This window comes from Hippopotamus amphibius, chromosome 7 (assembly GCF_030028045.1).
Source record: "Hippopotamus amphibius kiboko isolate mHipAmp2 chromosome 7, mHipAmp2.hap2, whole genome shotgun sequence".
NCBI lineage: Eukaryota > Metazoa > Chordata > Mammalia > Artiodactyla > Hippopotamidae > Hippopotamus > Hippopotamus amphibius.
In genome coordinates, this window is record NC_080192.1 from 38,758,644 (window position 1) to 38,872,162 (window position 113,519).

At 35.7% G+C, this 113,519-nt stretch overlaps 1 protein-coding gene across 1 annotated transcript; it reads left to right on the forward strand.

The window, feature by feature from the left end:
- Window positions 1-563: 563 nt before the first annotated feature.
- Window positions 564-96,350, forward strand: PAWR (pro-apoptotic WT1 regulator). The gene is made up of 6 exons (XM_057743281.1): window positions 564-1,237; window positions 62,232-62,363; window positions 73,597-73,631; window positions 88,058-88,205; window positions 89,750-89,854; window positions 91,486-96,350. The coding sequence occupies exons 1-6, from the start codon at window positions 713-715 to the stop codon at window positions 91,570-91,572; spliced, it is 1,032 nt and encodes a 343-aa protein (XP_057599264.1). The 5' UTR covers window positions 564-712; the 3' UTR covers window positions 91,573-96,350.
- Window positions 96,351-113,519: the final 17,169 nt, after the last annotated feature.

The window sequence follows — 113,519 nt, forward strand, 5'->3', positions numbered from 1 at the left end:
GGCTCACCTGGGCGCCGGCTCCCAGCCCCGCTCCTCGCCCCCCCCCCAGCTCCTCCCAGGTAAGGGGCCGCCCGGGGGGTCCGCGCTCCACACGCGCACCCGTCCCCCCCCGGACTCGGCTGGACGGAGGGGTCGGGACGCGTCCCGCCTCCTCCGCGAGTCGGTTAGGGGGCTCCGCGCCTGGCGCGGGGAACGAAGGTGTCGGTGGCGGGCACCCTGGGCCGGAGCGAGGGTCGGAGACGCGACGGGCCGACAGGTGGCGGGTCTGGCCCGGGTCCCCCGGCCGCCGCAGGCGCGGACCCCGGCGGGGATGGGGCAGGCGGGCGGGCCGGGGGTGGGGACCGTGCCTCTCTCCTCCCCTAGAGGGGCGGTGATCGTCCGGGCCCGCCGTGTAGGTGCGTCGGAGACACTCTGCAGGGTGGGGACGCGGCGGCTCCTCGCCTGCGGGGCCGAGTGGGCGCGCGCTCTGGGGGCCTCCGAGGGGCGCGGCCACGGGGCAGACCCTCGGGCCGGGCGGGGACCTCACGCTTCCCTTCTCCGCCCCCTTTTGTGTTTCCCCGCAGACCCGCCGGCCCCTGGGGGAGCCGCGGCCACCCCCGCGCCCGGGGGGTCGTTCCCTCGCCTCCTCCGGGCGGCGGGAACGAAGCGGCGGCGGCGGCCGGAGCCGGGGCGGGCGGCCTGAGGTGAGAGCCCGGCCGGCCCCGCTGGGAATATGGCGACCGGTGGCTACCGGACCGGCGGCGGCGGCGGCGGCAGCACCACAGACTTCCTGGAGGAGTGGAAGGCGAAGCGCGAGAAGATGCGCGCCAAGCAGAACCCCCCGGGCCCGGCCGCCCCCGGCGGGGGCACGGGCGACGCGGCCGGAAAGCTCCCGCCGGGGGCGCTGGGCACCTCCGCTGCCGCGGCGGCCAACGAGCTCAACAACAACCTCCCGGGCGGCGCCGCCGCACCTGCCGCCCCCGGCCCCGGGGGCGTGAACTGCGCCGTGGGCCCCGCGCCGCTCGGCCGCGCCGCCCCCGGCCCGCGGCGGCCGGAGGAGGAGCCCCCCGCCGCCGCCGCCGCCGCCGCCGCTTCGGGGGCAGCGCCCGCCAGGGGCGGCGAGGAGGAGCGGGACGGCGCCCCCGAGAAGGGCAAGAGCTCGGGCCCCAGCGCCAGGAAAGGCAAGGGGCAGATCGAGAAGAGGAAGCTGCGGGAGAAGCGGCGCTCCACCGGCGTGGTCAACATCCCCGCCGCAGAGGTGAGCCGGGCGGGGGCCGGGGCCGGACCCTGGAGGGCTGCCGCCTCCTGGTGACTTCTCTCCAGGGCCCAGCGCTTTCCCACTCGAGCCTGCACTTCTTAGCCTTTCACTGAGTCCGGCAGGCAGGGGGTGGTGGAGTTTTACTTTCAACAAACGCTAGTTGGGAAGTTCCCCAAGCCCACAGTCGGACACGTGCTTTTCAGGTTTCCGGGCTAAGCTCTCAAACCCAGATCCTTCTTTTCAGTAGTGGGAAGACAACTCGGGGCTCGAGAACTTGCCCATCTAGACTTGTTTGTTTGTGCTTGATCAGTTAGAAAAATTGATTAATGGTGATGACGACGTGCTCTATTTAGGTTCCTACGTGTCCATCTCAAGTTATCAGATAGTTTATCTCTTCTTCCCTCTTAACAGTGTTTAATAGCACCTGTAAAGAAAACGTGGCCTTAGCAGTATCCCACACAGCTTTGTCTTTCAGTGAACCCAAGATAAGTATATCCGACTGAGCATATGCACTATTTCATATAGAAACCAGCTTTTGGAAATAGTGCTCCCCAACACACACACACACACACACACACACTATTGCTCCCCAACACATTCACACAACAGTGCCCCCCAACACACCCACCCACCCAAAACAAATTTTTCCTGAGTGGTATTCTAGACAATAGGAACGCTGTAGCAACTCCCACTTCTTTTTACTAAGATGCTCTCTCCTTGTATTTAAGTATTTGGCTTTCTGTGTTCTGGAAAACGTTTGTGGTAGGGTTGGGGATTTTCTGTTTTGAGGGGTTTTGTGTGTTTTGTTTTTTGTTTTTGGTATTTTTGAGCAGTCTCAGAAACATTTCCGCAAGTGGCAGCCGCAGCAGCATCTTCCCATTAGTGTGCCTGGTGAAACATTTTTACTTGGGGTTATACCCTCCTCTCTCTACCCTCAACAAAACAAAACAATCCTAAACAAGTTTTTGGTTACTTTAATAGTAACTCACAGGTTTTGGGAAGTGTTGAGCAGCCTTGTTTCACCCGAAGTAGTTGCATCTTTTTCTAATTGGCTCTAGGTTTTACCTTTTTTCCCTCCTGGCCTTCTAATTTATTCAGCTTTGACACACAGTAGATAAATAGTAAGAATTCATCAACTTTAATTGTCGGTCAAGGAAAAGCATTTGCAATAAGTTAGGTTGTATATCAAATATACCCAAATTTTTAAGACTTAATATGATTTCCATACCTGGAAAATCAGGATTTGTCTTTGAAGGGTATATTTTTATGAGTGTTTCAGAGAGATTTTTATCAGCCAGCAAAACTGACCTCTGTGGTTTGCTACTTGCACAAAAGATCTGTTATTCATTAAATGGCTTTAAAAGGAATTCATAAGAGTGGTAATCAAATTTCTAGGGTTTTTTTTTTAAGTTAAAAATATGAAGATTAAGGGGAAACTGAAGACAAGGCTTTGGAAGAGCTACATTCCTCAACTTTTATTTTTAAAAGTAGCTGATGGTCCAAATAAAAGAATTTGTCATTTCTAATCTTTTCCTCATTGTTCACTTGACAGGGGTCTTACGTTGGGAAATATCTTGGCAATGTTAAACTTCATTTTTTGTCTGGCTGCTTGTCCTAAATTGTTATTTCTCAAGTACCTTTTTGTTTTTGTTCTTTTAACAAGGGTAATGTTTACTGGGGGAAATAAGTATGCTGTATCTTGTGAGATCCTAAGAAACATGCTTTGTTAATATTCCTGTTTTGGGTAAGGGAATATAGTGCTGAGAATGTAGATGACTCTCCTCTTCAGTTGAGTCTAATACTTGGGAATGTTTTTCGTTTGGGTGTTGGCAACTCCTAAATTTAATCTTCCTTAAAAACAAACAACCCAGGGTTACCATTTTTTGTCTGTGGAATTTGAACCTTTTTTATTGAATAGGGAATTGAGTACTGCTTTTTTTGTGTGTGGTATCTATGGCTCTGTTTCATGCTGTAGGACGCAACAAAACATGGTAATGTTTTACCACAGTATCTAATTAGCAGGCATATTTCTTGAGTGCCTCCTCCCCATATTTTCAGTTTTTTAAAAATAACTTAAGTCTTTCAGATTATGTTAATAGTTGTAAAACATGACACAAAACTTCAAAGGTGAATCATTTTCATACCTTTAAATCGTTTTTTTGAGAATTGCGTGCCATTCATTTCTCTTAGTAGTTTCAACATTGTGAATGCCAGTTGCTGTGGAGTTTCTTGTGTAATACACCTTAGCCTGCCTATTTTGAAAAGTCATATAATATTTTACAGCATTTTCAGGTATGAAAATATTATAAAAGTAGAAAATCATCAATCTGTCAATATTCAAATGTAGGCTTGTATTATATATAGTGTTGAATAAGACTTATTTTCAGACAGTATTCCCAACCAAGTTTATATTAGTAGATTAGCATGTAACTTGTATGCAAAGTCTGTTTTAGTGGTTGATAAACATTGTTTTTTCAAGAAGTATTTATTAAGCATCTGTGTGACACATTTGTTGTGACTTTCATTAACTTATTTTACTAATTACAGATTATTGTAAAATTGTTACCAAAGAACCTGACAGCAGCTAAAGATACCACAAGCAACTGGAAAATAGTTTTAGTAAGGAAGCAGCTCAGTCTTGAAGTGGTGGATGGTGATGGGTTACTGCGTGTGATGGCTGTAGTAAATGTAAAGATACAGATCATTAATGAGATAAACTTTAGTTGTTCTTATTTACCAGTCAAAGCTTTTTTTTTTAAACTTTTTTTGAAATTTTTACTTTTTCTATGTTTTTGAGTAATAGCCCAAATTGGATAATTTGGATGTGACATACTTCCTGCTGATAATTTTTGTATGCATTTATTAGATCAGCCACATGTTTATTACATGTCTGTTTTGAAGGCACTATCATAAGCCCTGTGGAGAAAACAAGAAGAATAAGGCAGTGTATATTTTCAGGGAGCAAGACTGTAATCTAGGAAGAAGGCTAAGGCATAATTACATGAAGAAACTTAAGTACTGTACTGAGTTAACAGTTTAAAAGCCACCTTAAAGCAACATGTCACTAATTGTTTATTAAAAGTGTTGTCTGTTTAAAGGAAAGAGATGATGGGGCTAAGAGTAGCTGTTGAGGTTGAGGGTCTTGAGCTGAGACGTATATTTCTTTACCTATATATTTATACATATATTCACACACATGTATACATACCTGTTTGTATAGTATTTTAAATGTCAGAGTGCAGTGGTTCTTAACTGTGACAGCATGTTAATACCATGTGAGGATATTAAAAAAATGCTTCCCCCTTGCTGATTACTTGTCTTCTCCCTCCCTGACCCCCTTAGACTTAATGGGTTTGGGATGGATCCCAGGGATTAATATTGTGATAAGCTCCCCTTGTGAGTCAGGGTTTGAACTATTGGGTTGCAGTCCCGGGATACAGAAATGAGTAGGACACAGGCCTTGCCCACAAGGGGCTTTCAAGTAATAAAGGGAACTGGTTAAGTAGTACAGTGTTAAGTACAGGCTGTTTCCTGAGCAGGGTACCTAACTCAAGAGGAGGGGGATATAACTTCCTCGACAGTTATACCCACGTTTTCAGAGTGCTTGTGAAGTTATTACCGTTGGGTAGGTGTGCGTGAATGGGTTAACAGAGATGGTTTTCATAGAACATACAATCTTTCAATAGATAGAGGTCTGTCATGTGACACTAAAGTTTGGATTTAAATATAAAAGTTAACATTTATTGAAACTTAACTGCTTTCATAGTGGTTGGCTAAAGTGTTTTATGTGTTGTCTTAATTAATGCTCACAGCAATCCCATATGGTAGTGTTTTTATCCCCATTTCCAGAGGAGAAAATGGAGGCTTAGAGAGTTTAAATGACTCAAGATTACATGGAAAATGAATAAGTGGTAGAGCAGTATTTTAGAATTTTTTGGTTTTTTGTGTACATGTGTGTCTAGGGAAAGGGGAGTTTTTAAGAATTAATCTATCTTGCATTATTAGTTTATTTCCCCAATAACTTTTTATCAGGGTCATCTTAAATAATTTGAACATCTACATGGGGAAAACTGTGAAAGTATGGAATTGAATAGAAATTAAGGTCAGATTTGTAGGCTCAGAGATTGCTTCAGACCCTGTAGTCTGTAGTTTGCTTGGCAAAATTTTGAACACCAGGTCATGAGCAAAATATAAACCTACTTTTGGCTAGCAGTCAGAACATGTGGATCTTTGATTTTATTTAAGTGATATGTTGTTTTTCAGTCAAGATGGGGTTATATCACTTACTACATAGTTTGAAGGAACATTTGATATATAGAAACACTTTTAAGTGAACACAATTTAAGTCTTAATTATTCAGCATATTTATTGACCATTATATAGGACAAGTTCCACTTAGTAAATCTTATAAATCCAGATAGATTAAGAAATACCTTTTGGTATGCCCATTATATTCCAGACTGTCTACCTTTCTGTGTGATGAGTCAGGAGAAGAACTAATAGTGACTCAGAGTTGGAGAAAATTGGACTTGTGAATAGGGTAGATATAACATAAACACTGATGTTCCTTAATAAGATTTTAGTACCAGCTTTCCTAAATGTTTGAGCTCACTGACAAAGTAAATTGAAATTTTAATATTATCAGGATTTGTAATGAGTTTTCTAAGCTGAAAGGACTTTTTCCATAAAAATAACAGTTATGTAATTAAAGTAGATGATATTTATGGTGTGTTTATTAAGTGCCAGGCACTGATTTAAGCACCTTACATATATTGGTGCATTTAATTCCCTCTACAGCCCTTTGGGAAAATGGGGCAGAAAGGGTAAGTTACTTTGCCTGAGGCCATATATGTGGTAAGAAGCAGAGATAGTCTGTCTTCAAAGCCTGGTGCATGATAACCATCTTACTATATTTCAGTGTATTTTACATGCTATATACCTAGTTTAAGAAATTACAAAGATTATTTTATAAGATGCTAGTAAGTTACTATAGAATTTGAAAATAACCCTGTTATAAAAGGCAGATGAAGTGGGACTTTATTGGAAAAATTTGAGAGGAAATATGTAAATAGTGGCTTTACAATTCTCTTTAAAATCTTTGTCAGGCTAGTGGCCTTATTTATGCTCTTTATTATTTCTGCGCTGGTTTTCAGCACCTGGGATATATGCCAGAAAATAATTATGCAGTTTAATAGTAATGCTGATATAATGTCTTAGAAGTTTAAAATTATTGGAAAATATTAGATTTTGAAATTCTCTGAGTTTTCTTCTTTTTAACATTTCACAGAGGAAAATGAAGTGGTAGAATCGCTTCAGTTTTAAGTTTCTTAAAACTTAGACCTCTACTATCACTTGTTTTTACTGGAATTGAGTATAACAGGTACTTAATTTAACTGAATGTAATATTTTCAGCTCGTTTAAAATTTTACATATCTTTCATGGAGATCTGCAAAGCTCTACCGTCTAAACATTTAGGAACTTTGATTCAGGGTAAAGATGAAGTTTTAGGCCATTAACAGCTTAAGTCGTATATTACTTAAATCAGGGTCCTAAAGGATGTGGCTAGCTGGAGGGGACAACCTGTACCAACATCACCTGTGTTATTTATTTAAAATGAAAATTTCTGGGATTCAACTCAGTCTGGGGGTGGGGAGGAGTTGCTTGAGACTTCACTTTAACATGTTCTTGAGTGATTCTTGTACATACTGAAGTTCGAGAACTGACTTAAATGCCCAGTACTGGTTTACTGATCTGTGAAATGGAATTAATACTGATTATTTTATTTAATTCATATAATAATCCTGTGAGATAATGTTTCTGAGAATGTTCTAAGAATGACCAAATGGTAAATTATAGTTATTGTATACATTACATTGATAACTGGTTGTTGATGTCTAGTGGAAATGTCTTACTGGGATGTTAAGCATTCTTATTTTTTCCCTTTAGTTAAGAACTTTATAGATATTTTAACAAAGACAACTAGAGAGACTTGGAAATTCAAAGTATCTTAAACATTTATGTAATGTCATACATTTAGTACAAAACGTTGTGTCTGCCTTGCTTCTTGTAGAAGCCTAGCTACAGAAAAAACCTCTAACACTTAATGTGTTATTTGAACTGTATTTTTACTCATTTTTCTTTTTTATGTTCTTTAAGGGAAAGTGTGTATTTGTAAATATATTTAATAGTTCAAACTCTTAAAACAGGTTTTGTCCATCTTAGCAGAATATTCTCAAGTGAAAACTTTTTTCCTTTTGTTCACTACTCTCACATATTAGACCTGTTGGTGTTCTTAGCTAGCCAATTGATTCTTAACATATTTGCTTATTGCTGAGGCAACTTTTGGTGTAAGTCTTATGCTTTTTTGTTTATAGCTGTGTACATAACTGGTGTTAGAATTGAGCCTCAGCTATTTATTACATTCTCCTTAGGTTGCTTAAAAGTATACTAGGCACCATGTCTGAATGAAATTGCAAGAAAATTTAATTTCTAAAAGCAGCAAAATTGTATACTTAAAGGGTAAAAACAGCTCCAATGAGTTCAAAACAGCATGTGAATTGGCTAATAAACATTTATTCTGTGATAGTCTTTAGAAATTTCCTTAACCAGATTTTTGTGGGTGACAGTGTGGTTTTCAATAATAGTTTCATTTGCTTTATAAGTTGAATTTAAAGAAAAGGGGCTGTTGTATTCTGAAAGTGAGTATTTTATGAGTTTTGCTGAAATGAACAGACAGGAGAGAATTTGCGTTGTAGATTACAATTCTGTGACAGCTAAAATTTTGTTTGCAGGCTCTTTTTATAAACTGTAAGAGACTGAATAAGATAAATAAAAATAAGAAAATACAGTTTGAAACAGATGAAACATGTTTTGTGATAACATGTTTAAAGTTAACTTTAAAAGATACCTTTTAATATTCAGCTTATCTATGGGCATATAAGTGAAGTACTTAATTTTATTTATTTGAGAAATTTTGAGGTCATATAAAGTATAAAATGATTTTCTATAACTTTTGGCATTCCTTGCAGAATATTTTTAGTAGTATTTAAAAAGAATGGAAATCTGAGTTGTGAGGAACAAAATAAACATTCAGAAGATGGCACTTGAGGAATATGAGTAGAAAGTATTTTAGCGGAAATAGAGAAGTTACTTTTGGTCTCAAATTCTTGACAAAACTTCTTGATATTCTGTAATGCAAGCAAAAGCTGACCCAAATCAAATTGTATAATCTTAATTTTTTTTTCCTGCTGGTGAAAATAATGTGTTAAAAAAGTAATGTATTCATTGTAGTTCCCTTGTGTAAATACAAAAAAAGAGAAACCTATCACCTGTTATCTTATACATATTAATATTTGGTTTTAATTCTCTTTCTATGTAAAAAATGGAACCATACTGTACAGGTTTGTGTGTATATTTAGTCATTATGAATTTTTTATGGTGTTATTCTTCAAAAATAGGAATGGATTTTTTTTTAAGTTGTGGTTAAATACCCATACATAAGATCTTAACCATTTTTAAGTGTACATTCAATGGTATTAAATACATTCACATTATTGTGCAGAAATCACTATCCATCCCCGTAACTCTTTTCATCTTGTAAAACTGAAACTACATATCTATTAAACAGTAACTCTCCATTCTGCCCTCCCTTCAGCCCCTGACAACTGCCAGTATACTTTCTGTCTTTAGGGACTGATATGTTTGTGTTATTTGATATTAAAATATTTAAACATTGCTTCATTGGAAAAGGACCCTACTGCTAAACAGCTGTTTATTTTCTCTCCTATATTGTGTTTCCTGAAACATTCAAGAAAAGTGTTTGGATCATTCAGAGCATCTTATAGGTACTTGGACCTTCAGATAATTGTGAAGGATGCTCAGAGATTTTTTTTTTACCTCCTCTATTCCCTTTGATTTTGGTGGGAAATTGGTGATTAGAGCTGCAGTAATTATATGTGTGTGTGCGCTCTAACTCAATATATAAGTTCATGCAACTCAACATGGTATGCAAAAATCACATGATTAAAACCCACAGGCATATGGAAAAATGGAGTTTAGGGGCATAACACTCAAAAACTTTGTCGGTGACATGTGAGAAGACCGAAACCTAATAAAGACCAGCACAATTTTATATGTTAATTGATTAAGAAATATAAAGGTACTGCAATAAATATGACACTTTACCTTGTAAAAGGCCTGAAGTTTGCTTATAGAAGTGGGTGTCAAAAGGGTTGCAACTTGTGAAGTGGTGGAAGAAGGGTTATCTGAAATTGGATTGAAAGTATAACACCAGATATGGATGGGTGCGGCTCATACCACATGCAGTGAACTGAGCTACCTGCCAGAAGTTTGTGGTGTGTGCGTTCTGTATTTCTGTGTGGCTGGGTTGTGTTTTCTCTGCTCCCCTGATGTTTCTTGCAGTTGCACAGAAGCAAATGTGAAATTTGTGTTATGCTCAACTTGCTCCTTAACTTATTAGTTGCTTTGGAGCAAATCCAGTTTCTAAACAAATGTTATAGTGTATATGTATACGCCTGTACGTATATATCTGTGTATCTATCTACATATTCGTATCCATATCCATATATCCAAAATATGTAAACCAGTGGCATGGGAACATTAATCCAAGTAATGAGGTACAGAAAGGTCTAGGGAGCAGAGCTGAGAATACTTATTTAAGTGTATACAATACTGATTGCTAGGGCAGTGGTGGTAGAAAAGGAAAGCAGTGGGGACTTTCCTGGTGGTACAGTGGTAAAGAATCTGCCTTCCAATGCAGGGGACTTGGGTTCGATCCTTGGTCAGGCAACTAAGATCCCACATGTCGTGGGGCAACTAAGCCCGCCGGCCACAGCTACTGAGCTCAACTAGAGTGCCCGCGTGCTCTGGAGCCTGTGGGCTGCAACTAAGACCTGATGCAGCCAAAAATAAATAAATAAATAAATTTTAAAAAGAAATGGAAAGCAATGGATGGATTTTAGAAGTTTTTAATTGGTATTAGAAAATTACTTAACTGGATCTTTTGAACTGGAAAAGTCTTTAGAGATTGTCTAGTCCATTATAAAAAAGTATTAACTTGGTTTTCCTGGACTACTTTTATCTCAAAACTTAAGCTGCATTTCAGGCTCAGCCTCCTCACCTGTAGCTGATTGTGGCAGTCCCTTCTCCCCTGTCTCCCACTCACTGCACCCTGGCTAACTTGTCCTGATTACTGTCCAGAATCTTGATAATTTTATTCCTTCTTAAATACTCATCCTTCCTCTCTTGGTTCATCTTGCTATGAAGGAATGTTCCCTTAATTCTGCTGCACCTTAAACTTACTTTTCTTTCCTTAATTGCTCAACTTAAAGGCATTGTTTTCACCTGCTAACTCCCATTTCATGCTCAGTCCCGCTACTTTATAAAAATTGATCTTGCCAAGTTTACTTATGGCCTCATAATTGCCAAACGTGACAGCTTCTTTCCTGTTTTCATCCCACCTCACCTCTCTTTAGCATTTGCCTTTGTCACTCCTCTCCCTTGGGTGCTACAGCAGTTTTGGTAGATTCTTTTTTAGTTGGTTTACTGAAAAACATTTGAGTGCCTTCTCTGTGCCCCAGGCCTGGTGTTAAGTGATACAGTGAGTTACATTATCACCAGTCTTTGAGGAACTTCCAGTGATCTCTCAAGGAAAAAAATAATGTCTTAGTTTAGGCAGCTGTAACAAAATATCATCGACTGGGTGTGTTATAAACAACAGAATTTTATTTTTCACAGTTCTGGAGGCTGTGAGTCCAAGATCAAGACAGCAGCAGAATCTGTGATTTGGTGAGAGCCTGCTTCCTGGTTCATTCTGTCCTCACATGGTGGAAGGGGGTGAGAGAGATCTCTGGGGTCTGTTTTATCAGAGCACTAACCCCATTCATAAGGACTCCACTCTCGTGACCTGATCTCTTCCCAAAGGGCCCATCTTCTAATATTATCACATTGGGGTTTAGGATCTCAACATAGAAATTTGGGGGAAACACAAATATTCAGCCCATAACAGATAACAGATATAATCTGATGTTATAAAAACTACAGTGGAGAGAAGAACAAAGTACTTATCTAGCTCAGAAAAGGGAGCCACCAGTTACATAAGGGAGTCAAGGAGGGCTTTATATATGATGAAGTGGTATGAATCCCTGAGACCTGACTGATGAGGACTTCCCAAGTGCAGAGGGGGACACAGTAACATTCTAGATAAGGAAAGGCACAGAACTAGGAGATAATAGCGTTATATTGCATGCCTACTCTGCCCAACACTGTGCTGGGGGCTTTCTATGCATTATTTCTAATCTTCACATTAACTCACAAGGTAGATTTTTTTTGTATTTCTCATTTTACAAGCTGAGGAAGTTGAGCCTCAGAGAAGTTGTGACTTGCCCAAAGGCTATGCTGGCAAACTTGGATTTGACTCCACACTTGTTTAGGTGCCAATGGTAACACGTTGGTTATCATTGTTGGAAAGAGGGAGGGGTATGTTCTAACAGAGGAAACTTTGATGTTCAGAGAATTCATGGTTGGGAATGAAAGAACAGCTAAATAGGAATGATATGGACCAATTGTGATGGATCTGAATGTCACGCCAGGGAATTCAGACTTTATTTTGCTATTCTTTGTTAGTATTGTTGGCTGGGCATTTCCTTCTTTTGTCCATACCTATTTATACAGTAACTCTGACAGCTTCCAGAATGGAATAAGTTTTGCTTGCCCAATTTGAAGTCATTAAGGGAATTTTCTTGTTCAGAGACAGGTACCCATTCAACAATGGTAAACAATATAAAATCCTGTAAAAATAATATGCATATAGTAGAATAAGTAAATCCAAATTTTCACATGGGTTAAAAAAAAATGAGAGGATAGGCTCTAAGCAGAGTTATACCAAAAATAATTCTGTACTGAAGATTTGGGGATAACTTTTTGGGGGAGCAGTGTGGAGTGGAGGTGGGGGTGCTCTGGTGATACTGAATTGTCAGATTCTGTTGTGAGTGTAATCATGGAAAGGTTTATAAGTTAATATTGTCCCTGGGTGTAGACTTTTCCCTGTACTTGATATAAAAGCAGGTGTTAATTCCATTCCCAGATTCTTTTAGTGCCTCGTGGAATACAGATGCTGGAATACAGGTGCTGAAGGATGGGCATTGCCTTTGACTCTTCTGATTTTATTCATTCACCTTTTATAAATGTTCCCTTCCTCCCCACCCCCTTCTCTCCCTTCCTTCTGCCTTCTTTTCCTTAGAGGAAGTTAAGTATGTCTCCAAATCACGTTTTAGGAATAGTGTTTATTTTTGATGTACAGATAATGCTTTCTTATAGTAGAAAATTCGAAATTAAATAGCCAAAACAGGATTGCGCAAACATCAGCTATAGATTAGGTTATCAATTTGACATATATTCTTTCATTTTTTTTTTTCAGATCTTTATTGGAGTATAATTGCTTTACACTGTTATACTAGTTTCTGCTGTACCACAAAATGAATCAGCTGTATTTATACATACATCCCTATATCCTCTCCCTCTTGAGCCTCCCTCCCACCCTCCCTGTATTCTTTCATTTTTATTAATTGGGATTATATTCTGTTTACATTTTTATAACATATCTTTAAACTTGACATTATATCATCAATATTATTTCCTTTTAAACTTTTTTTGAAAGCAGAGATGTTAATTGCGTATTTTTTGGTTTCATAAATATAATTCCCACTCTCCAGTTATAACTATTACATTATACTTTCAGTATACAGTTCTTGATATTTTTGGGCATATACCTAAAATAAATATATAAGTCCAGAAATTTAGTCATTCTACAACTATTATAAACTTTTTGTTATCAGTCTTACGATCATCTTTACATGTCAGTGAATATATAGCTGTGTTGTTATTCTCAATGGCTACAGAATATTTCATAATTTAGATATTCCAGTAAAGCTACAACACATTTACTACCTTCTCAGTACATATTGCATATTCGACACTGAGCTAGGCCTTTTGGGCGTTTGAGTTCCTATATCTGTTCTGTTACCAGCATTTGCAGGATTTGGACAAACTCTAATTCATGTTTTTTCCCTTGAGCAATTTAAAATCTAATTTGGAGATATAAGATTATATAAGATAATTTTGAAACAATAAAAGAGATGTGTAATAAAATGTTAAATATTGGGCTTCCTAGGTGGCGCAGTGGTTAAGAATCCACCTGATAATGCAGAGGTCACGGGTTCGATCCCAGCTCCAGGAAGATCCCACATGCCGTGGAGCAACTAAGCCCGTGTGCCAAAAAAAGAGAAAACACCTTCAACCAGAATGTGTTATTAACTAGACAACAGGAAGAGCTTACTGGGGCCATCTTGAAATGTTAGAAAAATGGAGTAAAAACTAAAGAAAAAAGAAGTGTAACCTATAAAAATGTTAAATATTATGCTATATTGTTAGTGCAGAGAAGTGAGAGTTCCCTAGAGGACTGAATAGTCCAGAAAGTTTCATGGAGGGAGTGTGAGATTTGAGCTGATCTTTCAGGACTGTTAAGAAATGGGCAGGTGAAAAGGAGAGTCTTATTTCAGACTGAAAGAGAGCAGAGTGGTCAGTGGTACAAAATGGGGAGTTAGCAACCTGATGGAGATAGAGGGTTTGTTTATCTATTTAGTTTTTGGCTGCACCGTGCTGCTTGTGGTATCTTACTTCCCCAACTAGGGGAAGTAAGAACCTGGCCCCCCGGCAGTGAGAGCACCGAGTCCTAGCCACTGGACTGCCAGGAATTCCTAAGATAGAGGGTTTATATTAGGAACTATATCTCAACTTTCAAACACATCGAGTAGAAAGATACAGGTATTACAGTTGGTAGTTTGCTTTGATGTTACTTTCAAAGCTTTACTCTGTAGATCATTTGAAGCACTCAAATTTGTTCATAATATTTCATTTTAAAGTACAGGCATACCTCAGAGATATTGTGGATTTTGTTCTAGATCACCATAATAAAGTGAACATTGCAGTGAAGCAAGTCACATGAATTTCTTGGTTTCCTAGTGCATATAAAAATTATGTATGCACTATACTATAGTCTCTTAGCATTATCCATAAAAAAAAGTACATACCTTAATTAAAGAATACTTAATTGCTAAAAAATGCTAACCATCTGAGCTTCCAGCAAGTCATGACTTTTTTGCTGGTAGAGGGGCTTGCCTCAGTGATGATGCCTGCTGAATTATCAGGGTGGTGGTTGCTGCAGGTTGGGGTGGCAGTGCCAATTTCTTAAAATAAGACAGTGAAATTTGCCACATCAGTTAACTCTTCCTTTCACCGATGATTTCTCTGTAGCATGCAATGCTGTTTGACAGCATTTTACCTACATTAGAATTTCTTTCAAAACTGGAGTCAGTCCTTTCAAACCCTGCCTCTGCTTTATTAACTAAGTTTATGTCGTAGTCTACATCCTTTGTTGTCATGTCAACAGTCTTCACAGCATCTTCACCAGGAGGAGATCCCATCTCAAGAAACCAGTTTCTTTGCTCATCTGTAAGAAGCAACTCCTCATCTGTTCAAATTTCATCATGAAATTGCAACAACTCAGTCACATCTTCAGATTCCACTTCTAATTCTAGTTCTCTTGGTATTTCCACCACCTCTGCAGTTACTTCCTCCACTGAAATCTTCCATGGGGGTCGGGATCACCTTCTTCCAAACTCCTGTTAATGTTGATATTTTGACCTCTTCCCATGAATTGTGAATGTTCTTAATGGCATCTACAATGGTGACTCCTTTCCAGAAGATTTTCAATTTACTTTGCCCAGATCTGTCAGAGGAATCAGTCTGTGGCAGCTATAGCCTTACACAGTGTATTTCTTAATAAGACTTTAAAGGTTGAAATTGCTCCTTCATCCATGGATTGCAGAATGAATGTTGTGTTGGCATCATGAAAACACTGTGAGTCCCATTGTGCATCTCCATCAGAGCTTTTGGGTGACCAGGTGCATTGTCAGTGAGCAGTAATATTTTGAAAGGATTCTTCTTTTCTGAGCAGTAGGTTTCAACAGTGGGCTAACCATGTTGTAAACAGATGTGCTGTCATCCAGGCTTTGTTGTTCCTTTTATAGAGCGCAAGGGCCCTAGGATTTTCAGAATGGTAAATGAGCATTGGTTTTAACTTCAGATCACCATCTGCATTAGCTCCTGACGAGAGTCAGCCCCGCACTGACCTCTCCTGTCTAGTTGTGAACGTCCTTGATAGCTGCTTCTTCCAATATAAGGCTATTTTTTTTCTATCAATACATTGAAAATCTGTTCTTTAGTGTAGTCATTTTCATTAATGATCTTAGCTAGATCTTCTGGATATCTTGCTGCAACTTCTACATTAGCACTTGCTGCTTCACCTTGTACTTTTATAGAGATGGCTTCTTTCCTTAAACCTCATGAGCCAACCTGTGTTAGCTTTAAACTTTTCTTCTGCAGCTTCCTTACCTCTCTCAGCCTTCATAGAATTGAAGAGAGTCAGGGCCTTGTTCTGGTTTAGGATTTGGATTAATGGAATATTTTGGCCTGCTTTGGTCTTCTATCCAGATCACTAAAACTTTCTCCATGTTGGCAATAGGGCTATTTTGCTTTCTTTATCATTCAGTTCATTGGAGTAGCACTTTTATTAATTTCCTTTGGGAACTTCTCCTTTGCATTCACAACTTGGCTAACTCTTTAGTGCAAGAAGGCTAGCTTTGAGCCTGTCTTGAAAGCCAAGATAGGCTCAAAGCTAGCCTTCACTAACCTTAATTCTATCTAGCTTTTGATTTAAAGTGAGAGATTTTGGACTGTTCCTTTTACTTAAGCACTTAGAAACCATTGTAGGGTTATTAACTGGCCTAATTTCAATATTGTTGTGTCTTAAGGAATAGGGAGGCCTGAGGAGAGGGAGAGAGATGGGGGAACAGCCGGTCAGTGGAGCAGTCAAAACACTCATAGCATTTATCAGTTAAGTTTGCTGTCTTATATGGTTGCAGTTTCTGGCACCCTGAAACAATTGCAGTAGTGACATTAAAGACCATAACAAATAAAATAATGAAAAAGTTTGAACTATTGAGAGAATTACCAAAATCTGACTCAGAGACAGGAAGTGAGCAAATGCTATTGGAAAAAATGGTTCTGAAAGACTTGCTCAGTGCAGGGTTATAAAAAGCACAATATCTGCAAAGTGAGATAAAGCAAAGCACAATAAAACAAGGTATGCCTGTAATAGACTTTGTTAGAGCTCCCTTAGTTTGTAGAGAAATTGAGTAGAAAGTAGAGAATTCTCGTATACTCCCCTAGTCCCTAGTTTCCCCTTTATTAACATCTTGCATCAGTGTGGTACATTTGTTACAACTGATGAACCCGTGTTGATGAACCAATATTAAATAAAATTCATAGTTTACACTAGGGTTCACTCTGTGTTTTACAGTTTAAAAAAAATTTTTTTGAATGCATAATGTCACGTAATTACTGTTACAGTATCATAGGGAATAGTTTCACTGCCCTAAAATATCCCCTGTGTTTCACCTGTTCATACCTCCTCCCCTTCCTCTGGTCACCACTGATCTTTCCACTGTCTCTCTACTTTTGCCTTTCCCAAATGTCATATAGTTGGGATTCTGCTATGCAGCCTTTTCAGACTGGCTTCTTTGATTTTAGCAACATGCATTTAAGGTTCTAACATTTTGTTTTTTTAAATCACATAATAATTGTATTAACCTAATCACCTAAGTTACCCCAGATGACTTGGGATGATTTTTTTTCAGAGAGTCATTTATCTACCCTCAGATGGCAAACATTTATCAGTAAGGAGTTATAGCATAAATGAAGTGATGAGTCAATGTTTATCAGATGAACAGTTGTTCAGAAGAATGTGCCAAAGCTCTAATGGAAATCCAAAAGAAGAGCGCTAAAAATATTTTGGTTTATGATATTTTCATAATATTTATACAACTTCATAAAGTGTATATAAAGCCTTGAGTAGGTCCTCTTGATTATTTGATCATGTCAATTAGAATATGTTTATGTTAAAATATTAATCACTTTCTAGTCCACATTTTTAGTTTTTATGTGGTTTTCCACTAAATGTCTAATCCTGTGTTTTCACAAAGAAACAAATCAAAATCTATCTTTGACTTTCCAAAGATCCTTAGAAAGGGATGTTCATTTTTTTTTACTGATTCAGTGAAATGTCAGAAGGGTAAACATCTAGAGCTTAAGTGCTTTCTTTTTGCCTTGCTTCATTTCTACATGGCAGTATATTTGAATTCAGAGACGTTACTTCCACCTTCAGTATATAGAACTTAAGGCCTGTGTTTCTAGCCTGTTGATTAAAACCTTTCCTGTGTCAATGAAATCTATCCACGTGCTTCTCCCAGAGAAGAGATTCAGTCTTGAGATGGGCAGAATATTTCGATGGTAAATTGATTAGAGAAAAGGGACTTTAATGACATTCCTCAAATTTTAATTTTGTTGAATTCAAGATTAAGAGAGGGAACACAAAACAACTTTAAACTATACCTCATTCTGAAATAATTATTAGAATGTCATGTTTTCCGTTTTTAAGCTTAGCTTTCCTGAGACTTCACTTAATATCCTCAGCACTTAGCTCATTGCTTGCTATGCAGAATTAAGACTTTATTGAGAAGGTGGTAAATGTGTCTGAATGAATGATTTCATTTGTAAATTATATTTTCTCCTAGATTCCTGCTCTGAAGTCACAGAATCTTGAAGTTGACTTAAAATTGGAGTTCAGCTTAGGATAGCCCCCCTTTTTTGGTGAACTGCAGTAGGTGATGTTGTTATCTATTCCAGTGAATAGTTGAGGATTAAAAAATACTAGAAAATGTCTGCCAAAATATTTGTGTGGACATAAGAAAGAGTCAATTACAGTAATTGCTCTTATTTTGATATTTTTTAAATGACTCCCTTTGCAACATTTGTGTCTTAGGAAACCTTTTTTTTTTTAAATGCAAATGGAATTTTTTAGAATAAAACTGCATGAGAGATGTTTTTAACATTTTGTAATCCATGAATTTTTCTATGAAGAATTTTTGCTGTTACTGATTAGAATCTTTTGTTCAAGAAAAAAAATTGTAATAGTAACCCATAAGATGCGCATGATAATGGTGAAATGTTTTACCCATTTAATTTTTAAAAATTTTATTTATTTATTTATTTATTTATTTATTTATTTATTTATTTATTTATTTATTGGCTGCATTGGCTCTTTGTTGCATGCGGACTTTCTCTAGCTGTGGTGAGCAGGGGCTACTCTTCTTTGCGGCGCATGGGCTTATTATTGCAGCAGGTTCTCTTGTTGCAGAGCATGGGCTCCAGGAGAGTGGGCTTTAGTAGTTGTGGCACGTGGGCTCAATAGTTGTGGCTCTTGGGCTCTAGTGCACAAGCTTAATAGTTGTGGCACAAGGGCTTAGTTGTTCTGTAGCATGTGGGATCTTCCCGGCCCGGGGATCAAACCCGTGTCCCCTGCATTGGCAGACTGCGCCACCAGGGAAGCTATTGCCCATTTGATTTTATTTTGGCTTCAGAAACTGATTTGATAGTTTCATTTTTTGTTGTTTTTTAATAGACTTTATTTTTAAGAGCAGTTTTAGGGTCACAGCAGAATTGAGTGTAAGTTGTAGAGATTTCCCACATAGCTCCTCCCTCTACATGTGCAGAGCTTCCTCCATTATCAACATCCCCTACCAGAGTGGTATATTTGTTAGAACTGATAAACCTGCATAGACACCCAGAGTCCATGATTTACATCATGGTTCACTCTTGGTGTTGTACATTCTGTGGGTTTGGACAAATGTATAATCACATATATCTATTGATATAGTACCATACAGAGTAGTTTCACTGTCCTAAAAATCCTCTGTGCTCTACCTGTGCATCCTCCTCCTTACCCCTGGCAACCACTGATCTTTTTACTGTCTCTATAGTTTTGCCTTTTCCAGAACATCGAACAGTAGGTAGTCTTTGCATATTGGCTTCTGTTACTTAGTAACATGCATTTAAGGTTCTTCCATATCTTTTCATGGCTTGATAGCTCATGTCTTTTTAGTGCTGAATAATATTCCGTTGTCTGAATGTAACAGTTTATTCATTCATCTACTAAAGACACCTTGGTTGCTTCCACATTTTAGCAGTTATGAATAAAGCTGCTGTAAACATCTGCGTGTAGGTTTTTGTGTAGACATACACAAAAATACCAAGGAGCATGATTAATTCATTGATCATGCTAAGAGTGTGTTTAGCTTTGTAAGAAACTGTCAAACTGTCTTCCAAAGTGGCTGTACTATTCCCACCAGCAACGAATGAAAGTTTCTGTTGCTCCATGCCTTCGACAACATTTGGGGTTGCCATTGTTCCTGATTTTGGCCATTCTAATAGATATGTGGTGGTATCTTGTTTTAATTTGCATTTCACTGGTGACACATAACATGGAGCATCTTTTATTGGGGGTGGGGTGGCTGTGTTGGGTCTTCATTGCTGCGCATGGGCTTTCTCTAGTTGTGGTGAGTGGGGGCTACTCTACATTGTGATACATGGACTTATCATTGCAGTGGCTTCTCTTGTTGTGTAGCGTGGGCTCTAGGAGCATGGGCTTTAGTAGTTGCAGCACACGGGCTCAGTAGTTGTGGCACGCAGGCCCTAGAGCACACAGGCTTCAGTAGTTGTGGCACGTGGGCTCAGTAGTTGTGGCACAGGAGCTCTAGTGCGCAGGCTCAGTTGTTGTGGAGCATGGGCTTAGTTGCTCTGTGGCATGTGGGATCTTCCCAGACCTGGGATCAAACCCACGTCACCTGCAGTGGCAGGTGGATTCTTAACCACTGCGCCACCCAGAAAGTCCTGGAGCATCTTTTTATATGCTTGTTTCCCATCTATATAGCTTCCCTGATGAAGTGTCTGTTAACTGGTCTTTGGCCTATTTTTAAATTGTGTTGTTTGCTTTCATTTTGTTGGGTTTTAAGAGTTCTTTGTGGGCTTCCCTGGTGGCGCAGTGGTTAAGAATCTGCCTGCCAATGCAGCAGACACGGGTTTGAGCCCTGCTCCAGGAAGATCCCACATGCCGCGGAGCAACTAAGCCCATGTGCCATAACTACTGAGCCTGCTCTTGAGAGCCCTTGAGCCACAACTATTGAGCCCATGTGCTGCAATGACTAAAGCCCACGTGCCTAGAGCCGGTGCTCCGCAACAAGAGAAGCCACGGCAATGAGGAGCCCGTGTACCACAATGAAGAGTAGCCCCCACTCACCGCAACTAAAAAAGAAAGCCGACACACAGCAAAAAAGATCCAACACAGCCAGTGAAATAAATAAATAAATAAATAAATAAATAAATAAATAAATAAATAAATAAATAGAGTTCTTTGTATATTTTGCATAACAGTCCTTTTTCAGATATGTCTTTTGTAAATATTTTCTCCCATACTGTGGTTTGTCTTTTTATTCTGACAGTGTCTTTTGCAGAGCAGAAATTTTTAATTTTCATGAAGTCTAGTTCATCAGTTATTTCTCTTCATGGATTGTGCCTTTGGTGTTGTACCTAAAAAGTCATTGCCAACCCCAAGGTTATCTAGGTTTTCTCCTATGTTAGTTATCTTATGTGAGTTTTATAGTTTTTGGTTTTGCATTTAGATCTGTGATCCATTTTAATTTTTGTGTAAGTTATAAGGTCTGTGTCTAGATTCATTTTTTTGCATGTGGATGTACAGTTGTTCCAAAAGCATTTGTTGCAAAGACTGTCTTTGCTTCATTGTATTGTATTTGCTCCTTTGTCAATTAACTGTATTTATGTGGATCTATTTCTGGGCTCTCTGTTTCATTGCTCCTATTCTGTTTTTTCACTGACACCACAGTGTCTTGATTACTCTAGCTTTATAGTAAGTCTTGAAGTTGGACAGTGTTGGTTCTCCAACTTTGATCTTCTCCTTCAATATTGTGTTGGCTGTTCTAGGTCTTTTCCCTGTTTATATACATTTTAGAATCAGTTCATTGATACCCACAAAATAACTTGCTGGAATTTTGATTGTGCTGTCAGTGAATCCATAGATCCATAGATGAAGTTGGAAAGAACGGAAATGTTGGCAATGTTGAATTTTTCTAACTGTGAACACAGAATATCCCTCTATTTTTAGTTCTTCTGATATCTTTCATCAGAGTTTTATTGTTTTCCTTATATAGATGTACATATTTTTGTTAGATTTATACCCAAGTATTTCATTTTCGGGGGAGCTATTGTGTTTTTAATTTCAAATTCCCCTTGTTCATTGCTGGTATGTAGGAAAGTTATTGATTTTTAAAATACCAATCATATATTCTGTAACCTTGCTATAACTGCTTATTAGTTCTGGAGTTTTTTTGTTGATTCTTTCAGGTTTTCTAGCATAGATGATCATGTCCTCTGTGAACAGTATTATTTTTTCCCTTCCAATCTGTATACATTTTATTTCTTTTTCTTGTTGTAGTAACTGGGATGATAGTTTCATTTTTTAGGTTTAAATTACCTGATTTCATGGTAATCACTAAGAATTGTTTTAAAAACAAATAGTAAAACCCTTTTGTAATTTCTTAACTTCCCATGCATTTTTCTTTTAGACCTTACTTACATACTATCAGTGAGTTCTTTAAAATTTATTGTTGTTAAAACTGTTTACATTGTTAAAATGGGGGAAAATCATAGAAATTTGTTCTGGTGCAAGGAATGAAACAGTGTGATTAACAACTTTTATTTCTTATTAAACCATCTATCTTTAGCTTTTTGTGCATCCATAGGTTACAATATTGATATTTTTTTCTTAGAAAAGTAATCCGTTAAAAACAAAGAATAACTGGTATTCATAGAGAATAACTTATTCAACAGTTTCAGTATACTTTTCCATTTATTATCTGATTTTCTTTTTTAAAGAACACTTGAGAGTTATTCAACTAAGGATATATTATCAAGATATTCATTAGAGTTGCTTCTTTTGGAGGACCTGAAAATGAAGCATAATTTAAGATGATTATTAGGTGGGGAGATGTTATTTAAACATGTTTCTTAGTTAAGTTCTGTGGACATGATGACTGCATTTCCAAAACCAATCATCAGGATGTAAGACCTGATGATAAGATAGGAGATTTGAAATTTGGATAATGGTGGAAGAATAGACATGGCCCAACTCTGTGATACAGCTTACTTTTTCTTGTGATGTGGGGAAAGTCTTGAGGTTTGTGTGATTCATAAATCTATTATGCAAGTTACTTAAAATTCTGTTGAAATCGTAGTGCAAGAAACCCGCAATGTAAGATTATTGGTTTTAGATCCTGGATCTTTACATAGCCTCATTGGATGAGGAATCTCATTTATAACTCAAGCCAATAACTTTTAGGGCTAGTCTTTCAACACCTCCAGGACTGAAGACTTTCAAACCAGAATGTGAAGACTAATCAAACTCTGTATCTGAAATAGAAGAAGACAGGAGTGAAATTATTTTAACGTGCACTCATTCCTTCCCATAGCTCTACTTTAAACTTTTTCTTCATTTCAAGGTCTTGGCCATAGCACACAATCAGAAGTGCATGTGTGTAAGCATGCTGGTATTTGTTCTATTGGGGTGAGACTGTATCCTTCTAGTGTGAGGTCCCCAACTTGCTATCCTCATCTCTCTCTTTATATTTAGCTTCTCTATAACCTTCCTTTCTTACCAGTTGATTTTTTGTTTTTACTTTTGTTTTGATACTCTTGAAGGTGAAGAGTTCAGAAATAATACTCTGAAATAACCAAAGACATACTGTGAAGGGCTGTCTTATCAAGCAGATACAGCACATCGTCAGGCAGCTTAATGGGAAGAAGTACTGGTTATAATAGCCTTTGGCTTAAGAGTAAATGATTCAGCATACCTACAGAAATAAATTTTTTCTTAACTTGAATCATTAAAAAACAACTACTTTATCATAGAAACATCAAATGAACAAAGATGAACAAAATAGTATAATAAACTATGTATAAATAACTCAGTAATTTTCAACTTAGTAATTTTCAACTTTGGGCAACCTTATTTCATCTGTTTCCCCCAATTCCCATTTTTTTGAGGCAATTCTAGAATCATTTCATTGTAAATAGTATAAAAAGATAAAGACTCTTTAGTGATAACCACAGTACCACTATTACATGTAAATGATAATTCCTTAATATCAAATATCCAATGTTTGGATTTCCATGATTATCTCATGCGTGTTTTTTATATTTTGCCCAGATAAACTGCAATTGGTATGTCTTTTAATTTTCTTTTAATCTTCACATTCATCCTCTTTTATTTTTTTGCAGTTTATATTTTGAATAAAGAGGATTGTCCTGTAGTATTTCCTACAGCCTGGATTTTGCTGATTGTATCTGCATGGTGTTGTTTAATGTAATCCTCTGAACCTTGTATTTCCTATAAATAGGTAGATACTGATTTAAATTAGGTGTTTGATCAGATTCATGTTCAATTTTATTTTCTCAAAAATATTTCCTAGGTGGTATTTTGTGTTTCCATCAGGAGGATTAAAACTCTGGTCAACTCTTTCTCTGTAATGTTAGCAGATATTGATGAATTGCCTAGATCAGCTGTCCCCAAGCATTTTAGTTTCAGGACCCCTTTAATAAATGTTCTTAAAAATTATTAAAGACCATAAAGACTTTGTTTATGGGTAAATGATATTATATCTATTGGTGTTTACCTTATTGGAAATTAAAACTAAAAAAATTTAGAAATATCTGTTACTTATTTTAAAATAATAAAAATAAACCCACTGCATGTTTAAATAAATAACATTTTTGTGAAAACTATTTTCCAAAACAGAAACTTAGCAAGAAGAGTGGCTGTGTGTTACTTTTTTTTTTTTTTTTTTTTTTTTTATAAATCTCTTTATTGTCTGGCTTAAAAGAGGACAGCTGGATTCTCATATCTGGTTTATCGTTTAGTTTGTCATGATATCACATATCATGTAGCCTCTAGAAACTTCATGTACACTCATGAGAGCATGAGGGGGAAAAAAGCGAGTAACATCTTAGTATTATTGTAAAATAATTTTGACTCTGCAGATTCTCTGAAAGGGTCTTGGGGGCCCACAGGGGTTCCTTGGACCATGCTTTGGGGTCTGCTGGTCTAGCTCCATTGTGTTAGGCGTTGCAAAATGGTGATACTCTAGTTATGTCATTGCCTTATAATTTATTAGCTGGCGTATTTTATAAAGAGAACTTTTCTTTTATCAACTATTTTGTTACCTTGAGATATGATTTGTACAAATAAGGTAGGCTAAATGCTTGGTTCTTTCCCTTTAGAGAGACAGAAGCTTTATTGCATTTGTTTTACCATGTGTGAAAGAGAGAGGGCCATGAAGCCCCCCTTTGTACTAATTGAAACCATTTCTTCCAGTTACAATCTCCTGGAAGGGAAGGGAAGCCCTCTGGTAATACATTTGAGTTGCCTTCCTAAATTATTAAAGTGCAGTTTGTATCTTACAGGTTGCTTATTTAGTAGTATATCATATAACATTATAATCTCTTTAAGAAACTACTTGAAGAGTCTAAAAAGGATTGAAAGCTTCCAAGGTCTCTGATGCTTTTACCTATCTGCCTCCTTATAGAAATTTTGTAAAGATTAACAAGATAAAAAAAAAACCAAGATAATATCTGTGAATGGTTTAAAGCTCTTGTATATTGTGACATATATTTCTTTTAACTCCATAGAAGGAAGAATATAGGCTCTCTTGTGGAATGTTAAGTTTTGCTGCAGTTTGATTTTAGAAAACTGAACTTTCTAATCTACTTCCAGAACTGCTTCCAAAATTTGAACACTCTTGAAGCAAGACTGGGAGTTGTAAGCTGTCATAAATGATAAAATCCAGAAACTAAAACTTGGAATGGAATGAAGTCTGGAGAGAGGAGCTGTGTGTCAGAGCAGTATAAGCAGCAGATTAATTAGGCATAATAAAACTTAATTTCTTGTTCTTAAACACAAATGAAAGGGGAAGGTCATCCTAATTTCTTACTCATATGTACTTGAGATGAAATGTAGAATTAGTTTTCCTGTACTTAACAATTCTTATTTTAATTGACTTTTGGAATTTTTATGATAACAATAGAAATATGTTGAGATGAGTTTATTGAGCCAACCATCTATAGATCTTGAAATAGTTGGCAGTTTAAATAGTTATTTAATGTGGCCTAGAAGTGAGAAGGATGTGAGTTTAAGGATGGAAAGAAACTGAGCCAAATGGATTAATTTGTCAGCAAAATAAATCTTTTCCAGTTATACTTAATCTCTTGTTGTTTTTGGACCTGGTAAAAATTATTTTAGAGATTAGAATTTAATAGCATAGTTATGGTTTAAAGGTATCTGTTTTAGGTTTGTGTGTGGACTATAAGAAAATTTTAAAAATTTGAATAATTTTTGCATTCATAAAATTTCTTTGAAGAAACTTACATTTTTTGGGAGAATCTTTTAAGTAGCCACCATCATTGCATGAAAAAATATCTCTTTGGAAAAGAAATTAAATCTTTTCTTTCATTGTTTTAATCTTTTTTTTTTTTTTTTATATTGGAGGTATATGTCAAACCTCTTCATAGTTGAAGCCCGTAATATAAGTATTGTTGATGTTTGGAAAAATATTTGGTGAACTGTCCCTCCTTCCTGGAAATTGAGTAAGAGTTTTCTAGTTGTTAATGAAGAATGCAGTGACTGTTTACTACAAAGTTAAAAAATATTTTTGGTTTACTTAAGGTAGTGATAGGTACATATTTACTATGTTTATACAATTATCAGTATGTGTTTTGTTCTCATTCTTTTTTTTTTTAAAGTATAAACTTTGGAGCTTTATGAAAAAAATGCTTACTTTGACCTTGAAATAGTTTGGTATCACATTTAGGACTTTCTTTTTAATGTTACACTTAAAAGCATTGACTTTCTAAAAAACAATATATGACCCCAAACAAGCTAATTCCGTGGGTTTAAAAACACAAACAGGAATGTAGTTTCAGGGCATGTTCTAGTAAATATAGATTTAGTGTAAAACCTTGGTATTGTAGTTTATGGTAACTGATGGTCTGAAAGCACGACATGGCCCTAGAGGGCCAACATTTAGATAAGACTTTAAGGCAGTAAAGAAACCTTCTTTTTGAGTTTTTAATTTAAAATTATATAATTTTTTTTAATTGGGGGAGGGTTTTGCAGAGGTGTAGTGAAAGAATAGGATCATTCTGCCCTTCCCTTTTTTTAATCTCTGTATTCTTCTCAGTAATGAAAACTCACTTCAAGAAAATTTGGGGGGACTAGTTACAGTCGCAAACCTTGAAGTGGCAGCCTCTAGTGACTGTTTTAAGGACTGTTTTTTGCTTTCTACAGCTTTTATGAAAATAATAGCTGTAGAAAAAATATTTACCTTTATGAAAAATAGGTAAATAGTTCTATTAAATTTATTAGGTCTAGTTATTTTTAATAGGCAATCTGTTTAGAATGTAAAATAAACTATTTATTATAAGCTGCTATTGATTGTATGTTTGCTCCCCTCAAATTTTTATGTTGAAACCTAATACCCAGTTTGATGGTATTTGGAGGCGGGGTCTTTGGGAGGTGATTAGGTCATGAAGTGGGATCCCTCATGAATGGGATTAGGGCCCCTATAAAAGAGGTTCCAGTGAGTTACCTTGCTCCTTCCACCATGTAAGAAGAGCAAAGAGACCTTTATCTGTGAATCAGGAAGTGGCTCTCACCAGAATACCCAATCTGCCAACGCCTTGATCTTGGACTTCCTAGCTTCCAGAACTATGAGAAATAAATTTCTGTTGTTTATAAGCCACCTAGTCTGTTATTTGTTTATAGCATCCCAAAGGGACTAAGACATGAGTTATTACTCCCTTTGACAATTTCATATTTGCTCAGACTTAGTACTTTTCCTTGGATGTGCTTTGTAGTTGGATTTATTTTTATTTATTTATTTTTATTTATATTATAAACACATAGCCTAGTTAATTGCTATATATAGTGTAACTTTAAATTTATTATATTTATTGGTTGCTGTGTCAAAAGTTCACACAAATTTATAAAACTTTAGTTGCCAAAGAATCACCAAGGAAGATTTAGTAAGTCTTTCACCAAATAATTTTGGTGAATGTGGACCATCAACAATACCTTTGAGAAATATTGATTTACAGAATTTATTAATAGCTTCGTGTTAGCTAAAACAGATTACTCAATTTAAATCTATGGTTTATTTTTCTTGGCTTTCATTTTAAAAGTCCTACTTTTTAAAAGATTTCTTAGAGTTATTAACATTTGGTATTTTGCCTATGAAGGTAGAGTAAGGAAGCATTGAGAAAACGCTATTTAAAAAATGCTAATCCCTAATCATAAGGAGATAATGAAAATGATACTACGTTGTCATTGTAAGTAAAAATAGCTGCCCCTTATTTGAGGACTTTTACTTGACAAATATTTTAGTTTAACACATTTAATTTATTTAATCTTGAATTTAAAAATAGGTGAGTGAATCTCCATTTCATGAATGAGAAATCTGCATCTGCTCAGTTTTACATAAGTAATAACTGATGGTACCTAGGTTAAATTCCAGGCTTACGTCACCCCAGAATCCTTCCCTTTTATTAATTAACATCAGTAGTTAACAATATTCAATAATACTTATTAAGAATTAATATGAAAAATAAATGTTAGGAATTAATAATTCTTAATAATTAAGGTTACAGTAACAATAATTTGTGTAATGGGAAATTGGTGAGTGGATACTTGTATGGTAATGTGAGGCTTGCTCCCTTGGCATTGCCTTGGAACCCCAGTCACTAACTCTGTATTTACCATATTTTTCACATGGGGTATGGAGATCTGCTGAGATCCTTATTGGTGCCCTGCCCATTTTTCCTATCTCTTTTATGATTTTAAGTGTTGATTCACACGTTTTAGAATTTACCTTCTGTCCTCTAGGAATAGACTTGATGGGAATTGATGCCATTTTATAACTTAAAGTTTGCAGGTGCATAAATGGACTTTATGTGATTCTTACTCTAGAATCTTTAAGAGCTGGGTTCTTCCTTTGGTGTTTATGTGTGAATGATGCTTTTGCCTATAAGAAAGGATAAAGGGAAACAAGCTAAACTGAATTTTAGTTCACTTTGACAGTGTGAAATGTCCATTAGTGAATGGGCAAGAATGAGGATATGAATGGAAATAAGAGTTTAGTAATCCCACGCTATCTAGATTTATCCATATGAAGATACAGAAGAAAGGACTAGGTATATTAGAAAGATACAGGCTAAAGACTAAAAGATTTTTGATTTTTCTGCAGCTTTTACCTGACTTCTCTGATCTTTGATTTCTTTGTTCGTTGGAATACATCTTAACATAATTATTCTAATATCACAGCCTGTTTACAGGACTATTTGAAAATCAAATGAGAGATTATCTATAAAAACTATTTTGTTGAATGTAAAGTATTATCCCTACATTTTTATCATTGTTTCCAGTCTCAGATGTCTGGATCTTTTAAGCTCTACTGTACTTATTGACTGAAATTTTTCTGTATTTCAGGTAACATTTACTGCATTTCAGCTTCTTTTTTTAAAAAAAATATTTATTTATTTATTTTTGGCCATGTCAGGTCTTAGTTGTGGCACGTGGGATCTTTTGCTGCTACGTGTGTGTCTAGTGGCACATGAGCTCCAGAACCCATGGGCTTGAGTTGTGGTAGTAGGGCTCAGTACTTGTGATGTTCCCTGACCAGGAATCCAGCCTGTGTCCCCTGCTTTGGAAGGCAGATTACTAACCACTAGACCACCAGGGAAGTCCTGAAATACAAGTTCTTAAGGGCAGATCTTTTTCCTTAGCTGTAAGTATGTGGTTACTGTTTATATTCTCTAGTTTGTATTTCATCTTTTTTCAAAGTTCAGTAAAATGCTTTTTGACATTCTTACTAGATAGACCACGTCTGGATTTTAGGGAAGAAGGTCTGGCCTAGAGATAACAGTTTGGAGCTGGTCAATCTATGGCAGTGGTTCTCAAGTTTTAGTGCACATCATCACTTGGAGGGCTTGTTATACGCACATTACTGAGGTCCACCCAGTGTCCAATTCAGCAGGTCTGGATTAGTGTCCAAGAACCGCGTTTCTGATTTGTTCCCAAGTGATACTGATTGGGAATTGGTGCCGTTTTATGACTTAAAGTTTCTACTCTGATTCCACAGTTTGAGAACCAGTGATCTGTGCTGTTTAAACCATGTGAGAGTAGGTAAGATTGAGTTAGCTTGGGTGTAGCAGAGCAGACAGAGTTCTGAGGGCTGAGTACCTTTAATTAATGGAGGCAAGCGGTGGGGTGAGGCAGGGTGAGGTCCTTCCAGGAGAAGGAGAAAAGTTCAGGTAGTCAAATAAATTTGGAAGATCTTTTATGTTATATCACTCTCTTGAAAGTTTCAGAATGCACACAAACATGGTAAAGGACTTAAGAAATTCCTGAGGAGAGAATTGTTTTTTTTTAATTTTTATTTTTTATTAGGACTTTCCAGTGGTTGGTTGGTGGGGGCAAACATTTCCAACAAGTTTAAAAACAGTGTTTTATTGGTTTTCATTTAGTGCTGACAAAGGATGGACACAAAGCAATGAGATGTCTTAACAAAGGTCTATTAGCAAATCAGCATCAGCTTCAGGACTGGGATAGTTAATTTATAATCCGTTTAGTCTGTTCTTTGATCACTTTCTTTTTTTTCCATTTTATTTCATTTCATTTTATTTTTTATTGGAGTATAGTTGCTTTACAATGTTGTGTTAGTTTCTACTGTACAGCAAAGTGAATAAGCTATACATATACATGTATCCCCTCTTTTTTGGATTTCCTTCCCGTTTAGGTCACTACAGAGCATTGAGTAGAGTTCCCTGTGCTATACACTAGGTTCTCATTGTCTATTTTATACATAGTATCAATAGTGCATATATGTCAATCCCAATCTCCCAATTCATCCCACATTCCCCCCACCCTGCCCTTGGTATCTGTACATTTGTTCTCTACATCTGTCTCTATTTCTGCTTTTTATAAGTAAGATCACCTATACCAGTTTTTTCAAATTCCACATATATGCATTAAGATATGATATTTTTCTCTTTCTGACTAACTTCACTCTGTATGACAGTCTCTGGGTCCATCCATATCTCTACAGATGACCCAGTTTTGTCCCTTTTTATGGCTGAATAATATTCCATTGTATATGTGTACCATATCTTCTTTATGCATTCCTCTGTTGATGGACATTTAGGTTGTTTCCATGTCCTGGGTATTGTAAGTAGTGCTGCAGTGAACACTGGGGTGCATGTGTCTTTTTGAATTATGGTTTTCTACATGAGAGAACAGTTCTGTATGTCTGCCTTGAGGGCAGAAGGAAAGGGTAGCAGTAGAGACTGTTTACCATTTCCTGGCTGGCCGGGGGAGGTGGGTGTGGCATGGAAGCTGGGGAGGTATTGGCAGTTACCAAAAGGAAAGTCATCTGAGTTTATGACAGAGAAGACATGGTACCAGCAAAAAGGCCCTAGTGGAGTTTCCTAAATCTGAAGTCAGTTTGCCTGTGTTTGAATTCCAGCCATGTTTGAGAATCACTGACTGATCCTCCTCGTATTTGTATTTTTTTATAGATTAATGTTACAGTAGGTACTCAATTAATAAATTTTAATAATTTCAGTTTCACCAAATGGTCTTTTTTGATTTCTGGTTTGTTGGTATACCACAGAATCTTTTTAATTTGCTAGTGCAGAGATTTATACTTTTTGAATTTATTATGCTGAATTATACCTTTTTTTTTTACTAAATTTCACAGTTTTATTCTGATATACAATAAAAGAAGAGGGAATAAATAAAGGCTTTCTCTTTTAATTGCTTTAGCAGATTGGGTAGGCATGAATGTCAGGAATTTGTAGCCTTCAGGTCAGGGAAACTCTTGTTTTGTGTTACCATATAAGGTTCCCAATCTACTAGAGAGTCACTTCCACAGATGGCTATTGAACTCCTAAACTGTGACTAGTGTGAGTTGAGATGTGCTGTGAGTATAAAATACAATACATACTGGAATTTGAAGACTTTGTTTGAAAAAAATGTTAATATTAAATCATTAAAAACATTATTAAAATATTAAACATTCATATGTATTTTATATGAATTACATATTGAAATACTTTTGAGCTATTGGATTAAATGAAATGTATTATTAAAATTAATTTTATTGGTTTCTTTTTACTTTTTTTAAATGTGGCTACTAAAACATTTAAAATTACATGTGGCTTACATTTTATTTCCACTGGACAGCATGGATAAGGGGGAAGAAAATCACAATAGAAACATCCAACTTTTAATACTCTTGCATTTATCTGTGGATAAATGGGAAGGGAAAACATGAACTAGAGAGTGAATCATATAATGATAAGAAAAGATTAACACAAATCTGTTATCTTTAAATTGCTTAGCAATAGCAATTTGCATATGTATTCTAAAGGTATAGTGGTAGAGAATTTTCTATAAATGTTAATTATAAAAATGCCTTTGGAGAGAGAAACAGCTATTTGTTACATGTGCCCTTTCCTCAAGGAGGTGAGCCACAGTTTTTAAAAAACAAAGCAGATGTTAATACTTATTTATATAGATAGGGCCTAACAGTTTGAAGAAAATGAACATGTATTATCTGATTTGATCATATTTACCTCATTTTTGGTAGTTGTAGAAACAGATTTAATGTTATGCCACTCATAGATTTATCATACGAACTGGTGGTACTCAAAGTGCCACCAAATGACTCTTGGGTAGGAGAGGACATAGTTTATATCCCAGGGGGCCCGAGCTGTACAAGTATGGTTGCCCAGTTCTTTGAAGTCTTCTGTACTATTTAGCTCCCCTTCCGCCCAGTCTTTGAATACATTTAGGACTTTAGGAATAGGTCATATATGAACTGTGCCTCTGCATACCAGGATGTGTAGTTCCAGGAAGGGTATATGTACCTCAGAATGGGAAATACAGCTTCAAAGAAAGTGGAACTACGTCAGATGAAGTGTTTCTTGAAGGCCTCTTTTATGAGTTCCGAATATAACATAGGAGAAGATGATGCCTCTGCTTTCTCTTCTCTTTTACACTACCTTTCTAACTATTCTGTATTTTTTTTATTTGGCTGCACTGAGTCTTTGTTGCAGCATGTGGGATCTTTAGTTGCGGCATGTGAACTCTTAGTTATGGCATGTGGGATCTAGCTCCCCGACCAGGGATTGAACCCGGGCCCCCTGCATTGGGAGTGTAGGGTCTTAGCCACTGGACCCAGGGAAGTCCCTTTCTAACTATTCTTAATTGGAGGTTAATTCTGTTACACAGTGTCTCCCCCCCCCACCCCCATCACATGTACAAAATCTTTTCCTGTGAATGAGGAGGCTCAATACTAAGTTTATAAATTGCAGCTTTTAAAAACAAAATTTTAGTTAACAGCATTTTGAATATAGATAAAATAACCAAATACACAAAGTACGTAAATCAAATAGATATAGTAATTAGAGATCCTAGGATTTAATCTGTTTTAGCCTCAATTTCCTCACTTGTAAAATGGGACTAGTATTCATCTTGGCTGTATGGGTTAGTAGTATTAATGGTGGTGGTGATGATAACGAAAGTGGAAGCTCTAGGTTTTATTACTAGACGCTCCTCCAAGTCCTCTGTGGCTGGTATTATTATTCTGTTTAATAAATGAAGAAGTTGGCTTTATTTGGAATTCAAATCCATGCACTACTGTGTTCATTGGGTTTACACATTAATGACCTTGACCACCATGTTGTTTAGCACACAGGGTACTCATTATATGGTAGGTTAAAAATAAGCATAAAACGAAACAGCTGTAACAAAAAATGTAATGGAATGGAAAGAGTAACAGTTAAGCAAGAGGCTAAAAGGCCAAAATATTTGCCCAAGGCCATTCTACTAGGAGATGAGGTAGGAAAAACAGATTTGAGCCTAGGTCTGTCTAACTCTAAAGGCAAATGATTTCATCACTTACAGCCTAGTTTACTTATCTCTAAGATGTGGAGGATATTATCTAGAGTGGTTGAGTAAATGTAACTGCTTAGTATTAGTGCCTGACTCATAGGTACTTCATGAATTGTAGTGATGGTGATGATGATGAAGGTCATAAGTATCTAATGGCAGTATATCCGTAACAGGCTCTCCCCTCCACTTGAAGTCATCACTCTTGCTGTTTAAAAATATTGTGCGGTTTTTTGTTTTTTTTTAAGCTCTCTATTGGAATATAATTGCTTTACACTCTTGTACCAGCTTATGAGGTACACCAAAGTGAATCAGCTGTATTTATACACATATCCCCATATCCCCTCCCTCCCGCGACCCCCCCCCACCCTCCCCGTCCCAGCCCTCCAAGGCATCACCCATCATAGAGTTGATCTCCCTTTGTTATACAGCAACTTCCCAGCAGCTATCTGTTTTACAGTTGGTAGTGTATATATGTCTGTGCTACCCTCTCACTTCATCCCAGCTTCCTCTTTGCCCCCTCCCAACTCTGTGTCCTCAAGTCCGTTCTCTACATCTGCATCTTTATTCTTGCCCTGTCACTGGGTTCATCAGTACCATTTTTTTAGGTTCCATATATATGAGTTAGCATACAGTATTTGTTTTTCTCTTTCTGGCTTACGTCGCTCTGTATGTATGACAGTCTCTAGGTCCATCCACCTCGTTACAAATAACTCTATTTCATTCCTTTTTATGGGCAATATTCCATTGTATGTATGTGCCACATCTTCTTTATCCATTCATCTGTTGATGGGCATTTAGGTTGCTTCCATGTCCTGGCTATTGTAAATAGTGCTGCAATGAACATTATGGTACATGTTTCTTTTTGGATTATGGATTTCTCCGGGTATATGCCCAGGAGTGGGATTGCTGGGTCATGTGGTAGTTCCATTTTTACTTTTTTAGGGAACCTCCAGACTGTCTTCCATAGTGGCTGTACCAGCTTACATTCCCACTAACAGTGCAGGAGGGTTCCCTTTTCTCTAGATTTGCTTTTAATGGCTAGCTGTATCTCCCAAACTATTATCATGGGCCTGGCACTAAATGTAATGAGCTATAGTCTTCAGCTTTTATATATTTTTAAACCATATTTGTTGCAGCCATATCTAATAAAATGGTTAAGAAGAGTGAATCTTTTCTTTCCATGCCCACCCCTCAACCCTTGACTTCAATCTGTCTTCTTTTGTGCAATTTGTAAAACTGCTTTTGAGGAGTAGGTAGTCTATTAAACCCCAATTTTTTTTTTGTTAAGTATCAGAAAAGAAAAAAAAAATTGAAACAGAATGGGCCACAGACAAAACCCTTTCTAAATATCACAGAAAATAATTTTTTAGAACTTATGATGTTCTGTCTTTATCATTGTAAGTTTTTTTAATTGAATGTCTTGGTCTCAAGCCACTATAGGTTATTTTCTTCCTCTTAAGTTATATTAAGACTTTGATGTTCTAAATGATTACAGATAAAAATGTATGTAGTTGTAAAACGGAATGTACTGTGAAAATTTTTTAACATTTCAGTCTTATTTAGGGATTGGTTGGTCTGGACAGTATTGTGAACTAGTGGGCTTTCTCCAGACATTTATTACTAATTGTACAAATGGAGATGAAGCTATACTAAGATGAGGTAGAGAGTAGGGGAAGTGTTTTTAATGATAAGAACAAAGTCTGCCTCTGTTTGTGAATGATATCAGTATTTGGCCTTCTACATTGGCCTATTTTATCCAATATCTAAAATGCCTCTGTTGCAAAATATTACAGAGATTTTCAGCTTGAGTTTAGATTTTTAAAAGTATATTAATAGTCAAGAGACTTAACAGATTGAATTTACTAAATATTCCAAAATGAAACCAAAAAAGCAGTCATAAAGTAAATTCTGTGTAAACATTTAAAAGAAGCAATTAAACAACTGTTTTTTGGTATTATTTACTTTGAAGGATGACTAGTTTAGTCTCTTGGGATTTTAGTGTTATATAACAGATAAATCTGCATTTGTTTTGAAGACTGTTCACTTAATTTATTTTACTGAATTAAATTCTTATATGTACCGATGATGTGCATCTGTATGTAAACATACATTTTTATTCTAACGTGAGGCAAAAATCTTGTTCTGCTTGGTTGGCTGATAGGAAGAACATAAATAAGCCCGTTACTCACTAAAAAAGAAAAACTGGAAGAATTTCAAGTATTTAGTTTCCTATTAAATTTAGATGGGAAGATAGACCTCCAATTTGGACTTTCCCTCATGCTTAATGAGTATATGCATTTAATAACTCTTAGCTTTGTTCCAATTTAATTTCCTTTAAAGACTCAATTAAGGACAGTTAATTACTGTTGTTTATGTTGAGTGTAGCATATTAGTTAAGAGGGTACCAATGCCAGATGAAAAATAATCTATTAGCATCTAGGATTCATGGTTTTTCTTAAGTGTCAAACCTTAAATAAAATTTTTACTATATTTCTTGGTCTTTGTAGATACAGTAACAAATTATTGGATCAAGGATGACTGTCTTGGTGCTCTTTCTCCTACACCATGCCTACTTCAAAATCTTCTCTTTTGTACACTGAACATTTTTTAGGCTTTATCTTACATTTGACTTTATAGATTGCTCTTTGCTGGAAAGACTCCCTGAGGGAAAAGTCTTTTTCCTTTGCTTCAGTTATGCCACACCCTCCAAGTTTCTCCTCTGACTCTTTGAACACTCCTTCACAATCTCTTTGCTTTATTACTTCTTTAAATGTTGGTTTTCTTTATAGTCCTTTCCTAGGCCTTCTCTGAATCTGCATGTAATTGCTCAGCAATCTCAACCTCCCCTGTAGCCTCGGTTTCTGTGTATATGCTGATAGTTTGAAAATTTTTTTTATTGAGATAGATTGACTTATGATAAACTGCTTACATTTGAAATGCACAATTTGACAAGTTTTGACGTGTGTACACCCATGAAACCCTCACAACAACCAAGATATTGGACATACCCATCACCTCCAAAAGTTTACCCATGATCCTTTGTAATTTCTCCCCCATCCAAGGCAACCACTGATCTGCTCTGTCACGGTAGATTACTTGGCATTTTCTAGAATTTTATATAAATGGAATAATACAGTGTGTACTCTTTAAAATCTGGCTTCATTTAGCACAGTCGTTTTGCTTGTATCAGTTTCCCTCTAATCCTTTCATATGGATTAGCCTAGGGGTGCTTCCTCTTGTGCCTGCACTGGGTGAATGCTTAGCTTCAATCTAGAGAGGGGGCCCTTTCAGATCTTTGGAGATTTCTGTGCAGCTTTCTTCTCTTCAGAATTCTGCCCTGCGTTCTATAGCTACCTCAGGACACCTTAGACGTAATCTGTGTACAAATCACCTGAGGCTTTTGTAAAATGCAGATTTTTTTGAAAGAATCTGGGGTGAGGCGTGAGATTCTGCATTTTAGCAAGATTAAATACATTAGAAAACTAATAGAGATGTTAAGAAACTTTAATGAAAACAAACTTGTATTTCCTTTTACTTTCTTGATTTTCCCCTTAGAGTACAGTAGCAATACTTCACAAACTGAAATGATTCCTCGATTGTTACCAAGCAGAAAAGAAAGGGCATTTAAGTACTGCAGTCCCCAGTACCCAAGTGGTAATTCCCCCTCCCAAGGGGTGGTAAAGCATCACCAGAATTAGGCATTTTGAGCAGCTTTTTCCATCTTAGGAGGGGAAGCAAACTCTCCTAGAGCCTTCCTTAGTTGGTTGATTTATGGGAAGGAGGAACACATGCCTTTTGCACAGAGGGACAAGAGGGCTATCTCTTGAGCCATTGTCTTAAAATTATTGCAAAGTTTTGTCTGTTATTATAGGACCATATCTTCTCTTCTTAATCTATTGATCACAGGTACTACTTTATTACTATTACTATTGTTATTATTTTGGGCCATATTATAACTGTTGAATTGGCTAGTCTGCGTCTTCCCCCTCTGCACACACATTCTTTGCTGGTGCTTTAGTGGAATAGTATTTGTAATTAAGATAAAATTTAAATGTAGTCATATTTAACCAAACATTATTTATGCAAATGGTGGGTGCTGCCATTATGGGTAGACTTTTATCCATACTCTAATCCCTACTGTTGTGCCAGCAAGGATGTTATTTCCCTGATTCATAGGCCTGGAATATTCTTCCAGTATTATCACAAGGATCTTCTTGGTTTTCCTCATTTCTATTTTTTAAGGGCTGTCAATTTATTTTTGCTAATCTTTTCTTCTTACTCTCTCAGGTTTACAGCAGCTGTTCAACATGTTTGACCACTTAAATTAAGCTGATTTGACAATTTGGCTCTTATAGGAAGAGTGCATATCATTCACATAGTCCCTCTAGTAGTGCTTGCATTTCTGTGATTTACCATACTGCATATAAGGGTCCTTTAGAACAGTCTGAGTTTTTAGGCCTGAACTAAAAGTTGCAGAATTAAATTAAGTATCTGTTGTCTACAATTAAAATAATTTATCAAACATTAAAAAAAGATAAACTGGAATTTGAAATTTAAAAAAGATACAGTGATTTAAAAAAAATAAGCACTGGTATATTCAAGTGAGAAGTGTTTAAATTAAGGAGATTGAAATTGCATCAATTAAAAAAATGATCCTACTTTCTGGTAGAGAACTCTTATTCTTCAAAGTAGATCAGTTAAGTGTTTTTAAATGCAATTGAAACAGGATTTCCTGCATTTGGAATATTTAATTTAGTCCGTTTTTTGCTTAAAGTAGAAATTGATATCAAATACTATATTGTTGTAGACAGACAAAGCTAACGCAATAATGTGTAGAAAACTACCAAAGGATAATTTCGATTGAAATTCTTTGTTATTTTGTGTCTTTGCTAATGATGGAGAAAATAAATGTGAAAACTCATGATAGAACATTTTAAGTTCCTCAGAAAAGAAACTCTTTGTCAAATCCTAAATCCAATTCTTTGCTTTTAAGCCAGGTTTCCGTCCCTCACAAACTAATTTAAATCCTCCCAGGAATGCACAGTGTCCCTGCCAAAGGTTTTCACATGGTGATTGATGAAAAGATTTGCTGCATTCTTTGTAAATACATTTCAGGAACAGGTTAATATAGAGGTTGGAAAATGAAGTAAGTGCATGGTCCATATTTTTGTCTTGTTTTATATGATTGAACTCTTTCCAAAGAGCTTTTGAGAAGACATTCCCTACAGAATCACAAATCTGAAACTTTTTAATATAAAAGATTTAAAGTGACTCCTATTGAAAGCCTTTCTTTAATCAGCTCAAATATTCACATTCATCAGGTTGTGGTCTGTATTACAAGATATATTTAGCCAATGAGTATGTCTGTATTACTTAGTAAATTAAATATTTAAATACCACTAATGCTCTTGAAAGTTTTTCAGAGTCTTTGCAGTTGTGAGCTTAATTGTTTTTATCTCTCCTTTCCCTTTTTGTATTGTGGTAAAATATACATAACATAAAATTTACCATTTTAACTGTATGGTTCAGTGCATTAAGTATGTTTACATTGTTGTGCAACCACTATTTCATCTTCCCAAACTGAAATTCCGTTAAACAGTAACTCCCTGTTTCCCCTGCCTCCCTGCCCCCCACTCCTAGCAGCCACCATTCTACTTTCTGTCTCTGAATTTGAGTACTTCAGGTACCTCATAGAAGTAGATGCATACTGTATTTGTCCTTTTGTTACTGGCTTATTTCATTTAGCATAATGTCTTCAAAAGGTCATCCATGTTGTAGCATGTGTCAGAATTTCCTTATTAAGGCTGAATCATATTCCACTGTTTACATATACCACTTTTTGTTTATCCATTCATGGGTCAGATGACACTGAGTTGCTTCCTTTTCTTTCCTTTTATACCATAAATTCATAATACTGATCTTGGGGGACTTGGCAGTCCAGTGTTTAAGACTCCTTCCTTGCTTCCACTGCAGGGGTGCATGGATTTGAACTCTGGTCGGGGAACTAGGGTCCTGCATGCCCTGCGGTACAGCCAAAATTTTTTTTTTAAATGAATTAATTAAAAAAAATACTGATCTTATCAGTCCCTTCTAGTGTTTACAAAAATGGTTTAGAAATCCACTGTAGAAGGGGACCGAGGGCCTTATGCCTCAGGACTAACTATTCCTTTCCTCCTTGATTTTTCTCATTGTTACTTGAGTCTTTGTTAGTCCAGCCTGGATATGAGGATCCTCCAGCCAGATCTAAGCTGATACACCACATGAGACAGCTATATTGAGAGACTGAGCTGAGATATAGAAGACTGAGAGCTGGGAGCCAGGATTCAGGCCTGGAAGGAAAGCTTCAAATGCCAATTATATATGTGCCATAATTTCTGTAACCAGTTCTCTTTTCATTGTAATTTGCCTTTCTTTGGGATTGTACATGTTTACACTACACTTACTTACTTGGTGTTTGTATTTTCCTAATTGCCTGTTCATGTTTATAGTGTATATTCTCTTCAGTCAGTTAGTGTAAAAATATAAGTGTGAAGAAAGAAAACTTTAAATTTCAGAAATGTAATATTATTTTGCTTTATTTTAAAATTTGTATTCATTTCTTGTGATTATGTTTTATTCATTTCCCAGGCATCTAGTTTTCTCTGTTCAAGATCGTTTACTCCAGTATCCAAATAGATTTATTGATTGCAGATTCATTACTATAAAATGTGTTTGTGTAAAATTGTTTCTTCTCATGCCATACTGGCCTTATTCACCCTGCTGTGCTGTAAGACAATGAAGGATTGCTGTGGCATTAAAGTTTGGATTGGGTCTCACAAGCTATCCTTCCCTGAGAGCACTGGTAATGTATTATAACTTGCAAATTGAATGTTTGCATAATCAAAATGGAAAGCATGGAGTATAAAAATCAGCTTTTTCTAGTGCCCAGACTAGAGAACTAACTTAGTTGGAAGCACAGTAAAAAGGAACGAATGCTGATAAAAGTATTAGTTCAACCCTTGAGTTTAGTGTGAAGGGATAATTGAGATAATATGATCTCCCATTGCTCTATGTAACAAGGAGATTTTTAAAGTTACATTTGATTGGCTTCCAGTTAGGGAAGAATGCTCATCTAGAGCCAGCGGTATTTACCAACTGCGCCTGTGAAAACATTCCTTTTTACCCTCAGATGCTCACTCAGCCTTCTGTTTTCCAAGTGACATTATTATAGCCTTTAGTAGTCAGAAAAATTAAAAGCACATTTTAAAGGCATGAATAGTAGAATCTTCCTTCACTTTTACAAAATTACTGCTTTTTATGATAATGCAAATATGTAGGATTTCTGAAAACTTAGAGAATTTAACTGTTAAACATCCTTTGACGTTTTAAGGACACAGATCATAGAATTATAAAGCATGTGGCAGTTATTTTTGTTGTTGCTTGGTTGGGCTGCTCAGTAACTTCTGATGTCATTTAATTGAAAATTGGAAGTGTGATCATTTAAGATGTTTTGGGCATTTTTTTTGCTATGTCTCTTCATTGGCTGAACCAGCAGTGTAATCCTCAGCTCAATTCATTGGTTGAACCAGCAATGTAATCCTTGGCTAGGCTAAGATGAACCTGATGAATCTACTCTATCAAATAGAAGTTTTTTTTCTGGGTACAGTACCTCTATGGAGTGCTGAATGTAATGAATCTAATATATTGGCCATTTGTTTACCTATTAGTCTTTAGTCATTTATTTCATGCATTTGTATTAGAATTTCCGAATGTTGAGAATGTAGAAAACCTATAGTATTGGGAATTTAGTTGTGATACTTAGTTAATTACTGAAGATTTTTTTCCCCCATGTCACACTTTTTACCCTTCAGCTACCCTCCTTTCCCTAGGTTCAGTAAACTAGCTATATTGTTTCTAGTGTACATTAAAATAACTACATAACATTTTATGTACTGTGTAAAATTGTGTTGTTACCTGTTTATTCATTGCCTAAAGCTTGCCTGAGGAGATGATCATCTAGCCTCTAAATATAATTCCCTTCCTTTCTTGTTTTTATCCCTTTCTATATAAACTTGAATATAATAAATCTTTTTTTTATAGTGAAATATGGCTTGGTGAACAGGAACCATTATAAATACTTATTATATATAGCTATCTGGTAAATCTGAAAATATGGGGAATATTTATTATACAAACTTTGTTCATTTTACTGTTTTGAGATCCACTTGGGGAAGAGGACTGGAAGCACCACTATTTTATACGTAGACTTTCACTCCTGTTTCAGTATGATTCCTTCCTCACCTCCACCCTTGACTTTTACTGGTGTCTCAAAGTCAGGCACTTCTTTGCTTCAGTATTTGTAGAGTAAACCTTGTCCATGGGGATAAGATAGTTGCCTGACTGAGGGGGGTAGGGAGTGGGGGTGTCCTAACTTTATATTTTGTAGACTTTTCCCCACTTCTGTTTTTGCCCACTCCTCTCTGTTGCCTTTAGGGTCTTCTAAACTTTCAGTTCCTAAGCCTCTTCCCCAATTCCTTGGTATAATTTTTACCCCCTTTTTTTTGGTTGACATGTAGATTTCAGCTTTCTCTGCTTCTCTGAAATCAGCAATTGTTCATCTACTTTTTATAGCCAAAATTTAGCTGTCATCTCTCACTCTTTTGTCTCAATTTTTGTTGATGTGTGCTATCATCTTTTTAACATGTCTTCGCTGTCATTTTAGTGGAAGGGAGCTGAGATTAAATATATTAATTATTTCCCAACTAGAATCTAAGTTCCATGAGGCAAGGGGATTATTTGTCTTGTTTTTTGCTATATCCCTATTTGCTAACACAGTGCTTTGTGTATAAATATTTGGAAGAATGATGGATCCATTTGTATATTAAGTAATATGAAGTGCTTAATAAGCATAATTTCATTTGAATTTTCCTAAGTGTGTTTATATAAATAAATGACCCTATTGATGGTTGAGGAGACTGGGACTCAGGAGGTAGAGGGACTTGCTTAAAGTTAATGGTAGCAGAATTTGACTGCCTACTTGTTCTTAATTGAGATTCTGGGCTTGGTACTACTGAAAGCTCTTTGAATTGCTATAACCAAATCAACATTGAGCTGACTTTGTGGGCCTTCAAATTATACAGAGAAACACTATTGTTGGAATAACGAGGATATTGATATTTCAGGATATGATTCTAAAAGTATTTTGGAGAACTTTTTAATAATATTAATATTGTTGCTATTAATTTTATATGTATTGTTACCAAGACCTGTATGAATTTGTTGAAGTATGGCCTTTATTATAAGAATACTATGTAGTTGTTTTTCCTAACTATGGAAAAAGGAAGATGAATTTGTCCAAGCCCAGACAAGGACTGAGGAGTATTTTATGCCAGAGACAGTTGCAGAAGGACTGGACTCTTTAGGCAGGAGCAAGAGGGAGGGATGGAGAATGTTCTTTGAAAAGGGTGAGGACTTCAGACATTTGCAAATAGAGTTATTAGAGCCTATGCGGTAACTTTTTTTTTAAGCTCTTTATTGGAATATAATTGCTTTACACTATTGTGCCAGTTTTTGCTGTACACCAACGTGAATCAGCTGTATTTATACATATATCTCCATATCCCCTCCCTGCCGGGACTCCTTCCCACCTTCCCTATCCCAGCCCTCTAAGTCATCACCCATCATCGAGTTGATCTCCATGTGTTATGCAGCAGCTTCCCCCTAGCTATTTGTTTTACATTTGGTTGTGTATATATGTCAGTGCTACTCTCACTTCGTCCCAGCTTCCCCTTCGCTTCCCCCACCCCGTCAGTAACTTTTATATGTGGTCTTTTGAGGATAATATAGTCACTTAATGTTTCATTAAGTTTAGTAACAGTTCAGGTGGCATTTCATTTTATACTCTTATCAAACGGTTCCCAAACTTTGATAATTCACCACACCCTTAGTGTGCCAGTAATTCCTTCATGATGCCCTTAGAGCCAAAGAAATGCCAAGTAACTCCATTTACTTAGTTAGGTCTAAGCAACTTAAGTATTTATGTTCTAACAACTTGAATAAATAATGTGTTATTAATTCTTTGACTTTCTTCTTTGAAGAACTTTTTTTTTCAGCTGCACCACACCTCATTCGGGATCTTAGTTTCCCAACCAGAGATTGAACCCGTGCCCCATCCAGTGAAAGCTGGAGTCCTAACCACTGGACAACCAGGGAATTCCCTAAGAAATATTTTAATTTATTCTTAAGTAGCTAAGATTTTTTTCTAATTGTATATGTACATTTTATACTGTACAATTTCATAAAACTTGGAATGGAATCAAATGGGAACTTCTACTCTCATTTTGTATTCCACATTTATATTTTGTTTTGGCCATTTAAAAAAATTTAAAAAAATTTTAAATTTAGTTACAGAGACTTATTTTTGAGAGGATGATGGGTGTGTATAAAGGAATGCAGTAGGATGTAATTTGGAAACTGAACTGCCTTGAGCTAGTGGTTCATGCAGTATTCCACAGATATCAAAACTTATTTGTTTCCCTTGGAGGAGCCTGTGAGCTACACTGTAGCTTGGTGTAATGTTTAGGAACCATCATCCTTATTTAAGAATTATTAGGGTTAGAATGTATAAACTCAAATTTATTCAATTTGAAATCCTAGTTTCAATTTAGACTTCACATAAGTTGTATTTTCTTTACCTTAGGTTTCTAGTCTTTAAAGGGAAAATATATTCACAGACAAAATAACAGAAATATAGAGCTTTCTCTCTTTGCTCATAGACTTTGAAAGTGAATCTTTGTAAGTAAAAGTTTTTTTTAACTTTCTGAAGACGGGAGCTATTGAAATACCAGTTATTTAATAAAGGGAATAAGAAAATAACTAAGGCAAAGAGAAATGGAATTTTTGTTATCTAGTGTCCTATTTAAATCTTTTATGTAAGTGATTTGGTCAATAGTAAACACATTCTGAACACTGAAGGAAGGTATGTAAATGAATACTTCATGCTTGTAATTGTTAGACATATAATTTGAACTGAACTATGTAATGGGAAAGGCATATTATTATCATTCTTTAAAAGGCTTTGAAAAGTAGGCTACACAAGGGCATATTTCAGTAAATGTCAGAATTAAGACAAAATGAACTTATCATTTACTATAGACATTTTGTTTTCTCTCTCATTATAAAAGTCTTGTTCATTTCTTCTGACATGAGATCAAAACTTTGGATTCTTTTAAAATAAACTGAAACTCAATGATAAGGGATTTTGGCAATTTAAACAAATCTTAAATTTCAGTTATAAAGAAAAGAAACCACATAATAAGCACATTTGTACTGAAGGAATGTTTTCCTTTCTAAATAATAGATAACTATTGTTTGTTAATGTCCATTGATTCAGATGTGTCAAATTAAAATAGTGTTATTATCTTATCATTTGCTTTCATACTAAATGGTCTAAATTTATAGAGAAGCATGGACACAAATCAAATAGTAGACTAAAAATTGTCTACCTTTGTTTATGTATCTGTTATTCAATCCAGTGCCATTGAAATATTTTTCATATGGTTAAGCCCCCAATGAAACATTTATATTGCTTTCTTTCTGATGTTCCTTGACAGTTGAAAATAGCTGAGTATTAAGAATATTTCTTTTCATATAGCTCTAGCTGACTCTATGCTTCCACTTTTCCCTTGTAGATTTAGAGCCACAAAGATGATAAATACTAAATGAGTTGACTACTCAGTGGATGGTTTCTGACTATCTACAGTTTAGAGTAGGTATTATATGTAAATGCTGTGTTTTATGAAGGCCTTTTTAAAATGTTGTAAAAATTTCTTGTTGAAACTGTATAATCAGCTGACTTCAAAAGCCAGCTTTTGAACTAGTAGACTTCCTGGCAATTACATAGGTCCATAAGCTCTGAAAAGTCTTTTAAACTGTGTCTGTTTCTGCTTTAAAATAGCATTCAAATGCTCATTCGGCTGGGGGAGGGGGGGGAGCTAGACATTTTGTTTGTAAGATTTGCCTGCTTTTTACTTTTATGACCTGTGACATGAAGCTAAGAACCAGCTGAAGTCTGTGTTAAACCTTAAACTTGCTGTATCTTTATACCTTATTTGAATGTTAAGGATTTTGGTTCTAGGAATCTGTAGGGTACAAAACTGAAAGCAGATAGAGTTTAGAGTACTGTACCCTACACTGACAATTATCTAACATACTTTCTTCCTTCTTTCCTTCTACTCTTCCTCTCTTTGATACTTATTGAGCCGCTACTATATGCCAGGCGCTTTGCAAGGTGCTAGTGAGTCAAAGGTAAGTAGTGGCTCTTATTCTTAAGTAATATAGAGAATACTGTGCAAAAATTGCCTGAAAGCAAGATTTTTCTTTGTAATATAAAATGTGAATTGATTCTAATACAAGAATGTACCAAAAACCCAAAATAAGGACACTTCTTGAGTCAAACAATTTTTAAAAATCCCATAGAGTAATTTATTTTAGTCTCAAATGAAGAGCTATCCTGTTTGTTTGAGTTGTTGATCCTAATGTAGAAATGACTTGTGTTGAATAATATTACCTCAGTAGTATCTTGCTGTAACATATGATGTTTTGTATTCCAGGAATGGGTTCCACTAACATCAGCTGTTATATGTTGTTATGGACTGAGTTTTGTACCCCCTCCCAAACTGGGGGTTGAAACTCTAACCACCAATATGGCTATGTTTGGAGATAGGGCCTTTAAGGTTATAATTAAGGTTGAATGAGGTTGTAAGACTCAGGTGCTAATCCAATATGTTTGGTGTCCTTATAAGAAGAGGGAGAGACACCAGGGATGCACACGCACAGAGAAAAGGCCACGTGAGGACACAGTGAGAAGGCAGCTGTCTGCAAATCGAGGAGAGGCCTCAGTAGAAACCAGACCTGCTGATGTCTTGATCTTGGACTTCCAGCCTCCAGAACTGTGAGAAAATAAATTTCTGTTCTTTAAGCCACTCTGTGGTATTTTTTTTGGTCAACCCTAACAAACAACTATATAGGCCCTGACCTAAGCATCTGTTTGGTAAACCAATTTCTCCTGTTGTCTTGATGTTCTCTACAATCACAACTTAAACTCTAATCTTATGTTGTTCTCAGGTCAAGTTCTTGCAAATATGTAGATTCCCAGAATGATACAGCAGATTTCAAGAAATGCTAATATTCTTTTACATGGTCTCCCCTTTTAAGCAACCATGTATTAAAAGTGCCTAGATAAGTGACTGTAGCTCATTGACTTAGTTATATTTTTGTTCACTTTTTATTTAAGGGTATGTTTTAAACTAGTGGTGTATTATAGTTTGGCAGAATTTTCTTTCTCAGTGGCACATAAAATAATGGTATGTTTCCAGTCAATGGCATCTTTAGATTCGAAGAAATATATTTTTCTGATTATCTGCCCCCCGTCGTAGGTTCGCCCTAGAGCATCTCAGATAAATGAATGTTTATGATTCCTTAAAATGCTCAGGAGAGGAGTTTTTATTGCAGATTCCCTTGGTAAATCATTAGACTTTCTTAATCCTGTTAGTAAACATTGTATAAAGTGTCTGCTGTATTTGAGACCTTTTTTAATAATAGTGAAAGTAGAGAACAAGCTAAATCACCACAGAATAGTAAATATAGCCTAGTAGTTAAGAGCCTGGACTCTGCAGCCCGATTGTCTGAATTTAAATAACAGTTACATTACTTGATAGGTGTGTGACTTGAGGCAAGTTGCTTAACTGCTTCCAAATTTGTAAAGTAAGGATAATAATAGTGCCTATCTCATAGGGTTCTTGTGTACATTCAAAGAATTATGCTCTGAAAAGAATCAGAACAGCCTGACACATAAGTGCTATATAATTGTTAGTTGTTCTTGTCGTCATTATGTTTGAGTTAATAGTGTTCTCTCTAAAAACATTTTTAAAATATCAGTTAACTACCTTGGTATAATCAGTAAACCTGAGGATTAAGGGCACAAATAGTTTGTTATGTAATAAAAGTTAAAGCAAAATGAACCCATCGTTTAATGATGGGTGTTATATGTTAATTAGATAAAATAGAGATTAAAATTTTAGTTCTCTTTTTACTTTCTTTAAGTAGTCACTACAATTAGTACATATGTTATTTAGTTATTTCCCCTAACCTCAGACTCTTAGATGCATGTACAATTTAGTTATTTCCCCTAACCTCAGACTCTTAGATGCATGTACGCATATGCTTATAACCTCTCATCCAAGAGCGCTACCCATCAAACCATTCCAGGATTGATTTTCTTTAAGCTGCATTCCTGTACTCCCAACTGATCAGTTCTCTCCTAGTACCTTTCTCTTCTTCATACCCAAAATGTGTGTATCCAAAGTATTAAAGAGCTTGAGAAGTTGGAATCTCTTGGTCGTACAGCTTGGGTTGCTTACTTGGCTCTTGTTATGATTGGAAGCTTGGGATAAAGGAAGAAGGTACAGCAAATAGGACTGAGTCCTTGAGTCTTGGGGCCAAGGTATGGGAGAGACATGAAAGATTTAGGACTGAGGGAGTGCTAAGGAAAGACCCTTTTTGGGTGAGGAGCATGCTAAGCTCAAGTAGATTAATTAGTTTACTTGCTAAGTTGTTCATTCATTCATTTAGTATTCAAGTACCGGGAGTGTGCCAGCCTCTGTGCTAAGTGCTAGCTTATCTTTCAGTTTCAGTTTTTTTTAAATATAGACAAAACTTTTTATTTTTCTGTGAGAGGAGCTGTTCTTAAAAATGTAAGTATATATTAGTATGAATGATTTCCATAAGTTTAAATCAAATTACTTTCAGATTGACTATTTGGGGGATGAGAGGATATGCATAGGAGACAAAGAAATTTAAACAGAAATGTAAAGCTTCTTGAGAGGGGCTAGATGAATGTTCCTAAGGGGGACAGAGAACTGAAAATGAACTTTACAGACACTAGACCAAAAAGGTACGTCGTCTGTAGGACCTCTACAGAGCTTCAGCTGTGCATGTGGACCCCTTAGCGATATTATGACTCTTCAAATATTCTTCTCTAGGATCCTTTCTTTTATAAGCTCTCCTTATTTAGTTATTTCTTTTTAGTAGTAGTGACCATTGGTGAAAATTCTGGCCAAAGGAGACAGGGAGGCTGTTTGGTGATTTTGTTCTTCTAGGCATAAAAGAGATTCCAGGATAATTGCTCATTTTCAGAGGATTCGGTGCTATCATTTTTCTTGTTCAAGTGTGTATACAAGTTATTCTGTCATTGTGTTTATCCAGATATTTCTGAATTCTCAGAAAAAGTGTATTGCATTGGGGAAATCTCAACATGTAGTAGATTGCCTTCTGTTCTATAATCTTATCTCTCCCTGCTGTCTAAAAATCTCCATAGCTCTTTTGACTATAGGAAATTCTGAGTGTTTTTATAAATAAACATTCCCACAAAAACTAGTAAGATAACTTATTTTAAAAGTTTCAGGGCTTCTGCCTGCAATCCTTTTAGACTTAACTTAGTTTCAGGTCCTCTGAATTTATTAATCACTGCTTTTCATTCTTTGAGGGGAGGGGTTTGAGGCTGAGAGTAATCCGTAGTCCTTATGTAAGAGGGAAGTTTTGCTTGTTTATTGCTGAGGAAATGAGGCTTTACTGCATTTATATAGTTTCTCTAAGCATTCCATGTATGAGAGTTCTTGAAAATCCTGTATTTCTCATTAGAATCTATAATGAAGTTGATTGTGATAAAATGGGAAGCAGTTACCAGGAGTTATCTCTGTGTACATGAGGATTTTTCAAACTGTATTTTTAAGCAGAAGGAACGTTTTTGAATAAAAGTGAGTAAATATGCTGTTAAAATTGTTTAAAATTTTTATGAGACAATCTTAGGAAATAGTAAATTTGGGAATTTGCATTTATATTTATTAAGTTCCCATTGTGTAGGTGTTACTGACAAGAAACTGAAGGATCCAGAAATAATACTGGATGAGGTCTCTGCCTTTGGGAACTTTGAAGCCTAATTAAGTAGATTGAATTTGCAATGTAAAAGAAGAGACCAGTGCTATATAGTATGTAACCAAGAACTAGAATGAATTAAAAACTAAGAAATCGAGAATTTATAATCTGATTTTTTACATTTGAAATAATCAGATAAGCTTTCATTCAATAAATAAATATTCAGTAAATACAAAGTGCCTACTGTGTGGAAGAATTGAATACTTGTGGTTGGATTAGCACAGAGGAGTAAGGAGAAAGCGATTCCCGTTGAAACAGCATTGACCAAAGGAATCTATACTAGTCCCTACCTGTAAGGATTAAATGAAGTAATCCAAATAAAGCATCAGAATAATGCCTAGTTCATTGTAAGTGTCCAGTAAAAGTTAGCTGTTATTATTATTAACATGTTTACTTGTACATCTGAGTGTTCTTCAGTGGGAGCTGTAACAATGATGATAATAAAACATTTACTGAGTTGCTGTGTGCATCACTCTTCTTAGTTTTTTTGCATAATTATTTCCTTTAATCCTTAAAATTTTATGGGACATAATTATTGCTGTCATCCCCATTTTACAGATGAAAAAAAGCTGAAGCATAGAGTAGTTAAGTGTATTGCCCACACATCTAGGAAGTTGAAGAATAACGGTCATGGGATTTAGATTGCATCATGGGATGTAGCTGAAGAAAGGCTGTGAATACCGGGTTGTTTAAACCTGATAATAGTTGAAAGCTAAATACAAGTATTTTGGCTCGTTTGTTTCCTTTGATTACTCATTGCATCTCTAGGAGTATAATCAATGATTTGTGAGCTGTTGAGCTTGAGAGTGTGATGTTTATTTTTCCAACCTCAGCACTATGCTTGTTTAAGAGCCATTATTGATGCATTTAAGATAGAATACATTTACATATTTGTCTCTTTCGGTGGTTCCTTCTGAAGATAGTCTCTTTCCTTATACTAGTGCCTAGTTTGTTTCACTTACATTGTTTGTGTGACTCATGTTGAGGAATTTTTATGTTGTAAATACCCAAGCCTAGTACTTGAAATTGCTAAGCATTAAAACAAATATAATTAGGTTAAGACCTGGGTTGTAGATAATAAAAGAAAGTGTATAATATAAAACTGTGGAAAGAATTTTCACCTAAAATGTGTGGTTCTGGAGTCTTTCTTGCTAAGTTTAGTGACTTTTTAAAAAAAAATCCAGGGGGAGAAAGACAGATATTGATGGAAAATGATATTAACAAAGTTGTTATGTTCACATATAATTGCATAATTAATACCCTGCTCGTCAAGACTTGCTTCTGAGTTTCCTGTTTGAACAATTAAGGGATATGGGGAGACCCTTCTTACTCATTACAAAAATAATTAGACAACTTGCCAAAAATATTTATGAATAAGTTTCCATACTAGAATTGAACTCGCGGCAGTAATGAGCTTTAAATTAATAGCTGATGTTACAGATTGGTGCCATTTTGAAGTTTTAGAGTTTTCCTTCTGAACTGGACCCTCAGCACTTGTCTGGAAATCCTTTATATATTTTTATTTCACTCAGTTTCATATTTCCTACAAATATATATTTTAAACTTTTAATCCACCTACACCCCACTACCTTCTCCTAAACTTTTACCCATGGTTGTGCGAAAAGCCCAGTTACTTCTCAGAGAACTTAAGAGAACCCTCTGTCAGAACTATCAATTTTTGTTTGTCTGTATTGCTAACTTACTGCATTTAGAGCCATTTTGAGAGACTCCCCTGCAGTTTTACTAGAAAAGGTTTAGCCTTTGATCTCTACCTTGATCCTTCCTTGCCTCTTGTATATCCCACAAATATTTCAAATGTTCAACACCAAACACCTTATCATTTCTCCTCCTTTTAAATTCTCTGTGTGCAAGAATGATACCATGAACTAGAAAACTGGGAGTCGTCTTGTTACTGCTACTTACTGCTTTTGACTCTATCAGTGCGTTCAGGTTCCACTGCGGTTTGCTCTCTGTCCACAATCCATATCTACTTTCATTTCCTTAGTTCTAACTCATTGCACAACCCTGTTATGTGCATACTGCTGTTACCATTTTTACAAGATCATACAGCTAATTAATGTTGCCAGTAGTTTTCTCCAGATAATTTACATATTAATTCAAATGTATTGAAATAATTATTCTATTGTACCAGGAGAATGTGTTGTCTGGGAATGGCCAAGAGAGTTTTTGAAATGTATAGTAATGAAGGAAACTGTGAGCTACTAGTAGATACTATTAACTTTAAATGATAAAAGTAATATGAATTGGGTATTAACATAAATAGATCAATGGAACAGAAAAGAAAGCTAAAACAGCCATATATAAAAATATAAAGATAGCATTTTGAATCAGTAGTGAGGAGATAGGCATGCTCAGAGCCACTAGGTGTGAACCTAGAGAGAGTGCTGAGCTCCTCCCAGAGCTGTTATTCAAACAGCCTCCTGCCAGTGTTGCAGTTTTGGGTTAGTCCATGTCTGTGGCTAGAACAATGGCTAATCCTAAGGAAATCATTAGATTCCAAAGTCACTTCCTATGTGAGAAATTAAATATGAGTTAAAAAGTTGAAAAGTGAGGTGGTAAAAATTAGAAAGTATATGTGTTTATTACATGTAAAAAAAATAGGAATATCCATGAATTCTGGAATTCATGAACTTTGGAATTCATGGACTTTTTTTTTTTCTTCTTCTGGCTGCACCTACTGCCATGTGGGCCATGTAGGATCAAACCCGCACCCCCTGCAGTGGAAGCTCAGAGTCTTAACCACTTGACCACCAGGGAAGTCCCTGTTTATTAGATCTTAAAGTGAAAAAAAAAATTTTTTTAGCATAAAACCACAGGGAGAAAATCTCAGAAGGAAAACTTAAACAGAATTAAAAGGTAAGCTAGAAAAAAAAATTGACAATAGACAGAAGTTACCATCTTAATATATGAAGAGTTTTTGGAAATACTAAGCAAATGAATAAACCAGTATAAAAATTGAGAGAGGATATCAGTGAAGAAAGTGAAGATACATGAAGAAATACATAAAGCCAATAAAAAAGAGAACACAGGTTCATCCTGTTAGTAATAAGGGTGAGACAATCATAACCTTCTTGGGGGAAAATTTGGCACCATGTTTAAAGAGCTATAAAAATTTATATGAAAGGCTATTTAGCTTGTATGCCCCACAACAAAGATCTGATGAAACAAATCACACTGTATTCATAATCTAATGTCATACTTTGCAACTACTAAAATTTTTGTTGAAAATGAAGAGGCGATTATAAGTAGATCTCAAAACAAGATGCCTACAATTATATGGATTTAAAAGAAAAAAGAAAAAAATTCCAGTAGAATGATTTGTACCATAGCGATGACAGTTGTTTATTTTAAGATAAAGGATGATTTTTAACTTCTTTTCTCTACTTTAAAAAAGTTTTCTTTAATGTACGTTAATTTTGTAATTAGGAAAAATGTCATTTTTTTTTTAAATAAAAAGTACCCAACTATAGTTTTTAAGTTCTTGTTCTTGTTGTTATTTGTTGAGATTGCTGGAAGTGAGAATGCTGCCCGCCTCTCTAGTCATGAGTATTGTTTCACTTTAGAGAACTTGACACTGCTTAGCCCTGAGCTCTGATGGGATTCCAGCACAAGGTAGTATGGTTGGATTGTCCATGGCCGAGTCATATCTCATAGTATTGGTGTCGAATTTTAAGGTGGGGAAGGTACTTTAAAATTGTGGAAGAATGAAATGCTGTTTTCATTTCTTGTTTTTTGGAGTGTTATATTTTCAGATTCTTCACAGATAAGATTTCTTTTTTGTCTAAAATGCTAACTTTGGTGCAAATTCAGCTTTTAAATCCATGATATCAAAGTACTTATGTTAGTATCAGTATGTTACCAAGTTGTTAGAAAGCCTAACTAATTCAGTATGATAGATGAAATTGGTTGCTAACTTACAAAGTTAATCAGGATGTTTAATAATTAGTCTTGAAAATTCATACATTTTAATTTACCCCATGTAGTTTCCAAACTTTCTAGCTTAAGGCCGTGTGTGTGTGTTTGTGTGTGTGTGTGTGTGTGTGTGTGTGTAGCAGTTCTTAATCATTGTATTATAGATATATGTGGCTTCTTCAGCTACCTAATGAGAGGAGAGCAGTCATTTGTTAATTTTGCTCGGTTCTTTTCACTTATTAATGATGCTTATTAATTTGATCTTATTTCAGTATTCTTTCTGTTATGTTGTAAAGGTTCTTTTGTTAAACCATTTCAAAATAGACCTCTTGGCTTAGGAGCAGGGAGGGAAAGTAAGGAAAAGCTTGGCAGAGGTTGAGTGATGACAGAGTGGTATATGCTAGATAAAGGACTAATGGAGGATGAAAAAGGGTATTACCAGAGGTGGAGGCAGATAAAGCAGCAGTAGTACTGATAGGATTGTCATGGTCGCTCTGAAGAAAACGAGTGGAATCTATCTTAACTCCCCTGCTACCTTTCATGGACACAGTGACTTTCATTTTGGAAAGCACAGGCACTTATCCACATTCATGGTTTGTAATTGTGTAATCCCAAATACAGACATTTTCCCCCTCTCCTGGAGCTGTATAGTTTTTTTTCTTTTCTCTAAAAGCTTTGCTAAGATTGCTTAATTGATTTGCTTTTAAATGCAAAAGGAAATCAGCATGCTTTTAGAGCCACATTTATATGATTTATTGCACATAGATACAATTAAAACTTATTTGGCTCTTGAGTTCTGTTGTAATTCTGTTCCTCATTCTGATTCATATGATTAAAATATCATGCTATTCCCTGGTGTTAGAGTTTTATAGAGAAGTAATTATACTTTGCAAAAATTTACTGAAATAAAAAAAATTTACTGAAAAACTAAAACACCTAAGGAATTTGAATTTCTTATATTAAGATCAGATGTTCTTAGGTTACAGAGACTGAGGCATTTGGAAAGAAGAACATGATATTACATTTTTGGGGAGGGATTCTGAAAATTAAGGGAACTACTATTTTTAAATGGATTTTATGAACGATATTGATAATAGTGTTTGGAGATGAATGAATTATTTAATTCATTTGTAAGACTCCTCACTTACAAAAGGGAACAAATGTGAAAAAGAAAAAGGAATGTGAAGCAATCTCTAGCTAAGCTCTTCCAAGAACTAGATAGTATACCACACAATTTATTCTAATTATAAAAAGTGTCAAAACTTGACTTCAGTATTTTATTAAAAGTTAATTTTAGCAATTTTTAATGCATTTGAAATATTTTTTAAAGTTGTATTTTTTTAGTTGAGAGTGCATAGTTTCAGATAAATAATACTTGGGAGTGATGATTGTCCATTATGCTTACTTACTGTCCAAGAATTCTTAATGTAAGTAAAAATTTCTATGGAATATGCTCTTCTCCATATATTAGAAACATTTAAAAATGTTAATACAAATTGTGTTTAAAGTAGGCAAATGATATGTTGGTTGCTTTTTCTGGATTCCTGAATTTTGTGGAGTTCTGCTTTTTCAAATTGATAGGGAGAAGCTACCATGAAATGGATCCTCTTTGGTTATTTTAGTCTATGAACTTATTAAATGATTTATTAAAAATCTTTTTTTGGACTGATAAAAGTGTGTTTTATTAGTGAGTCAAATACCACAAATAGTTTTGCTGTCAGTGACATTTTCCAAAATGATGAGTAACTTTTTAAAAATAAGATTACTAACAAATGAAATACCATATTCTCTGGATTTAAAGAGTAGTTGTCTTCCTGGAAAAATCCATATGTATTTTAAAATCCTGGAACCTCCACTCTGCCAGTACTTCCCCCCCCCCCCCCAATAAAATGTGGTTAGGCTCAGATAATTATAAATGGATTTTTCACCTGCATGACTGTTCAGTATTACATTCTGCATTTGGATGGGATGTGGGTCAGTTCTTTCTTGGAGGCACTAATTTTTCAAATTCAAGATATCCATTTCATGCTTTCTGATCCATAAACAAGTAATATTTCTTAGTCATCAGTATGACCAAAAATGCCTGCACAAAATTCCATGCCTTGTAGGGAGTGGTATTAACTAAATAGGAATCATTGGCCTAGAGCATTGTGGCCAAAGGAGATACTTGCTCCAGAGAGGTAGTCAGAGAATACACTAATGCTACCACCAGGCCCAAAGGTATGAAAGAACTTCAAAAACAAATAGCTTCAAGTTGAGTGAGCTACAGTGGAAAGGGCTTTCTCAGGGAGCCAACTAGATTTCATTCTGTAGCTGAGGAGAGCAAACTGTTAATCAGCAGAAATTCCAGAGGACACAAAGGAATGATTTGGAAGGGAGAAGAGGGACCCAGGATTGGGTCAGATTAGGGAATGTACAGAGCAGTATGGAAGTGCCAGTCTGTACAAGTGAATGGGTGAGACCTGGGGAAGCTTGGTCTGCTGTCAGTGACTGAAATAAACATGGAAATGAGACCTGATAGAATTCCTAAAAGTCCCTTTAAAAAGGGGGAGAAAGGTAAAAATGTTAACATAAACAGAACTGCAGAGTAAATGAACCCTTATATAACTGTCATTCAGCTACAACAATAGTTGACTCGTAGCCAATCTTTTTTTCCTGTAATTTCCAGTAATTATGTCTTCTGCAAGTGATCCAAGACCCTCACAAAATAATCTGAAACCAGAGTTTCATAGGAAAGTGCTCACTGATATTTTCTGTTCTGTTCCTCTTTTTTCCATATAAACTCTGGGTTGCAGCGCAGTAAATGGATTTCCTGACTGACGAATAGGTTAGACCTGGAAAATTGATTTGGGGGTTTGTAGTTAGACTGCTTGGGTTGGAGTTCTGACTGCATATCTCAACAACTTTGTGTCCTGTTACTTAATTCTAATCCTCACATTCCTCTTATGTAAAGTAGTACACACCTCAAGGTTTTTCTGAAAATTACCAGTATTTGAAATACTAGATGTTAATGCTTAACAGTGCTCTACACACCTAGAAAATATTAAGTTACTAGTAGACGCTATTACTATTTTAAGTGACCAACCTGGGATTTGAATCTAGGTCTCTCTGATTTCAAAATCTGAGATCTTATATTTTTTTAATCTAACATATAATTTATAGATAGTTATAAATTAAAAAAAAGAAAATCAATCGAGATAGTTAATATGCATTTTTCTTTCTATCATTCATCATAGTATTTTTTCCCACTACATTAAATTGCAGACATTTCCATTTCTTTGAAAACAGTTTTCAAATCATATTTCACCATTTTGTTCTCTAGAGGCAGAAATGTTATGCTACACAGAAAAAATACTTACCTAGTTCTAGTTATTTGGTCAGTGCACAGTCAAGTTTTATTCCTACTTTTAGAACCTGATGGGAATTATGGTCATAAACAAAAGTCGGGAAAATGGTGCAGTAAAGTCCCTCATGTCCAAATCCTTCAACTTCATCAGTGATCAACTCCTGGCCAGTTTTGTCTTACCTATACCACCACACACACTTCCCATTCTATCTCTATGTTATTTTCAAGCAAATCTTAGGTGACTTATTTTATTCTCAAATATTTCAGCGTATGTCTCTGAAGTATAAGGAATCTTTTTAAAGCAAAAGAACAATATCACTACCAAACCTAAAAAAGTTAAAAATAGTTCCTCAATCTCATGAAACTCCTTAGACTTAATTTCAGATTTCATCATTGTTCAAACTGTCTCTTAAATGATCATTTAAAAAATAGTTTCTTTGAATAAGGATGCAAATGAGGTCAATATTGGTATTGGTTCACATGTCCTTTGAGTTTCAAGTTTGTGGCTCTCTTCTCCTTTCCTCTCTCTCTCCCCTTCTTATAATTTATTAGTTTTAGGAACCGCCATTTGTATTTTGTGGTTATAATAGGGGTCAGTAGAGGCTTGTTTCTGTATGATGGAGAGCTGAGAAGGGTTTTTAAAGTGTTGTTTAAAAAAAAAAAAAGCAACACACCTTATGTAGCCCTAGATGACTAAAATATTTGCTCTGTGGCCTTTTATATTCCCACAATCTGGATTTTGATGATTGCATCTCCACGGTGTTGTCTATTTCTTCTGTTTCCTGTAATTGATAGTTGAATCTAGAGTCTTAATCGATTTAGGTTCAGTCTTTTTTTTAAACTCATTTTCTCAATGATAACACTTTCTTTAAGTCATATTTATTAATGTCTTTTACATATAATATGCTACTGTTTTAAGAGTGTGATTTGATGAATTTTGACAAATATACACAAAACAAACCACCATGAGAATCAGGATATAGAAAAATTTCTATCATTTGTTCTGCCCCTTTCTAGTCAGCCCTCCCCCCTCAAGCACAGCTTCTGGCAACCACTGATCTGCTTTCTGTTACTATGATTTTGCTTTCTCTAGAATTTTACATAAATTGAATAACACAGCATATAGTCTTCATTTCCTGGTGTCTTCCACTTAGCATAATTCTTCTGTTACTGAGTATATTCCACTGCATGGCCGTACTACTCTTGGTTACCTGTACCAGTTGATGTACATTTGGACTATTTCCAGTTTTTGGCTATTATGAAAACTGATTTTTTTGTTAAAGTTTTTGTATGAGTTTTGAGTGAATATGTTTTCATTTCTCTTGGTAAATAACTAGGAGTAGAATTGCTGGGTCATATTATAAGTGGGTATTTAAATTTATAAGAAACTGACAAACTTTTCCTTACATGACTGTGCCACTGTTAGTTCCTACCAGCAATGTAGGAGACATGCAGTTGTTTCAAATGCTCACTAACACTTTTAGTCAGTATTTAATTTTATTATTCCAGTAGGTGTTTAGTGATAGCCCATTGTGGTTTTCATTTGCATTTTGCTAATATTGATCTTTTTTTTTTCATGTATTTATTTGTCATCCTTATATTTTCTTTGGTAGAGTGTTCAAATTTTTTCTCATTTTTAATGATGTACTGGAATTTATCCTGGTATGTGGAGTAAATCCAATTTGATATTAAAAAAATATATCTATCTAGTTATCCCCAAACCATGTGTTTTTAAAAAAAAGTCCATCCTTTCCCACTGGTGTGAGTTTCCAGTTTTATTGTAAACACAATTTATCTATTTAGATCTATTTCTGAAATTTCTGTTGTGTTCCTATGAAGTACAATTTTTTGAATCCTAACTAATAGGACTTTAAAAATATCCCAATTTCCTTTTTATTTGGTTATTTTGTTGCATCTGAGCAATAATCTTACATGTTATAAAAAATTATTTAAAGTTGCTTCTTTTTCAGTGTTGATATTTGATTAGCAATGAAAATCATACATTTTTCTTTTTTTGTTCTGAGGTTTTATTTGCTAAAATATTAGCACTCTAAAAAATACCTTTGGGACAAGCAAAGAGCATGATGAGAATTAGTGATGCTTATTATTATCATCTCATAAAATCTGACTTTTTGGTTTCAATTTCAAATAATTGTTAACCCAGTTCTCATGCAGCTTCCTCTCTAATCCATGTTTAAAGGAGAGAATAACTTTTACATGTTTACATTTTATCTATAAATGAGAGCTGGGAAGAGAGGTAGGGGATTCAGTCCCACATTATTGGTCTAAGTATAATATAAAAATCTCATCTTTTCCCCTCCCAGATAAAAAGCTTATAATAGAAAGAATCTTTAAAAAATATTTAGGGTGCTTTTTGGTTTTCTTTTGCTAGTACTTATTTAAAGACCAACTCTCTCTCTCCCTTAAGGATACCAGCCAGCTCTGTGCTTAGAAATTTATTAATCTTTGCAAGAAATAGAAATAGAAAATGTCTCTTCACCCACCTTTGCCCATTAACTCAGTTCCTTTTTGCTTTCATTCTTCTGTTCTCACCATTTTGACCAAATTGTTCTTCCAGGTGTACTTATCCCCATTTAGTAAGATAGTTTAAGGAATTTGTAAGATGCTTGTTGCTAAAAGAACTGTACTGGTTTCTAGAACTTTGGAGAAAAATTGTGATTCATCAGGTAATCCCTATTATAAAAACTTCCTGGAAAATAAGATGTACACTCTCTCCACAGATAGTATGTGTGATAAATAGGTTCCCAGGTCAGTGGCTAAAAGTGTTGCCAAGGAAAAGAACATTTGGAATTTTAAGTTTGGGTACAACAGTCCACCTCCCTGATTTGTCTCATCTTGATAACTCACTCATTTATTTATCAAACATTTACTGAAGTTTATTTTTTCTTCTTTCTTTTAAGTGCTGGTAAGTAAGTCTGTACTACTCTGTGATTTAAGAATTCATGCTACTGACATTTGCTCCTACGGTCAGGGATTTTTACAGCCCAGGTACCAAAGAATGATTGCTTTCAGAGTAGAAGACTAGATGAGATCACTCTTTATTCTTTCTAGATCTTATACTTTTGTTGTCCTCTTGTCTCCATACTGTGTATTGAAGACCTCCTGTACTCCATTCTCTTTTTCTGTTCTAGGATCTGTATCACATAGTTTTAGGCTCTTTATCACAGTTTTTGGCATTGTGGTCTTATACATTTTAATGTTAGCTAGAGTGAGTGTTCTGTCATAATTCTCTCTTTAAAAAGTAATTTTTCTGAATGTCTTATGTATTTATGCCTCCAGATGATCCACCCTTACTTTTCAAATAAATTCAACTTATGAATTGATTTACAGGTTATTGACACCTTCAGTATTAGTTTTCTTTTTAATTTAAGAATAGGTCTTAATTTACATCATTCAGTAAAGTTTTATATTTTTTTCATAAAGTTTTTTAGTTTATTTTTATGGTTACTATGAAAATTATATAATCTAACTAGCTATTGACGTTACTCTGAGAAGCTATTGATTTTTGCACGCATAATGAAAAACCATCGTAAGGAACTCTAATACTAAAATATTTTTAGGTTGTTTTCTTGACAAATGTGTATCATTTGAAATGATGAAAATTTGCCTTTCTAATGCTGAAATCTCTTATTCTCCTTCCCTAGTTTTATCAAATAGCACTCTCAGAGTGATGTTAACAACGCTGTTGATAGTGGACATAAGTGTCTTAAATCTGGCTTTGCTTTTAAGTTTTGTTGATTATTTTGGCATAAAACATGATACTGTCTGTTGGTTTGAGAAAGTCTCTTTAAAAGTCCTAAGAGAGATTCTTTTTTTAATCAGCACTAATTTCTTAAACTTTGGTACTCTTTACTAGATTTATTGATTCTGTTTTCCACCTAAGATTATATCTTTTTTTTTTTTTTTTGGCTGTGCCACGAGGCTTGTGGGATCTTAGTTCCCTGACCAGGGATTGAACCTGGACCCTGGCAGTGAAAGTGCTGAGTCCTAACCGCTGGACTGCCAGGGAATTCCCAAATATATCATTTTTCATAGTATCCCATTGCCTACTCTGTTGTTTAAATAGTCTCTCCACTTTTGGTCCATGTCCCTGTTAATCAGAACTCTGAATTGCTGTATACAAGTTCTTTTCCCCAAATCAGTTTTAATCGTTTTACATATATTCCAGGGAATCGTAGCACTGTAACATCTTCCCATGTTATGTAATGAAAAGCCCAGACTTCTCAGGCTATTTATTATCTCTGTTTCTTTTTGATCAGAGCATATGCCTTTCCAGGGCTCACCTCTGTCAAGAACTTTGAAGGATATGAGATCTTACCCTGCTTACAAGCTAACGAGTTAGCCTGCTGTAGTTTCAGGGATCCTGACAGAAGACAATAGTCTCCTGGGTCAGAGTCAAGAATAGTTTGTTACTCACCACAATAGCAATAGCCACAGTATTATCATTTCTCTTGAACCAGTTACCTAAGCCCCTGTTCCCACAGGGTGAGGAGAGGAGAGCCAGGTGACACCTGTACACACAGTTAGTTACATTACAGGAGAGACCCTGAACATTCTCTAGAACCTCAGCCTACTTGTTTCTTTAATTCATCCCTTCCATTCTGTCCCCCAATTTTCTCTCCACATCATCCTGATTTGAGACTCCATCTCAGACAGATGCTTTCTTCCATACCCCTCCACTGTGAACCTTGTGCCTTTGAAAGTGTTGCTTGTTTTCTGTGTTCTCCTATTTTAGATGCTCCAGTGATCCTTCTTGGTTTGCACGGTGACTTCAGCCTTTCTTTTCTCTTTGCACAATTTGTTAATACTGTTGTCTTTCCTGCTATTCTGTGCTTTGGTCAGTGTCTTTATGTTTACAAAGTGCCTGCAGAGATATTATTTATTTTTTGTCTCCTACAGAATACACACAGGCAGTGTATTGGTTTAGAATGTGTTCAGTTACAAGAACGGATGACCCACTTCACAGTGGGTGTATGGATAGAGTTTTGTTTCTATTTATGGGTTGTTGGGGTTTTTTTTTTTTTTCATGTAAAAAGTCTGGAGATAGAAAATGCAGGTGTTGATTCAGTTTTTTAAACAGCACCTCATGTAATCTTCTCCATATGCCTCCTCCATCATCTGTAATTCTCTTTTTTCTATATTTGCAGTTCCACGTTAAAGCCATTTTTTAGATTGTAAGTTCTACAGGGTGTTTGTAGAAGACTTACTCCCTAGGTGAAAGTACTCATAGGTACTACTAAGGTAGAAAATGGCCTTTATCATTAAGTTATCTGTGTGTGTACAATCCCCCACCCCCACCACCTTCCCATTAGGCTCTGCATTCCGTGTAGTGTATCTTTTGTTACCCTTCAAAAAGTGCTTTAAGGTAGACAGTCCATTTACTTGAAGATTGAATGATAAAGAATGAGTGAACCCTGCCTTTAAGCAAAGTCTGTCACTGGTAGTTACAGCCTAGAGAAAAGATGTTGACAGGGCTGTGAATGGGGAGGTTTGGGTTTTAAGCAGATAATTTAGTTTATAGGAATTAAATATACCTATTGTTGAAAGGAACACTTGTGTGAAGCAGTTTCTGAATGCTCAGTATTTAATTCTATCAAATGTATCTTCACATACAATCAGAACATTTTATTAATGTTATATAGAAATAAAATGGAAACTATCCTTTCTTTCAGTGCTTAGATGAATATGAAGATGATGAAGCTGGGCAGAAAGAACGGAAACGAGAAGATGCAATTACACAACAGAACACGATGCAAAATGAGGCTGTAAGCTTATTAGATCCAGGAAGTTCCTATCTGCTACAAGTGAGTATTTAAAAATTCTAGAATGTCACTAGCTATTTTAACAATAATTTTCAAGTTACTGTTAATAATTTTTTCAGTTTCATTTTGGTTGCATCAACTCCATTTAAGTACTTTCAATGGATTTAACTACTGATTTTCCTTTCATCCAAATACTTTTTGACGTAAGCAATATTTAGTCCTTAGTTCCTGATCAATGAATACTTACTGACTGACTAAGCAGGTTAAAACAGTATCCATTGTGAAAATAACCGGAAAAAATAACTACCTTTTTGCTCTTAAAAAAGTAAGGATTAGTGAGTTTGAGTGGACAGTTTTATCCTAGGCTGATATTTGCATTAGAATTATGTAGCAAATAGAGTTGAATGACAAGTTTCTGCAAAGTCAAATGTTTAAACATAATAATAAAACACAGCATGTATTGTGAATTGCCAGAAACATCAATATTTCTGTGCAATTATAAAATACTTTTTAAAAGAAAATTTAAGTCAGTTTCACATTAGCTGTTATCTTGGCTTCTTGTGGCACAGAAAACTGAGGGTTGTTGGCATTGGGGTGGGTGCCTCAGTTTAAAGCTAATTGCTCTGCAGAATCATTCCTTAGAAACTAATTCGGAAATTATCTTGGTATATCTAATCTTAAATTAATTTGATGATATTTTGAGATCTTAAGCTACTGTGGTTGTCTGACAGAGTTCCAGCTTTGACTTTTTAAGTGCATTTTATTATGATACCACTTTAAAAAGAGCTTCCGAGCAGTACACACATCTCCCCATTTCACTGATTAAAAAAATGACATTTAAACTTGTCTGTTAATTTGCAAGGTTATGATAGAAGGCATTTGGCAGAGAGAGAGAAAATATTTTGAAGTGATTTGGAAGTGATTGCAAAACTTCTTTTTCCTCTGCTCTCTGAGGCAGATACATTGATGTGAAGAATGGTAGAGTAACCGGGGTTTGTTACTGTGCCACAGTTGCTACTACTAGGAGAAGTGGTACCCTATTATAACATATAGCATATGATATACCCTATTATAACATAACACTGCTAACCAGTAGTGCTCCTCTCAGCACCTCTGTGACTGTTCATAATCTAAAGTGTCTTTGTGTATTACAACAAAGTTGAAATTAAATCTGTGCCTATTCCAGGTGAAGAAATAGGCTTAATTTATTGGGATAGAGAATAGAGCGTTTTGATTTGAGCCTAGACCTGGTTTCAGTTCTTGGTCATGTCACTTAACATCAGGTGGTCATGTCACTTAACATCAGGCAGCAGCTTTTGGAAAGAGGGCTGATTTCTTTCTGTTGGATGAAGTCTTTACCCAGTCAAAGCTGGGGAGCCTAGTGTTTAGCTTATTCCCAAATTTATACCCAGATATGTGGAACAGTCTCAGCTGATCTGGGCTCTCTGAGGAGCTTTCTGCCTTATCCAGTTTATCTTCCTTCCTGTAGCTTTTCTAATCTCTTCGTAGGTCCACCCTTCATTTCTCTCATTTTTGTTTATGTGTTTCATTAGCAATTAGGATGTGACTCACTGATGGTGGTTTTAAGTATTCATTTTCCAGGCTATGTGCTTGGGATGAAAGTGAGGCAAAGACTCTCCCATGGATCCCAGATTGCCACATTGAAGTTGGAGTGAGAACAGGAACTCTTCTCAGTTACTACCTAAGCTCATATACTCCCTCTGAGTTACTACCTAAACTTGCATATTCTGTTTCTCAGATAGGATATAGATTTTATTTTTTAACTCCAACTTCAAAAACAGCAAAAAGAAAGAGAGGAAGTATTGGCATCATTGGTTGTTTTAAGGCTTTTTTTGAATAGGACAGAAAGATTTTGTTTCTTAGCATTATCTGTGTGAATCTTAGCCATTCAATGAAACAGATTTTTAAAAGTGAATACGGGGATATGTGTATAAAAACAGTTGATTGAACCTGGTGTACCCCCCCAAAAAAAAAAAAAAAAAAAGTGAATGAAATGGGAACATGCATTCAGCATAACAGGATGCTTTGTGAAAGGCTGGAGTATTTTAAGTTTCTGTTTGGCATTTTTCAAACGATATGGAGTAATGGTAATAAAAAATGAGGCTTTAAATTTTTTTGTTATATTTTTAGCTATGATTTTACACATTTTTAACCATGTTTTTTCCTAGAGAATCATGCCAGTTTTTAAAGTAATATATTAATTCTCTGATTAAATAATGCATGATCAATTAGAAAATTTGAAAAAAATGAAAATGTAAAAAGGGAAATTACCCAGTTTGGTCTCTCTCTTTATGCATTTTTATGAACTGTTAAATTTTAAACTTTAGGCTTAATTAAAAAGAAGCGTACAGTCACATGCTAAAAAATGCAAAAAGCATAAAAAGATATGGTAAAAAAGTCTCCCTGAGCTACCTGGTTACCTTCTTTGGAGGCAACTAGTGCTTTCTTTTCTTGTGCATCCTTCTAGAGGTAGTCCATAAGCAAATGTGTGTGTGTGTGTGTGTGTGTGTGTGTGTGTGTGTGTGTCTATGTGTCTATGTGTCTATGTCTATATATGTGTCACTAATTTTAAGCACACTGTTTTTCATCTTGTTCTTTTCATTTAATATTGTGGAGTACATAAAGAGCTTCCCTATTATTTTTTTGTAAACACAGAATATTCTATTTTATAGATGTGCCATAATTTTTCTAACTAATTTCTATTGATGGTCATTTAGGTTATATATAAGTTTTTGCTACTGCAAGTAATGTGGTGGTGAAAAACTTTCAATATATGTTCTTTTGCATATGTGTGTGTAAATCAGTAGAATAAAACCCTAGTGCTTAGAATTTGTGGGTGGAAAGGAATGTGCATTTGTAAATCTGATGGTATTGCCAAAATTCTCTTTGCAGGTGTTACAGCATGAATGTTTTTTTCATGTTATTCAAAGCTCTTTGTATATTATTTTCAGTGGCATAAGAGTTTACACAAATTTCCTATTAATAGAAGTCCTCAGTGGTTAAACTTTTTCACTATGATGAGTAATGCTGAAATTAACATCCATATAGATTAAACTTTTTGTGTTTTGAATTATTTTCTTTGGCCAGATTACCAGAGGTAAACTTATTGGGCCAAAAGCCATAACAGATTTTAAATTGTTTACTTATTTATTTATTGGCCGCACATTGTGGCTTGCGGGATCTTAGTTCAGCCAGGGATTGAACCCAAGACCTGTGCAGTGGAAGCACGGAGTCCTAACCACTGGACCACCAGGGAGTTCCCCATAATGCATTTTAAAGATTTTAAAAGTTTCTGATACATATTGCCTAAATTACTTATGAAGAGAGAGAAGTGTATCAGTTTATGTAATCAATGGCATTTTGTGAAAGGGCATTTATGAGTTTTATTTTCCTCCTTTCTTTGATTATTTATTGATTTGCCTTTTAAAACAATCTCATACTTACTGAGAAGTTGCAAGTACTGTACGGAGAATTTTTTTCCCTTAAAATGTTTGAGAGTAAGTTGCTAACTCGATGCCCTATTACCCCCAATATTTCACTGTGTGTTTTCTACAGACAAGATCTCCTACATAACCAGAGCACAGCTCTTAAAAATAGGAAATTAAAATTGATACATTCTTTTACAATCTAATATATTCAGCCATCAGGTTTGGCCAGTTGTCCCGCTTATGTCCTAAATTACAGCAAAAGGATCTAATTTAGAATCACATGTTCTATTTAGTTGCTGTATCTCTTTAGTTTCCTTCAGTCTGATACAGTCTTTCCTTAACTTTCTTAATCAAAACACTTTTTAAGATTGTAGGTCGTTTATTTTGTGATATGACCCTCATTTTGGGTTATCTAGTATTTGCTTACAGTTAGATTCAGGTTGTGTGTCTTTGTCAGGAATATCATAGAATGGTTGCTGTGTTTTTCTCACCGTGTATCCTGTCGGGTGACACATGACTTTAATTTGTTCCATTGCTGATGATGGTCACTTGGTCGTGTGATTAAGGTGGTGTCTGCTAGGCTTCACTGCCCTTTCTTAATGAGTATTTTGTGGACAAGTGTTTTGAACCATGTAGATATCTTAATCCCCATCAAACGTTCTATTTATCTATGATCTGTTTATATCTGTATATCTGTATCAACTCACTATTACCTATTTTATCTGATGGGTTTTACCTTGCTACCATGTATATTGGTTTTTTACTGCTGCTATAACAAATTACCACAAATTTGGTGTCTTAAAACAACACAAATTTATCAACTACAGTTCTGTAAGTTGGAAGTCTCTTTGGACTAATAAAATCATGGACTGAAATGAAAGGCTAAAAACAGGGCAGCATTCCTTCTTGGAGGCTATAGGGGAGAATCAGTTTCCTTGCCTTTTCCAGCTCCTAGTGACTACCTGTATTCCTTGTCCCTCTTCCTCCTTCAGAGTCAGCATTGTGATCTTTCTTCTTTGCCATATCTCCCTCTGACCTTCTTCTGCCTCTTTCTTCCACTTTCAGTGACCCTCGTGGTTACAGTGGGCCCATCAGATAACCCCGTATAATCTCCCGGTTTAGCGTCCATTTGGCTAGCAACCTTCATTTCCTTCTGCCATGTATGTTCAAAGGTTATAGAGATTAGGATGTGAACATCTTTGAGGGCCATTATTCTACCTACCACACCACCATAATTTATTTTAATATTCACATTATCCCAAATTTGGCCAGTGGGAGCCCCTTTAACCTTTTGTATTCTTTCCTATGTCTCCATCATTCTTGGAATACTTCTTTGTTTTCTGGCACAATAAGGTATTGCAGACTCATCTTTAGCTTTCTTACTCCAGTCTTGGAAGCAGCTATTTCTCTTAAGGAGGCCTGACTCCTTTAATGGAAAATGATATTATAAAGCCAAGATCTGAGCTGTAGTTATGTTCATGCTCTTGAGATGTCACCATTCTTAGTTGCTCTCTATGTACAGACATACTGTGTCTACATGTACATACGTATGTATATATATCTGTTTGCCACCTTCGTACCTACCTAGCTAACTACATCTATGTAGATATTGAAACTAATTTATACCAATATGGCCCATTCTAATCTAATATCATAAGGCTCAATCTAGTATTTGTAACTCCCTTTTTTGATGCTGAGAAACCTGTTTCCCATTATTCTTAAAATGTTTTCTTACTTATTCAATTCCCCTGTGCTTATCTCCCATTGCCGCTCCTTCCCCACACTTACGCCCTCCTCACCGCAGTGGGTTCTGACACCACGCGTTGGCTTTACCTTGTGCATGAACACTCGCCTCCCTTTTTTCAGGCTTGGGCATCCCTTGTGAGGCTGCAGGTTGCCGTCTTTACCCTGCTTGAGTTGTGACTCCTCACACCAGATCACCCCCTCTGTAGATTCCCTCCTTACCCGGCTTAGCTTCTGCCATCCTGTGACAGGCTGCTCTTCCCTAGGCTCTTTCTTTGTTCCTGCTCAGACTGAGACTTCATGCTGGATTACTCCTCCTCGGGGACCCCTTATCAACCCGATTGGGTTTTGACACCTCCAGGCCAGGTGCCACTCTGTGGAGACTCTCTTCATCCTGTTTGGGTTCTGGCACATCAGCCGTGGTCATCCTCTACAGAGATGCTCTCCACACCCTGCAAGGGCTGTGAATTCTCTGTGCCAGGCTGCCTCTTTGAGGGAACACCTTCTTTACCCTCTGGGGCTCTAAATCCCCATTTTGGGCTGCCCTCCTGAATGGATGACCATTACAGCCTGCTTGGGGCTCTCATTGTCCCTTCATGGGACTCCCGTTCTGACCTTGCCTCAGTCCTGATAACCTGACTTCACTTTCACACTCTGTAGACCCCTCCTCATTCTGCTCAGGCTCTGATTTCTCACACCAGGCTGCATCCCCCTGCTGTATGGATGCTCTCCGCAGTTTTCTTGGACTCTGGTTCTCTTTGCCAAGCAGCTCTTCCTCATGGAGCGTTCCAGTATTCTGATACCCTGGTTTAGGCCACTGTGTTTCCTCCCCACCTTGCTCTGCCCTACCTAAGGGCTTTAGGACTAAATCATTCAGGAAAGGAGGGGAATAATGAGTTCCCCCCACCCTTTTTTTAAATTGAAGTACAGTTGCTCTACAATATTATGTCACAGGTGTACAGTAGTCATTCACAATTTTTAAAGGTTATACTTCATTTATAGTTATAGATATTGGTTATTTAGTTTTTCCTTTTAAAATCTTTTAATTTGATAATGTTTTTATTTTATTCTCATTTTTAAAGTTATTTTTATCAATTATACATTACAGATAGTCTGTTCTGCATTCATCTTCAACATTGTATATCTTAGTATGTCATGTATACCAGTACAGGTATCTTAAGTTAGTCCTGAGGGCCAGTTAACGTGGTATGCCATAGTGTTACTGAGGGCTGTACTGAAGTTATTCAGGTTTACTTGAGTAACTTCAGTATTATTTTACTGTATCCTGCTGGGCCTGTGTTTGTCTGATCTTATTTCACATATGCTTTTATATTTGTTTATACTTTACAAGTTCTGATCTGCCATTGCACCTGTAAAGACAATGTTTGTGGAATTTCCTTATTGACCATTCCAAGCTTGAATGAAGCAGAATGTTTTATTTAAACTTACATAAAACAGTTTGTGCTTTGCCAACATTTTCTAAGCTCTACATAGGTCTTCCCCCCTCCCTTTTGTAATATAAACTATCCTATTGCAAGAAAGATTATTTCAGGAAAAGTATATTTTAAATCAGTTGTATAATAGACTTTGGGGTTATTGGAAGGTCTAATTACATAGTCTTTGAAACTTTTAAGACAGATATAATCTTAGCATTTGTATTTTTTATAAGCAGTTTCAGTGGTACTGAAGGTATTTCTCCCCCCCCCCCCCCACCCCCTGCGTTTAGAATGGAATTGTCAACTATAACAGTTACGGTAGTTATGAAGTTATCACTCTTTGCTTGGAAATCTTTGTGGTCACAGAAATATAGAGCCTTCTGGTTAACAAATCTAAGGTTTATATTTGTATAGAATTTTGTATTAATGTGTACAAACATCAAGCACTTTCCTCCTTAAAATTATACGGGGCTTTTTCATTGTACGATAGGGGTTGATTTTTTTTTTCTGTCTAACATTTCAGTTTTCTCTTTTTGGCAGGGCATAGAGATCACTTTAAACTCCATCTGTAAATGTCAGTTTTGAATAAACATGAGAAGCAGGCTACCACCCCTCCCGATCTCTGCTAATACTAATATAGTCTGTCCAGTTTGGGGAACATTCCATTGTTAAGTAATGGAATTTGATTACTAGAGTCACTGTGAAATAACATTTAGCTACAAAGTGTATAATCTAATAAAAGCTATATTCAAATCTGACTAGTAAACAATAAGCTTAAGTGTTGTCTAATAAAAACCATATTCACATCTAACCAGTTAACAATAAGCTTAATTGGTCTGCTTTAAAATCTAAACTATTGAATATTAGTTATATAGAAATAGGCTTAAATCAAATTGTTTATACATCTTGGAGATGAACAGGGAGTAATTTGATCAGGTATGTCTGTGTTGTAGTTTGATCAGTTGCACCAGACTAGCTGTAGAGAAAATACTGTAAAACTTGAGATATGTTTTAAGTGACTAGCTGGTTAAAAATAGCTGTGAGAAGTGTAGAAAACAGATATCATACAACTTCTTATTAGTATACTTAAATGGAAACTTGCCTTATACTGACTTTAAGTCATCTATAGTTGGGTCAAAGTATAATACTAGTATAATGGCAGTATAGTGTAATGTTGCTGAAAACATCCTCCATTACACTTTTCTGTATTTATTAAAATTCTGCTCTAAATGTGTATTAGTCTTAAGTTTTACCGTGTTCGGGGAAAATGCCTGCTTTAAGCCTCAGATTTTATTTATTGTCAAGTTGTTTATACCATTAAAATCAATATATCAGTTACCCACAAATCAGTAAATGCAACAAGGGCTATTCTTACTTAGTAGTTTTTCTTATTTCATTGCAGAAAGAGATAGTCTAGATAATCAAGCTGATGGCATGTTTTGAAATATTTCAGTTGTAACCAAAATGAGAGAGGTGTTATATGTTTTGGAACTTAAGGTATTATAATCATTTTTTTCTAATGCATATTTAGAAAGACATCATTTAAGGTCTGGCCTTAAGTTTTAGTTCATATAGAACAAGGTTAGGGAATTTTATGAACAAAAACCATGATAAAATGTTAGTTGGAATATAGTTTGCAAAACTCAAGGGGAAAAGTTCCATAGGATATTATTATCTACATTCAATAAAATGTACTTCGAGTACATACATATAACCTTCGTATTTCTTTCTGCTTTTTCTAAATAACCAGTGATTAAACATTTTAATCTAGTTACTATGGTTTCAAAAGTAGTTTAAAAACCAGATTTTATAAAGTTTATTCTTTGTTGTTTTTCACTTAGAGATATAGTTTTATAAATAGGAGCTCTTTTACATGTTTGGTGTACAGAGTACAAAGATTGATGTGCCTCATCTTTAGGGGCTGCTACTTTAATGACAGGCAGACAAGAAACTCTTTAAAGTTTACTTGGTAGGCTTTGTTACTGTCCATGTTATAAGAACAGCTGATGCCCAGAGGAGGGTAAAGTGTCTTTGAACCAGCTGTCAAAGCATGGCTTCTCCAGAGGTAATCCTGTTAAGTGGTCAGACCCCATACATGGACACTTCTAGTATCTTGTCACATGGTTACTTCCTGCAACTGGTTAATTCTAAAGTGGTGCTTTTTCTGGGGGACTTCTCTGCCCGTCCAGTGGTTGAGACTTTGCCTTCCAATGCAGGGGGTGCAGGTTCGATCCCTGGTCGGGGAGCTAAGATCCCTCATGCTCGTGGCCAAAAAAACAAAATGTAAAACAGAAGCAATATTGTTATAAATTCAATAAAGACTTTAAAAATGGTCCACGTCAAAAAAAAAAAAATCTTTAAAGTGGTGCTTTTTCTGTAACTGCAGATTACTAAGGAAGTTATTTCTATAAGTTGTCACTATATATATATTGCATACTATTTGAGCTGAGGTTTTTGGGGAAAAAGGAAATCAAATCAAATAAAGTTATACTTAAGTGATGTAGGCTGTTGTAACGGGAATTTATTGATTTGGAATAATTAACTCAGATTTATTAAAGTTCCACATAGAAAACTCAGTAAAGATTTTTCCACATCCCAGGTTTTTAAAAAATCGTAGCTGTCAAATTTAAAGTATTAGCCTGTTATAAAGGAGTTTTGCTAATTGATCTCTTACATCATTTAATCCCCACAACAACCCAGTGAAATAGACATTGTTGTTATTGCTGTTTTAGAGATGAAGAAACTGAGACTGGTAGAAGTTAAATAACTTACCCACAGTCTCACAGCTACTGGGTGGCCTGTCTGGTTGGAACTTGGATCTAAATTTTACTCATACTGTATGGTTTTCTATATTGTTTCCCACATTGATCTGTGTTCTTTATTGCACCATGTAGTATTTGCTGTTTTAGTCTGGAATCTGATAATCTTATAAAGGGAGCTTATTCTCTGATTTTAACCAGATGAGAAATTAATTGTAGGGTCTTTCATGGAGACTTTGAATGATTAACTAGAAAAAAGGAATTATTATCAGTTTTTAAAAAGATGCTTTATCATTTATTTTTTTTAATTTTTAAAACTTTTTTATTGGAGTATAGTTGGCTGATGTTGTGTTAGTTAAGATTAGTTTTGACCAGTGTTATTAAAATGAAACTGCAAAAGACTGAACAGAGAAATGCCCTGTTAGTTGCAAGGTAATAGTTTTCCCACCCCAATGCATAATGTTAACTTTCAGCAATCTTTTTTGGGGGGGGGGGGGGTGGTCTAGCTTAGAATCTGCATAAAAAGTATTTTCTTACCTTTTATTTTTAGCTGTTTTAAAAAATAAGCATTAATCATCATACATATGTGGTGAATTGTAGCTTTTTTTTTTTTTTATAACTTTTACTGAGATACGGTTAACATACAATAAACTGCATATATTTAGAGTGTACAATTTGGTATCCCAGTCTCCCAGTTCATTCCCCGCCAACCCTCCCTGCTTTCCCCACTTGGTGTCCATATGTTTGTTCTCTACATCTGTGTTTCTATTTCTGCCTTGCAAACCAATTGATTTGTACCATTTTTCTATAGTCTGCATATATGTGTTAATATACAGTATTTGTTTTTCTCTTTCTGACTCACTTCACTCTATATGACAGTCTCCAAGTCCATCCATGTCTCTAGAAATGTCCCAGTTTCCTTGCTTTTTACAGCTGAGTAATATTCCATTGTATATATGTACCACATCTTTTTTATCCATTCATCTGTTGATGGACATTTAGGTTGCTTCCATGTCCTGGCTATTGTAAATAGTGCTGCAGTGAACATTGGATTGCATGTGTCTTTTTGAATGATGGTGTTCTCTGGGTATATGCCCAGGAGTGGGATTGCTGGGTCATATGGTAACTCTATTTTTAGTTTTGCAAGGAACCTCCATACTGTTCTCCATAGTGGCTGTATCAATTTACATTCCCACGAACAGTGCAGGAGAGTTCCCTTTTCTCCACACCCTCTCCAGAGTTTACTGTTTGTAGATTTTCTGATGATGCCCATTCTGAACGGTGTGAGGTGATACCTCATTGTCATTTTGATTTGCAATTCTCTAATAATTAGTGATGTTGAGCAGCTTTTCATGTGCTTCTTGGCCTTGGCCATCCTTATGTCTTCTTTGGAGAAATGCCTATTTAGGTCTTCTGCCCATGTTTTGATTGGGTTGCTTGTTTTTTTGATATTGAGCTGGATGAACTGTTTGTATATTTTGGAGATTAGTCCTTTGTCTTATATCATTATACGTATGTGGTGAATTGTAGCTTTAAAAAAAAAAACTGAGGGCATAAAAAAGACTGAAAGGGGGATATATTGTGTTTTATTTAATGCTCGGCTTCCAAAAAGGTTTAAGCTGATTGGTTGATGAATGATAATTCCTCCCCCCCCCCCCCCCTTTTTCTGAGCTTTTAAAATACTTCCAAAGTAAAGATGTAATTTTTAAAAAGTGATTGGTGTTGTCTAAAAAATCAGATGTAGAGTATTATTTTGTTTGATCAGCAGTGTAAATTTTTTAAAGTAATGGTAATTGTTCCAACATTCTCTATCAATTGTTGTATATAATCTGGAATTATGTGCTTATACACATACCCAAACTGATACGTCATTATTTTTACTTTACAGGAGCCGTCTAGAACAGTTTCAGGCAGATACAAAAGGTAAGAATCCTTAAGTTATGACTAACAGCATATTGTAGACATCAGTGTAATGTCTTTCTGACCATGGCTTAACTAACTAGAACTGTTTCAAGCAGCTGTTTGAAAATAAGAAATCTTAATATTGTGTTCTTGAAAAGAAATTACATCGTAGGCAGGAGTGTAATGTCTGTCTGACCATGACTTATTCTAACATAGTCTGCAGTCTTTGAAAACTGCACACATCATGAATTTGTAAGGGTTTGATGAACTTGGCAAAAGAAAAACTGAGGGTCATTTTCCCTTGTTGTATTTAAACACTGAAAATACAAGTATACCACCTGTGTTAGTCAGCTTGGGATGCCATAACAAAATACAGTAGAGAGGATGGCTAAAACAGAAATTTATTTTCTCATAGTTCTGGAGGCTGTGAAGTCCACGATCACAGCACCAGCATGGTCTGGTTCTGATGAGGGCTTTGTTCCTGCCTTGCAGAGAGCTGCCTTCTTACTGTGTCCTCAAATGGTGGAGAGAGAGGGGGTGGCTTCCCTGGTGTCTCTTGGATAAAGGCACTAATCCCATCATGAGGGCCCTCCCTCATGATCTCATCCTAAACTTAATTATCTCCCAAAGGCCCTAATTCCAAATATACCATCACATCGGAGTTAGTGCTTTCAGGATGTGAATGTTGGGAGTACACAGTTCATTCTGACCTTAGTTTATTCAGGTTGCTGTAACAAAATATCACAGACAACAGAAATGTATTTCTCACAATTCTGGAGCCTGGAAATCAGAGATCAGAGTGCCAGCACGGTCAGGTTCTGATTGGTGAAGGCCCTCTGGCCAGTTGCAGACTGACAGCTTCTCACTGTGTCCTCACATGGTGAAAGGGGCTAGAGAGCTCTGTGGAGTTTCTTTTATAAAAGCACTAATTCCATTCACAAGGACTCCACCTTTGTGACCTAGGCACCTCCCAGAGTCTCACCTCCTGTTACCCTTACATTGGACATTAGGATTTCAACAGAACTTTGGGGGCACACAAACAGACCATAGCAAGACCATAGCATCACCTATATACAATGAGTAATGCTTTTATCAGACAGTGTGTTCGAGAATGTGTGCACATGTATAGGAGGAAAATTAGAATTAAAGTTTAAGTTGTGTAATGGAGATGCCTGAGATATTAGCTTCCTTCCCTGTTGAAGCCATGAAGGTTGCAGAAGGTGTGGTCATGCTTGTGCTAATAGTTATAGAATAATGGTAAATCTTATCAGGTGCTTATAATGTCCAAGGAGTTTTACACAGAGATCGCATTCAATTCTCAGGGTTATCTTGTACTGTAGGTATAATATTTACTTTCATTTTGTAAGTGAGGTAAGTGGGATAAAGAGGTAGAATCATTTCACTATGGTGAAATGATACAAAGCTAGTGAACAGAAGTCTAGATTTTAACTCAGGCAACCTGACTCCAGAACCCACATGCTTGCACAAGATAATCTACCTAGATTTATACATATAAAACCTATTTTCCTCTACTTTTATGTTAAAGTTTAAAAATATTTGGTTAAAAGTTGTGATTATTATAGTTCATCTAAAATAAAACAATTAAGAACAGCTCTAATTTTAATAGTTATTATATAGATAAAATTCAGTGTTTAACTTTTAAAAGAGATAAGAAGGCCAAGGTAATCAACAATTGAGTAAGTAGGTCTGATGTTTGCCACTGCTGCTGCTTTTATTTTCATTTCTGAGTAATTTTGATGTAGGTGTGGTGAAACTTGTGATTCTTTTAAGCTTCTGGCGTATACATTGCTTGGTAATTTTTACTTACCATGAATAGTTTAAACTGGAAAGAATCTTTTTTTTCTTGCTAGCAAGCATTGCCAATCAAATAGCTTTGATTTGGCCTATTATCAGGCCACATTCTCAAACCAAAGAATTTTTTTATCAGTTTTTGGTTTGGGAAATAAAAATAAACTTATCACGTTTGTTGTATCATTCATACATATTTCCTTCTTATTAAATAATAAACCTTAAATTATAATTGGCGCTTTTCAGATTTACATTCTTTAGTTAGAATCATTAGGGGAGTAATTTTCTTACAAATCCTAATCGAAAGCTTTATTTACATATCATTATGTTAAATCAGGAAGAAAACTGATTTTGCATGGTGTAAGTTTTTATTTTTAAACTTTTTAGACCATTATTTTACTTGTGAGCTGTTCATGTACTTGTTACTTCTTTTGTTTTCTTAGCCTAAAGTACATGGTTTGTTTTCAGCCCTCAAAGGTTTAGCCATGTTTAATACTGTTATAAAACAAAAATATTTTTTTAAGTTTCTAGTCATTATTCACAGACTCATAGCAACTGGTAGTTGAACACCTACACAAGATAAAAACAAACACAAAATCTAGATCTGAAATTATCAATTCCTTATCTAGAGGAATTTGTTACATTGTATATCAGCAGTTCATTACTTTCATTAACCTGTCAGCAAGTTGTCACAAAGACTGAAGAATGTATGTTTCTTGGAGAGGGTATCTGCTGATTAATGGGGGTGAAAAAGTGGAGGAATGGGCTAAAGGATAGAAATTTGGCAATGTATGTTAGAAAATATTTTCAGTACCAAATAAGATATATATACAACTAGACAAACTTAAAAAGTCATTAGAGGGTACAAGCCACCCACAAGACTAATAAATTATGAATTAAATATTAAATTTTTTCTTACAGATATCAAGGATGCATTTTTCAGGCACTGAGTTTGTGAAGCACTCTAGTTATGCTCTTCTTTACTGAATCAACTCTTATTTACCTAGAGCGTATCAATATATTAACTGAACTCCTTTTTAAAACATGTTTAAATAACTTTGGATAATTATTTGGAGGTGAGGTCATGAAATTTCTGAAACTCAAGGTTTAGGAAAGATGGATCAGTGGTCATGTATTTGTGGGGTTTTTTCCCCCCAATATGTGATTTTCTTATTGTAATTAACATACCAGAAATGAGCATGTATGATAGCCCCTAACTGGGAAAACTTAAATTTCTAACAGTGAGATAGGTTATAAGCTATAACATATTAATATGAAGTTACAGTACAGACATTAAACTGATTCTGTAGAAAACCATTAATTATAGGAATTAATAATTATTCCTATAATTAATTTTCCTAATTGCTACCTATTTATGTGAAATGGAGAGGGAAAGCATATTACAAAGAGTGTGATACAAAACAGTGTCTGTCATAATATATATATATAGCGTTCTTAACTTGAACTCTGTTGATGAGCCACTAAAATTCTTTGTGAAAGAATATCACGGTTATCTGGGAGAAGAGCTGTATTTTCCATCAGATTTTCAAAAAGATCTGCAATCCAAAAAGGTTATGAACTACTAGTATGTTGTAGAACATAACAGCAGTTATCTCTGGGTTGGTGGGGTTACTAGAGATAGTGATTCATATTATCTGTTTCCCACAATGAATATGTATCACAATTTAATAAAGAGTCTGAGATTTTGATCTTTAGTTGTTGCTCTGTGTGTGTTTAAAGGGAGAAGAGAGAGAAAACCTACACAGAGTAAGGGGCTGTTTGGGATAGTGGGACAGTGGTGGTGGAATTGAATAAAGTAGTGAAACAAATTAACAATATGGAGACCAGTCATGTACTTCCTGGTTATTTAAGAATTTCACGATTTATCCAGTACTTCTAAATATTTGGTATCCATTCTAAAAGTAGGATTTTACTCATGAGTCTTGTATTTCTTCTAATTGCTAAGCTTTAAAATATCTGTTTTAGTGGAAAATTCCTCTATCTGTAATCTCATAATGCTGCCAATCTTGTTCTCATGATAGTTTTAGAATAACAGTGTTTTATCCCCCAACACAACACCTTCTAGTCTTTCCACAGAAAATATGAAAATTCCCAGAGGGGGAAAAATTTCAGTAAGTGGTGGTATTTATCTTTGATGATACTGTTTATTCTTTTTCCTTTTCTGAACATTACGGTTAATAACTTTGTAGCTAAGGGCAGAGGGGTATTCTTTTTGGAATTGTGTTAGAGATTTGTGTTAACATTCCTAAGTAGAAGGTTACAATCTTTTTGGAGTTAATAAAACAATCTTTTATTCTGGGTATTTTGCACTGTACATATCTAGCCCTCAAAATAGGCTGAAAACATTTCTTTTTTAAAAATAAACAGAGCTAAATTTGGCTGTAAGATCAGGTAACAGAGTTATTCACAATTATGACAGTGTTCTTTACAAACAATACATAATGGCGATAAATCACTGATTTTGTTTTTCAGTAATAATTATTCCTAGTTTTGAATTTGTCTGTTATCACTCGTGTATTGACAAGCCTAATATGAAGAATTTTTAAACTTGTTAATAGGTTAAACTTTTTCAAATGCTGTTTTAAGCTTGTACATCAAGCAGATACAAACATATTAAGGGATCGCCACATTTTTAGGTTTTTTAGGTTTGTAGCTGTCAGCGTTGTGGATTCTACTAGAATAATCTTGTGGTTGATAAGTGGACTTTTTTTTTTTAAGTGAAAAGAGGTCCTTTAAAATGATTCTAATGCTCTTTTATAATGTGATATGGCTTCAGTGATACCTTACTCTCTTGATTTTCTTCCTACCACTTTGCTGGTAATTTCCCAGTTTGTTTTTTTTTAATTAATTAATTTTGGCTGCATTGGATCTTTGTTGCTGCACGCGGGTTTCTCTAGCCGTGGCGAGTGGGGGCTACTCTTTGTTGTGGTGTGCAGGCTTCTCATTGCGGTGGCTTCTCTTATTGTGGAGCATGGGCTCTAGGCATGTCAGCTTCAGTAATTGCAGCACACGGGCTCAGTAGTTGTGGCTCATGGGCTCTAGAGCGCAGCCTCAGTGGTTGTGGCACACAAACTTAGGTGCCCCGGGGTATGTGGGATCTTCCCAGCCCAGAGATTGAACTCGTGTCCCCTGCACTGGCAGGCGGATTCTTAACCACTGCGCCACCAGGGAAGTCGCTATTTCCCAGTTTTTATTTGTAGCTCCTCCTTTCTTGTACTTATTCTTTATGTGTTGGTGTTACTCAGCTCTCTGTCTTAGACTTTATTTAGACTTTTACTTACTTACTTATTTATTTATTTATTTATTCTTAGACTTTATTCTCTTTATTCTGTGTTTGTGCTAGAAATTTCTTTCACTCTGACAACTTTGGTTACTCTATATACCTATGTTAATGATTCTAAATCATTAGCTCTATATCTATATAACCAACAACTTTTAAATATCTACTTTTAGGTATCTTAGAAGCAGCTTAAACTCAGCATGCTCAAAAGTAAACTTGTGAAACTTAGTGGGTTTCAGTAGTTGGTATCAAAATCCATTCTTGCTCAAGTCAGAAATCTGGACATTGCTTTTGACCCCTTTTTTCCCCCACTACCTCACTTACATTCAGTCATTTACCAGAACTTGTTGAATTTATCTCCTGCATAGCTCCATTGCCAACCCACCAATCCAGGACACCATCGTCTCTTACATAGATGATTACAATACCCTTCAAACTAGTCTCCCTGCCTTCAGTTTTGCTCATTTCCAGTGCATTTTGTTAAAATGACTCTGTCACTTTTCCTGTGTTAATGATGTCCTGTTACCTTTAAATGAGTGTAAACTGGTCTCCAAGGCAGGGTATGCACAAGATAACATTAGGGTGTAGGAGGAAAATATTAGATCTTCTGTTCATATTTACCTTTTAATCTAAAAGACAGCAAGATATTAACAGTCATCCCTTGATATTCACGGAGGGGCGATTGGGTCCAGGAGCCTGAGGATACTGAAATCTGTGGATGTTCAAGTCCCTTATATGAAATGGTATATTTGTGTATAATCTCTGCACATCCTCCTGTATACTTTAAATCATCTCTAGAATGCTTATAGTACCTAATACGATGTAACTGCTATACAAATATAAGTTGTGCTTTTTGGAAATTTCTAGAACTACCCCCTCGAATATTTTCGATGTGGGTTGGTTCATTCTGTGGATGTGGAACCCGCAGATTCGTAGGACCCACTGTATACTTAGTAAGTAGCTCTGTGTACTTGTTATTTACTCATTACTCACTTGTTCTATGTATAGGATGATTATTTAGTACTTGAGGTATCCTGAGGAAAGTGTGCTTTGTTCACATTCTAGATGTTGCACAGTACTGTAACGTGAATGGTTAAATGGGTTTATGAATTATTATGTAGTTTAATACTCATGGATAGGTCTGGGAGGTGGGAATTTAAGAAGAATATGAAACCAAGTACATAGATGCAGAGATGATCACTTGGTTGTTCAATTGGCAAAATACATAAAATCAGATCTGTTCTTACAAATTAGAAAAAAAAAATTTTTATGCTTGCTTTGGAGTTTTAAGTGACAATTTTAAAAACTTTAAATTCTCCTTCTGCTGTTATAGCCATTAATAATTAAATATGCAAGCTCATCTTAGAACTACATCTTCAAATCTCTATCACAAAGAATTAAAAATTAAGTTCCTCAGAAGTAAAGATGCATATTCAAATTATACTTTCATTAAAAATATTATAGTCAATTTTTGTGAAAACAAAGAAATTTGTACCATAAATAATTAAAACATACATTTAAAATTCTTTTCACCCCTTTATGTTCTATTTTTTGTGATACAGATAATGTTTTAATAATATCATACTGTAAATCATATTACTTGATTTACATATGTTTATATAATAAAGTACCTATAAATATGTAATATAGAATATATAGCCAAATATAATGATATTGTAAATTGTATTATAAAAATTGTAGATAAATATACATACCAACGTATATGTAATGAATAAATTTGGAGACCATTAGTTGAAACTCTTCATAAAATAGCTTTCACGTCTCCTGCTTGCCTTTCCAGTGTCATATCTTATCACTCCTATATTTACATTTCATGCTTTAGCCATATTGGATTTTTCTGCTTCTCAAAGGTCCACTTACTCTTTGTTTCTAGATATTTGCACATTCTTATTCCTCTTTTAAGTCTGAGTTTAAACATTTTTTAGCATAATGCTGGTCAAAGTATGGTCCTTGAACTATTTGTAGGTAATCCATGGCAAAGTAAAAATAAAACTTAGGAATAAATATTTAGAAGCCTGCATTGCATTTTGACCTTGTCATCCTCACACCTAAGTGCATGATAAGTGGACTCCTTTCTGAACAGGATATCGACTAGTTCAAGTTCCATGATCCATATGTGATTTTTTGTTTTAATTTTTTAGAGCAAAATTGAGGGAAAGGTACAGAGATTTCCCACATAAACCTGTCCCACGCATGTATAGCCTCTCCCATTATCAACATTCCTCAACAGGGAGGCACGTTTGTTACAATTGATGAGCTTAAACTGACACATCATAACCACCCAAAGTCCATAGTTTACATTATGGTTCACTCTTGGTGTTGTACATTCTGTGAGTTTGGACAAATGTATAAGGACATGTATCCATCACTGTGGTATCATTTTACTTTCTGATCTTTTTACTCTCTCTAGTTTTGCCTTTCCCACAATGTCATATAACTGAAACCGTACAGTATATAGCCTTCTCAGATCGGCTTCTTTCACTTAGTAATATGCATTTCCATTTCATAGCTTGACAGCTTATTTCTTTTTAGTACTGAATAATATTCCGTTTTCTGTAGTTTGTCTATTCACCTATGAAAGGATGTTATAGTTGTTCCCAAATTTTGGCAATTATGAATAAAGCTGCTATAAACATCCATGTGTAGGTTTGGGGGTAGACATATATTTTCAGCTCCTTTATGTCAATACCAAGGAGCTTGATTGATGGTAAGAGTATGTTTAGTTTTATAAGAAACCACCAAACTTCCTCTGAAGCAGCTGTACCATTTTACATTCCCACTAGCAGTGAATAAGAGTTCATGTTGCTCCACATCCTCAGCAGCATTAATCCTGATTTCAGCCATTTTAATATGTGTATAGTGGTATCTCATTTTAATTTGCATTTCCCTAATAATATATGATATGGAGCATCTTCTCATATGCTTATTTGCCATCTGTATATCTTCTTTGCTGAGGTATCTATTAAGTTCTTTGGCCCACTTTTCAGTTGGGTGGTTTGCTATTGCTGAGTTATAGAGTTCTTTGTATATTTTGGATAACAGTTCTTTATCAGATGTGTCTTTTGTAAATATTTTCTCCCAGGCTGGCTTGTCTTCTTGTTCTCTTAACATTGTCTTTCACAGAGCAGAAATCTTTAATTTTAATGAAGTCCAGCTATCAATTATTTCTTTCATGGATTGTGCCCTTGGTGTTTTATCTAAGAAGTCATCAGCATACCCAGGGTCTTCTACATTTTCTCCTGTGTTAGTTATCTTCTGGGAGATTTTATAGTTTTACATTTTTCATTTATCGCTGTGATCCATTTTCAATTAACTTTTGTGAAGGGTATAACGTCTTTGTCTTATTTTTCATTTTTTGCATACGGATGTCCAATTGTTCCAGCATCATTTGATGAAAAAAATGCTTTGTTCCATTGTATTACCTTTGCTTCATTGTCAAAGATCAGTTGTGGGTTATTTATGTGAGTCTTTCTGCTTCCGTTGTTATTCAGTTGCTCTTTCACCACATTGCACTATCTTGATTACTGTAGCTTTATAGTAAGTTTTGAAGGTGGGTAGCATTAGCCCTCCAACTTTGTTCATTAATATTGTGTTGGCTATTTTGGATCTTGCCTCTCCATGTAAACTTAGAATTAATTTCTCAATAGCCACAAAATAACTTGCTAAGATTTTGATTGGGCTTGCATTGAGCCAATAGATCAATGCGAAATCAAAGTTGGGAAGAAGTGACATCTTGCCAATATTGACTCTTCCTATCCATTAACAGGGAATATTTCTCTATTTATAAGTAAAATAAATATCTTCTTTGGTATCTTTCATCAGAGTTTTGTTGTTTTCCTCATATAGTTGTTATACATATTTTGTTAGATTTGTACCTAAGTATCTCATTTTGGAGAGAGCTAATATAAATGTATTGTGTTTTTAACTTCAAATTCCACTTGTTCATTGCTAGTGTGTAGGAAAGAGATTGACTTTTGTATATTAACCTTGTATCTTGCAACCTTGCTGTAACTGCTTATTATAGGTCCAGGAATTTTTCAGTGTTGTTTCTTTCAGATTTTCTCCATAGATGATCATATCATCTGTGAACAAAGACAGTTTTATTTCTTCCTTCCCAGTCTCTATAACTTTTATTTCTTTTTCTTGTCTTATTACATTACCTAGGACTTCCAGTAAGATGTTGAAAAAGAATGATAAGACGGGAACATTCTTGCCTTGTTCCTGACCTTAGCAAGAAAGCTTTTGAGTGTCTCACCATTAAGTATGATGTGGATTTTTTGTAGGTATTCTTTATCAAGTTGAGCAAGTTCCCTTCTTTGCTTAGTTTGTCCAGTTTTTATCATGTATAGATGTTAGGTGTTATCAAATGATTTTTCTCCATCTGTGTGTGATTATGTGATCTTTGTTTTGTTACTTTGATAGATTACATTAATTGATTTTTTTTTAACTGTTGAACCAGCCTTGAATAAATCCCACTTGATTGGTGTATAATTCTTTTTATACATTCTCAAATTTGATTTGCAGATATTTTGTTGAGGATTTTTACATCAGTGTTCATGAGAGATCTTAGTCTTTAGTTTTCTTTTCTTGCAATATCTTTGTCTGGTTTTGCTGTTAGGGTAATGCTGGCCTCATAGAATGAGTTAGGAAGTATTCCCTCTGTTTTTATCTTCTGGAAAAGATTTTAGAGACTCTGTATAATTTTTTCCTTAAATGTTTGGTGGGATTCACTAGTGAACCCATCTGGGCCTGGTGCTTTCTTTCTGTTTTGTAAGGTTACTAATTATTGATTCAATTTCTTTAATACATACAGGGCTATTCAGATTGTTTGTTTCTTCCCGTGTGAGTTTTGGCAGATTGTATCTTTTAAGGAATTGATCTGTTTCATCTAGGTTATCAAATTTGTGGTCACAGTTTTCACAGTATTCCTTTGTTATCATTTTAATGTCCATGGACTCTTTAGTGATGTTTCCTCTTTCATTTCTGATGTTAATAGTCTGTGTCCTCTCTTTTTCTTAGCTAGCTTGGCTAGAGGCCTATTGATTATATTGATATTTTCAAAGAAATAGCTTTTGGTTTCATTGATTATTCTGTATTGGTTTGCTGTTTTCAATTTCATTGGTTTCTGCTCTAGTTCTTGTTATTCTTTTATGCTGCTAACTTTGGATTTAATTTGTTCTTTCTTTTCTAGTTTCCTAAAGTAGAAACTTCGAGTATTGATTTTAGATTATCTTCTTTTCTAATCCATGCGTTCAGTGCTATAAACATCCGTCTAAGCACTGCTTTCACTGCATTCCACAAATTATAAGTTGTGGGTTCATTTTTGTTTTGTTCAAAATAGTTTTAAATTTCTGTTGAGATTTCTTCTTTGATCCATATGTTATTTAGAAGTGCATTCTTTAATCTCCCATGTTATTTTAGAGTTTTCCAGTTATCTGTTACTGGTTCTAGTCTAATTCTGTTGTGGTCTAAGAGCATACATGTGATTTCTATTCTTTTAAATTTGTGAAAGTGTGTTTTATGGCCCAGATATAAAATGGGTCATATACCATGGAAGCTAGAGAAGAATGTGTATTCTAATATAGCTGTATTATTTTTACGTTAGTCATTTGTAACCCAAAATGTGTAAGAATTGAAGAAAATGTAAGGCTTTGTTTACCTTAAAAATCTTGTGTTAAATTTAATCAGACATATTCTTGTTCCATAAGTAAAATAATTAAAAAGTAAATATATAAAAAAGTCAAAATAAAACAAATAAGTAAAAACTAAAAATCTTTTTTATTCTTTTCAATTCCTGCTTTGTTAGTATTATCTAAATCTAGGTAGTAAAATTTATGTTCTTTTATTTTTTATTTAGTTATTTAAATTTATTTATTTTTTGTTTTTGTCTGTGTTGGGTCTTTGTTGCTGCTCACAGGCTTTCTCTAGTTGCAGAGAGTGGTGGCTGCTCTTCATTGCAGTGCACGGGTTTCTCATTTTGTTAGCTTCTCTTGTTGCAGAGCATGGGTTCTAGGCGCATGGGCTTCAGTAGTTGTGGCTCATGGGCTGTAGAGTGCAGGCTCAGTAGTTGTGGCTCACGGGCTTAGCTGCTCCACGACATGTGGAATCTTCCTGGCCCAGGGATTGAACCCGTGACCCCTGCATTGGCAGGCGGATTCTTAACCACTGCACCACCAGGGAAGCCCCATTGTTCTTTATTTTTAATCTTAATTTACTTATGATAAAAGAAGCTTTACTAGATTTTTTTTAATAAGAAAAGATACATCATTTCTGAATGTGACAATAGTACTAAAAGCAAATGATGATGATAGAAGTAATTACGAGCGATACATGCTAAAAAAGTTTGTACTAGTTTTGTTGGGAAGTATTATCCCTCCTATGTTGAGTTCTTTCAAAATGTAAGTGGCATTTATATGCATGACATAATTATATTCACAACCACAAATGCCTTATTGGAAAGAAAGGCTATTACAGTTAAAAAGCTGACAGAAACAGATCCTCAGGATTTCATATGTATTCAGGATTTCATTAGTGTTTTGTGCGTTTCTTTTACAGTCTGACTTCAGGTTGCTAACATTAAAAAACTACACACAAATGATAAGACAGGTGTTTGCTGGAAGGTATTGGATGAATCTGTAGCAAAGCAGGTAGTTCATGTAATACTTCTCAGCAACACTCATAGCTTTGGTATATTTAGGGACAGTTTAGTGATGTAGAAGACCAACTCTTAGACAAATCAGGATAGCAAATTTTTGTTACGATATGATCAACACATTGATTTTAACATGACAGTAATGTGAAGGAAGAATTTAGCTTTCAGCTTCCTTGTCGACAAACACAGCTTGTTCTGAAGTATATAAAACTTTGAAGGGTTAACAAGTCAACAGATGTGGTTTGGAGTTTTGCTTTGCTTTGCAGGAGTATGTTCTGATTATATAGAGACAGTGACAGGAAAAAAAATTGCTGAAATTTGTGCCAGAATGTAAATCAACGTCCTGCTTCTTTCATTGAGAAAGTCTTGTCACGTCAGCTGAACTAAAAAGTGTACTTGGTATATCAACTAAATTAACAGTTCACTAAAAATGTGAATTACTTAAACACTAATACATTAAATTTGAGGTCTAAAAAAAATTGAATGATAGTTTGGAAGCTGAGCCTGTCAGCCGTTACCATATGTTGAGGTATACAATAATTTTTAAAGGGAAGTTTTCAGACAAAAGTATTTGACCTTTGGTGTGAACACTTCACGGGTTTTTTGCAAGATAAAAAACCAGGTTTTGTAAATCAACTGTATACCTCAATTAAAAAAAAAAAAGAAACTAGTTTGATCCCCAGCTTTTTAAATATGTGAATTAGACTTATTTGTCTGATAGCATCATTCTTTTTTTAAAAATGACCTTTCTTGCAAGAAAGAAATGTCAGATGTTTTCAGTGTTACATAAGGTCAAAGGACAAAAATGAAAGTTAGAAATTTGGGGGAAAAGATTCTTCAAATTGTTATGGTGGGTTCCACAGTTATCAGTAAGTAGGTGATGGTTTTAGTATTGCACATTTGCAAAATGTTATAATCAAATACCTTACAAATTTGATAAGACACACTTTGAATTTTATTTTCCATCAGAAGAAAACCCATGCATAGGAAATTAATAGATCAAGAATCTATTATTTTTCATCAAGAGTTATTTTAGATTTAGCTATAATTTTAATGGATGAATGATTGGAACTGGCTACCAATAAAGGACTGAGGAGAAATTTTGAAAAGCATCATTTTCTGCATATTGGGTAAAAATTAAAAATGAATATCCTGAGCTTGCTAAAATCGCTTTAAAGTCTCTTCTGTTCTGGTCAATATATGTCTGTGAAATTAATTTCTCTGTTGTGAGTGCTGTTTAAACAAATCATAGAGGTAGTTTAGATATACCTCACCCCTGTGATCAGCATCGTCATCAGTCCAACCTAGATCAGGTAAGTTAGCAAGAATAATGCCAGCCTCCAAGAGAGCCCCCAGGAATCTTTACCTCCTGGCATTTTCACCTTGTGTATTCCCTTCCACATTCAACACGGGGTTGATGTGATAATATATCACTTCTGAGATTGGGTCATAACAGAGACTGCAGTGTCTGTCTTGGTTGTTGTGTCACTTTTTTTTCTGGGAGCCAGCTGCCTTGTGAGCAGCCCAGTAGAAAGGCCCACAAACTGTGGAATTGAGAAACTGAGGCCTTTTGCCATCAGCCCTTTGAGTGAGGCAAATTCTCCAGTCCAGACGAGGCCTCAGATGACTGTAGCCCTGACCAACATCTTGACTAAAACCTCAGAGAGACCCTGAATCATAAACACTCAGCTAATCTGCTTCCAGATTCCTGACCAACAAAAATTGTCAGATAATAACTGTGTTGTTTTAAGCCACTAAGTTTTGGCATTATTTTTTATGCAGTAATAGATCACTGATGCAAAAGACAGGAAGCAAGCTTATTTATTATATTAAAGTCTTTAAATATTGACATATATGCTGTTAGTTCAGTGTATGTGAATTGGTGTTTAATATGAAGAATTGCTATTTCACTGATAACTTTTGGTTAAATAAGAATTATGAAATGACAAAAGTTGCTACTGTGATAGCTGTTTTATATAATTGCCTATATGCATACTTCCAATGAAAATTATGCAGTTTTATGTAATTTTTTCTTTTCTTTCTTTTTTTTTTTGTTTATCCTATTGTTGAAATATAATTTTATGGGTCCGAAGCTAATGAAACATTTAGGCTTGTGTTTTGTATGGCTTTTTTTAACTTTATTTTTCCGGTTGTTCATTTCTGTTTGATCTTACAAGAGTATTGGTCCATGATGTAATGGAATTTACAAATAAAAGGAGAAAGAAAGTGGTTCTTGACTACAGATAGTCTGCATTAGGTCCCCTGTCGTAGTTCTCAGAGTACCTTACACTCTCCTTATTGTGATGGTTGTCTTGCTTTATTGTCATTGGTTATATGTTCTTGTTACACTGAAAGCTCTGTGAAAGTCAGAGTACATGTTTTCATGTCTATCTTTCCTTTTCCATCTCCAGTACTCAGAACAGTGTCTGGTACTTAAGCAGCCACTCAGTAGATATTGGTCAAAAGAATTAATTGTGTGTGTGTGTGTGTTTGTGTGTTTTGGAATAATGATTAACTTCCATAATTATAAATAAGCTGGCTATTATAACCATGTGTCCTCAGGGGAGTGTTAATTGTTTATGGTGAATAGAAAATACTCTTGGCACTCCTCTTGCTGAATATTAGGTATCTTTAAAAAATTTGTATCTTTTTTTATTTCCATAGCACAACCACTGCCTCTGAAGAAGATGTCTCAAGTAGATTTCCCCGAACAGATAGAAGTGGGTTCAGCAGGTATAACAGAGATGCAAATGCTTCAGGTAATTTGGTTTCAAGTAGCACATTGGAAAAGAAAATTGAAGATCTTGAAAAGGTATGAATTACAAATTATTTAAGATTTATAAAATTAATGTATCATTAGGATTCCTTTTTCACTTTCATAGCAGCTGAGAGAGAAAAATTGAAATGTGTAAGGAAGAGACAGTGCCAAAAAAGGGAAAAGAATGAGGCGCACTATGGAAGATACCATTAGTGTTAATTAGTACTTCCATGGATCGTCAAATAGCAGCTTTGAATAACTCTTAATTATATATTTTCTAGATGCATAGTGGCTAAGCATTTTCTGATTTCCTTAATACTTTTCTATCCAGTTCTGTTGATGTCAAAACTTTTAGAAATGGAGCCAGTTCTTGAGTTGCTTAATATTTAATGGATACTCTCATTCTGCCAAGTGTTTGTTATCTTTAATATATTGAAAACAGTCTTTGCCTTTGAAATGCTTAGAAGTCTATGCTAGCAATATGTACTACTGTGTGTTTATTATATCATCTGCACAGATTATAGACTTTCTTCTGGGTTCTGAGTTAGAGCCTAGAGCCACTGTGGTATTTGAAACAATTTTAAGGATAAACTTGTTTAGGAGTATCTTTGAGGACATCTCAAATGAATATTGGCATTAATTTATTAACCACGGGCTCTCAAGTTTTTTCTGTAGACATTGAATCACTAAACTTGATAATGGTGCTGAATTACTTTCTGATTGTTGAAAGTGCATTTTATTTTGCTAAATTGAAACTATTCCTTGTGATATTTATTTTTAGTTCACATTTGAACTTCACCACTAGTTTAAATTAAAAACTTTAAGGAATACATAGTATAATGGTTTTCAAGGGGGTTCTTCAGAAAGGCTTTTAAAGTTCCAGAGGAGTTTGGATTGAGTTGCTAGTAGTTGGCAGCAGCTGATTAATGAGGCCAGCTGGCTGCTTTCCTCTGAGGGTAAGAAAGAAGCCAAATTCTGTGTGAGACCTTTTCGATTCTGCTTCACTTTTGCCCCCAAGGTAGCTGACCCAGCCTAAGGTCCTGGATTCAAAATAAGATTTCTTTTAAAAAGGTGTTGCATTGTTTAAAGGAAAAAAAATTTTTTTAAACCAATAATCATTTTCAGTTCCTTCATTTTATCCATTGTCAGTTAACTGGGAGAGCTGAAAGTCAAGTGGAGGATCATTATTTTCCTGTTCAGAGTTTTCCGTTGAGCCATCTCCTTTTCTTAAACTTTGTATTTTTAATAAAAATTTTAAATTTCCTTCAACGGGGTATTAGTCATTAAATATTAAGATATTTTATTACTAATGGTGATGATCAGCTGAAGAGCTAATGCCATTGAGTATTGGTATTTGTTAAAAACTTGGGTAAACATAGATTTAATCAGAAGTACATTTTACGACTCCTGGATTCTGCTCATTCTCTGGTTCTTCTCTGGGATGGTGGGTTCATCCTTCCCTCACCAAGTGACTTAAGAAATTCATTGGAAATCTTCATATACCTAAGGTACTTCCCCAGACTTAGCAGATGTATGCTGTTTAAGATTATAAACAACTTGTTACTTCCCAATTAATACTTTGTAATTATATCTACCAGGAAGTGGTAAGAGAAAGGCAAGAAAACTTAAGACTTGTGAGACTAATGCAAGATAAAGAGGAAATGATTGGAAAACTCAAAGAAGAAATTGATTTGTTAAATAGAGTGAGTATTCACATATTTCAGTTTAATGGTTTCCTTATTTTCTGTCAATTGGATGAAAATACACAGATACGAAGAAATTATTTAATTTTATTAAATAATGATATGAACTAAATAGTTCATTCTTTTGTTAATATGATAGTTATTTGTGGTAGTCAGAACCGTCATTTCATTCCATAAACTGATTTCCTCTGGCCAGTTATCAGTTGTATTTACTTAATATTATCTTGCAGAGATGGACCGGTGAATGGATTGTTCTTTGTTTTGTTAGAGTCTAGAGGTAAGAGGCAGCTTGGTCAGTGCCACATGTAAACCGGTACTGGCACAGAGTTGCCTCAATGAAGAACTAAAATTGCTACTGTCTTGGAGTAAGAAACTCCGTGTCTTTGTCTTTGTGGTATTTTCACCACTTTTTTTCCCCTCTGATTATACATGTGTGTCCCCAGCTTTAGGTTTAGCCTTATCCTAAGGTCTCTATTACTACTATTCATAACCCTTTTTTTCTTTTTTTCTTTCTTTTGTTTTTGTTTTTGTTTTTGTTTTCAGCCCTAGAATTTACTTGCTGCTTAAGGAGCGGGTATTAATGCTAGGCCATACTTAGGTAATGGTAATGAGGGAGATTTCATAGTTTTCCTTTTTCAAAGGTTTTACATAAGATGGGGGAAAGAAATTTGTTTCAGGGAAAAACGGAACAACTTCCTAATCCAATCTTAACTCTAATTCTAAAAGAAGAGAAAATAGAAAGCTCCTTTATGTGCAGGCTCATTCTAATACAGCTGTATGGCATTAACTGTAGGGTGTAGATGAGGACACTGAAATTCAGAGTTTAACTTGCTCAAGGTCACAGGTAGTAATTGCATAGTTATCTTCTGAGCCAGTATTTGACCCTCAGATATTCAGTAGTCTTAATTCTAACTAAGCGCTTCCATTCTTATAGACTGCCTTTCTTCTTGGTTTGGAACATGAACATTCCTCTATTGGTTCTAGAATATGATTTAATAAAATTGGCAAATATTTTTGATGTCTGTGATGTAAGGCACTGTCTTAGGCAGTATGTGCATTAAAAAGAATAATAAGATAGAGTGGGCATCTGGCACCCCAGTCATGTTCTACTTCTTGATCTGGGTGCTGGCTGTGGAATTTTCATCCAGCTGGATATTTATGATTTGTGCATATATGTCTCATATTTTAATAAAAATTTTAATTTAGAAAAAAGAATAATAAAAACATCTGCCCTTAGAGAGTTTATAATCTAGTAATGACATGTATGTAACCCTCAACTTGGGGAAGGAGGGATTTGTTTTCATTAAAAACTTGTTATTTATAATGATTAAAAATTGGAGGATTCACAATAAAGAATTCTGATCTCTGGCTTCTCTTTAAAAGCTGAAAGATCTGGCAAGAGCTGACCTGCATCATCATGATAGCAATGAGGAGTCTAATAGTGGTTGCTGCCTTTAGGTGGGGCATATTCCTTCCAAAGTTGTCTTCAGAACTAGCCCTCTTTTGCAAATTAATTGCTTGTATGAATTATCTTTGAATGTGTACTTTTGAAGTTTTTTTTAAATCACCTTCAGAAGATTTTTAAATATTTTAAAAACTTACATATTATTTTTCCTTTTTGTTTCCTTAAGGACCTAGATGACATAGAAGATGAAAATGAACAACTAAAGCAGGAGAATAAAACTCTTTTGAAAGTTGTTGGGCAGCTAACAAGGTAGAAGATTCAAGGCTCAGTGTGGAAAGATATTTTAAAACTACTGATTGAATGTTATGGTTAATGCTAGGACAATACTCCTATGCTGTAATACATTAACTAAGTATGTGTATTTATTTCTAGAAAACAGTGGATGTTTATTTTCAAAATGTTTCTTTTTCATTATCAGTTTCAAAAAGTATCAACCTTTTACTTCACAAATAAGTAACATCTTTTAGTTTTAAACTGGTAGGTTATGGCTCTTGGTTTTGTGTGGTATTCAAATAATATATGATTTAAAGTCACAACCATCTGAATATATTTCATCTATGGTAGTGCATTTTCTCCCTAAAAGAATATACATAGTCTTTGTTTACATGAATTCAAATACTTTTTGGGGAGTTACCTGCAAATGCCTTATTACTGATGTGTGCAACCTTTTATATGTTGGTGATTCACTCATAAAGGTCTTTGTCTACTGTCATTTGTTCTTTCAACTTATTCTAAGCAATTTAGAGGAACATAGAGTCACACTCTTTTGTATAACAGTCATCTTTAAAAAGGAAAGCTATTATAAAAAGTCAATTAATATCATGTACTAGTTGGCTAAATATAAAATTTAAGAGAATACTTGAATTGTGCTATAGTAAATTAAAATGTACTATTTTGTATTCAAATATTGAAAAAATTTTAGATCACTTTGACTTTGGAAAAACATACAATTGTAATTTTAGTGTAAAATTTCTTACGTAGGTACTACTTTTTTTAGTTATTCCAAGATTTATAAGTGAACATGGGGTATTTTAAAAGTTGTTTATTCATCAAGCCTGGAGACTGTGTACAATTTCAGTGTAGAAGGAAGAAAAATCCATATTTTAAATTATATGCATTAAATTCAAAGCCAAACTGTTTATCTACATGTAAATCATTTATACTTACAGTAACAAAACAGTATAGAAACAGTACTGAAATACTTTGCTTAATTTCTGACTTGGAGGATAACACTGTGACACAGTTGTTCTCATATGAGAGAATTATTCCCCTACCTCAAATTTAAGGGATTTTCTTCTTAATATTGGATTTTTAAAAACAGAATTATTTTGAAGAATTAAACAGATTTTCTCTTATTAAATAACAATAGTGTCTAGAATTGTTTTATGTTACATTTTCATGTTGAGTAAAGAAACCCTCTCCTTTAAAATACATTAAGAAATGTCTGTCTGATGTTGAATCTCAAACAGTATACTGGTACCCTTTTATCCAATTAATGTACGTAAATGGCGTAACATAGTAAAAAACCCATTTTGGGTACCCTACCAACTCTTTTCCTTTTACTTGCTAAGCCACTGTATTATTCACTGTTAGAAAAATAGGGAAGATGAGACGGAAAAGATGCAGAGTAAGTGATAAATATCAGGTGTTGAATTCTGAAACTCTCTGCAATAACCTAGATGGCACTGTCTCCCCTCCCCGACGTCCCCACTTTCAGACATTTCAACCTTGACTGACTATCAGAATTAATTGGGCTGCTTAAAAAGAATTTCTGGGTTATGGCTTCTAGATAGGTTTAGGTTGAGACCCTGGATAGAATTTTTAAAGCTCAGCATCTGATGATTCTGATCATAACTTGGATTTGGAAACAGCTACCCTTGCCTCTTTCCTCCTATATCTTCCATTGGAAACCCTGAAATTAACATAGTTTTAGCGGTCAGCATTTTTTCACCATTTAGTTTATTTAATAATTAACTTGGTCTCTGGAGAAGTTCACATATGTCCATGTGTGAACTTTACCAAAAAGTTAAATGTTAGATTACCAAACTTGATGTAGTTATAGAATTACTGCATAAGGGCATCCTTTTTGGAGAATAGTCCCAGCATGGGAACAGTGATCTGTGCCCACTTGTCAAAGTGGCATGCTAGGCTCAGACACCATCTTTGGCTGTGAAGTTCTCATCTCCCTTTGTTTACCCTTAGGTGTATGACAGAAATATCGGTATTGCCTAGTTTCCCATCCATACTTTGGATGTTGTAAAAATGCTGTTAGTATCCAGCCTTAAAATGTATTAGTGTACTCATTTTTCAATAAGAGAAGTATTTTGAATTTTCTGTTTAATCCATTTGGAAGTAAAGGAATATTTCGTTTCCCACTTAAAATTATACTAGGTATTAATGCTTTTAAAGACCAAGCTGTTTTAAAATATTTCCTTTATTTCAGTTTATCAGGAACATTTCCAACAATGATCTTTTACATAACGGTACCTAGTGCAGATGCAGGAGCCTGACAACTTAGGGAAAGCACTTCATGTGCAGTCCTCCTGTCCTTAAAATGTATATTTATATCACATGTAGGTTTTTACACTGAATATTGAAAAATAAAGTGCTACAATTTCCCTTTAAAATTTATAAAAAGCATTGAGATTTTAAAAAGGTTACTTAAATACATGTGCACTACCTTAAAAAACTTGGCTGTTGTCAGTAAAGTGCTAGTATTTGTGAAATTATTAGTTCCGTTTAGAAATAATATTTCTTATGTCTCCCAGGAATTTGTGGCATAATAAAGCATATCCAAAGTTCTAATGTGTTTATGATATTACTTTCAAAACAGTAAGTTTATTACATTTAAAATGAACATGACTTGCCTCCTTGATTTCTGACATGCATTAACCTGGGAATTACTGTAGTAATCTCTGTTTAATCTTTCTAGAATTGTTACTAATTGTATTGCACCTTCAAAGAAGAGGAGGAAGGCTTTAGGGTGTGTATTTCTAAGAGAATTTACTAACTATAGCAGATTAGCATTGTAATACTTGCTCAAGTAGTTTATAACATAGAAGATTAAGTATCAGGAGCAGATACCTGAAGCAATGTATTTTTTTAAAATAACTTTTTAGTTGCAGTAGAGAGCAGTGTATTCTTAAGGTGAAAAACCTACCTCAGTTACATGTGGTTTATGTTTTCTGGATTCATCTGGATTTTTATAATTAGAAAATAAAATGCAAGTTTTTGAGTCCACTAATACTTTGTGGAAAATAATGCAAGTCAGTGTAGTAGCGTGTCCATATGTTCAACACTAAAAGACAAAATAGGAGGACCTTGAGTTTGATGATTAATCTCATGTCCTAGACAATATTCATATGTATAGTGATAGTCATCTTTCATCCTTTTTGTAGTTCTTTGATCTTGACTCAGTACCTAGTAAGTTCATGCAGTGTTGGCACTTATTACTACTCATAATGTTAATAACCTGTTATAAGATTCAGGCATATATTTTCATCTTGTAATATGAAAAACTAAACACACCAGCTTTTCATTGGGGAGAGTATATTAAGTAAGAAGGAATAGCATTCAGGAATCAGAGCTTTAAAATAACATGTTAAAGTCAGTGGTAAACTTTCTTTTATTACATCTAAACCATTCCTAATATGTAACAATAAACTTGACTTCTTTTGCATTGTAACTATGCTCTCATAAATAAAGCACATCCCATTGATTGGGATTGTAACTTGTACCACTTATCTGAGAACTAGTGACACTTTTGTTGTTTCAGTAAACTGAAAACATAGTACTAATAAGACAGCAAACATTTTTCTCATCAGGTCCATCAACAGAGGCACTTCCCCCCAAGCTGTTACATTTTCTTATTGACATATAGAAGTTGGTCGTTTCATTCTCACTGTAGACTTGAACCATTGCCCAAGAAAACCTGAACCCACTTTGTTTCTTTAGTTTACTTAGCTAGAATCTCACAGCATATTAATGTCACAGCCCCCCCACCCCCCAGTAATTATGTGTGAGTATGTGAGAAAAATATGGTTATAGGATTATGTTAAATTTTCATGCTTATTCTTTCAGCAAGTATTTATTAGTCAACTGGGTATACAGTTCTAGATATTACAGAAGTTTCCAAAAAATGGACATGAACCAGCCCTTCTATCTAGCAGTGTACAATCTGTATAGTGTGTGTCAGTGCTATCTTAAGTAGCATTAGCCGATCTAATCTAAATAGTTCATTCAAAAGTATTCTTTTTGTATTAATTATCCAGCCATTGTATTTTAGGACTGGTTAATAGGTACTGTTTAAGTTGCTGCAGCATTTGCTGAATGGTAGATTGAAGACCTGATGCATATTGGGAAGTATCTTATGTTTCTTTTAGATAATTATGTATTATGAAAAGAACATTTTAAAGGCATTTGCAGCAGTAATTAAGTAAAAAGAATTCAATGTATGTCAGATACACCAAACTGTTGATGGTATTCAAATGTGATTTTAAGTTAGCGTTTCTGTATACATTATTGATTACTGGTTTGTTTTTAGATATTTAAGTCTAATAAACAGTTCACTTGTTGGCAGTCACTTTGGTCGTAATAGAATGTTAGTGATGATTACTTGATGGACTTTTATTACATGCCTGTTTTGTGTTTTGTTTCCTCCTCTGGATACCTAAGTATATTACCTTTTTTTGGTGAACTTGTTTCTTGAAAGTTTTGACTGTGCTATTCAGGGTTTTTATTATTATACTTTTCTTCTAAATTTAAGTATCAGATGTCTGCTGTTACCAGTAAAGACCACATGAAAGCTAAAATTTACTGTTTTGTTGAAAAATCAGCTAATTCAGGTAATCCAAATATTTGTAGAGATACATTTGGGTAATTTATTGATCACGAGTATTGTGTAGATAGCTTTCATAATTCCCATTGCATAGGTTTTCACTGGGGTAGTCAGCGTGATATAGATTCACTTTTAATATGCTTTGCATGTAAAATAATAAATATTCAATAAAAAGTAAATTTTCGTTTAATTTTAACACTGGTTAATTATTTTCCTCCTTCCTGTACTGTCGGTAAAACCCTGACCCCATGAGTTTTATTTTCGAAGCTAAAGGGCAATGTTCTTATTATGTGATTCTTACTGAAACATATGCAGTACTTTAAAATCTTTATTTATTAGTATATTATTGTAGAAGGAATTGTGTTTTAAAAAACAAAAGTATAATATAAGATCTGAATACATTTGTGGTGGGGGTTTTTGAATAAGTGAGGAAGTATACACATGTTCAACCTGACTGAAAATTTTAATTGTTTTTGTGTTTTGAAACTTCACAAATAATTTCTTAATCCAAAATTGGGTCTGTCATCCGCTAAATCTGATGGTGGTCAAAGAATTTCAGGTCCTTCATACTTAGAAAAGATAAGTAGAGGTCTGGGAATGTAAAATTCCAGTCTGTTTTTTTAGTAAATAGTTTACATAACCTTTTGCCTAATGTGTCATTCTTCATACACCTGCCCAGGCTAATCAGTCTTCTTTACTTCCAGAACTCTAAATTAATCTTCTCAGTAATGTCATACGTGTCTAACAAGTGAACAGGCATCTTTCAGTCAGATTGTTTAGATAACGTCTCAAGCCCTTATGTAAAAACGTACTCCATTAGCAAGTTTATTGAAAAAAATTGCAAGGTCTCCTACTCTCAGCTGGAACTGGAACTCTTTATCTTATACTTCATCAAATCCCTATTTTTTTTTTCTTTTACATTCACTCTGTGTGTGCACACAATTCTGTGAGTAGCTATAAACTACCCACATGATTCTTTAATCTCATGCCTCTAATTTTCTCTTTTCACCTCTATAAGAGGTTACATTTTATTCCTGGTCAGCTTCTTGGAAAGAAGTATGTAACATTATACCTTCATGTTAAAAGAGATAGGACTGCTTATAATACCCTTTACAATCCATTCTTTTTTCTTTTCTCTTTTTTTAATATCTCACCATGTAAGGCTAAAAAGAAACCAAAACTTCTCTCTTAATTCTGGACCAAATGCACAGTTCAGCTCTCACTTTCAAAAAACTGCTGGACTGAATAAAGATGCTTTTAATACAGGAGAAAGCTACTTGGTGTCAGATAGTTGAGCAATATGAAAAAAAATTAATATGAGCCCATTAGGAAAGGTAGATTGGACTTTGACTTCATACATGTGAAAGAAAAGCCAAATAAGGGTTTTGACTGCTATGTATGTCTTTTCATGTTTAAGTATGCAAAATTATTCAGGATAAATTATAGTTTTAATCCATATATGATCAGCAGCTATACCTGTTTAGATAGTCTATGGGACATGAAATTTACAGTCTTTGTATTACATTACAGGCTTTTATCCAGGGAAATATTTGCATTCGTTTAAAATCTAAACTATTTACTGTGGTTAAACAAAGGTAGATGATGTCATCAGTGGACATTTTAGCTTTATGGAAGCAAATTTTTAAGAAAAATAATAGAAAGGTATCTGATTCCTTTTATTCTTGTAGTGCAAAAGTATAAACAAAGCTATCAGCCAAAGACAGAGGAAATTCTATTTGAAGAATCTGCAAGTTACTTTTGGTAAGAATACATTCATTTGATACAGTGTTAAGAAAAGTGGGAAAAAGAAAAGTGGGAAAATTTTTAGCTTTCCGTAGCAGAGTGAAAGTTTCATGAGCGAATAGTTCAGGATAGTAAGCAACATCACTAATTTAAAGTAAATTTACGTCAGTAATTTTCATATTAACTGTATTTTTTATTTAAAGTAAATCAGTTAATCGGTGAAAATTGTAATTGGATGAATAAATGGACAGCTCAGAATGCTAACTAATGATCATAAGAAGCATAAAAGTACCGTTTGTTTTTTGTAGCTCTTTTGAGATCAATATATCTTAAGTTCAGTTAAGCATAGTGACTCGGTTAATAATTTGAACATAACTTTAACCCTAATTTTGTATATCGTAAAAACATCTAATAATTAGTAATTCAGTAGCCCTACATGCCAGGCATTGTGTTAAGTGCTTTAAATATTGTTTTTGATTCCTTAAAACCTATGCAAGATACAGATTGGGAGGTTAATTTACCCAAGGTCACAAAGCAATGCTTTGTGCCTTTTGCTATGACATACTCACTTTTATGACATAATCATTGTCCTGTTAAATATTTTCCCAGTGGTTCTCAAAGTGTGATCCCCACTCTGGTATCATTGGCTTCACTTAGAAACCTGTTAGAAATACAAATTCTTGGGCCCCACCCAACAACAGAATGAGGTGAGGCCCTACAATCTGTGTTTTAACAAGCCCTACAAATGATTCTGATGCAGGTCAAAGCTTGCAAATTTGCACTATGCATTTCTATTTTTAAGCAAAGATCTTGGTCTTTCTTTTGTCTTTGGACCTTGTGTAAGTAATATAACATGAATTTGTTAAAAAAAAAAAAAGATGATCTTTTCATTGTTGCTTACATTGCAAAAGATTATATCAGGAAAAGCCTCAGCATGGATATTGGCAGCTTGACATAACCCCATTAGTTTAGTGTTATCTCTGGAACTCAAATGAATTCTTAAGTCCAAGAGTCTGTGGAGTGAAATCTTTGTTTTTCTGTGTTAACGTCGATCTCTGTTATTGCCTGAAGGTTTTTGGTAACAGAAATGCATTTTTGTCAAATTTTAAACCTTGATGGGAATAAATAAATGTATGTTTCATCAGAGTTATAGTTTTGTTTTTGCTTTTTTGCATGTATAGACACTGTGGGGTGGTCCATGGGGAGATTTAATTTTCAGTTTACTCTCTCTGTACTCAGAAATTCAGTAGCATTTTCTAGGTAATTGACCTGTGAGGAGAAATCCACAAAATTACATCCCAGTGAGTAAAGAAAGAAATTAAAGTATATTTGGGATCATTATTTTCTTATTTGATGAGATAGTTAAATAATCTACTGGGTTTTTATGTTTGTTTTTTGTTTTTTGCTTTTTAAAAACTTTGGAGCAGATTTTGATTACAGAATTATTATGAAGACGGTACAGAGAGTACTTGAACACCCCACACCCAGTTTCCCCTGTTAGTAATGTCTTACATGAGTGTGGTGCATCTGTGACAGTTAATGAATCAGTATTGGTACATTATTATTTACTGAAGTTCACACTTGGTTCAGATAGCCTCACTTTTTCCCTAATGTCCTCTGTGTTCCAGGATCCACTCTACGATACCACGTTTAGCTGTCCTGTCTCCTTACACCCTTCTTTGTTGTGACAGTTTCTTAGACTTGGCTTGTTTTTGATGACCTCGACAGTTTTGAGGATTATTGGTCAGGTATTTTTCACATCTTACTATGGATGTTTTCAGATATACACAAAAGAAGAGAATTACCCATATTTTGCCAATCTTAATTTACTATCCCTCATTTTTTTCATTTTCTGCTGAGGTATTTTACAGTTAAATTTCAATCATCCTATCATTTCACCTGTAAGCACCAGAGTATGTGTTTCTAATAGATAAGGGCTTAAAAAATAATCACAATATTATCATACCCAACATATTTAATGCTAATTTCTTGATATCGTGTGTTTAGCTTGGGTTCTCCTGGCAGGCCTGCAGAGATTTACTGGGGGAAAACACCTGTGAGGAAAAATTGGGCAGGAGCTAGGGGAGGTTGGGAAACCTTAGTGTAGATCTGACTGCTGTGAAGAAGAGAGGGAAGGAGAATGGTTGATCAGGAAGTCTTAGTTCACAGTGCAGTTCGAAGAAAGTTTTAGCAAGCCTGTAAAAGTCCTCATGCCATAGATGCCTGTTCATCAGAGTAGTCCCATATCTTGCAGGAATGGGCTTGCCTTTGTATTCCTGCTATGCTCCTTTGTTGGCAGGGAGTAGCCAGTAGGAAACAGGGCCTTAGCTGAACACCATGGCGGATTCAGATCACAGCAGTTGTCAATTAATTACACAGTAGAAGAGTGGAGAAGCCCATTTTCATGGCTGCCGCATTCTGGAATACTTTGTGTTCAAATTTCCCAGATATGTCAGGAAATGTCCTTTTACTGTTTATTCAAATGAAGATCCAAAGGAGAGTCATTTATTGCATTTGGTTACTATGTCTCTTAAGCCTTTTTTAACCTATATATTATACCCCCCCAATTTTATGCCATTTTTTAAATTGAAGAAATTAGATCATTTGCACTGTAGAATTTCCCACATTCTGGATTTGATTGATTCTATCTTAAGCATGTCCCTATATCCCCCCCATTTTATATAAATTGTTAATTAGATGTAGGGACTTTCTTAGATTAATATGTATACTTTTGGGGCAGTAATTTATAGGTGTTGTGTACTTCTCTTGAATCACATCAGAACATCAGAAGGTACATAATGTCTGGTTGTCTCACTTTTAATGGTGTTAAGGTAGATTAATAAATTCAGATGTTATTAGCTTGACTGCTCTATTCCCCCCCCCCCCAGGATAAGTTTTTTTTTTTTTTTGGGGGGGGGGGTACACCAGGTTCAATCATCTGTTTTTGTACACATATCCCCGTACTGACTGCTCTATTTAAAAATGCTGTGTCAACCTTTTATGTAATGGTTTTAGCAAACTTTAATAATTATTGCCCAGATCTATTATATCATTAGGTGTTGCAGTGATAATTTTCAAATTCTATTTTATTTACATTAGTTGGAATTTTTTAAAGAGAAACTCTTCTTCATCAATTACTAGATTTCCCTAAAATATAGGGAAGATAAGATCACATTCTTTTCCTTTATTTACCAATTTTACAATAATCGGCCAGAGCCCAAGCTACTTCCAAAGGTAAGTTATATGTTTGTTTTACATGGTTAAACTGTTTTAAACCGTTGCAGTAATTATTTTCTGTGTTGAAATTATCTCATATTTGGCCAGTTGGGTGCCCCTTCCAAGTTGGCTCCTGTGTCCTTTTGGTCATGGATAGCCTCCTTGTTTTCTGGCATGAGGTGTTCCAGTCTCATCTTACACATTTCCTTTTTAAGACCTGGAATTAAGAGCTACCTTTCTTTGTAGAAAATTAAATCCTCAATAACCATCTAAATTATCAGATGAAGTAAAAACCAGAGAGCATTTATAGAGCTCTTCTTAACTGTAAAAGTTTTAGGACATTGAAGCATTTTCCAGCTCGTACTTTTACTGAAAAATTTTAAGAAGATGACAGCTGCTTATTGCACATTCACATTCATTTTCTGTGCAAATGGCAGGCAGATCTTATATATCTTGATTTGAAAAAAATTTAAATCTATTCATGCCTGTTGAGAACCTCAGAAGACTGACTATAAAAGTCAAGATTTTTTTAAGTGAAGTCACATTAGAGTGGTGTTCAAATTAGAATGCAGCACAGAACTAATGTCAACATGTATAGATATTCATTGAGTTGGACGTGAAAAGACATCAGAGAGCTTATAAGTTAATTAAGCTAATAAAATCATAATAAAAAAGTGGTACCCAAATTGTGATTCCTGCCCCCATTAAAATTTGGCCCAAACTCAGAGTTGCAGTTTTAATAGACACTAGACATTGCCGTCTCTAGTCATGTCTGAATGAGAGTCTATGCAGAGGTGCCAGCCAAGTAAGTTTTCACAGCTGGTTGTGAGGCAGTCCTGGTGAGGAGGAGGGGGAGTGTTGGATGATGACTAGAGGCAGGTTGTGAAGTTGCCCTGTGACTGAACCACCAAGAACTCTTGCCCTGCCAAAAATAAAGCCTGGTTACTGGCAGCCATCACCTAGGGGACCACCTGGTAATTAACATTGACAAAACCTTTCTTCTATTCCTGCCAATATCTCCTTCCAGAAAGAAGAGTCCCCTCTTTTCTTCCAGAATATGGAAACCGTCTCTAGCCTAGAATTCTTGTATTTTGTGTCTTGCATTGGTTCACAAATACTCATTGTATACTACTTTGTGCTAGGCTCTGGTTCTAGGTACTTGGTACAGCACAGTGAACTAAAAGACAAGTCCTAGTCTACACCATTTTCTCCTCTATTGCCCCCAAAAGAGACTGTTGACACAAGTTGGTTGCTTCTCAGAATGTCCTCTGGAGCTTTCCAAAAGATGAGAATTGAAATTCACTTATCTTTTGACAGAATAGCCTCAATACATGTCACGGCTACAGTTTGTGTTACAGAAATCATGCTGATAGGTCTACTATTTGGAAAAGACAGATTTATTCCCCTAATCTTGAGAAATTGGGGATTTAGAGCATAAATTCATATTTCCATTCATTTAATTGGTTAAATGAATTTTATTTTTGCCCCCAAATCATGTCCTTAATGGCCAATACTATTAAGTTCTCAGTGGAGGTCAGGATTCCACATTTTCCGGTACATTCTGATCATCTGAAGCATTTTTAATTATTTACCACTTCTATGCTTAATTTTATAATGGATTTCCAAATATGGATCTATGTTCCTATAGCTCATAAAATTCCCAAAGTCACTCATGGTTAAATAAAACTTGTTTCTCCGTGTGTTTTTCTTTCCTTCTGAGCTCTGCAATCGAGGTAGAACTAAGGACAGTGTACTTGACAAGTTTTTGGTATCTAGTTACTTGAGAAACACTGCCCCTATGGTGAAGTCATCATCCATTTACCTTTTTTTTTGGTAATTGAGTGGTCAGGACACTTTCCTTTTCCTGTGATTCTTGCCTAAAGATTTATTTCTTTGGGGAAGAACATATGTGGAAGAATTAGAACCAGTTTTGAGGATTGACCCCTGATTTACTTATAAACTTAGGGTAGCACTTTCCCTTTTATACTTAGGCTTCTTAAAACTCTTAAAAGTAACTTGAATTGGTAAGAGTTATTTCACCTCCCCAGGGTACTTAAGAAGCTTCTCTTATTCAGTCTCAAACAGGTTTATAACACCTTCCTAACTTTAAAAAGCTGAATATCTCTACATCGAGGGGGAAATAAGACCGAGAAGAGTGTTTTATTTACCCTGAGGTCACATGGTGATATAGGCAGAATCAGATATCTTACTAGTACCTGTAAATGGAGATGCTGACCACTAGTAAGATTGGTCTGCAACACCAGTCTGTTTGGAGAAAGGTCAGAGATTAAACAATACTATAAAACCATATGATATAGGAAATCATAAAAATTATTTGAAAAAACAGATGATTGAACTTGGTGTACCCCCAAAAAAATAATAAAAAAGAAAAAAAATTATTTGAGTGGAGGGAGAGTGGAAATTAACTTTTGTCTTTTTCTCTTTAGAACATGATTTCAATTCAGTATTACAAACAGCTGGAGGCAGTGTTTCTGTAAGTGTGATAGTCCCTCTACCCCTTCCTCAGAATCACCTGGAGTCCATAGGGGCACTCAAATGAATTAGACTTTGTTCTCAAAATGCATATATATGGTTAAGGAATAGACAGGGTGTGCAAAAAAGATGAGGGAGAGATTAATTCCTTAAAGGACTGAGGAGACATCTTTAGGACCTAGAATTTGAGGCAAGTTTGAAGGAATGGGGAGGGAGAGTAGGTGTCAGTCTTAGGAATATTTAGAAAAACATGCTTAATGTCTTATGAACCATGGAACCAAAGGTTGTGGCTAAGGTTCTTTGTAAGTACACCACCTAATGAAGTGCTGGCTTCCAAGTTAGACCTACTTGAATTCAGAACCTGGCTGTATCACTACTAGCTGAGTGACCTCAGACAAATTGCTTTATAATTTCCTCATCTGTAACCAGATGTAACAAAAAAGTGCCTAACTTGGTTGGCTTATTGTGAAGGATAAATGAAAACGTGTGACACAATGCCTGCTCATAGCTATTATGATGGCAGAAGAATTAAAATGAAGTACCTTTTGTACAGTGATTTATACCAATGAAGAAGTTGGAAAAGATTATAATGATTGTCTTCCCTAAAGTTAAAAAGTAATCAGGAAGTTCTGAATGAGTAATAAAACTGCCATCTGGTCTCATATATCTGCTTTGCTAGGGAGACTGTCTGTCCTCAGAAGTCCAATTGAAGCAAGTCAGAACTCCCTCCTAAAAAAAGAATGCAGTATGTGTTGATACAAATGTAACATAATCTCTATAGCCCCTGGAAAATTGTGGCCACTCAGAAAACACTGAACAAAATCTTGGTTGAAGGCAAACATCTTTTAGAAAGAGCTTCTTGATTTAGTTTACTTGAGAAGCTAAGAGTATTTTTCAGTTAGCTTTCTCTTCCTTTCAAATCCCCAGGCTCAACCTGGGCCTGTTTTCCTACTAAAAAATGTCTCTGCCCAGACTCCTGAACAAATATATTCCAGAGGAGTATCATTAACTGAGCTGATAGGGCAACTAAACAAACAGGGTGAATCAGCTCGAATTCAAGAAGGTTGGCAACAAGTCAATTTCTTTCTCTACTTCTCCACTTGTTTTTTCAGTGTACCTGATTACTAGAGACTGGTATGTCCTGATAGCAGAAAACAGGAAAGCATATGAAAGCAAGAGGTTGTTTGTCTCCTGACCTGCTCCTGTACAACAAAAAGCAGTTTCTGTTGACTGGATATGCTTACTATAAGGCAGCAAAGCAGAGGATGGCAGTTACAGGTTGTCAGTACTAGGGATGAGGGTTTTTTTGTTTTTTTTTTTTAATCACTGAGGCAGAACACCACAGTGGCAATTGAAAAGGCTAGGACATTTTTTTCCCCTCCTGAATTGCGCAAGTTTGAAAGTAATGTTCATCTCATGACCTAGAAAAAGAATCTTAACTGGAATGCAGACATTTTATTTGTCCAGTTATATGTATTAATTTGAAATTGTACACACAGTGTAACTCCTTTTGTTGTATTTTCTCCTTGGATATTATCTTGGATCTTACACTTGTCCGTTCTTAGACCTTACATATGCATGTCATTCTAGTAGGAAAATACTCTGCTCAGCCTAAATATGTGTATTTTACTTGTCACATGAAATTTGTGGAGTATAAGAAAGTTTAATTTCTATTTTAATATGGTTCAGAAAGAGTAGGAATTTTTTCCCCATGAGTGAGATTGATGAGAAAATTAAAGCAAGCCATAGACTCTTTTCAACTAAAAATATTTAGAACTTCAGTTTAAATTGGTGGGGGTTACAAAAGGTAGTATGGATTTAAAGAGATAGATGGATCTTCTTAACACTAAAAGGTAGATGACTAAGCCACTAAACAGAAAAAATATTAAAAAGGCACCTTTAAAAATATATTTCCCATTAAAAAAAATTAATATACAAAGGAACAGGCTATTCCTAAAATGGTGAAGTGCTGCTACCTCTAGAAATGAAGCTAGGACATCCCTTTTCTCTTCTTTCTTGCACCTTTTGTGATGGCTACTCCAGGACTATGCTGGTGGGGGTAACGTTTTCCAGGACTGTCAGCTAATAGTATAGAAATAATTGGCATTTGGTGTCTGTGTGCGTTTTCCTTTCAAAAGCCCATAGGAGGTTTTCAATTACTGGTTAAATAAGTGAATACAAGAATGAATGAATGAATGGGAGACCTTGGTTGCCACTGTAGCCTAACCATGACCCTTATTTATTATGTTTTGTGACCTTTAGCAAGTTACTTTACTCATGTAGGTGGAGTGAATAACACCTACCACATAAGTACTTCATAAACGTTTATTAAATATTTGAATTAATCACTAGATTCAAGTCAGATATACTAGATCTGATTTTCTGGAGTCTGGGATCTGGGGATTTGCCCCTTTAACAATCTGCTGGTAATACTTATGCACCCAAAGTTTGACAACCACTCAATAAACTCTGCTATTTATTGGGCAGGGCACTATGGTATATACCTAAGGCAGTAGTAAAATGAATCAGACTGTCTCTGTCTTCGATAAGTTTACATTTAAATTTAAAGAATAGATATAATGTGAAAAAGCACAGAGGAAGAAGAGATTGCTTTGAAGGACTAGTGAAACTTCTTAAGGATCCAGCAATTTTAAGTGGTTAAGTAGGATTCTTTTTAAAATGCCTAGATCAATATGTATTACATGTTAAATGAAGAAATTTTAGTATTGTGATTTCCACATATGCTTTGTCTGTCTACTCCACACTTGTCTTACTAATCTAAGGACAGTCTGTATTTTTCAGTAGCTCTTCTCCAATCAATTTATAAATTTCTTTGGGTGACTAGATTATCTTTCCTAAAAGATTTCTGTGGTTTTTTTTTTTACAGTTTTGTCCTGTGACAGAGATCTGACAGGTGTTTTTTCTTTCTCTTTCTGTAGACCAACTTATGCATTTTCTTATCTCCGTTGTGTGACTCTGAAACATTTTTCACGAAGATAAAATTCTAATACAAACTCACATTGTAATCTGCTGAATCCCAGGACTCATTATGTGACCTAAGAAAACTCACGTTCTAAACTGTAGAAAAGAAATCCATTTAGTTAACTCTCGTTTAGTCAGGTTTTTCTGGCTCTTGGATTATTCAGATTCTTTGCTCTGCATTTACAGCTTTCCTTTTATCTGTTTCTTTGCTCATTAGGCATGAATAGAGAAAGAGAAAGAAGCAGATCTGGTAAGACTTAGCGTGGGAACTGAAAGAAACCCGTGGCTAAAATAAGGCTCAGCTTAGAGAATTCTGTTGATATTAGAGAGGGTGTCCCAGTTTTATCTTATTAGCAGAGGTGTGACCTAGTGATCCTGGCACGGTTGGGATATCGATCAGAGATTTTGACCTTTGATCCTGCTACTCACTTACTGTGTGCCTTGTGCAAACCAATCAGTCTAATTGTATAATAGGGAAAATGCCTACATAATTTTGGATTCATGGTCAAAGGGATGTCCGTAAAAGGAATTTAAAGAATTCACTGATTGTGATTACAATATTCTAGATACTAAACAAGAAACCTCAAAAAAAAAAGTACCTTCTCTCCTAAGATATTGCTGAGCTAAAACTGGAAATGGGCTTTTTTCTCTCCCTTTTCAGAATTTGTGTATCAGTAGCACCAGGTACTATATAAAATATTTTAGAATTAATGATTTTGTTCTCCTTATAAATTTAAAGCACACTTTTTATACACATTTTACAGTGTGTGAAACTGTCACGGAACTTGACACAGAATTAATTAGCTAAATAATGATGAAATGGGGACTAAAATCATTTTTCTGATTTCCTATTCACCAAAATGACATGCTATACGTAAGAGCAGTTTTGTTCTATTTATGGAAGTCTGATATACCTTATTCTGCTGGTATCATGTGTTTAATTTTTGTTTTTAATTCAGATGGTGCAGATAGTATGTTGTTAAACAAAACCAAAGATTTAGGACTAAGCGGAAATCTTCTGAATCATAAGGAGAAATTCTTGATGTGTTTGTAGCATAACAGAGCCCCACTCCCTAGCACAAACAGCTGAAAGTTTGTTTTAAACTAAACTTAAGTTTAGGAAAAGTAGAAAAGCACACTGATCAGATAGTCTTAAGATTTGGATTTACCACCTACTAAGTGACCTTGGATGTGTCATTTCCACTTCTTTAGCCTCCACTTCTTAATCTACAAAATACACTATTACATAATAATATCATTCCTATTACATGAGTGATTTTGAGGATCAAAAATATGGTGGAAGTTTGTAACATGAGCTATATAACAATATTAGTGATTTATCACTAGTATAAAACCGTATGAAGCTGTTATATTATTAGCTCTTATATTGTTAACAAATGAAATTAACTTTATCCTTTAGAGGTAAATCTTGACTTCAAAAGGAGGTTTAAAAAAAAGGTCTAATATCCTTGAGATTAAAAGAATCCAAAAGTCACTGGTTACCAGAATCAAAAGGGGGGCTTTTAATTCAGCTTCTAAATTATCAAAAGATAGAGGCAGGTAAAATGTAAAGCTTATGTTCACAGATTTCACAACGTACAGAAGGAATACTGAAGGCAGATAGGAGACAGGCTTTAACGCAGACCTGGACACCATAAAAGCAAATAGTCTCCTGAAGACTCATTTACTCTTGTAAGGTCCATGAGTGTACAAGGTCTGATTGCACAATAGGTACTCAATAAATATTTGTCAAATAAGTGAATGAACGAATGATGGGTAAATACCAATGCATCTACTTCTCTCTTGGCTGCTTCTCCAGTTGGAAGACTTAATTTTAACACTGGAATTCCACAGGAAACATCTTAACCAAGTCATGTGTTTTGGGCCAGTCTGTTTCCAGGCTTGTTTGTGTTTTTCACATTCTTTTTTTGGCCTGTAATATTATTCTGTGACCTCTTTCATGAATTCCGGTAGGTCATTCAGTTGGGCCCCAAGGAAGTTAGCAAATTAAACTTGATTTGGAATGGAATACATAGGGTGTGTGGCTTGGATTGGAATCAAATTAGGTCTGGCTAATCTTATTTTGGTTTAATCTATGTGGGAAAGAATAGAAATAGAGGAAAAACAAATAAACAGAAAATAGTGGAAACTATTCTTGTATAATGATAAGCAGTTTCTGTAAGGAATAGTTCCAAGGGCCAAAACCTAAATTATTTTTATTAAAAGTTTAGGGACAAGATTCAGCAATGGAAAGATTTTCTCCAGTCACCATAGTTGGTGTTTTCTTTTCTAGCTTTCCCAAGCCAGAATCTCTAGGCTTTTAAAATGTGGGTACTCCATACACAAGGCATATTACTTAATATAGTGCACACTTTTTAATCCTTTCCAGGGCTCTGGAAATGGAAAAGCCCAATCTTTGGGAAACCTCAGCTACTAGGGAGGGAAAAAACGTTTCTAGTCAAATCCTCCAGATTCAGTCTCGAGTAGCTTATGCAGTCCTAAGGCAAAGAAATGTTGAGAAAGTGTTCTCAGTTCCTGCACTAGTAATTTCTTTAAAACTAAGCTTTCCCCCTAAAATCATTTCCAACGTGCGATATGTTGGACCACAGGAGACTTAACCTTGGTGCTCAGAGTTCAGGAAATCCCCTTTCGGAATTGGCTGTGAGCATTTGAATAAAATGGGAAACTTCTTCAAAGCTACCTGGGAAGGGGGAAGGCAGGAAGGAGCAAGTAAAGCCATCAGAGTGAGAACTCCAGTTTGGAGTTCTCCAGTTCTCACTGGGGCCGGGGGAGTCTGAATGGGATTGTTTCTTGAAGAGAATTTCATGTGATTGCCTAGTAAGTTCTTACAAAGGAGGATCAAGATTTACCATTTGGAGTTTCTGGAATGTAATAATATTTCTTCTTGACAATTGAATTTCCCCTCCCATGGAAATCAGTATTTTGTTCATTTAATAAAGCAAATTGTTTTCACTTTGAAAAGGGGAAGCCACAACTAAGACCCTGCGCAACCAAAATAAAAAAATAAAGATTTAAAAAGTGGAAGAGTCACTACATTATTTCTAATTTTTTTAATATTTGACCTGTGGATTAAAGGGATGAATTAAGGTACTGAAACATGGGGAAATGAAATGGCATTTTTCCAGTGTTTGCTACAGGGTTCTAAGAACCCCTGCTCCTACTTAGTTGCCTGATGTTGACGGCTTCACTGCCTGAGTAGAGGGCAATCATAATGGTTTTTCTTTGGTCTAAAGCAGACGACTAGGCCAATTAATTTTTTATTTTGGTGGGGGGAGTCGTATTGGGTCTTTGTTGCTGCGCACGGGCTTTCTCTAGTTGTGGCGAGTAGGAGCTACTCTTTGTTGTGGTGCACGGGCTTCTCAGTGCAGTGGCTACTCTTGCTGTGGAGCATGGGCTCTAGACATGCAGGCTTCAGTAGCTGTGCCTTGCAGGCTGCAGAGCACAGGCTCAGTAGTTGTGGTGCACGGCATGTGGGATCTTCCTGGACCAGGGCTCGAACCTGTGTCCCCTGCATTGGCAGGTGGATTCTTAACCACTGCGCCACCAGGGAAGTCCCAGTCCAAATGATTTTATACAGTTTTTTAAAGAACTCAAATTAATGATTCCAAAGCAGCAAATAAATTTTGGCTTTGGTTAATTTTCCAGGAGCAAATCTAGTAGTGGCAATCTTCGAAAAATATAAAGGACTTTTGGCTGCTTCAGCAATACTTAAGTATTTAAAAAATTATTTTGTTATGTAATGTTTTCTACATATAAAATTATGTATATATATACAATTATACACACAGCTGTAAAATACATATTTTACTCTGTTGATATAGGTTTGAAAATAAGAAAATAAAGATCCAAGTGCATACTGGAGTTATAGAGGTCTTAGAGTAAATGCTGTTCCCACAGAAAGGATACCGTGATTTCATTTTCTGTTTTAGGGAAAAAGAGATGGTTACCATTTCATTTGTTCAAGTTCTGATTCTCCCTGATAACTAGCTTTTTTATTTTTGCTTTTGGAAATTTCATCTTAGAAATGTAAACTTATTGGCTCAGGCACTATTGATAATTTTCGCTTGAAGTAATTGTTGCTAATGGGAAAATGGTTAAATAAGCCAATTCTAATGAATGATCTTTTTAAAGGGCTTATAAAAATATGGACGGACACGTGCAGAGATACCTTAAATCTTTTTTTGAAACAAGGCGATGTATGAATAAATGAGATTTCAAAGTGCTCACTTTGTTAAAGTTTAAAAGGGAGAAGTATAAAGTTGCATATCTAGTATCATCACAGCTACTCATCATGGCAGGAAGAAGAATTAAGCATTTGTCCATATCTCTGGGTGATAGAATTCTCTTTCCACCTTTCACTGTCATATTTTCCAAACTTTGAGCATATTTGTTTTTATAATGGAAAAGCCTCTTTTATTTTTATGAAAATACATTGATTGTTGCTGTAGTTTCCATAATGCCCAAGCTTATTGTAGTTGCATTTCTAGTGTGCTTCTGCCACCTTGTGCTTTCTGCAACCCATTACAGTGACCAAAGAAGAAAGAAAAATTCTTAGGAAGGTGGGTATTTCCTTGGCAATGAATCTTCATCGTGTAGGAGGATGGGAGGAAAACATATTTCAGATACATGAAAGATGCATTGTGTGTGTGTGTGTGTGTGTATGAGAGAGAGAGAGAGAGATCTTTCTAAAGGTTTGGGGGATTGTTTACTAGATGACATCAGGATTAAAATGATATTTTATGACTAGGACCTGCAACCTGGCAAAGGAGAAGAGTAAAGACCTTGGTTTCAGTGCTGATAACAATAAGCTCCTTAATAGGGTTTTAAACCGTGTTGACACTTTCTATCCTCGCCTGTTTCTTAAATATGTTCCTTTAACTTGTGCTTGGAAAGCTCTAGGTGGCTTGTTAAATGTGCTTCTTTAAATTAAATCGCCTGCTGTGTTTACATGACTGTTTTTCTCTTTTCACATTATCATTCCAGACGACATTCCATTTGTTCAGTGCCTCAAACTATTTATATGGTCTGCTGCCTTGGAGTTATGCCGAGCTCCTGAAAGGGGTGTCTCACCTGGAACTTTAGCCTTCCCACTGGAGCACAAAAAAGCCCACTTCGGTGGCTTGTCTGAGGAGCTCTCAGATCTCTCTTTTTAGGAATTAATTTAAATATGTTTGATTTTGCAATAGTATTTAAAGAGCCTGGATACAAATGACTTATGTTTATCATTTGGGCCAACACTTGTTTCTAGGACCACAGTGGAACAGTGTTTCCCAGCTCACTAAAATATTGACAGTGCCAGGCCTAAGGCAGACTTTTTTTTTTTACCCTTTGGAGTCATGCTTGCATTGAAGAATTATGACTGTGACTAAAACTACAGAGTTACAATCTCAGAGGGCTTGAAAGGTACAGAAAAGTTTATTGAGCACATACTGCAGGGCAGTCCTAGTACAAGGCTTTTTTTTTTACATATATAGTCCCACATAGCCTTGAGTAAAAACTGTGAGATACGTACTATCTTCCTGATTTCTCATTTGAGGAAACTGAGATCAGAGATGCAGTGGCTTACCCAGGGTCACGTAGCTAGGAAATGGCAGAGCAGGGACTTGAACTCAGGTGTCTCTGCCTCCCAGGTGCATAGTCGATAAAGAGCTGACTCTCTTCCCATGGCACATAGATGGTCAAGCTCTTTATGGTCATGGTGGTCTGGAAAGGGAAGGCAAGTCTGACCTGGAGCAGGGGTGGGACCTGCAGGCAGGCTCAGCACCACCTCTTCAGGAAACTGCATCTCGCTTCCTGGCCGAGCCCAGCACCGTTAGGGCTGACAGGGCATTGCAGGGAGCCTCGAAGCACTTCCCCAGTACCTTCCAATTCTCCCTATATGGTCAGTTCTGACTTATTTCAGTGCAGTAACCTCCTAACTAATCTCCCAGCCTCTGTCCTTGTTCTACCTTCAGTCTGCTCTTCTCTCTGCATTTGGAACAACCTTTCTGAAGAACAAATCATACCTTGGTGCCCTGAGCTTGAACTCTTTCAAAGGTTTCCTGATAGAATTCAGATAAAGTCCAAGTTCATTAGCCTGGCTGCTTAGCCCCTTCTACCCCAAACCTCACGTCTCCCCACTGCCCACCACAAATGCTGCTTCAGCACCCGGGGCAACTCACTTCCCCCATCTGTGCCTATGTTCTCCCCTCAGCGCCCGGCTGTTCTGCTGGTCCTTGAGCGTTGCTCATTCTTCCTCCTTTGTCCCTCTTCCTGCTTATCTTTTATGGTCTCTGCCTAAGTCACTAGTCTCAGAAAGCATTCATCAGACTGCCTTATAATTACTTCGTTCTACTGAGATATAATTCACAAACAATAAAATTCACCCTTTTACAGCGCATAGAGTTCAGATGCTGTCGTCAGCACTGCCTGATTTCAGAACATTTTCATCACTCCAGGAAGACACCCCCCGCCTGTTGAGCCCCTCCCCACTCGCCTCTTCCCCCATCCACGGGCAACTACTAGTCTAATTTCTATCTCTGTGGATTTGGCTCTTCTAGGTTTTTCTTGTAAGTGAAATCATGCAATGTTTGTCCTTTGGTGTCTGGCTTCTTTCACTCAGCATAATGGGTTCAAGGCTCATCCTGTCGTAGTGCCTATCAGCACTTCATTCCTTTTTCCGGCTGGACATTCTTCCATTGTACGGATACACCACATTGTATGTATTCACTCGCCAGTTGAACATTTGTGTTGTTTTCTCTTTTTGGTCATTATGAATAATGCTTCTGTGAACATTTGTCTACAAGTTTTTGCCTGATCATATGTTTTCAGTTTTCTGGGATATGTACCTAGGAGGGGCATTGCTGGGTCATATGGTGACTCTCTTTTCCACAGCTGCTGTACGGTTTTACATTCCCACCAACAACGTA

Bases quoted from the DNA above. Each gene is read 5' to 3' on its own strand.
- PAWR (XM_057743281.1), top strand. From the start codon at position 713: ATGGCGACCGGTGGCTACCGGACCGGCGGCGGCGGCGGCGGCAGCACC. The intron at 62,364-73,596 runs GTGAGTATTTAA...TTTACTTTACAG, and splicing joins GAAGTTCCTATCTGCTACAA to GAGCCGTCTAGAACAGTTTC. The intron at 73,632-88,057 runs GTAAGAATCCTT...TTATTTCCATAG, and splicing joins GTTTCAGGCAGATACAAAAG to CACAACCACTGCCTCTGAAG.